Source organism: Bombina bombina, chromosome 7 (assembly GCF_027579735.1).
Source record: "Bombina bombina isolate aBomBom1 chromosome 7, aBomBom1.pri, whole genome shotgun sequence".
Classification (NCBI taxonomy): Eukaryota; Metazoa; Chordata; class Amphibia; order Anura; family Bombinatoridae; genus Bombina; species Bombina bombina.
In genome coordinates, this window is record NC_069505.1 from 17,243,653 (window position 1) to 17,387,831 (window position 144,179).

General features: G+C 38.8%; 2 protein-coding genes across 4 annotated transcripts; one reads left to right on the forward strand and one right to left on the reverse strand.

Moving 5' to 3' along the window:
• Positions 1-36,766: 36,766 nt before the first annotated feature.
• On the reverse strand, positions 36,767-53,383 carry LOC128665775 (structural maintenance of chromosomes protein 5-like). 3 transcript variants are annotated; one of them, XR_008403182.1, is made up of 2 exons: positions 53,271-53,383; positions 36,767-37,111 (listed from the first exon to the last, which is right to left on the reverse strand). XR_008403182.1 is itself a non-coding variant. In XM_053719969.1 (2 exons), exons 1-2 carry the CDS (start codon positions 53,331-53,333, stop codon positions 36,842-36,844), a joined length of 291 nt encoding a protein of 96 aa, XP_053575944.1. In that variant the 5' UTR covers positions 53,334-53,371; the 3' UTR covers positions 36,767-36,841. The 3 variants fall into 3 exon arrangements, 2 of the variants coding, with proteins under 2 accessions (XP_053575944.1, XP_053575943.1); XM_053719969.1 differs by having other exon boundaries at positions 53,313-53,371; XM_053719968.1 differs by lacking the exon at positions 53,271-53,383 and adding an exon at positions 48,946-49,643.
• Positions 53,384-53,687: 304 nt separating this feature from the next.
• On the forward strand, positions 53,688-115,313 carry SF3B2 (splicing factor 3b subunit 2). Its single transcript, XM_053719970.1, has 21 exons — positions 53,688-53,747; positions 58,844-58,881; positions 59,049-59,087; positions 59,170-59,286; positions 59,404-59,452; positions 59,526-59,617; positions 59,692-59,800; positions 65,475-65,560; positions 70,995-71,192; positions 73,895-74,020; positions 109,741-109,821; positions 110,051-110,278; positions 110,439-110,588; positions 110,764-110,853; positions 111,274-111,381; positions 111,796-111,903; positions 113,501-113,643; positions 113,823-113,924; positions 114,290-114,389; positions 114,558-114,743; positions 115,156-115,313. The coding sequence occupies exons 1-21, from the start codon at positions 53,729-53,731 to the stop codon at positions 115,225-115,227; spliced, it is 2,241 nt and encodes a 746-aa protein (XP_053575945.1). The 5' UTR covers positions 53,688-53,728; the 3' UTR covers positions 115,228-115,313.
• The last annotated feature ends 28,866 nt before the right edge of the window (positions 115,314-144,179 follow it).

Genomic DNA, 144,179 nt, shown 5'->3' on the forward strand with positions numbered 1-144,179 from the left:
CAATCCCACAAAATGGTTTGCCCTAAACTACCGACCCCTCCTACACTCTACACAACATTCACTAACTTCCTGGAAGAAAAACCCCTGTCGTGGTGGGGCAGGATACAATCAATCAAAATGACAATACTCCCTAAAATTCTATATATATTACAAGCAATGCCAATCGCACTCCCGAAAACATTCATACAACAACTTCAAAAAGCCATAAATGCTTTTGTGTGGGGAGGATTACGCCCAAGGATAGCTCGAGGAACAATGTATAGATCCCTCCAAAATGGAGGACTAGGCTTACCAGAGATAAACTTATATTATCATGCATCAGTATTGCAGAGAATCTTGGATTGGCACTGTAGAAGGGACTCTAAGGCATGGGTGGCGATCGATTCCCAGCTGCTTAAATCCCCCAACCCAGGCCCCCTATGCTGGCTCCCTAAAGCTAGACGCACCCCTGCTTGCCAAGCATCTACACTTTACCGGCACATATTTAACACATGGGATCACTTAATTAACTCTACACCGGCCCTGTCTACCCCGGTCTCCCTGCTCACTCCGATTTTCCCCAATGTAGAACTGATGGGAGGATACGAAAACAGGAAAAAAGACACACCAATTACTGAACTGCTAGATTCCGTCCCTATGGCACTCCTGCTTACACAAGGCAAACTAAAACCCAGGGAGGAACTCTCACCAATTCTATTTGGCTCTTTTGCCTCATGGCTTAAATATGCACAGTTACGACACTTTATACAAAATACCCCAAATAAAGAAGACCTCACTAGATTACCGACCCTATTTGAACAAACGTGCTTAACGGAGCACACTACTAGAGGTACATTATCAATTGCTAAAGGTATGCTCCAAAATGCACAATCCCCTCCACTCCCTCCATATACAGCTCAGTGGCACAGAGAATTAGACATAGCGATGGATAGTAAACAATGGCTACAAATTTATAAGAATACACGCACCTCTTCCACCTCACCTAAAGTTATTGAACTCAATTACAAAGTACTTATGCGCTGGTACTTAACACCAGCCAGACTAAGCAACATATACCCTGCCTCCTCACCCTCGTGTTGGAGAGGCTGTAATGAACGAGGCACCGCACTACATATGTGGTGGTTATGCCCCAAACTTCGCTCATATTGGAAGGAAATAGAGTCTATATTGGGGAAACTAGCGGAGGCAGACTTCTCCTTGAACCCGAAATTGATCCTCCTAAACGAGACCCCCCCACTCCAATGTAAAATAAGAAAGACATTGATACGAATAGGACTCAATAGCGCCAAAGCGCTGATTGCCCTACATTGGAAGTCCCCCTTAATACCTACACGTAATAACTGGTTACAAAACACTGACAAGATGCTCTCATGTGAGGAGTATGGCTACTTTAAAAGAGGTAAATCTGCATTCTACGCAGACGTCCGATTCTACTGGGATTCTATCACAACACAAAAGGCCCCCACATGATAAGTACACTGCTGGAACAGAGAACACAGTACTAAACATATTTTACCCCGATAGCAAACTACAAACTAGGGATGTCTCTGTCGGATACCACTCTCTCCCCTGTCCCCCCTCCTCCGCTATATTTTCTCTTCATACTTTTTTTTATGGTTCAACTAAGAAATGATCTTAGGATCAGAGCTATGTATCTGCAATCCTTAGTAACAGCTCCATATCTATCAGTATCCCTGGACAAAGGCAAGAACAACACCTACCGAGAGCAAATATTGACAATAAAGGATTTTATTAAAGTCCACAACAGTTGGACAGTTCAATTTTCAGAAGCTTACATAACAGGTGTCAGTTACTTTGAACCTTTGGCTAGTGTTATGATAACAGATCAAATGCTGTGAACTTTTTGATTATGTATGTGTGGATTGCACTTCTGTGATTTCTTCTTTTCTGTCACAATGATTATTTGTTGTCAAAATCAATAAAAATCTAATTATTATAAAAAAAAAAAAAAAAAACATGTATTGCAGTGCACTATTACTGATGTATACTGTGCATGTATAAAACATGTATTGCAGTGTACCATTACTGATGTATACTGCGTATGTATAAAACATGTATTGCAGTGTACCATTACTGATGTATACTGCGTATGTATAAAACATGTATTGCAGTGTACCATTACTGATGTATACTGCGTATGTATAAAACATGTATTGCAGTGTACCATTACTGATGTATACTGCGCATGTATAAAACATGTATTACAGTGTACCATTACTGATGTATACTGCGTATGTATAAAACATTTATTGCAGTGCACCATTACTGATGTATACTGCGTATGTATAAAACATGTATTGCAGTGTACCATTACTGATGTATACTGTGCATGTATAAAACATGTATTGCAGTGCACCATTACTGATGTATACTGCGCATGTATAAAACATGTATTGCAGTGCACCATTACTGATGTATACTGCGCATGTATAAAACATGTATTGCAGTGCACCATTACTGATGTATACTGCGCATGTATAAAACATGTATTGCAGTGCACCATTACTGATGTATACTGCGCATGTATAAAACATGTATTGCAGTGCACCATTACTGATGTATACTGCGCATGTATAAAACATGTATTGCAGTGCACTATTACTGATGTATACTGCGCATGTATAAAACATGTATTGCAGTGCACCATTACTGATGTATACTGCGCATGTATAAAACATGTATTGCAGCACACCATTACTGATGTATACTGCATATGTATAAAACATGTATTGAAGTGCACTATTACTGATGTATACTGCGCATGTATAAAACATGTATTGCAGTGCACCATTACTGATGTATACTGCGCATGTATAAAACATGTATTGCAGTGCACTATTACTGATGTATACTGCGCATGTATAAAACTTGTATTGCAGTGCACAATTACTGATGTATACTGCGCATGTATAAAACATGTATTGCAGTGAAGACCTTTTGTATTGCAGTGCACCATTACTGATGTATACTGCGCATGTATAAAACATGTATTGCAGTGCACTATTACTGATGTATACTGCGCATGTATAAAACATGTATTGCAGCACACCATTACTGATGTATACTGCATATGTATAAAACATGTATTGCAGTGCACTATTACTGATGTATACTGCGCATGTATAAAACATGTATTGCAGTGCACCATTACTGATGTATACTGCGCATGTATAAAACATGTATTGCAGTGCACTATTACTGATGTATACTGCGCATGTATAAAACATGTATTGCAGTGCACCATTACTGATGTATACTGCGCATGTATAAAACATGTATTGCAGTGAAGACCTTTTGTATTGCAGTGCACCATTACTGATGTATACTGCGCATGTATAAAACATGTATTGCAGTGCACTATTACTGATGTATACTGCGCATGTATAAAACATGTATTGCATTTCACCATTACTGATGTATACTGCGCATGTATAAAACATGTATTGCAGTGTACCATTACTGATGTATACTGCGCATGTATAAAACATGTATTGCAGTGCACCATTACTGATGTATACTGCGCATGTATAAAACATGTATTGCAGTGCACCATTACTGATGTATACTGCATATGTATAAAACATGTATTGCAGTGTACCATTACTGATGTATACTGCATATGTATAAAACATGTATTGCAGTGTACCATTACTGATGTATACTGCATATGTATAAAACATGTATTGCAGTGTACCATTACTGATGTATACTGCGCATGTATAAAACATGTATTGCAGTGCACCATTACTGATGTATACTGCGCATGTATAAAACATGTATTGCAGTGCACCATTACTGATGTATACTGCATATGTATAAAACATGTATTGCAGTACACCATTACTGATGTATACTGCGCAAGTATAAAACATGTATTGCAGTGCACTATTACTGATGTATACTGCGCATGTATAAAAAATGTATTGCAGTGTACCATTACTGATGTATACTGCGCATGTATAAAACATGTATTGCAGTGCACTATTACTGATGTATACTGCGCATGTATAAAACATGTATTGCAGTGCACCATTACTGATGTATACTGCGCATGTATAAAACATGTATTGCAGTGCACTATTACTGATGTATACTGCGCATGTATAAAACATGTATTGCAGTGCACTATTACTGATGTATACTGCGCATGTATAAAACATGTATTGCAGTGCACCATTACTGATGTATACTGTGCATGTATAAAACATGTATTGCAGTGCACTATTACTGATGTATACTGCGCATGTATAAAACATGTATTGCAGTGCACCATTACTGATGTATACTGCGCATGTATAAAACATATATTGCAGTGCACCATTACTGATGTATACTGCGCATGTATAAAACATGTATTGCAGTGCACCATTACTGATGTATACTGCGCATGTATAAAACATGTATTGCAGTGCACCATTACTGATGTATACTGCGCATGTATAAAACATGTATTGCAGTGCACCATTACTGATGTATACTGCGCATGTATAAAACATGTATTGCAGTGCACCATTACTGATGTATACTGCGCATGTATAAAACATGTATTGCAGTGCACCATTACTGATGTATACTGCGCATGTATAAAACATGTATTGCAGTGCACCATTACTGATGTATACTGCGCATGTATAAAACATGTATTGCAGTGCACTATTACTGATGTATACTGCGCATGTATAAAACATGTATTGCAGTGCACCATTACTGATGTATACTGCGCATATATAAAACATGTATTGCAGCACACCATTACTGATGTATACTGCATATGTATAAAACATGTATTGCAGTGCACTATTACTGATGTATACTGCGCATGTATAAAACATGTATTGCAGTGCACCATTACTGATGTATACTGCGCATGTATAAAACATGTATTGCAGTGCACTATTACTGATGTATACTGCGCATGTATAAAACATGTATTGCAGTGCACCATTACTGATGTATACTGCGCATGTATAAAACATGTATTGCAGTGCACCATTACTGATGTATACTGCGCATGTATAAAACATGTATTGCAGTGCACCATTACTGATGTATACTGTGCATGTATAAAACATGTATTGCAGTGCACCATTACTGATGTATACTGCGCATGTATAAAACATGTATTGCAGTGCACTATTACTGATGTATACTGCGCATGTATAAAACATGTATTGCAGTGCACCATTACTGATGTATACTGCGCATGTATAAAACATGTATTGCAGCACACCATTACTGATGTATACTGCATATGTATAAAACATGTATTGCAGTACACCATTACTGATGTATACTGCGCAAGTATAAAACATGTATTGCAGTGCACTATTACTGATGTATACTGCGCATGTATAAAAAATGTATTGCAGTGTACCATTACTGATGTATACTGCGCATGTATAAAACATGTATTGCAGTGCACTATTACTGATGTATACTGCGCATGTATAAAACATGTATTGCAGTGCACCATTACTGATGTATACTGCGCATGTATAAAACATGTATTGCAGTGCACTATTACTGATGTATACTGCGCATGTATAAAACATGTATTGCAGTGCACTATTACTGATGTATACTGCGCATGTATAAAACATGTATTGCAGTGCACCATTACTGATGTATACTGTGCATGTATAAAACATGTATTGCAGTGCACTATTACTGATGTATACTGCGCATGTATAAAACATGTATTGCAGTGCACCATTACTGATGTATACTGCGCATGTATAAAACATATATTGCAGTGCACCATTACTGATGTATACTGCGCATGTATAAAACATGTATTGCAGTGCACCATTACTGATGTATACTGCGCATGTATAAAACATGTATTGCAGTGCACCATTACTGATGTATACTGCGCATGTATAAAACATGTATTGCAGTGCACCATTACTGATGTATACTGCGCATGTATAAAACATGTATTGCAGTGCACCATTACTGATGTATACTGCGCATGTATAAAACATGTATTGCAGTGCACCATTACTGATGTATACTGCGCATGTATAAAACATGTATTGCAGTGCACCATTACTGATGTATACTGTGCATGTATAAAACATGTATTGCAGTGCACCATTACTGATGTATACTGCGCATGTATAAAACATGTATTGCAGTGCACTATTACTGATGTATACTGCGCATGTATAAAACATGTATTGCAGTGCACCATTACTGATGTATACTGCGCATGTATAAAACATGTATTGCAGCACACCATTACTGATGTATACTGCATATGTATAAAACATGTATTGCAGTGCACTATTACTGATGTATACTGCGCATGTATAAAACATGTATTGCAGTGCACCATTACTGATGTATACTGCGCATGTATAAAACATGTATTGCAGTGCACTATTACTGATGTATACTGCGCATGTATAAAACATGTATTGCAGTGCACCATTACTGATGTATACTGCGCATGTATAAAACATGTATTGCAGTGAAGACCTTTTGTATTGCAGTGCACCATTACTGATGTATACTGCGCATGTATAAAACATGTATTGCAGTGCACTATTACTGATGTATACTGCGCATGTATAAAACATGTATTGCATTTCACCATTACTGATGTATACTGCGCATGTATAAAACATGTATTGCAGTGTACCATTACTGATGTATACTGCGCATGTATAAAACATGTATTGCAGTGCACCATTACTGATGTATACTGCGCATGTATAAAACATGTATTGCAGTGCACCATTACTGATGTATACTGCATATGTATAAAACATGTATTGCAGTGTACCATTACTGATGTATACTGCATATGTATAAAACATGTATTGCAGTGTACCATTACTGATGTATACTGCATATGTATAAAACATGTATTGCAGTGTACCATTACTGATGTATACTGCGCATGTATAAAACATGTATTGCAGTGCACCATTACTGATGTATATTGCGCATGTATAAAACATGTATTGCAGTGCACCATTACTGATGTATACTGCATATGTATAAAACATGTATTGCAGTACACCATTACTGATGTATACTGCGCAAGTATAAAACATGTATTGCAGTGCACTATTACTGATGTATACTGCGCATGTATAAAAAATGTATTGCAGTGTACCATTACTGATGTATACTGCGCATGTATAAAACATGTATTGCAGTGCACTATTACTGATGTATACTGCGTATGTATAAAACATGTATTGCAGTGCACCATTACTGATGTATACTGCGCATGTATAAAACATGTATTGCAGTGCACTATTACTGATGTATACTGCGCATGTATAAAACATGTATTGCAGTGCACTATTACTGATGTATACTGCGCATGTATAAAACATGTATTGCAGTGCACCATTACTGATGTATACTGTGCATGTATAAAACATGTATTGCAGTGCACTATTACTGATGTATACTGCGCATGTATAAAACATGTATTGCAGTGCACCATTACTGATGTATACTGCGCATGTATAAAACATATATTGCAGTGCACCATTACTGATGTATACTGCGCATGTATAAAACATGTATTGCAGTGCACCATTACTGATGTATACTGCGCATGTATAAAACATGTATTACAGTGCACCATTACTGATGTATACTGTGCATGTATAAAACATGTATTGCAGTGCACTATTACTGATGTATACTGCGCATGTATAAAACATGTATTGCAGTGCACCATTACTGATGTATACTGCGCATGTATAAAACATGTATTGCAGTGTACCATTACTGATGTATACTGCGCATGTATAAAACATTTATTGCAGTTTACCATTACTGATGTATACTGCGCATGTATAAAACATGTATTGCAGTGTACCATTACTGATGTATACTGCGCATGTATAAAACATTTATTGCAGTGCACCATTACTGATGTATACTGCGTATGTATAAAACATTTATTGCAGTGCACCATTACTGATGTATACTGTGCATGTATAAAACATGTATTGCAGTGCACCATTACTGATGTATACTGCGCATGTATAAAACATGTATTGCAGTGCACCATTACTGATGTATACTGCGCATGTATAAAACATGTATTGCAGTGCACCATTACTGATGTATACTGTGCATGTATAAAACATGTATTGCAGTGCACCATTACTGATGTATACTGCGCATGTATAAAACATGTATTGCAGTGCACCATTACTGATGTATACTGCGCATGTATAAAACATGTATTGCAGCGCACCATTACTGATGTATACTGCGCATGTATAAAACATGTATTGCAGTGCACCATTACTGATGTATACTGCGCATGTATAAAACATGTATTGCAGTGCACCATTACTGATGTATACTGCGCATGTATAAAACATGTATTGCAGTGCACTATTACTGATGTATACTGCGCATGTATAAAACATGTATTGCAGTGCACCATTACTGATGTATACTGCGCATGTATAAAACATGTATTGCAGTGCACTATTACTGATGTATACTGCATATGTATAAAACATGTATTGCAGTGCACTATTACTGATGTATACTGCGCATGTATAAAACATGTATTGCAGTGCACCATTATTGATGTATACTGCGCATGTATAAAACATGTATTGCAGTGCACTATTACTGATGTATACTGCGCATGTATAAAACATGTATTGCAGTGCACCATTACTGATGTATACTGCGCATGTATAAAACATGTATTGCAGTGAAGACCTTTTGTATTGCAGTGCACCATTACTGATGTATACTGCGCATGTATAAAACATGTATTGCAGTGCACTATTACTGATGTATACTGCGCATGTATAAAACATGTATTGCATTTCACCATTACTGATGTATACTGCGCATGTATAAAACATGTATTGCAGTGTACCATTACTGATGTATACTGCGCATGTATAAAACATGTATTGCAGTGCACCATTACTGATGTATACTGCGCATGTATAAAACATGTATTGCAGCACACCATTACTGATGTATACTGCATATGTATAAAACATGTATTGCAGTACACCATTACTGATGTATACTGCGCAAGTATAAAACATGTATTGCAGTGCACTATTACTGATGTATACTGCGCATGTATAAAAAATGTATTGCAGTGTACCATTACTGATGTATACTGCGCATGTATAAAAGATGTATTGCAGTGCACTATTACTGATGTATACTGCGCATGTATAAAACATGTATTGCAGTGCACCATTACTGATGTATACTGCGCATGTATAAAACATGTATTGCAGTGCACTATTACTGATGTATACTGCGCATGTATAAAACATGTATTGCAGTGCACTATTACTGATGTATACTGCGCATGTATAAAACATGTATTGCAGTGCACCATTACTGATGTATACTGTGCATGTATAAAACATGTATTGCAGTGCACTATTACTGATGTATACTGCGCATGTATAAAACATGTATTGCACTGCACCATTACTGATGTATACTGCGCATGTATAAAACATGTATTGCAGTGCACCATTACTGATGTATACTGCGCATGTATAAAACATGTATTGCAGTGCACCATTACTGATGTATACTGCGCATGTATAAAACATGTATTGCAGTGCACCATTACTGATGTATACTGCGCATGTATAAAACATGTATTGCAGTGCACCATTACTGATGTATACTGTGCATGTATAAAACATGTATTGCAGTGCACCATTACTGATGTATACTGCGCATGTATAAAACATGTATTGCAGTGCACTATTACTGATGTATACTGCGCATGTATAAAACATGTATTGCAGTGCACCATTACTGATGTATACTGCGCATGTATAAAACATGTATTGCAGCACACCATTACTGATGTATACTGCATATGTATAAAACATGTATTGCAGTGCACTATTACTGATGTATACTGCGCATGTATAAAACATGTATTGCAGTGCACCATTACTGATGTATACTGCGCATGTATAAAACATGTATTGCAGTGCACTATTACTGATGTATACTGCGCATGTATAAAACATGTATTGCAGTGCACCATTACTGATGTATACTGCGCATGTATAAAACATGTATTGCAGTGAAGACCTTTTGTATTGCAGTGCACCATTACTGATGTATACTGCGCATGTATAAAACATGTATTGCAGTGCACTATTACTGATGTATACTGCGCATGTATAAAACATGTATTGCATTTCACCATTACTGATGTATACTGCGCATGTATAAAACATGTATTGCAGTGTACCATTACTGATGTATACTGCGCATGTATAAAACATGTATTGCAGTGCACCATTACTGATGTATACTGCGCATGTATAAAACATGTATTGCAGTGCACCATTACTGATGTATACTGCATATGTATAAAACATGTATTGCAGTGTACCATTACTGATGTATACTGCATATGTATAAAACATGTATTGCAGTGTACCATTACTGATGTATACTGCATATGTATAAAACATGTATTGCAGTGTACCATTACTGATGTATACTGCGCATGTATAAAACATGTATTGCAGTGCACCATTACTGATGTATACTGCGCATGTATAAAACATGTATTGCAGTGCACCATTACTGATGTATACTGCATATGTATAAAACATGTATTGCAGTACACCATTACTGATGTATACTGCGCAAGTATAAAACATGTATTGCAGTGCACTATTACTGATGTATACTGCGCATGTATAAAAAATGTATTGCAGTGTACCATTACTGATGTATACTGCGCATGTATAAAACATGTATTGCAGTGCACTATTACTGATGTATACTGCGCATGTATAAAACATGTATTGCAGTGCACCATTACTGATGTATACTGCGCATGTATAAAACATGTATTGCAGTGCACTATTACTGATGTATACTGCGCATGTATAAAACATGTATTGCAGTGCACTATTACTGATGTATACTGCGCATGTATAAAACATGTATTGCAGTGCACCATTACTGATGTATACTGTGCATGTATAAAACATGTATTGCAGTGCACTATTACTGATGTATACTGCGCATGTATAAAACATGTATTGCAGTGCACCATTACTGATGTATACTGTGCATGTATAAAACATATATTGCAGTGCACCATTACTGATGTATACTGCGCATGTATAAAACATGTATTGCAGTGCACCATTACTGATGTATACTGCGCATGTATAAAACATGTATTACAGTGCACCATTACTGATGTATACTGTGCATGTATAAAACATGTATTGCAGTGCACTATTACTGATGTATACTGCGCATGTATAAAACATGTATTGCAGTGCACCATTACTGATGTATACTGCGCATGTATAAAACATGTATTGCAGTGTACCATTACTGATGTATACTGCGCATGTATAAAACATTTATTGCAGTTTACCATTACTGATGTATACTGCGCATGTATAAAACATGTATTGCAGTGTACCATTACTGATGTATACTGCGCATGTATAAAACATTTATTGCAGTGCACCATTACTGATGTATACTGCGTATGTATAAAACATTTATTGCAGTGCACCATTACTGATGTATACTGTGCATGTATAAAACATGTATTGCAGTGCACCATTACTGATGTATACTGCGCATGTATAAAACATGTATTGCAGTGCACCATTACTGATGTATACTGCGCATGTATAAAACATGTATTGCAGTGCACCATTACTGATGTATACTGCGCATGTATAAAACATGTATTGCAGTGCACCATTACTGATGTATACTGCGCATGTATAAAACATGTATTGCAGTGCACCATTACTGATGTATACTGCGCATGTATAAAACATGTATTGCAGCGCACCATTACTGATGTATACTGCGCATGTATAAAACATGTATTGCAGTGCACCATTACTGATGTATACTGCGCATGTATAAAACATGTATTGCAGTGCACCATTACTGATGTATACTGCGCATGTATAAAACATGTATTGCAGTGCACTATTACTGATGTATACTGCGCATGTATAAAACATGTATTGCAGTGCACCATTACTGATGTATACTGCGCATGTATAAAACATGTATTGCAGCACACCATTACTGATGTATACTGCATATGTATAAAACATGTATTGCAGTGCACTATTACTGATGTATACTGCGCATGTATAAAACATGTATTGCAGTGCACCATTACTGATGTATACTGCGCATGTATAAAACATGTATTGCAGTGCACTATTACTGATGTATACTGCGCATGTATAAAACATGTATTGCAGTGCACCATTACTGATGTATACTGCGCATGTATAAAACATGTATTGCAGTGAAGACCTTTTGTATTGCAGTGCACCATTACTGATGTATACTGCGCATGTATAAAACATGTATTGCAGTGCACTATTACTGATGTATACTGCGCATGTATAAAACATGTATTGCATTTCACCATTACTGATGTATACTGCGCATGTATAAAACATGTATTGCAGTGTACCATTACTGATGTATACTGCGCATGTATAAAACATGTATTGCAGTGCACCATTACTGATGTATACTGCGCATGTATAAAACATGTATTGCAGTGCACCATTACTGATGTATACTGCATATGTATAAAACATGTATTGCAGTGTACCATTACTGATGTATACTGCATATGTATAAAACATGTATTGCAGTGTACCATTACTGATGTATACTGCATATGTATAAAACATGTATTGCAGTGTACCATTACTGATGTATACTGCGCATGTATAAAACATGTATTGCAGTGCACCATTACTGATGTATACTGCGCATGTATAAAACATGTATTGCAGTGCACCATTACTGATGTATACTGCATATGTATAAAACATGTATTGCAGTACACCATTACTGATGTATACTGCGCAAGTATAAAACATGTATTGCAGTGCACTATTACTGATGTATACTGCGCATGTATAAAAAATTTATTGCAGTGTACCATTACTGATGTATACTGCGCATGTATAAAACATGTATTGCAGTGCACTATTACTGATGTATACTGCGCATGTATAAAACATGTATTGCAGTGCACCATTACTGATGTATACTGCGCATGTATAAAACATGTATTGCAGTGCACTATTACTGATGTATACTGCGCATGTATAAAACATGTATTGCAGTGCACTATTACTGATGTATACTGCGCATGTATAAAACATGTATTGCAGTGCACCATTACTGATGTATACTGTGCATGTATAAAACATGTATTGCAGTGCACTATTACTGATGTATACTGCGCATGTATAAAACATGTATTGCAGTGCACCATTACTGATGTATACTGCGCATGTATAAAACATATATTGCAGTGCACCATTACTGATGTATACTGCGCATGTATAAAACATGTATTGCAGTGCACCATTACTGATGTATACTGCGCATGTTTAAAACATGTATTGCAGTGCACCATTACTGATGTATACTGCGCATGTATAAAACATGTATTGCAGTGCACCATTACTGATGTATACTGCGCATGTATAAAACATGTATTGCAGTGCACCATTACTGATGTATACTGCGCATGTATAAAACATGTATTGCAGTGCACCATTACTGATGTATACTGCGCATGTATAAAACATGTATTGCAGTGCACCATTACTGATGTATACTGCGCATGTATAAAACATGTATTGCAGTGCACCATTACTGATGTATACTGCGCATGTATAAAACATGTATTGCAGTGCACCATTACTGATGTATACTGCGCATGTATAAAACATGTATTGCAGTGCACCATTACTGATGTATACTGCGCATGTATAAAACATGTATTGCAGCACACCATTACTGATGTATACTGCATATGTATAAAACATGTATTGCAGTGCACTATTACTGATGTATACTGCGCATGTATAAACCATGTATTGCAGTGCAACATTACTGATGTATACTGCGCATGTATAAAACATGTATTGCAGTGCACTATTACTGATGTATACTGCGCATGTATAAAACATGTATTGCAGTGCACCATTACTGATGTATACTGCGCATGTATAAAACATGTATTGCAGTGAAGACCTTTTGTATTGCAGTGCACCATTACTGATGTATACTGCGCATGTATAAAACATGTATTGCAGTGCACTATTACTGATGTATACTGCGCATGTATAAAACATGTATTGCATTTCACCATTACTGATGTATACTGCGCATGTATAAAACATGTATTGCAGTGTACCATTACTGATGTATACTGCGCATGTATAAAACATGTATTGCAGTGCACCATTACTGATGTATACTGCGCATGTATAAAACATGTATTGCAGTGCACCATTACTGATGTATACTGCATATGTATAAAACATGTATTGCAGTGTACCATTACTGATGTATACTGCATATGTATAAAACATGTATTGCAGTGTACCATTACTGATGTATACTGCATATGTATAAAACATGTATTGCAGTGTACCATTACTGATGTATACTGCGCATGTATAAAACATCTATTGCAGTGCACCATTACTGATGTATACTGCGCATGTATAAAACATGTATTGCAGTGCACCATTACTGATGTATACTGCATATGTATAAAACATGTATTGCAGTACACCATTACTGATGTATACTGCGCAAGTATAAAACATGTATTGCAGTGCACTATTACTGATGTATACTGCGCATGTATAAAAAATGTATTGCAGTGCACCATTACTGATGTATACTGCGCATGTATAAAACGTGTATTACAGTGCACCATTACTGATGTTTACTGCGCATGTATAAAACATGTATTGCAGTGCACCATTACTGATGTATACTGCGCATGTATAAAACATGTATTGCAGTGCACCATTACTGATGTATACTGCGCATGTATAAAACATGTATTGCAGTGCACCATTACTGATGTATACTGCATATGTATAAAACATGTATTGCAGTGCACCATTACTGATGTATACTGCGCATGTATAAAACATGTATTACAGTGCACCATTACTGATGTATACTGCATATGTATAAAACATGTATTGCAGTGCACCATTACTGATGTATACTGCGCATGTATAAAACATGTATTGCAGTGCACCATTACTGATGTATACTGCGCATGTATAAAACATGTATTGCAGTGCACCATTACTGATGTATACTGCGCATGTATAAAACATGTATTGCAGTGCACCATTACTGATGTATACTGCTCATGTATAAAACATGTATTGCAGTGCACCATTACTGATGTATACTGCGCATGTATAAAACATGTATTGCAGTGCACCATTACTGATGTATACTGCGCATGTATAAAACATGTATTGCAGTGCACCATTACTGATGTATACTGCGCATGTATAAAACATGTATTGCAGTGCACCATTACTGATGTATACTGCATATGTATAAAACATGTATTGCAGTGCACTATTACTGATGTATACTGCGCATGTATAAAACATGTATTGCAGTGCACTATTACTGATGTATACTGTGCATGTATAAAACATGTATTGCAGTGAAGACCTTTTGTATTGCAGTGCACTATTACTGATGTATACTGCATATGTATAAAATATGTATTGCAATGCAGACCTTTTGTATTGCAGTGCACCATTACTGATGTATACTGCGTATGTATAAAACATGTATTGCAGTGCAGACCTTTTGTATTGCAGTGCACCATTACTGATGTATACTGCGTATTTATAAAACATTTATTGCACCTGCTTTACTTAATTACTACATTCCATTAACCATGTAATATATAGAGGGTGATGTGACCAATAATTTAAAATTAAAAAGGGATGATAATCAGTTGTGTAAAAGCAACTTTGTGGGTGACAACCATAATACCCCCCCCCCCCCCCGTGTAAGTGGTCACTCACTTCATGCCAACCAACCGACAGCCCCTCAGCCACATACCCACATCAGATCTCTGGTCAAATCCCTGGCCCTGCAGCCCCTATGTCAGTTAGATCAGACCCCTGGCCCTGCACCCCTCTGCCAGTCACATACCCACATCAGATCTCAGATCAGTCACATACCCACATCAGATCTCAGATCAGTCACATACCCACATCAGATCTCAGATCAGTCACATACCCACATCAGATCTCAGATCAGTCACATATCCACATCAGATCTCAGATCAGTCACATACCCACATCAGATCTCAGATCAGTCACATACCCACATCAGATCTCAGATCAGTCACATATCCACATCAGATCTCTGGTCAAATCCCTGGCCCTGCAGCCCCTATGTCAGTTAGATCAGACCCCTGGCCCTGCACCCCTCTGCCAGTCACATACCCACATCAGATCTCAGATCAGTCACATATCCACATCAGATCTCTGGTCAAACCCCTGGCCCTGCAACCCCTCTGGCAATCACATACCCACATCTGATCTCAGATCAGTCACATACCCACATCAGATCTCAGATCAGTCACATACCCACATCTGATCTCAGATCAGTCACATACCCACATCAGATCTCAGATCAGTCACATATCCACATCAGATCTCTGGTCAAATCCCTGGCCCTGCAACCCCTCTGGCAATCACATACCCACATCAGGGTACACGTTGTGGGAATGCCAGAGAGATTCCCACTAAAGAATGCGATTATAGCACTCACAGTCCTGACTACTAGATATAATTGTAAACAGCTATATTTAAAACATAACTTTAAACTAGATTATGTAAAACAAGGGGCAAAAAAAATTATTAAAACCAATGAGAGGAGTAGTACTCATAGATTGACCTTAATGCATATACAGTATCTCACAAAAATGAGTACACCCCTCACATTTTTGTAAATTTTTATTATATCTTTTCATGTGACAGCACTGAAGAAATGACACTTTACTACAATGTAAAGTAGTGAGTGTACAGCCTGTATAACAGTGTAAATATTTATTATATCTTTTCATGTGACAACACTGAAGAAATGACACTTTGCTACAATGTAAAGTAGTGAGTGTACAGCCTGTATAACAGTGTAAATATTTTATTATATCTTTTCATGTGACAACACTGAAGAAATGACACTTTGCTACAATGTAAAGTAGTGAGTGTACAGCCTGTATAACAGTGTAAATATTTTATTATATCTTTTCATGTGACAACACTGAAGAAATGACACTTTGCTACAATGTAAAGTAGTGAGTGTACAGCCTGTATAACAGTGTAAATCTGCTGTCCCCTCAAAATAACTCCACACACAGCCATTAAGGTCTAAAACATTAGTAACAAAAGTGAGTACACCCCTAAGTGGAAATGTCCAAATTGGGCCTAATTAGCCATTTTCCCTCCCCGGTGTCATGTGACTTGTTAGTGTTACAAGGTCTCAGGTGTGAATGGGGAGCAGGTGTGTTAAATTTGGTGTTATCGCTCTCACACTCTCTCATACTGGTCACTGTAAGTTTAACATGGAACCTCAGGGCAAAGAACTCTCTGAGGATCTGAAAAAAAGAATTGTTGCTCTACATAAAGATGGCCTAGGCTATAAGAAGATTGCCAAGACCCTGAAACTGAGCTGGAGCATGGTGGGCAAGACCATACAGCGGTTTCACAGGACAGGTTCCACTCACAACAGGCCTCGCCATGGTCGACCAAAGAAGTTGAGTGCACATGCTCAGCGTCATATCCAGAGGTTGTCTTTGGGAAATAGACATATGAGTGCTGCCAGCATTGCTCCAGAGATTGAAGGGGTGGGGGGTCAGCCTGTCAGTACTCAGACCATATGCCGCACACTGCATCAAATTGGTCTGCATGGCTGTCGTCCCAGAAGGAAGACTCTTCTATTTGGTTCAGATGGTGTCAAGCGTGTGTGGCGGCAACCAGGTGAGGGGTACAAAGACAAGTGTTTCTTGCCTACAGTCAAGCATGGTGGTGGGGGTGTCATTGTCTGGGCCTGCAGGAGTGCTGCCGGCACTGGGGAGCTATAGTTAATTGAGGGAACAATGAATGCCAACATGTACTGTGACATACTGAAGTAGAACATAATCCCCTCCCTTCGGAGACTGGGCCACAGGGCAGTATTACAACATGATAACGACCCCAAGCACACCTCCAAGCGGACCACTGCCATACTAAAGAAGCTGAGGGTAAAGGTGGACTGGCTAAGCATGTCTCCAGACCTAAACCCTATTGAGCATCTGTGGGGCATCCTCAAATGGAAGGTGGGGTAGCGCAAGGTCTCTACCATCCACCAGTTCTGTGATGTTGTCATGGAGGAGTAAAAGAAGACTCCAGTGGCAACCTGCGAAGCTCTGGTGAACTCCATGTCCAAGAGGGTTAAGACAGTGCTAGAAAATACTGGTGGCCACACAAAATATTGACAATTTGGACAAAATTTGGACATTTCCACTTAGGGGTGTACTCACTTTTGTTACCAATGTTTTAGACCCTAATGGCTATGTGTTGAGTTATTTTGAGGGGACAGCAAAATTACACTGTTATACAGGCTGTAGACTCACTACTTAACATTGTAGCAAAGTGTCATTTCTTCAGTGTTGTCACATGAAAAGATATAATAAAATATTTACAAAAATGTGAGGAGTGTACTCACTTTTGTGAGAAACTGTATATATACTGATAATAGGCCTATGAGGTATGATAGCCTAGTCAATATTAAGGTATAAAAGCTTCAGTATGTAATTATATCATGTACTGTATAATCATAAGAGTAACATCCAAATGCTTTAATAATGGGGCCAGGTTGGTGGGGTGCTTGAAACTCCAATGGGTATGCTATTATACCCTAGGTAGGAGTATCAGAAGTTACCAATACTTATGGAAGTCAGGGACTTCCCTGTAGGACCTTAAGGATATAAGGTAATATTATGACACGTATATATCTAAGTATCATTTAAATAGAGTGGGGCTACAAGTTAAATCTAATTCAAGAACCCGTATTGAATTGACGCCCACAACATTGGATAATATTTAGAAGTGTTTCTCTAGTTTGCTGCTGCTGTAACAGAGCAAATGGTGCTTTTATATAAAAAATATATCCAATGTTGGAAAAGTTGTAATAGTATTTAAACGTGTGGAGCCAAAATTATTACTCAGTCCTACTTGATATAATAGTACCACCCCTCTTATATATTTTTATGGTGGGACTTGAGACTGGGCTCCTCATATGGAGCCCTAAGGGTTAACGTGTTATATTCATACACCTGAGTTTAAATAGTAATAGCTGAGCTTTTTCAAGTCATGCGAAACGCGTTAGGGAGCTATCTAAGAGCACTGGGAGCTCTTTTTTTAAAACGAGAGGAGTAGTTAATATTACAGCATCTAGTTTAATTTACTTTTGATCGTACATATGATCCAAGTGGTTAAATAGCCCCACTCTATTTAAATGATACTTATATATATGTGCCATGATATTACATTATACCCTTAAGGTCCTACAGGGAAGTCCCTGACTTCCATAAGTATTGGTAACTTCTGATACTCCTACCTAGGGTATAATAGCATATCCATTGGAGTTTCAAGCACCCCATCAACCTGGCCCCATTATTAAAGCATTTGGATGTTACCCGTATGATTATACATGATCTAATGACATACTGAAGCTTATTATACCTTAATATTGACTAGGCTATCATACCTCAGAGGCCTATTATCAGTATATATATATATATATATATATATATATATATATATATATATATGCATTAAGGTCAATCTATGAGTACTCTCATTGGTTTTAATAATATTTTTTTCATCCTGTTTTACATAATCTAATTAAAAGTTATGTTTTAAATATAGCTGTTTACAATTATATGTAGTAGTCAGGACTGCGAGTGCTATAATTGCATTCTTTAGTGGGAATCTCTCTGGCATTCCCACAACGTGTACCCAAATAATTCTATTGTACGAGGCACCCCTCCCTATTATACTATACAAGGAATCAATAGGTAATAAACCTGATCACTGTAACTTTATTAGGTGGTTTGTCCGCTAGTGGTGCCATTACTCTACCGATCTAAACATACCCACATCAGACCTCAGCACAGACCCCTAGCCCTGCAGCCCCTCTGTCAGTCACATACCCACATCAGATCTCTGGTCAGACCCCTGGCCCTGCAGACCCTCTGTCCGTTACATACCCACATCATATCTCTGGTCAGACCCCTGGCCCTGTAGCACCTCTGTCAGTCAAATACCCACATCAGACCTAGCACTGTAACCCCTCTGTCAGTCACATACCCACATCAGACCAAAGATCAGACCCCTGGCCCTGCAGCTCCTCTGTCAGTCAAATACCCACATCAGACCTAGCACTGTAACCCCTCTGTCAGTCACATACCCACATCAGACCTCAGATCAGACCCCTGGCCCTGCAGCCCCTCTATCAGTCACATACCCACATCAGACCTCAGATCAGACCCCAGGCCCTGTAGCCCCTCTGTCAGTCACACACCCACATCAGACCTCAGATCAGACCCCTGGCCCTGCAGCCCCTCTGTCAGTCACATACCCACATCAGACCTCAGATCAGACCCCTGGCCCTGCAACCCCATCTGTCAGTCACATACCCATATCAGACCTCAGATCAGACTCCTGGCCCTGCAGCCCCTCTATCAGTCAGATACCCACATCAGACCTCAGATCAGACCCCTGGCCCTGCAGCCCCTCTGTCAGTCACATACCCACATCACACCTCAGATCAGACCCCTGGCCCTGCAGCCCCTCTGTCAGTCACATACCCACAACAGACCTCAGATCAGACCCCTGGCCCTGCAACCCCTCTGTCAGTCACATACCCACATCACACCTCAGATCAGACCCCTGGCCCTGAAGACCCTCTGTCAGTCACATACCCACATCAGACCTCAGATCAGACCCCTGGCCCTGCAACCCCTCTGTCAGGCACATACCCACATCAGATCAGACCCCTGGCCCTGCAACCCCTCTGTCAGTCACATACCCACATCAGACCTCAGATCAGAACCCTGGCCCTGCAGACCCTCTCTCAGTCACATACCCACATCAGACCTCAGATCAGACCCCAGGCCCTGCAGCCCCTCTGTCAGTCACACACCCATATCAGACCTCAGCTCAGACCCCTGGCCCTGCAGCCCCTCTGTCAGTCACATACCCACATCAAACCTCAGATCAGACCCCTGGCCCAGCAACCCCATCTGTCAGTCACATACCCATATCAGACCTCAGATCAGACCCCTGGCCCTGCAGCCCCTCTGTCAGTCAGATACCCACATCAGACCTCAGATCAGACCCCTGGCCCTGCAACCCCTCTATCAGTAACATACCCACATAACACCTCAGATCAGAGCCCTAGCCCTGCAGCCCCTCTGTCAGTCACATACCCACATCAGACCTCAGATCAGACCCCTGGCCCTGCAGACCCTCTGTCAGTCACATACCCACATACCTCAGATCAGACCCCTGGCCCTGCAGACCCTCTGTCAGTCATATACCCACATCAGACCTCAGATCAGACCCCTGGCCCTGCAACCCCTCTCTCAGTAACATACCCACATAACACCTCAGATCAGACCCCTGGCCCTGCAGCCCCTCTGTCAGTCACATACCCACATCACACCTCAGATCAGACCCCTGGGCCTGCAGACCCTCTGTCAGTCACATACCCACATACCACAGATCAGACCCCTGGCCCTGCAGACCCTCTGTCAGTCACATACCCACATCAGACCTCAGATCAGACCCCTGGCCCTGCAACCCCTCTGTCAGTCACATACCCAAATCAGACCTCAGATCAGACCCCTGGCCCTACAGACCCTCTGTCAGTCACATACCCACATCAGACCTCAGATAAGACCCCTGGCCCTGCAGACCCTCAGTCACATACCCACATACCTCAGATCAGACCCCTGGCCCTGTAGCCCCTCTGTCAGTCACACACCCACATCATACCTCAGATCAGACCCCTGGCCCTGCAGCCCCTCTCTCAGTCACATACCCACATCAGACCTCAGATCAGACAACCCCTGCAGCCCCTCTATCAGTCACATACCAACATCAGACCTAAGATAAGACCACTGGCCCTGCAACCCCTCTGTAAGTCACATACCCACATCAGACCTCAGATCAGATCCCTGTCCCTGCAGCCCCTCTATCAGTCACATACCCACATCAGATCTCTGGTCAGACCCCTGGCCCTGCAGCCCCTCTGTCCGTTACATACCCACATCATATCTCTGGTCAGACCCCTGGCCCTGTAGCACCTCTGTCAGTCACATATCCACATCAGACCTCAGATCAGACCCCTGGCCCTGCAGCCCCTCTGTCAGTCACATACCCACATCAGACCTCAGATCGGACCCCTGGCCCTGCAACCCCTCTGTCAGCCACATACCCACATCACACCTCAGATCAGACCCCTGGCCCTGCAGACCCTCTGTCAGTCACATACCCACATACCTCAGATCAGACCCCTGGCCCTGCAGACCCTCTGTCAGTCACATACCCACATCAGACCTCAGATCAGACCCCTGGCCCTGCAGACTGTCTGTCAGTCACATACCCACATCAGACCTCAGATCAGACCCCAGGCCCTGCAGCCCCTCTGTCAGTCACACACCCACATCAGACCTCAGCTCAGACCCCTGGCCCTGCAGCCCCTCTGTCAGTCACATACCCACATCAGACCTCAGATCAGACCCCTGGCCCTGCAACCCCATCTGTCAGTCACATACCCATATCAGAACTCAGATCAGACCCCTGGCCCTGCAGCCCCTCTTTCAGTCAGATACCCACATCAGACCTCAGATCAGACCTCTGGCCTTGCAACCCCTCTGTCAGTAACATACCCACATAACACCTCAGATCAGACCCCTGGCCCTGCAGCCCCTCTGTCAGTCACATACCCACATCAGACCTCAGATCTGACCCCTGGACCTGCAACCCCTCTGTCAGTCACATACCCACATCACACCTCAGATCAGACCCCTGGCCCTGCAGACCCTCTGTCAGTCACATACCCACATACCTCAGATCAGACCCCTGGCCCTGCAAACCCTCTGTCAGTCACATACCCATATCAGACCTCAGATCAGACCCCTGGCCCTGCAACCCCTCTGTCAGTCACATACCCACATCAGATCAGACCCCTGGCCCTGCAACCCCTCTGTCAGTCACATACCCACATCAGACCTCAGATCAGACCCGTGGCCCTGTAGCCCCTCTGTCAGTCACATACCCAAATCAGACCTCAGATCAGACCCCTGGCCCTGCAGACCCTCTGTCAGTCACATACCCACATCAGACCTCAGATAAGACCCCTGGCCCTGCAACCCCTCTGTCAGTCACATACCCACATCAGACCTCAGATCAGACCCCTGGCCCTGCAGACCCTCTGTCAGTCACATACCCACATACCTCAGATCAGACCCCTGGCCCTGTAGCCCCTCTGTCAGTCACATACCCACATCATACCTCAGATCAGACCCCTGGCCCTGCAGCCCCTCTCTCAGTCACATACCCACATCAGACCTCAGATCAGACACCCCTCCAGCCCCTCTGTCAGTCACATACCCACATCAGACCTCAGATCAGACCCCTGGCCCTGCAACCCCTCTGTCAGTCACATACCCACATCAGATCAGATCCATGGCCCTGCAACCCCTCTGTCAGTCACATACCCACATCAGACCTCAGATCAGACCCCTGGCCCTGCAACCCCTCTGTCAGTCACATACCCACATCAGATCACACCCGTGGCCCTGCAACCCCTCTGTCAGTCACATACCCAAATCAGACCCCTGGCCCTGCAGACCCTCTGTCAGTCACATACCCACATCAGACCTCAGATAAGACCCCTGGCCCTGCAGACCCCTCTGTCAGTCACATACCCACATCAGACCTCAGATCAGACCCCTGGCCCTGCAGACCCTCTGTCAGTCACATACCCACATACCTCAGATCAGACCCCTGGCCCTGTAGCCCCTCTGTCAGTCACATACCCACATCATACCTCAGATCAGACCCCTGGCCCTGCAGCCACTCTCAGTCACATACCCACATCAGACCTCAGATCCGACACCCCTCCAGCCCCTCTGTCAGTCACATACCCACATCAGACCTAAGATAAGACCCCTAGCCCTGCAACCCCTCTGTCAGTCACATACCCACATCAGACCTCAGATCAGACCCCTGGCCCTGCAACCCCTCTGTCAGTCACATACACACATCAGACCTCAGAACAGATCCCTGTCACTGCAGCCCCTCTGTCAGTCACATACCCACATCAGACCTCAGATCAGACACCCCTGCAGCCCCCCTGTTAGCCACATCAGACCTCAGATCAGACCCCTGGCCCTGCAGCCCCTCTGTCAGTTACATACCCACATCAGACCTCAGATCAGACCCCTGGCCCTGCAACCCCTCTGTCAGTGACACACCCACATCAGACCTCATATCAGACCCCTGGCCCTGTAGCCCCTCTGTCAGCAGACATCCCAAGTCTCCCTGAAGTTCAGGGAGTCTCCCTGATTGTAATAGCGGCTCCCTGATGCCAGCAAATGGAGTACAATCTCCCTGAAACTACAAGTACCATGATCCATTTGGATGTTGCCCTTATGATTATACATGAGCTAATGACATACGGAAGCTTATTATACCTTAATATTGACTAGGCTATCATACCTCAGAGGCCTATTATCAGTATATATATATATATATATATATATATATATATATATATATATATATATATATATATATATATGCATTAAGGTCAATCTATGAGTACTCTCATTGGTTTTAATAATATTTTTTTCACCCTGTTTTACATAATCTAATTAAAAGTTATGTTTTAAATATAGCTGTTTACAATTATATCTAGTAGTCAGGACTGTGAGTGCTATAATTGCATTCTTTAGTGGGAATCTCTCTGGCATTCCCACAACGTGTACCCAAATAATTCTATTGTACGAAGCACCCCTCCCTATTATACTATACAAGGAATCAATAGGTAATAAACCTGATCACTGTAACTTTATGAGGGGGTTTGTCCGCTAGTGGTGCCATTACTCTACCGATCTAAACATACCCAGATCAGATCCCTAGCCCTGCAGCCCCTCTGTCCGTTACATGCCCACATCATATCTCTGGTCAGACCCCTGGCCCTGTAGCACCTCTGTCAGTCACATATCCACATCAGACCTCAGATCAGACCCCTGGCCCTGCAGCCCCTCTGTCAGTCACATACCCACATCAGACCTCAGATCAGACCCCTGACCCTGCAGCCCCTCTGTCAGTCACATACCCACATCAGACCTAGCACTGTAACCCCTCTGTCAGTCACATACCCACATCAGACCTCAGCTCAGACCCCTGGCCCTGCAGCCCCTCTGTCATTCAGATACCCACATCAGACCTCAGATCAGACCCCTGGACCTGCAGCCCCTCTGTCAGTCACATACCCACATCAGACCTAGCACTGTAACCCCTCTGTCAGTCACATACCCACATCAGACCTCAGATCAGACCCCTGGCCCTGCAGACCCTCTGTCAGTCACATACCCACATACCTCAGATCAGACCCCTGGCCCTGTAGCCCCTCTGTCAGTCACATACCCACATCATACCTCAGATCAGACCCCTGGCCCTGCAGCCACTCTCAGTCACATACCCACATCAGACCTCAGATCCGACACCCCTCCAGCCCCTCTGTCAGTCACATACCCACATCAGACCTAAGATAAGACCCCTAGCCCTGCAACCCCTCTGTCAGTCACATACCCACATCAGACCTCAGATCAGACCCCTGGCCCTGCAACCCCTCTGTCAGTCACATACACACATCAGACCTCAGAACAGATCCCTGTCACTGCAGCCCCTCTGTCAGTCACATACCCACATCAGACCTCAGATCAGACACCCCTGCAGCCCCCCTGTTAGCCACATCAGACCTCAGATCAGACCCCTGGCCCTGCAGCCCCTCTGTCAGTTACATACCCACATCAGACCTCAGATCAGACCCCTGGCCCTGCAACCCCTCTGTCAGTGACACACCCACATCAGACCTCATATCAGACCCCTGGCCCTGTAGCCCCTCTGTCAGCAGACATCCCAAGTCTCCCTGAAGTTCAGGGAGTCTCCCTGATTGTAATAGCGGCTCCCTGATGCCAGCAAATGGAGTACAATCTCCCTGAAACTACAAGTACCATGATCCATTTGGATGTTGCCCTTATGATTATACATGAGCTAATGACATACGGAAGCTTATTATACCTTAATATTGACTAGGCTATCATACCTCAGAGGCCTATTATCAGTATATATATATATATATATATATATATATATATATATATATATATATATATATATATATATGCATTAAGGTCTATCTATGAGTTCTCTCATTGGTTTTAATAATATTTTTTTCACCCTGTTTTACATAATCTAATTAAAAGTTATGTTTTAAATATAGCTGTTTACAATTATATCTAGTAGTCAGGACTGTGAGTGCTATAATTGCATTCTTTAGTGGGAATCTCTCTGGCATTCCCACAACGTGTACCCAAATAATTCTATTGTACGAAGCACCCCTCCCTATTATACTATACAAGGAATCAATAGGTAATAAACCTGATCACTGTAACTTTATGAGGGGGTTTGTCCGCTAGTGGTGCCATTACTCTACCGATCTAAACATACCCAGATCAGATCCCTAGCCCTGCAGCCCCTCTGTCCGTTACATGCCCACATCATATCTCTGGTCAGACCCCTGGCCCTGTAGCACCTCTGTCAGTCACATATCCACATCAGACCTCAGATCAGACCCCTGGCCCTGCAGCCCCTCTGTCAGTCACATACCCACATCAGACCTCAGATCAGACCCCTGACCCTGCAGCCCCTCTGTCAGTCACATACCCACATCAGACCTAGCACTGTAACCCCTCTGTCAGTCACATACCCACATCAGACCTCAGCTCAGACCCCTGGCCCTGCAGCCCCTCTGTCATTCAGATACCCACATCAGACCTCAGATCAGACCCCTGGACCTGCAGCCCCTCTGTCAGTCACATACCCACATCAGACCTAGCACTGTAACCCCTCTGTCAGTCACATACCCACATCAGACCTCAGATCAGACCCCTGGCCCTGCAGACCCTCTGTCAGTCACATACCCACATACCTCAGATCAGACCCCTGGCCCTGTAGCCCCTCTGTCAGTCACATACCCACATCAGACCTCAGATCAGACCCCTGGCCCTGCACCCCCTCTGTCAGTCACATACCCACATCAGACCTCAGATCAGACCCCTGGCCCTGCAGTCCCTCTGTCAGTCACATACCCACATCAGACCTCAGATCAGACCCCTGGCCCTGCAGCCCCTCTGTCATTCAGATACCCACATCAGACCTCAGATCAGACCCCTGGACCTGCAGCCCCTCTGTCAGTCACATACCCACATCAGACCTAGCAGTGTAACCCCTCTGTCAGTCACATACCCACATCAGACCTCAGATCAGACCCCTGGCCCTGCAGACCCTCTGTCAGTCACATACCCACATACCTCAGATCAGACCCCTGGCCCTGTAGCCCCTCTGTCAGTCACATACCCACATCAGACCTCAGATCAGACCCCTGGCCCTGCAGCCCCTCTGTCAGTCACATACCCACATCAGACCTCAGATCAGACCCCTGGCCCTGCAGCCCCTCTGTCAGTCACATACCCACATCAGACCTCATATCAGACCCCTGGCCCTGCAGCCCCTCTGTCATTCAGATACCCACATCAGACCTCAGCTCAGACCCCTGGCCCTGCAGCCCCTCTGTCAGTCACATACCCACATCAGACCTCAGATCAGACCCCTGGCCCTGCAGCCCCTCTGTCATTCAGATACCCACATCAGACCTCAGATCAGACCCCTGGACCTGCAGCCCCTCTGTCAGTCACATACCCACATCAGACCTAGCACTGTAACCCCTCTGTCAGTCACATACCCACATCAGACCTCAGATCAGACCCCTGGCCCTGCAGACCCTCTGTCAGTCACATACCCACATACCTCAGATCAGACCCCTGGCCCTGTAGCCCCTCTGTCAGTCATATACCCACATCAGACCTCAGATCAGACCCCTGGCCCTGCAGACCCTCTGTCAGTCACATACCCACATACCTCAGATCAGACCCCTGGCCCTGTAGCCCCTCTGTCAGTCACATACCCACATCAGACCTCAGATCAGACCCCTGGCCCTGCAGCCCCTCTGTCATTCAGATACCCACATCAGACCTCAGATCAGACCCCTGGCCCTGCAACCCCTCTGTCAGTCACATAACCACATCAGACTTAAGATCAGACCCCTGGCCATGCAAACCCTCTGTCAGTCACATACCCACATCAGACCTCAGATAAGACCCCTGGCCCTGCAACCCCTCTGTCAGTCACATACCCACATCAGACATCAGATCAGACCCCTGGCCCTGCAGACCCTCTGTCAGTCACATACCCACATACCTCAGATCAGACCCCTGGCCCTGTAGCCCCTCTGTCAGTCATATACCCACATCAGACCTCAGATCAGACCCCTGGCCCTGCAGACCCTCTGTCAGTCACATACCCACATACCTCAGATCAGACCCCTGGCCCTGTAGCCCCTCTGTCAGTCACATACCCACATCAGACCTCAGATAAGACCCCTGACCCTGCAACCCCTTTGTCAGTCACATACCCACTTCAGACCTCAGATCAGACCCCTGGCCCTGCAACCCCTCTGTCAGTCACATACCCACATCAGACCTCAGATCAGACCCCTGGCCCTGCAACCCCTCTGTCAGTCACATACACACATCAGACCTCAGAACAGATCCCTGTCCCTGCAGCCCCTCTGTCAGTCACATACCCACATCAGACCTCAGATTAGACACCCCTGCAGCCCCTCTGTCAGTCACATACACACATCAGACCTCAGAACAGATCCCTGTCCCTGCAGCCCCTCTGTCAGTCACATACTCACATCAGACCTCAGATTAGACACCCCTGCAGCCCCTCTGTCAGTCACATACACACATCAGACCTCAGATCAGACCCCTGGCCCTGCAGCCCCTCTGTCAGTTACATACCCACATCAGACCTCAGATCAGACCCCTGGCCCTGCAACCCCCTGTCAGTCACATACTCACATCAGACCTCAGATCAGACCTCTGGCCCTGCAGCCCCTCTGTCAGTCACATACACACATCAGACCTCAGATCAGACCCCTGGCCCTGTAGCTCCTCTGTCAGTCACATACACACATCAGACCTCAGATCAGACCCCTGGCCCTGCAGCCCCTCTGTCAGTTACATACCCACATCGGACCTCAGATCAGACCCCTGGCCCTGCAACCCCTCTGTCAGTGACGTACCTACATGAGACCTCAGATCAGACCCCTGGCCCTGCAACCCCTCTGTCAGTGACACACCCACATCATACCTCAGATCAGACCCCTGGCCCTGCAGCCCCTCTGTCAGTCACATACCCAAATCAGACCTCAGATCAGACCCCTGGCCCTGCAGCCCCTCTGTCAGTCACATACACACATCAGACCTCAGATCAGACCCCTGGCCCTGTAGCCCCCCTGTCAGTCACATACACACATCAGACCTCAGATCAGACCCCTGGCCCTGCAGCCCCTCTGTCAGTCACATAACCACATCAGACCTCAGATCAGACCCCTGGCCCTGTAGCCCCTCTGTCAGTCACCTACTCACATCAGACCTCAGATCAGACCCCTGGACCTTTAGTCCCCCTGTACTATTTAATACTCCAGGTTTGGGGTTATAAATAAAAACACGATCTGCTTTAATGTTATTGTTAATAAAGTTGTTAATATTCAAAGCGTTGAAGCATAATTTTCCATGTCATTGTCAGTCCTTCCACTTTGAGAAGGGTCCAACTGCAGAGTGGAGCTCCACTCTAGACAGGAAACATGTGACCTCCACTCAAAGCTTTTTTTTTTTTTTTAATCAACTTTAATGTAACAAACAAGCTATAGACTGTGACAATGATTATGAAAACAAAACATTTTGTAGCTTTCTTGCTCTTAAAGGGACAGTCTACACCAGAATTTTTATTGTTTTAAAAGATAGATAATCCCTTTATTACCCATTTCCCAGTTTTGCATAACTAACACAGTTATAATAATATACTTTTAACCTCTGTGATTATCTTGTATCTAAGCCTCAGCAAGCTGCCCCTTTTTTCATTTGTTTTGACAGACTTGCAGTCTAGCCAATCAGTGCCAGCTCCCAGATAACTTCTTGTGCACGAGCACAGTGTTATCTATATGAAATACGTGAACTAACACCCTCTAGTGGTGAAAAACTGTTAAAATGCAATCTGAAAGAGGTGGCCTTCAAGGTCTAAGAAATTAGCATACGAACCTCCTAGGTTAAGCTTTCAACTCAGAATACCAAGAGTACAAAGCAAAATTGGTGATAAAAGTAAATTGGAAAATTGTTTAAAATGACATGCTCTATCTGAATCATGAAAGTTTATTTTGGCCTAGACTGTCCCTTTAATGTTCATTCACAGTGTTTTATGCAGATTGTGATTTATAAGGTAACCACTGTGAGTGAACATTAACCCCTTAGTGACCACCAGACCATTGTTACAATTTCTTTCCCTTAAGGACCAGGGCTATTTTTACATTCCTGCAGTGTTTGTGTTTAGCTGTAATTTTCCTCTTAGTCATTTACTGTACCCACACATATTATATACCGTTTTTCTCGCCACTAAATGGACTTTCTAAAGATACCATTATTTTCATCATATCTTATAATTTCCTATAAAAAAATATAAAATATGAGGAAAAAATTGAAAAAAACACACTTTTTCTAACTTTGACCCCCAAAATCTGTTACACATCTACAATCACCAAAAACACCCACGCTAAATAGTTTCTAAATTTTGTCCCGAGTTTAGAAATACCCAATGTTTACATGTTCTTTGCTTTTTTTGCAAGTTATAGGGCAATAAATATAAGTAGCACTTTGCTATTTCCAAACCACTTTTTTTCAAAATTAGCGTTAGTTACATTGGGACACTGATATCTTTCAGGAATCTCTGAATATCCATTGACATGTATATATTTTATTTTATAAGACATCCCAAAGTATTGATCTAGGCCCATTTTGGTATATTTCATGCCACCATTTCACCGCCAAATGCGATCAAATACAAAAAAAATGTTTATTTTTTAACAAAATTTATTTTTCTCACTGAAATTATTTACAAACAGCTTGTGTAATCATGGCACAAATGGTTGTAAATGCTTCTCTGGGATCCCCTTTGTTCAGAAATAGCAGACTTATATGGCTTTGGGGTTGCTTTTTTGTAATTAGAAATCCGGTAAATGCTGCTGTGCACCACACTTATGCCCAGTATTGACGGAATTAATTCAGTAGCTTATAGTGAGTTTGTAGGGTTAATTTTACCTTTAGTGTAGTAGACAACCCAAAGTATTGATCTAGGCCCATCTTGGTATATTTCATTTCACCGCCAAATGCAATAAAATACAAAAAAATTGTTCACTTTTTCACAAACTTGAGGTTTCTCACAGAAATTATTTACAAACAGCTTATGCAATTGTAGCACAAATGGTTGTAAATGCTTCTCTGGGATCCCCTTTGTTCAGAAATAGCAGACATTTATGGCTTTGGGATTGCTTTTTGGTAATTAGAAGGCAGCTAAATGCTGCTGCGCACCACACTTGTTTATGCCCAGCAGTGAAGGTGTTAATTCATTAGCTTGTAGGGGGCTTGTATGTTTAATTTTCGCTTTAGTGTAGTAGACAACCCAAAGTATTGATCTAGGTCCATTTTGCTATATTTCATGCTACCATTTCACCGCCAAATGCGATCAAATAAAAACTTTTTTTTTACTTTTTCACAAACTTTGGGTTTATCACTGAAATTATTTACAAACAGCTTGTGCAATTATAGCACAAATGGTTGTAAATGCTTCTCTGGGATCTCCTTTGTTCAGACCCCCCCCCCCCCTTCTACCTTTTAGCGTACATGTTATGTACTTTCAGCTGTCTGCCAGTAGCCATTTTACTATATTTATTTGCTTTTATTTTTTTATATACAGTAGATATATAAAATAAAATCTGTAGTGTATTTGCCCACCCTCATTCCCTTACCACTCTACCCTCTCCCAGTTTATTTTACTAATCTATTATCCCCCTCTCCCTCCTTCCAGCTTCCAACTTTTTCCGTAGTATAAGCGTTCCCACCCGCTCCTGCCCCTCTCACACACCCTACTGCCTTCTTCCTCCTCCCTCCAGTGATGGGCCACCCACCTGCCTCCCTCCTATCCTTGGCACGCCACCAACGATCGGCACCATCACTGGCCCTCTCTGCAATGGTTGCTTAGAAAATGGTAATGCACTATGCCTCAATATTGAGGCATTTCTGCAATCTGTGTCCCTTTCTGTATTGTGCAGCGGTGGTGCCAATCGGTGGCGTGGGAGGGTAAGGAGGGAGGCAGGTGGGAGCCCCATCGCTGGAGGGGCTGGGACCACTGCGCTGCATAAAAAAAATATGTTAAGATAGGGATAGAAGGATAGTGATAGATGGATAGAGATAAATGGATATAGGTATAGGGAGATAGGGATAGAGATAGAGGAATAGAGATAGAGGTATAGATGGATAGGGATAGATGGACATAGCAATAGAGGGATAGAGGGATATATGGATAGTGATAGAGGGATTGGTGATAGATATAGACGGGAGCGGGTGGTACCTCTGCGCTGCAGAAAATTAGATGTTGAAAGTGGCAGGGAGGGTGAAGGAGGGAGGGGGGATAAGAGAGAGGAGATCTGAGTGGATGGGGGGGTCAGATGGTAGGCAAAGGTTCTCGGAGGGAGAGGTGGGTAAATAAGGGAGTGGTTAGTAAGTTGGACACATTTTTGACCGTCTACACGGACTTTAACGCTAGTATTGCAATAAACAGATAGCAAATGTGGAACAAATTTGGTTATGTTTTCAAAAAGTAACTGTTATTTTAAAAAGAGTTAAAATCCTTTTGGGTCACTCATTTCTGTGATGATAAATACTCGGCATGAACTTCATCATAGAATAGACAAATATTTTCAGCATGGCCCAATGCAAACAATCTGGTGCCAACTTTGCAACTTCATATATTTTATCTTATCTTATTAAGTAAAGGTATTTAAAAAGGGTTAAAATCATTTGGCCCACTAATCATTTGGCCCACTAATTTATGTGTGGATATATAGAGGGCATGAACCCCATTATAGAATAGACATGTTATCAACCTGGCCCAACGCTTTTTATAGCAAAACAATTGCAGGCAACCTTGCCATTTCATATATTTTACCTTTTCTAAATAAGTAATTGGTATTTAAAAACTTATAAAATCCTTTGGAACGCTCATTAATGTGTGCTTATATACATGGCATAAGCCTCTCTATAGGATATACATGTTTTCAGCCTGTCACAATGCTTTTTATATCAAACAATCTGGTGCCAACCTTGCCACTTCATATATTTTACCTTTTCTAAATAAGTAACTGGTATTTTAAGTGTTAAAATCCTTTTGGTCACTTATTTCTGTGATGATATATACTCGGCATGAACATCTTCATAGAATATACATATTTTCAGCCGTGCCCAATGCTTTTTATAGCAATTTTCTGGTGCCAACCTGGCCACTTCATATATTTTACCTTTTCTGAATAAGTAACTGGTATTTTAAGTGTTAAAACCCTTTTGGTCACTTATTTCTGTGATGATATATACTCGGCATGAACATCTTCATAGAATATACATATTTTCAATGCTTATTATAGCATTTTTTTTGTGCCAACCTGGCCACTTCATATATTTTACCTTTTCTGAATAAGTAACTGGTATTTAAAAAGGGTTGAAATCCGATGAGTCACTCATTTCTGTGTGCATATATACAGGGCATGAACCACTTCTTATTTTTAAGTTCTAAGCCTGACCCAATGCTTTATATGGCAAACAAACTTGTGCCAACCTTGCCACTGAATATATTTTACCTTTTTTTAAAGTAACTTGTATTTAAAAAGGTTTAAAATTATTTGCGACACTCATTTCTGTGTGGATATATGTTCTAAGCCTGAACCAACGCTTTATATGGCAAACAAACTTGTGCCACACTGGAGCTCCACTCAAGATAGGAAACATTTGACCTCCACTCAATATTTATTTATTTTTTTAAATGGACTTTAACGTAACAATCAATAGACACAATAATTCAGAAAACTAAATATTTTGCTTTCCTGTTCTTAATGTTCATTCACAGTGGTTTATGCTGATTGTTATTAATAAGGTTAAATAAGCACATTCTTTACATTAACTTATGTTCTGTTAGGGCAAAAGTATAAGCAAAAGTAATGATTATTGTAAGTTATAAATACATCATCTCCATAAATCACACCTGGGTGCCATCAGGGGGTTACAGGGGTGACTCCTGTCAGGGGCCAAATGGGCCAGGGTTCCCCATGAGGCAAGAACAACTATTATTTTCTTTAAATAATTTTGGCAGCCACCAGAGGGTACTACAGCAGAGTGCTACTGAGTGTGGTCAATTTTATTAAAATGAGTAAAGCATTAGCATTTGAGAGGATTTTTGAGTGTGCACTAAACCACTATGCGTAGTGAGACAGACTTGGCACTTAAAAGGATACTAAACACAATTTTTTTTCATTCTAGATTCAGATACAGCAGCAATTTTAAGCAGCTTTTTAAATTACTTCTATTATAAAATTTTCTTCGTTCTCTTCCTATATTTATCTGAAAAAGCAGAAATAAAAGCGTTTGAGCCGGCCCATGTTAGTTTGAGAACCTGGGTTACGCTTGCTTATTGGATGGCTAAATGCAGGCACCAATTAGCAAGCTCTATCCAGGGTACTGAACAAAAAATAGTCATGCTCCAAAGCTTTCATTCCTAACTTTTCAAATAAAGATAGCAAGAGAACAAATAAAAAATTATAATAGGAATAAATTATAAAGCTGCTTAAAATTGCATGCTCTATCTGAATCATAAAAGAAAAAATGTGGGTCCAGTAGCCCTTTAAGTTTGTACAGTGTGTGTCTGAGTCAGATGGCAGAGCACTTTCATTTGCAGAGGAGGTAGGACTTACATAGTAATTTGTTTTTATTTCTTTGTGCAATTTTGTATTGTAACTTCAGTGTGGTAGTAGTATGGTGGGGCCAGGGGTCCATAAAAACATTTATTTTTTTAGCAATCTGCAGCAGTGTATTTATGATTATTTGACAATGCTGTAGAAATTCTATATTTAAAGCCATGCATAAAGGTTTCCTCCTTAATACACAAATGGTAGTTGCCCTTTTGAAAGATATTTTTTTTGTAATATATACATTTTAACTACATTTCAGTTTACTGCCCCTTTATGCAAGGACTTTACAGATGCAAGGAGGCATTTTATCTATGATTTTTTACATATGCATAAAAAGTTATACTTTCAAACTAAGATTTCTCAGTGTTTCAAATGATACAGGTTAACTTAACACTGTTCAGTTTGCACTACAGCTGACTTAATTTTGAAATACATACAAACGAGCCTAAATCATGCATTTAACCATATCTAATGGTATGAGACCTAGTGCCACGGCTTATGGTTCCACCAAGACCATATAGAGTACAGCATTTTCAAAATCCATAAGTACAGCTGACAGATGGGAACATGTTTACACCATAATTGAAGTGTTGCTCTTGTTTGGGGGAAAAAACACAAACATATGTCAACCTTTTAAAAGTACTTTTCTTCATCTAACCATCTACCGATAACATTAATCTACAATTTTGAATTTATAGAGTTTAATTTTTGTTTGCACATTTGCAAATCTGATTGTTTAAAAAGTGATCTCTTAATTTCTGCAAATTTTTTTTATCATGCATGTCACACACTGTTTTGTTGTTGGTCTCTCTGTGAGAGTGGGTGTATATGTCTTTGTGCATTATCTGTGTATGTCTGTGAGGGTGTGTGAGTATGTCTTTGTGCTTTTTCTATTTGTGTCCCTGTGAGGGTGTGTGTATGTATGTCTTTGTGTATTTCCTCTTGATGCATCTGTGAGGGTGGATGTGTATGACTTTTTTTTTTAATGTGGATGTCTCTTTGAGGGTGGGTGAGTATGTCTGTGTGTTTTCTTTGGTTGTCTCTGTGAGGGTGTGTGTATGTATGTGCAGTTTCTTTGGGTGTCTCTCTCAGAGTGTATGTCTCTCTGTTTTCTCTGGATGTCTCAGTGAGGGTGTGTGTGTGTCTCTATGTCTTTGTGTGTTTTATGTGTCTGTGTGTTGATGGGTATATTATGTTAGTGGGTGACTTGTAACCGACACATGAGGGCATTTTGAAACTCATATGATTGTCTGTAATACAGCAAACAACACCCACAACTTCCTTTAACATGTTTCTTAGATAGACATATATGGACATTTTATGTTACTCCTCTAACTGCATTTCCTGTAGCCTCATGATGCGAGACTGCTATATAACTGCTGTGTATACTTACAGTAAACGGAACTAGTGAGAAACACTCTCTGTGCTTGTGTGCTTTCTTGCTGTTCCCCGGAGCTCTGGAGAATCGTGTTCAATCAAGGTCAGAAACCATTTGAACTTATAACCCTAACCTTATACTATGAAAGCAGAAGCAACAATAGGCTACTGCTATATATATATATATACTGTTACCTATAATTATCTTGTACCTTCATACTTGTGGTAGTTTGTTATTAAAGCACTGACTCAGAAATGGTGTTAATTATCTTATTTTTTTATTATTATCAATAATTTAAACAGAAACACACCACCACCCCTTGTCCATCAGTCATTTGTTGAACATGGCATTAACTTGGAGGCCCTGTTGGTCAAGACATGCCTGCAAAAACAACTCCATATCTTCTCTGTGCTGAAATACAAAGAGGAATGGCTCCCTTGCTTCTGGTTCTTCTCTTTGCATCACGTTATCTATGGGCTTCTGGCGGTCATCTTCATCCATTGACACATAACTTGGCATGGTTATGCGCCCACAGAACAGTGCCTCATTCTTGACAACCCATTGTATAGCAATGTGTAGATCTTTAATGATTGCTGGCTCCTGTGTCAAGCACATGGGAGGAAACTTAGTCATAGTCAGAATCAAAACTGTTATTTTCATAAAAAAATCATTTAAGGGACACTCAAGTCAAAAACAGACTTTTATAAATCAGAAAGAACATGTAGTTTCCAATTTACTTCTATTATAAAATCTGCTTCGTTCTCTTGTTATCCTTTGCTGAAGGAACAACATTGCACTACTGGCAGCAAGATGAACACATATAGGCCGCGTTCGGGCAGCGCTCAGGAGCTAGTGGAGGCGCTTCACTTCCAGCGATGACGTGGCGCTAGGTGACGTCACAAGCAAGGGAGCTTAGAGAAAACTATTGCATGCGCAAAGGGATCTGCTGCACAATAATGAACGTTTTTAAATAAGCTCCCTTGTAGCTGACTGTAAAAATGTTTAAATTGTGTCTCTCTTTATTAGTGGAGGATTATTTTTATTTAAGCTGTTTACACAACACCGTTGTTCGAGAATGGTTTCCCCTGCCTCTCGGCAAACATCGGAACTCTGACCCAACTTCATTCAGCTGTTCTCAGCTCAGCCCCTGTAGCTTATCCTGCCACATTAAGCTAATAATACTACAGGTGCTGAGCTGAGAGCAGCTGAATGGAGGTGGGTCAGAGTTCCGATGTTTGCCGAGAGGCAGGGGAAACCAGAGACACTGGGGAAACAATTCTCAGCATAACACTGGATAAGCATGACAGCAGCATTTAGTACAGGGCAAACATTGGAACTCTGACCCACCTTCATTCAGCTGTTCTCAGCTCAGCCCCTGTAGCTTATCCTGCCCCATTCAGCTAATAATAGTACGGGTGCTGAGCTGAGAGCAGCTGAATGGAGGTGGGTCAGAGTTCTGATGTTTGCCGAGAGGCAGGGGAAACCAGAGACACTGGGGAAACAATTCTCAGCATAACACCGGATAAGCATGACAGCAGCATTTAGCACAGGGCAAACATTGTAACTCTGACCCACCTTCATTCAGCTGTTCTCAGCTCAGCCCCTGTAGCTTATCCTGCCACATTAAGCTAATAATAGTACAGGTGCTGAGCTGAGAGCAGCTGAATGGAGGTGGGTCAGAGTTCTGATGTTTGCCGAGAGGCAGGGGAAACCAGAGACACTGGGGAAACAATTCTCAGCATAACACAGGATAAGCCTGACAGCAGCATTTAGTACAGGGCTTACTTAACCTATCTCCAATTTGCCCCGTACTAAATGCTGCTGTCAGACTTATCCGCCTCACCTGTCCCTCCTCTGCTGCTTATAAAAACATGGCAGCCTCCACAGCAAAACGTGTGTGGAGGCTGCCATGTTGCCAAGCGTCTGAGCTTGCTCTGAAAAGTGACAGCTTTTCCAGCACGATGGAAGCGCTGGGACTTACGTCATCAGAGCACTCAAAAAACGCCAGGCATCTCACTTGCAAATGTGAGGAAAACGCTACAAGCGAGTCCCAGTTTGCTTGGAGCGCTGCCCGAACGGAGCCATAGTCATCCAATCGCAAAAGACAAATGTGTGCAGGCAAAAATCAGCAGCTAGCTCCCACTAGTGTTGAATATGTGCGTATTCTCTTTCAGCAAGGGATAACAAGAGAACAAAGCACATTTAAAAATAGATGTGAATTTATAAGTGTCTTAAAATGACAGGTTCTATCTGAATCATGCAAGTTAAATTTTGAATTTACTATCCCTTTATCTCCTTAAGGACGGCAGTTGTAACAGATGAAAAAAAATTAAATAGTAAAAATAATAAAAATAAATAGTTATGTAGGGTTAGGGTTAGATCTAGGCTTAGTGGTAGATCTAGGGGGAGGGTTAGATCTAGGGTTAGGGTTAGATCTAGGCTTAGTGGTAGATCTAGGGGTAGGGTTAGATCTAGGGGAAGGGTTAGATCTAGGCTTAGTGGTAGATCTAGGCTTAGTGGTAGATCTAGGGGGAGGGTTAGATCTAGGGGTAGGGTTAGATCTAGGGGGAGGGTTAGATCTAGGGGGAGGGTTAGATCTAGGGGGAGGGTTAGATCTAGGGGGAGGGTTAGATCTAGGGGGGAGGGTTAGATCTAGGGGGGAGGGTTAGATCTAGGTGGAGGGTTAGATCTAGGGGGGAGGGTTAGATCTAGGGGGAGGGTTAGATCTAGGGGGAGGGTTAGATCTAGGCTTAGTGTTAGATCTAGGGGGAGGGTTAGATCTAGGGGGAGGGTTAGATCTAGGGGGAGGGTTAGATCTAGGGGGAGGGTTAGATCTAGGGGGAGGGTTAGATCTAGGGGTAGGGTTAGATCTAGGGGTAGGGTTAGATCTAGGGGGAGGGTTAGATCTAGGGGGAGGGTTAGATCTAGGGGGAGGGTTAGATCTAGGGGGAGGGTTAGATCTAGGGGGGAGGGTTAGATCTAGGGGGAGGGTTAGATCTAGGGGGAGGGTTAGATCTAGGGGTAGGGTTAGATCTAGGGGGAGGGTTAGATCTAGGGGGAGGGTTAGATCTAGGGGTAGGGTTAGATCTAGGGGGAGGGTTAGATCTAGGGGGGAGGGTTAGATCTAGGGGGGAGGGTTAGATCTAGGGGGAGGGTTAGATCTAGGGGGGAGGGTTAGATCTAGGGGGAGGGTTAGATCTAGGGGGAGGGTTAGATCTAGGCTTAGTGTTAGATCTAGGGGGAGGGTTAGATATAGGGGGAGGGTTAGATCTAGGGGGAGGGTTAGATCTAGGGGGAGGGTTAGATCTAGGGGGAGGGTTAGATCTAGGGGGAGGGTTAGATCTAGGGGGGAGGGTTAGATCTAGGGGGGAGGGTTAGATCTAGGGGGGAGGGTTAGATCTAGGGGGAGGGTTAGATCTAGGGGGAGGGTTAGATCTAGGGGGAGGGTTAGATCTAGGGGGGAGGGTTAGATCTAGGGGGGAGGGTTAGATCTAGGGGGGAGGGTTAGATCTAGGGGGAGGGTTAGATCTAGGGGGAGGGTTAGATCTAGGGGTAGGGTTAGATCTAGGGGAAGGGAAAGACTTACGGTAGGAGGGGCTAAGCAAGCAGACGCGTGTGAAGTACGCTGCCTGCTTCCAGAGGCCTAAGAAAGGAGCCGCGGCATCGAGTGCCTATAGGCGGGCCGAAACCACCCAGCCCAGGACCCGTAGTTGCCGGAAAGGAGGCTGACAGCCCTGCAGAGCCTGCTGACATCGGCCTATAAGGCCCATCTACAGTGACTGTCCTAAGAGCCCCCAGAGACACACGCTGCCCGCCAGGACCCAAGGAGCAGTTGGTGAGCGGATATAGCAGTGGGAAAGGTGTCACAGACATCAACTTCTTGCCCCAGGAGGAAAGGAGACAAGTGTTTCTTGTCTGTTAGCTCAGGACACAGGCTAAAGGGATCCTGAGCACAACATCACCTCGACCTGCCAGTAAGTCTACATACTTGGAGGAGTAGCAGGAGAGAAAGTCCTGCTGTGCGGTGGAACCACAGATTCCAGAAACATCTCTACAGAACAAGATAAGTTTGGATTTGTTTTTATTCAATAACTTTGCTGAAACAGTGACTGCATACAAATGGTAGAGGGGGGGTGTCAGGTGTAGAGCCATATTGTGAATATATTAGAGCTCCTGCAAGAGTAGAGCCTGACATAGGTTACTCATCCCCCCCCTCACCCCTCTTAGTGCAGCGCAACCCCCAGAAGAGTAAAAGTTCTGAATGAAGATTACCAGTTCATGAACAATTAAAGGGACATAATACTCATATGCTAAATCACTTGAAACTGATGCAGTATAACTGTAAAAAGCTGACAGGAAAATATCACCTGAGCATCTCTATGTAAAAAAGGAAGATATTTTACCTCACAATCTCCTCAGCTCAGCAGAGTAAGTTCTGTGTAAAAAGTTATACTCAGCTGCTCCCAGCTGCAGGTAAACAAATTTAAAAAAATGAAGAAATGAACAGCAGCCAATCAGCATCAGCAGTGCTGAGGTCATGAACTCTTACTGTGATCTCATGAGATTTGACTTAACTCTCATGAGATTTCATAGTAAGCTTCCTTTACCTGATTGGTGAAATAATATGAGAGTGCACGATGCTAGTCCCTTCAGATGTCCCAGGACAAACACACTAAAATGCTGCTTAGAAATCCTTTACAATGGGAGGTGGCTACTGGGGAACTTTTGAGGTAAAATATCTTTCTTTTTTACATAGAGATGTTCAAGTGATATTTTCTAGTCAGCATTTCACAGCTATGCTGCATCACTTTCAAGTGTTTAAACATTTGGGTATTATGGCCCTTTAATGTCTCCCCTGTAAGAAAGCAGGGTAAAGAGAGCACTTACAAAGGAAAGCAAAGCAAGCAATTGGTCTAAAAGGGGAAAGAGAGAGGAAAAAGAAAAGGAGACTTTTTAAAAACATAGACTAATAGCTGGGCTTGCTGTTGGAAATAAAGGAAAGAAAGAGAACAGGAGTGAGAGAGGGGGAGGAGAAAGAAGGAAAAAGAAAAAAAGAGAAGAAGGAAAAAGAAAGCCCAGAGAACTGCTTTCTTTCTTTTTCCATTGTTTACTTACTACAAAAAGATGTGGGATTTATAAACATTTTCAAGTAACATCTGCTATAATAATACCAGTAGTGGAACAATTAGTTTTCTTGCATAAAGATACCGGTTAAAGGAACTCTCACCGAATATGCCCCGGGGGTAACCCAGGGTTAAAAGAGTTGTATCACTCATGATCTTTGTTGTTCTTTCTTTTTGACTGATAATTTTGGTATAGGGCTAAAAACCATGATAAAAATGTATATGATTGCAATATTAAGTGACACCATACATGTCTTATGTTTAGATATCTAGGATATTTTGGTGTGCTGTACTTTGCAAAACAATATAGGGTTTAAAGCAAAGGTGATAATAGACAATTGAGCTAGCTTTACTCCCCAAGATAAAAAAAATCATTTCAGGTTTCAAACTAGCAAGTGCTAGCTTTGCTTTATACTTTATAAGCAATAGAAATCTATTAGTGTCTTTTTTTTTTTTTTTTTAGGGCTAAGGTTCTACATTTTTCTAAGTATTCATATTTTTCGACTGTACACAAAGCCCTGTAAATAAGGCTTGGTAGAAGAGGAGAGTTAAAGTAGGGTCATTAAAACTCTATAAGTTATAAACAGTCCGTAATAGTAGAAAAACCTCACTTCCAAGTCTCAACTTGACAAAACTAGTTTAACACTGAACTATTCTTTATGAACTTGCTCTTAGAGACTGTGGTAAAAGTAAACAAAAGTAATTCGGACTAAGCCTGAATGTAAGAAATTATGTAAAATAGGTTTGGTACAGATAGTACTAAAACTTTGGAAGGTATAATTTAAACGCATTCATATATAACCTCCCCATCTAAGTAGGCGTTAAGATTCTAAATTAGCCTGGTGAAGGCCCGCACACTTGTTAGCTACAAGTAAAATCTGAACATCATATACCCAGCTTAGATAGCTCAAGGTAGAAGGGAAAATAGCAAACACGAATAAGTACGTCTATGCTTACTTAAAGGGGCAGTCTATAATTTAATTTAATTTGGAAAAATAATCTGCACCCTCTTACTAATAGAGGTGGGCCTAAAAATTCCTCAATATCAATCACACAGTCAGGTATTATTTACTAATATATAGTCCCACTTTTTAAACACAAGAGGATATCACTTAACTGAGGGGTAAAGGAGGAGAACACATATATTTATGGAAAAATACTTAAACAAAAGTAAAATCACTTCACCAGGTATGTCTTCCCGAAGTAAAAATCAAGAAAAAAAAGGGAATAGAATTTCACAAGAAGCACAGGGGGGAATGGGGGAAATAAATCTTGCACAAAGCTCTAACAATGAAGAATTAATTAAGCAGCTTGACGCACTTTTTACACCCAAGTTTGACTTAATTCAAAATAATATCACCTCACTAACACTTGAAGTAAAACAATTTGCAACCAGACTCACATATGCAGAACAAAGAATATCAGATATTGAGGATGGGGCCCTACAGAGGGAACAGACACTACGCACTATGTCCACCCAGATTGAAAATATGAAAAATAAACTTGAGGACCTAGAAAACAGGGCCAGAAGAAATAACCTGCGTCTTATTGGCCTGACAGAGGATATCCAGGAGAAAGATCTTAAGAGATTTGTGGAGGTAGATTTAATGGGTCTATTAAACATTGGAGTAGAAACTCAAAATATAACAATTGAGAGAATACACAGAATAGGCTCAGAAAGACAAGAGGAGGGAAGGAATAAAACAGGTAGACCGGTTATTATGAAACTGCTGAATTTTCAGGAAAAAAACAAAATTATGAATGCTTATCGGAAGGCGAATGGAGAAATTAATTATAGGGGTAGAAAACTCTTGTTATTTAATGACTTTTCTTACGAGACATCTAATAAACGGCGAACTCTTGCGCCAATATGTACCAAACTAATACAAGAAGGGTGGAGAGTCAGACTTTTATACCCAGCTAGACTTAGCATATATACTACTACAGGGAATAGGATATTTACAGATGTAGAGGAAGTAAATGAGTTTCTCAAAGATCATAAAGATAGCTTAGAAAGACAACAAGGCCCTGTAACATGAACCTTGTCCCTGTTTTCTTTAAATCTTTTGGTACTGGTTTTACTTTGTATGTTTAATACATAAAAGAGTGTAATGTATACAAACTTTGATTTTAGAAAAATGTTTAGAATAAAATTAAGTTATGGGGAAAAAAACCCCTTCAAGGGGAAACTGGAAGGAAAGAGGAAGACCTCCAGTGAAATAAAGGGAATTAATGAAGTTTTGGTAATTCACAGTGATATTTTTTTTTTCTCTTCTTCTCTCTCATGTTTGCTATTATGGATGTCCTATCTTGTAAACACTTTATAGTTATGGACGAATCATTAGAAATAGCAAACCCACAGATTACTGAAAATGAGTCTTAAAGTAGTTTCGTGGAATATAGGGGGAATTACATCACCCATGAAACGTAAATCTATTCTGAGATACGCAAAAAAATTAGGTGCTCAGATACTGCTCTTGCAGGAAACACACCTAAAAGGGGAAGAGGCTATCAAATTAAAAGGGGGATGGGTCAAAGAGGTTATATACACCACAGGGCACCAAAGGAAAAAAGGAGTGGCTATTCTGTTTAGTAAAACAATAGAATATAAAATTGACAAACTAGAGAGAGACGAGGAAGGAAGATATATCATATTAGAAGTTGAAATCGCGGATAGGAAGATTGTTATTTGCAATGTATATGGCCCAAATGAGGAGGATATAGACTTCTGGCAAAGACTGCGAGATAAGCTGCTAATACACTCCACAAACACTATAATTATTGGAGGAGATTTTAATATCGCTCCCAATACTACAGTAGACAGAAGTAGAGGGAATGTTGAGCAAGCAACAAGGCAAAAATTACTAGATAAATCTACAATAGCGAGAAGAAAAAGAGAGTCCCTTCTTATAAAGAGGTTTCAGCAAGATCTAAAATTAATTGATATATATAGAATTAGACATCCTGATGAAAGAGAGTATACATGTCTCTCGAAATAAAAAAAAACTTTATCTAGAATAGATTATTTCCTTACAGATTGTATCCAGGAAACACTTATTGATATAATAACTATATCAGACCATGCCCCTATCTCAATTACATTAGATCCCAAACAAAAGACTCGGAAATCCAATCAGTTCTTATTTCCAAAATATTTAGCAAAAAATAGTAAGTTTATAAATTTTCTAAAATCCAAATGGGCTGAATATAAACAGTTTAACAATAGCTCTTTTGACAAAACTCATATATATTGGAACGCTGCAAAAGCCGTACTAAGAGGCGAAATTCTGGCATACCAAATAAAACAAACTAAAAAAACACATGCATACAGAAAGCAGATAACTAATTGTTTGATTAACAAATATTCTAGATATATGCAGGCAAAAACTGCAGATAATTGGCAACAATATATTCAGGCTAAAAAAGATAGAGACAATTACCTTATGCAAAATGAAATTAGAGAAAATACAAAATCTTGCGCACAGTTTTATAGGTACGGCAACAAGGTAGGCAGCTTTCTAGCACGAATTGACAAAAATCACAAAACTAAAAGTTTTATAAAAAAAATTAAAAATAAAGATCATATTTGGACCCAGACAGAGGACATACAAAAGGCCTTCCTTGAATATTTTACGGAGCTCTATTCAGCACAGCATATTAATTTTACTATAAAGGAGACATTTTGGAAATCTTTGACAGTCCCAAAGCTAGAAAGTAATTGTCTAACAAAAATTAATGAACCCATTACAGAAAATGAAATAAGACAAATAATCAAAACAATGGCAAATAACAAAGCGGCAGGTCCGGATGGCCTTCCATCCGAATTTTACAAAATTCTTATAGAGGAAATAACCCCTACATTAAATGCTCTGCTGAATGGGCTCTGGAATGGACAATTGGAACCATCAGCTGACTTTAACGAATCCACAATAATAGTCATACCTAAACCGGGAAAAGACCCACAACTAATAGACTCTTATAGACCCATCTCACTACTCAACATTGATTATAAAATAATGACTAGTATTTTAGCTAAAAGGATACAGGCCTCATTGGACACAATAATACACTCGGATCAAACAGGTTTCATGAAAGGAAGGTCTTCAAATGTTAACTTAAGGAAAGTCTTTTTAACAATCTCAGACCAGTGGTATAATGACAAATATAATAAAAAAGCTAACAAAGAGGATAGTTCAATAGTATCACTGGATGCAAGTAAAGCTTTTGATTCTGTTACATGGGACCACCTTGTTACTTCTCTTATAAAATTTGGATATACAGGTAATAGTCTTAACTTAATCAAGAAACTTTACAGTGAGTCTAGGGCTGCGATAATTATCAATGGTAACAAAACACCCTACTTCCCCCTCTTAAGAGGAACAAGGCAGGGATGCCCTCTGTCGCCCTTAATTTTTAATATTGCTTTGGAAACTTTACTGATTGCTTTGAGAAACAATATACAGGGGATTGAGATGGGTGGTAAGAGAATACAGTTGGCGGTCTATGCAGACGATTTATTGGTATTTTCTAGAAATTCAAATAAAAACTTTAACAAAATGTGCCAGATTATAGAAAACTACGGCTCTTTTTCAGGGTATCATATTAATCAGTCTAAATCTGAAGTATTATGGCTTCAAAAAAATCAAAAATCAGAAACAAAAATATTTAAAGAAGTAACTAAATATATGACATATCTGGGGGTTAAAATATCTAGCGATCCCTCAGAATGGTATGCTCTGAACATTGGCAATGGTATTAGACAATTCTGTGAAACCCTCAAAAGATGGACCTCTCTTCCACTTTCTCTCTCTGGTAAAATAAATTTACTTAAGATGATAGCACTCCCAAGGTTATTGTATTTTTTTCAGAATATTCCTTTTCTAATTAGGAAACACGAGATTAAGATATCTAACCAGGCAATTAAGGAATATATATGGACGAATAGTAGGCCTAGACTTAGCCATCAAAAATTAATACTTAAAAAAGAATATCTGGGCCTGGGTCTCCCTAACTTAATAATATATAATCTGGTGGCAGTGACAAAGATTGCTCTAGATTGGCTCTTGGAGAGTAATCATTTTACTTTACCAGAGATAGAAAATGGATTGATAAAACCTTTATATTTAAAAAATATTCTCCATCTTGAGGTTAAAAATCTCCCACCATATGTCAAAAGAATAGATTTGCTTAGGGACACAGTTGTAGCGTGGCACAGAACATGTAAATATTTAGGTATATATCCCTATGCAACACGTTATTTATCTATTAAAGGAAACTCAGAATTCAAACAGGGTCTCTCCTCTAAAATATTTTCAGTCTGGCAAGAAAAGGGATTATCTAATATTATTCAACTAACAAAAAATAACCAGGGTATAATTCAGGTTGAAGATTTCGAAACAATTAAAAATAAATATCTCCTCTCAGAGAAACATTTTTTTTCATTTTTACAAATCAGGCATTATTGCCTCAAACTAATACAAATAAAAGGGAATAACTGGGATCTGGCACCATTAGTTCCGGTAATTAATCTTATTAAAAGTGGCAAATATTCAATATCTCTGTTATACAATCTAATAAATAATATAAACTACAAACAACATATTGAAACTGGAACTGCAAAATGGAGGGAATTGTATTTTCCGAATCTAACCATGCAACTAATATTAAAAAGCGTGGAGAGAGTGGAGGAAGCATCATTAGCTATCCCTATGCGTGAACAGCATGTAAAATTAATGTGGATGGTGTATATCACACCTGAGAAGATTGCCAAATGGGGTGGTATAGGGGAAGGAACGCTGTGTACTAAATGTAGACAATCAAAGACAAACTTGATTCATAGCTTCTGGCTCTGCCCCAAGATACAAAGATTTTGGGGAAAGATAAATTACTGGCTGAGCAAAGTTTATCAAACTCAAATGCTCCTACAACCAGAACAGATCTTTTTTTTCCACTATAAAAAAGAACAGCTACAAAATCGGAAATTTATAACGATGATAATTTTGTTAGCAAGGAATCTTATATTAAAAGGATGGAAACAGGTTAAATCACCCTCCTTTGGGAATCTTGGGGAAATTATTCATCACCAATTTCTTATAGAACTACAAGATACTCTATACCACATTGATATCAATACAACACGTTTCTTTAGTAAATGGGAGAACTGGATTAAAACTAGGGAGATTGAAGAGCAGAAGAAAATAATTGGAAATTTCAAAAATACAATCTATATGGAAAATTGTAGATTGAGAGGGGAATGGCTTTTTGAAGAGCCTGACTAAGTTTAGAACACAGAGGGGGGGGGGGAAGAGAGGAGAGAGAAAGTTTTTTTTTTTTTTTTTTTTTTTTTGGGAGAAACTTAGTTATTTTTATGCGGTTTAAGATGTTATAAATTCAAACTGATTATCTCTTATATAGAACCCAGGGGGGAAAGGTATCAATATAGATAGATAGATTCTTTGTGTTGTTTCTGTGGTTGAAAAGGGGAAAGGACAGGAGGTTTGTTAGTTCTTTCTTTTTCTTTCTTTCTTCTTGATAATAGAAAGGGGAAAAAGGAATACCTTTTTATATTATTATGATTGTTATGTTTCATTGACAGGTATCCTCCCTATAAGATTTAATTTTTCTGCGGTCAAGGTATAGCAAATATATATTTTATTAAATATTAGTTGAAACAGAAAGTAAAGATTATGAAAATGTTATATTATGACCTTGTTAAATCTGGAAAGATTGATTGTTTAGAATTGTATTTGATGTACAAAATTAATAAACCTTTTGAAAAAGAAAAAAAAAGATCTAGGGGAAGGGTTAGATCTAGGGGAAGGGTTAGATCTAGGGGAAGGGTTAGATCTAGGCTTAGTGGTAGATCTAGCGGGAGGGTTGGGGTTAAAAGGTCACTGAAGGAGAAAAAGGTTAATCGTAAAAATTGAAAAATGGGTATTTCAAAACTCAGGACAAAATGAAGAAACTGTTTAGCCATGTTGTTTTCTCGGGGGTTGTAGATGCGTAACAGATTTTGGGGGTAAAAGTAAAAAAAAAAGTGTGGTTTTTAATATTTTTAATCATAATTTATAAAAATATTTATTAAAAATTATATGATATGATGAAAATAATGGTATTTGTAGAAAGTCAATCTTATGGCGAGAAAAACGGTATATAATATGTGTGGGTACAGTAAAGGCGTAAGAGGAAAATTACAGATAAACACAAACACCGCAGCAATGTAAAAACAGCCTTGGTCGCTAACGCTAAAAAAGTGGTACAACAGTCAGGTCACTAAGGGGTTAAATACAGTAAAAAAAGAAAGCAGCAAACCTTCTTCTTGTTTAAAGAGAACTTCCCCATGGAGGTTGTGGATGTCACATTTTTGTTGTGTAGAGTGGAGCTTTAAATAGTTCAATATTGTTAATTTAAAACAGTAGATAATACAGGTATACCTCACTTTACAGCGCTTCACTTTACAGCGCTTCGCTAATACAGCGCTTTGTGGAGCTGAAGTTCAACCTCCAAGGATTTTGAAACAGTGCTGTAATCTTTGTGAGATTGTGAGAAAAGTGACTGGCACTATTTTGTTATACGCAGTTCACTCTGTTTACAGCATTACAGTGTCACAGTGCTATAGTCTGGAAAATTTTACTACAGTAATTGTCACTATTTTACAGGTACAGTACAGTTTATTGAATACTATTTGAATACTATGCTGTGTTAGTGTTAAACTAAACTTAGTACTATTGCACCCCTAATATATGTTAGTTCAAACATGTTTTCAAGGTTTTAAACACACTGGCAAGTGAAAAGAAAGCTTAAACTGCCTTGTTTCACTTTAAGGCGGTTTCCACTTTACAGCGGGGCTCCGGTCCCTAACCCGCTGTATGAGCGGGGTATACCTGTACATGAAAACTAAAGAATTACTCCTGTGATTTCCTGATCTATTTATAACTTAATCATTACATTTGCTTATACTTTACCTAACAGAATAATCATTACATTTGCTTATACTTTACCTAATAGAATAATCATTACATTTGCTTATACTTTACCTAACAGAATAATCATTACATTTGCTTATACTTTACCTAACAGAATAATCATTACATTTGCTTATACTTTACCTAACAGAATAATCATTACATTTGCTTATACTTTACCTTACAGAATAATCATTACATTTGCTTATACTTTACCTAACAGAATAATCATTACATTTGCTTATACTTTGCCTAACAGAATAATCATTACATTTGCTTATACTTTGCCTAACAGAATAATCATTACATTTGCTTATACTTTGCCTAACAGAATAATCATTACATTTGCTTATACTTTGCCTAACAGAATAATCATTACATTTGCTTATACTTTACCTAACAGAATAATCATTACATTTGCTTATACTTTACCTAACAGAATAATCATTACATTTGCTTATACTTTACCTAACAGAATAATCATTACATTTGCTTATACTTTACCTAACAGAATAATCATTACATTTGCTTATACTTTACCTAACAGAATAATCATTACATTTGCTTATACTTTACCTAACAGAATAATCATTACATTTGCTTATACTTTACCTAACAGAATAATCATTACATTTGCTTATACTTTACCTAACAGAATAATCATTACATTTGCTTATACTTTGCCTAACAGAATAATCATTACATTTGCTTATACTTTGCCTAACAGAATAATCATTACATTTGCTTATACTTTGCCTAACAGAATAATCATTACATTTGCTTATACTTTGCCTAACAGAATAATCATTACATTTGCTTATACTTTGCCTAACAGAATAATCATTACATTTGCTTATACTTTGCCTTACAGAATAATCATTACATTTGCTTATACTTTGCCTAACAGAATAATCATTACATTTGCTTATACTTTACCTAACAGAATAATCATTACATTTGCTTATACTTTACCTAACAGAATAATCATTACATTTGCTTATACTTTACCTAACAGAATAATCATTACATTTGCTTATACTTTACCTAACAGAATAATCATTACATTTGCTTATACTTTGCCTAACAGAATAATCATTACATTTGCTTATACTTTACCTAACAGAATAATCATTACATTTGCTTATACTTTACCTAACAGAATAATCATTACATTTGCTTATACTTTACCTAACAGAATAATCATTACATTTGCTTATACTTTACCTAACAGAATAATCATTACATTTGCTTATACTTTGCCTAACAGAATAATCATTACATTTGCTTATACTTTACCTAACAGAATAATCATTACATTTGCTTATACTTTGCCTAACAGAATAATCATTACATTTGCTTATACTTTGAGTAACAGAATAATCATTACATTTGCTTATACTTTGCCTTACAGAATAATCATTACATTTGCTTATACTTTGCCTAACAGAATAATCATTACATTTGCTTATACTTTACCTAACAGAATAATCATTACATTTGCTTATACTTTACCTAACAGAATAATCATTACATTTGCTTATACTTTACCTAACAGAATAATCATTACATTTGCTTATACTTTACCTAACAGAATAATCATTACATTTGCTTATACTTTGCCTAACAGAATAATCATTACATTTGCTTATACTTTACCTAACAGAATAATCATTACATTTGCTTATACTTTACCTAACAGAATAATCATTACATTTGCTTATACTTTACCTAACAGAATAATCATTACATTTGCTTATACTTTACCTTACAGAATAATCATTACATTTGCTTATACTTTACCTAACAGAATAATCATTACATTTGCTTATACTTTACCTAACAGAATAATCATTACATTTGCTTATACTTTACCTAACAGAATAATCATTACATTTGCTTATACTTTACCTAACAGAATAATCATTACATTTGCTTATACTTTACCTAACAGAATAATCATTACATTTGCTTATACTTTACCTAACAGAATAATCATTACATTTGCTTATACTTTACCTAACAGAATAATCATTACATTTGCTTATACTTTACCTAACAGAATAATCATTACATTTGCTTATACTTTGCCTAACAGAATAATCATTACATTTGCTTATACTTTACCTAGCAGAATAATCATTACATTTGCTTATACTTTACCTAACAGAATAATCATTACATTTGCTTATACTTTGCCTAACAGAATAATCATTACATTTGCTTACACTTTGCCTAACAGAATAATCATTACATTTGCTTACACTTTGCCTAACAGAATAATCATTACATTTGCTTACACTTTACCTAACAGAATAATCATTACATTTGCTTATACTTTACCTAACAGAATAATCATTACATTTGCTTATACTTTACCTAACAGAATAATCATTACATTTGCTTATACTTTACCTAACAGAATAATCATTACATTTGCTTATACTTTACCTAACAGAATAATCATTACATTTGCTTATACTTTACCTAACAGAATAATCATTACATTTGCTTATTCTTTACCTAACAGAATAATCATTACATTTGCTTATACTTTACCTAACAGAATAATCATTACATTTGCTTATACTTTACCTAACAGAATAATCATTACATTTGCTTATACTTTGCCTAACAGAATAATCATTACATTTGCTTATACTTTGCCTAACAGAATAATCATTACATTTGCTTATACTTTACCTAACAGAATAATCATTACATTTGCTTATACTTTGCCTAACAGAATAATCATTACATTTGCTTATACTTTACCTAACAGAATAATCATTACATTTGCTTATACTTTACCTAACAGAATAATCATTACATTTGCTTATACTTTACCTAACAGAATAATCATTACATTTGCTTATACTTTACCTAACAGAATAATCATTACATTTGCTTATACTTTACCTAACAGAATAATCATTACATTTGCTTATACTTTGCCTAACAGAATAATCATTACATTTGCTTATACTTTACCTAACAGAATAATCATTACATTTGCTTATACTTTACCTAACAGAATAATCATTACATTTGCTTATACTTTACCTAACAGAATAATCATTACATTTGCTTATACTTTACCTAACAGAATAATCATTACATTTGCTTATACTTTACCTAACAGAATAATCATTACATTTGCTTATACTTTACCTAACAGAATAATCATTACATTTGCTTATACTTTACCTAACAGAATAATCATTACATTTGCTTATACTTTACCTAACAGAATAATCATTACATTTGCTTATACTTTACCTAACAGAATAATCATTACATTTGCTTATACTTTACCTAACAGAATAATCATTACATTTGCTTATACTTTACCTAACAGAATAATCATTACATTTGCTTATACTTTACCTAACAGAATAATCATTACATTTGCTTATACTTTACCTAACAGAATAATCATTACATTTGCTTATACTTTACCTAACAGAATAATCATTACATTTGCTTATACTTTACCTAACAGAATAATCATTACATTTGCTTATACTTTACCTAACAGAATAATCATTACATTTGCTTATACTTTACCTTACAGAATAATCATTACATTTGCTTATACTTTACCTTACAGAATAATCATTACATTTGCTTATACTTTACCTAACAGAATAATCATTACATTTGCTTATACTTTACCTTACAGAATAATCATTACATTTGCTTATACTTTGCCTTAACCTTATAAATGTCACTCGCCATAAACCAAAATAATGCAATTTTGTTTTCAGAATTGTGCCTATTGGTTGTTTGATACATTAAAGTTTATTTAAAAAAAAAAAAAAAAACGTTTTCTGAATGATTGTGCATATTGGTTGTTTGATACATTAAAGTTTTATTGAAATAGAAAAAAAAATGCAGTGGAGGTCACATGTTTCCTGTCTAGAGTGGAGCTCCACTCTGCAGATAGACTACTTTGCTTATATTCGGCCGCCCCTTCACGACGTCATTAAGCCAATAGCAGGTCAGGAGTTTAGCCCGGGGTGTACGTGCCCTTTGTAAACCTTCTTACGTTCAGCGTGCTCACGCTACACTCAGGAAAGTTGTGACGTAAATTTTCTGCGACTGTGAGGCGCAGCAATACACGAAGCGTCAACATGGCCGACACAGCGGACGGTACGTTGTGTTTAGTTTTACGGTATACGGTTTGAGCTGGTTCTATAGTGCTGGTAGGGTGGTGCCGGTATGTGTACGTTACATTTGTATGCGCTGAGCACCTTTTGGTCTGTATGTTCCCGGGGAGGAGGAAACATAAATAGGGGGAGGTGAGAGATTGGGTAAAGAGAGGGAGAGTTAGAGGGGATTTAGAGACTCGAGTGATACATCATGATGCCAGATACAACAGGGGCGAGAGAATGGAGAGGTGTGTACAGGACAAGTGGGATCTATGTGAGAGGAAACAGAGAGAGAGATTTAGAACTAGGCTCTAGATAAATTGGGGTAGGTTAGAAACCTGGGTATGGGGGAGGTAGATAAAGTGGGGGACATTAGAAACTAGGGGTGTTGGTGCAGTGGAAGAGCTTAGAAACCACTGGGGTAGATACACTAGGGGAGCTTAGAAACCACTGGGGTAGATACACTAGTGATGCTTAGAAACCACTGGGGTAGATACACTAGGGGAGCTTAGAAACCACTGGGGTAGATACACTAGTGATGCTTAGAAACCACTGGGGTAGATACACTAGTGATGCTTAGAAACCACTGGGGTAGATACACTAGGGGAGCTTAGAAACCACTGGGGTAGATACACTAGGGGAGCTTAGAAACCACTGGGGTAGATACACTAGTGATGCTTAGAAACCACTGGGGTAGATACACTAGGGGAGCTTAGAAACCACTGGGGTAGATACACTAGTGATGCTTAGAAACCACTGGGGTAGATACACTAGGGGAGCTTAGAAACCACTGGGGTAGATACACTAGGGCAGTGCTTGACAAATCTGTTTAAAATTTAGGAGCCAGGCATATTTTTAGGAACCAGACAGTGGGATTGTATATAGATATATGGAGAATAACCCAAAAAGCTAGGAGCCAGTGGCTCTCAGGCTCCTGGGTTTGTCAAGCCCTGCACTAGGGGAGCTTAGGAACCACTAGGGTAGATACACCAGGGGAGCTTAGGAACCACGGGGGTAGATACACCAGGGGAGCTTAGGAACCACGGGGGTAGATACACCAGGGGAGCTTAGGAACCACGGGGGTAGATACACCAGGGGAGCTTAGGAACCACGGGGGTAGATACACCAGGGGAGCTTAGGAACCACGGGGGTAGATACACCAGGGGAGCTTAGGAACCACGGGGGTAGATACACCAGGGGAGCTTAGGAACCACGGGGGTAGATACACCAGGGGAGCTTAGGAACCACGGGGGTAGATACACCAGGGGAGCTTAGGAACCACGGGGGTAGATACACCAGGGGAGCTTAGGAACCACGGGGGTAGATACACCAGGGGAGCTTAGGAACCACGGGGGTAGATACACCAGGGGAGCTTAGGAACCACGGGGGTAGATACACCAGGGGAGCTTAGGAACCACGGGGGTAGATACACCAGGGGAGCTTAGGAACCACGGGGGTAGATACACCAGGGGAGCTTAGGAACCACGGGGGTAGATACACCAGGGGAGCTTAGGAACCACGGGGGTAGATACACCAGGGGAGCTTAGGAACCACGGGGGTAGATACACCAGGGGAGCTTAGGAACCACGGGGGTAGATACACCAGGGGAGCTTAGGAACCACGGGGGTAGATACACCAGGGGAGCTTAGGAACCACGGGGGTAGATACACCAGGGGAGCTTAGGAACCACGGGGGTAGATACACCAGGGGAGCTTAGGAACCACGGGGGTAGATACACCAGGGGAGCTTAGGAACCACGGGGGTAGATACACCAGGGGAGCTTAGGAACCACGGGGGTAGATACACCAGGGGAGCTTAGGAACCACGGGGGTAGATACACCAGGGGAGCTTAGGAACCACGGGGGTAGATACACCAGGGGAGCTTAGGAACCACGGGGGTAGATACACCAGGGGAGCTTAGGAACCACGGGGGTAGATACACCAGGGGAGCTTAGGAACCACGGGGGTAGATACACCAGGGGAGCTTAGGAACCACGGGGGTAGATACACCAGGGGAGCTTAGGAACCACGGGGGTAGATACACCAGGGGAGCTTAGGAACCACGGGGGTAGATACACCAGGGGAGCTTAGGAACCACGGGGGTAGATACACCAGGGGAGCTTAGGAACCACGGGGGTAGATACACCAGGGGAGCTTAGGAACCACGGGGGTAGATACACCAGGGGAGCTTAGGAACCACGGGGGTAGATACACCAGGGGAGCTTAGGAACCACGGGGGTAGATACACCAGGGGAGCTTAGGAACCACGGGGGTAGATACACCAGGGGAGCTTAGGAACCACGGGGGTAGATACACCAGGGGAGCTTAGGAACCACGGGGGTAGATACACCAGGGGAGCTTAGGAACCACGGGGGTAGATACACCAGGGGAGCTTAGGAACCACGGGGGTAGATACACCAGGGGAGCTTAGGAACCACGGGGGTAGATACACCAGGGGAGCTTAGGAACCACGGGGGTAGATACACCAGGGGAGCTTAGGAACCACGGGGGTAGATACACCAGGGGAGCTTAGGAACCACGGGGGTAGATACACCAGGGGAGCTTAGGAACCACGGGGGTAGATACACCAGGGGAGCTTAGGAACCACGGGGGTAGATACACCAGGGGAGCTTAGGAACCACGGGGGTAGATACACCAGGGGAGCTTAGGAACCACGGGGGTAGATACACCAGGGGAGCTTAGGAACCACGGGGGTAGATACACCAGGGGAGCTTAGGAACCACGGGGGTAGATACACCAGGGGAGCTTAGGAACCACGGGGGTAGATACACCAGGGGAGCTTAGGAACCACGGGGGTAGATACACCAGGGGAGCTTAGGAACCACGGGGGTAGATACACCAGGGGAGCTTAGGAACCACGGGGGTAGATACACCAGGGGAGCTTAGGAACCACGGGGGTAGATACACCAGGGGAGCTTAGGAACCACGGGGGTAGATACACCAGGGGAGCTTAGGAACCACGGGGGTAGATACACCAGGGGAGCTTAGGAACCACGGGGGTAGATACACCAGGGGAGCTTAGGAACCACGGGGGTAGATACACCAGGGGAGCTTAGGAACCACGGGGGTAGATACACCAGGGGAGCTTAGGAACCACGGGGGTAGATACACCAGGGGAGCTTAGGAACCACGGGGGTAGATACACCAGGGGAGCTTAGGAACCACGGGGGTAGATACACCAGGGGAGCTTAGGAACCACGGGGGTAGATACACCAGGGGAGCTTAGGAACCACGGGGGTAGATACACCAGGGGAGCTTAGGAACCACGGGGGTAGATACACCAGGGGAGCTTAGGAACCACGGGGGTAGATACACCAGGGGAGCTTAGGAACCACGGGGGTAGATACACCAGGGGAGCTTAGGAACCACGGGGGTAGATACACCAGGGGAGCTTAGGAACCACGGGGGTAGATACACCAGGGGAGCTTAGGAACCACGGGGGTAGATACACCAGGGGAGCTTAGGAACCACGGGGGTAGATACACCAGGGGAGCTTAGGAACCACGGGGGTAGATACACCAGGGGAGCTTAGGAACCACGGGGGTAGATACACCAGGGGAGCTTAGGAACCACGGGGGTAGATACACCAGGGGAGCTTAGGAACCACGGGGGTAGATACACCAGGGGAGCTTAGGAACCACGGGGGTAGATACACCAGGGGAGCTTAGGAACCACGGGGGTAGATACACCAGGGGAGCGTAGGAACCACGGGGGTAGATACACCAGGGGAGCGTAGGAACCACCGGGGATGCAGAACAAGGGGAAACAGAATGGGTAGACTTGATGGGCCTTTTGGTTCTCATCTTCTGTTCATATTACAAGGACATTAAATACTAGATAGGATGATAGCCTGTGAATTATGTGTGTGTATTGTTTCTTAAAGGTTTATTTGTTTAACTATTGAGAAGATGAAGGTAAAGTTCTGGTGGGTGCTGCAATGTTGTAACCTAGGTTTCCTTTTCTGCTGAGACATATCAGGGAGAGTTATATAAATGGGTCACTAGATTGTGCAACCAATGACTGTGGACTGTACATAAGTTTGGAGTCTGCACTTCAGTTGGAAAGTCCACACTCTTGAGAATTAAATTACAGGAAAAGGTGGCAAAATAAATCATGAAAATCTATTGCAAAGTTGTTTTACATAAAATTAAACATTTTTAAATCTGTGTTTACTGTCCCTTTAATGGGGTAAACAAGAGAGATAATGGGGAGGTAAGTGAGACATTTTAGAGGAAACAGGCTTGGGGTGAGAGAGAATTACAAATAAGAACCTCATTGTGTGCGTCTGTAGGTTTTTCAAGAGGCTGTCAGTCTAAACTTGTTTTACTATCCTTAAAAAATGCAGAACCAGAGTGTAGTTGGGGTTACACAAACAAAATATAAGAGATGCACTCAACAGTCAGAACAGAACCAGGAAAAGCTGCTGCACTTGTCAGAGAGGCCAGTGCCACTACATGGTGCAGTCTCTCTTGGCTCACTACGCCTTTTACTGAGGAAAAATGTCCTGTAGTTGTATATCATTCTGACCCTACCAAAAAATGTTCATCCCCAAAATACAGGGCAATTCTCGGCTGAACAAGGGAAAGCCAGAAACCCCAGAGGTAGATCTAGGGCCTCGCCAGTCAGGTGATGGAGTCCACGTTTGTTTTCCCCTTCATTCTCTTAGGGAGACCCCAGAGTCATTTGCATGCATGAAAAAGAAAATAGTGAGAGGCACTCAGTTGAGATAGACAAGCATGGACGCTTTTGTTGTGAGAGGCACAACTAGACTAAAAGACTGCTACAAGCCGGTGACTTGCCAAAGAACAAGCTACTTGAGCCGTGGTTCGTTCATGGTTGAGTGCGTTTCTGTTATTTTGTGTAATGGGAGTTACACTTGAGTGGGCTCAGTATCCCCTGGCTTATTGGCTCCTCTCGTTAGTCATTAGTGGCTTTTGTTGTGAATCTGCATTTCTACTCATATTGACACTTTACTACAACCCTCAAAGATGCTCAAAGTAAAATCTTAGAAACTTCAGAAATGTTCAGGCCCTTTATCTGTTTCCTGGTGTCTAATTTGTATATTTTCTTAAGCAGGAAGCAGAGAGGATATTGGCGATGCTTCTGCAGCACAGGTAAGTATTGTGTACTAACAGGGTTCCTACCTTTCCAATACTGTGATATGGCCCTCACGTCACTTCTCATTTTGTTATTCCCAGCTCTTCATGTGTTGTAGTTATGGGATCCATCACTGGATCCATTGTGCTCCTCTTCACCATTATTTCTTACACTTGTTACACAGGCTCGAGATGATGCTGATGCAGCTGCCAGACTGGGTCAGGTAAATATTCAGGTGTATATTCCCCCCACCACCACCAGCTCTGTTCTCTTTGTGTGTTGTTAAGTGTCTGTCCTCTCTACAGGCTCCTCCACCCTTGCAGAATAGAGGATTCCCACTAGGCTTGCCCCCTGGTATAGGTATTGGTCTAGAAAGCAATAAAGCGCAACAGACAGCCACTCAGAATGATGGGCGCCCCAAGGTAAGGTATCTTAGCAGAACCTCAGCGGTGCTCTCATGTAACTGTCATCTCCTGTTGCCCACAAATCCCCCTGTCCTTGCTTTTCCTATATACATATTATTTTTTCTTTTCTTTAAGGCGACTCTCTTGGGTCAAGATCCTTCCAGAGCTGGACTCATCCCCCGAGGTAACATTCCTACAAATGTGCTAGTAGATGTACCCCTCTGTTGTGCCCTTGCTAATATTCTCTCTGTGTTTAGGTAACCTTCCCATTGTGTCCTCAATTTCCTCCTTGCTGCCTTCCACAATTCGCACCCGCCCTACCACCCAGTCTGGGGATGAAACCAGAGAGGTATTTTGTAGTACATGTGCTAAGTTTCTCTGTCCCTTTTTTGTGTCCTCCCCCCGATAACTTTTCTCTTTTAGTCTGAAGACACTTCCGCAGGTCCTAAAATACCCCAGATCCTTGAAAGGATTCTCCAGTTGAAAGAACAGCGGCAAGAGGAGACAGTAGTGTCCGTATCGGTGCCCACAGGTGACTTACCTTGCTGCCCTTTCCCATGAGTGGCGTGTGCCACATCATTATGCAGCCCCTCTTTCTTTCATGTAATTGGCAAGAGTCCATGAGCTAGTGACTTATGGGATATACAATCCTACCAGGAGGGGCAAAGTTTCCCAAACCTCAAAATGCCTATAAATACACCCCTCACCACACCCACAATTCAGTTTTACAAACTTTGCCTCCTATGGAGGTGGTTAAGTAATGGAGGTGGTTAAGTAAGTTTTTGTGCTAAGATTTCTACACTGATTGTGCTTCTCAGCATTTTGAAACCCGGTTCCTCTCAGAGTACAGTGAATGTCAGAGGGATGTGAAGGGAGTATCACTTATTGAATGCAATGGTTTTCCTCACAGGAGATCTATTTCATAGGTTCTCTGTTATCGGTCGTAGAGATTCATCTCCTACCTCCCTTTTCAGATCGACGATATACTCTCATATACCATTACCTCTACTGATAACAGTTTCAGTACTGGTTTGGCTATCTGCTCTATGTGGATGGGTGTCTTTTGGTAAGTATGTTTTTATTACTTAAGACACCTCAGCTATGGTTTTGGCACTTTATGCATTAATATAAAGCTCTAAATATATGTATTGTACTTATATTTGCCACAAGTCAGGTTCATGTATTTCCTTTTGCAGACTGTCAGTTTCATATTTGGGGAAAATTTATTTAGGAAATATTTTTCTTACTGGGGTTTAGTCTTTTCTTCAAATTGACTTTTTTCTTTAAAAATTTGCAGGCAAAATTGGGTCCGCGGGTGCGCGAAATGCCAAAATTTATTGCGTCATTCTTGGCGCGGGAATTTTTTTTGGCGAGAATATACGTCCGATGGCGCGAATTCGTCATTTCCGCCGTCTGAGTTGACGCCGAGTTCCTTGCACAAGGTTGCGTCGTTAGTGACGCGAGTGTGTCATTTCCGGATGTTAGCGACAAAAAAAAAAATCAGTTACGTTGTGCGTCATACTTGGCGCCAAATAATTTCATTATTTAAATCCCCATTCCTATATGCCTCTTGCCTTTTTCTATGTCAAAGGGCTATGCTGTTTGCATTTTTTTCCCATTCCTGAAACTGCCATATAAGGAAATTGATCATTTTGCTTTATATGTTGTTTTTTTCTCTTACATTTTGCAAGATGTCTCAATCTGATCCTGTCTCAGAAGTATCTGTTGGAACCCTGCTGCCTGACATTGGTTCTACCAAAGCTAAGTGCATTTGTTGTAAACTTGTGGAGATTATATCTCCGGCTGTGGTTTGTAATAGTTGTCATGATAAAACTTTACATGCAGATAATGTGTTCATCAGTAATAATACATTGCCTGTTGCTGTTCCTTCAACATCTAATGTACAATATATACCTGTGAATTTAAAAGAATTTATTGCTGATTCTATTCAGAAGGTTTTGTCTGCCATCCCGCCTTCTAATAAACGTAAAAGGTCTTTTAAAACTTCTCATAAGGTTGATGACATTTCAAATGACCGACAACATACTGAATTATCCTCCTCTGATGAGGATCTCTCTGATTCAGAATATCCTTCCTCAGATATTGACACTGACAAATATACTTATTTATTAAAAAAAAGGAGTATATTCATTCTTTGTTAAAAGAAGTGTTGATTACATTGGATATTGAGGAAACTAGTAAACGTTTAAAGGGACATGAAACCCACATTTTTTCTTTCATGATTTAGAAAGAGAATGCAGTTTTAAACATCTTTCTAATTTTACTTATATTATCTAATTTGTTTTATTCTCTTGATATTCTTTGCTGAAAAGCATATCTAGATATGCTCAGTAGCTGCTGATTGGTTGCTGCACATAGAAGAATCGTGTGATTGGCTCACCATGTGCATTGCTTTTTCTTCAACTAAGGATATCTAAAAAATGAAGCTAAATAAACAATAGAAGTAAATTGTAATGTTTAAATTTCTATTCTCTATCTGAATCATTAAAGAAAGATTTTTGGTTTAGTGGTCCTTTAAATTCTGTTTTTAAACCTCCTGTGGTTACTCCAGAGGTTTTTCCAGTTCCTGATATGATTTCTAAGGAATGGAATAGGCCTGGTGGTACTTTTATTCCTTCTTCAAGGTTTAAAAAATTGTATCCATTACCAGCAATTACAATATAGTTTTTTTGGAAAAGATCCCCAAAGTTGATGGGGCTCTCTCAACTCTTGCTAAACATACCACTATTCCTATGGAAGATAGTACTTCTTTTAAAGATCCTTTAGATAGGAAACTTGAATCTTATCTAAGGAAAGCCTATTTATATTCAGGTCATCTTCTCAGGCCTGCAATTTCTTTGGCTGATGTTGCAGCTGCATCAACTTTTTGGTTGGAAAATTTAGAGCAACAAGAATTGGATTCTGATTTGTCTAGCATTGTTCTCTTACTGCAACATGCTAATCATTTTATTTGTGATGCCATTTTTGATATCATCAAAATTGATGTTAGATCTATGTCTTTAGCTATTTTAGCTAGAAGAGCTTTGTGGCTTAAATCTTGGAATGCTGACATGACTTCTAAGTCCAGATTGCTATCTCTTTCCAAGGTAATAAGTTATTTTGTTCTCAGTTGGATTTGATTATTTCAACTGTCACTGGGGGGGGGGGGGGGAGTTTTTTTGCCTCAGGAAAAAAGACCTAAAGGTAAATCTAAAGCTTCTATCCGTTTTCATTCCTTTCGACAAAATAAGGAACAAAAACCTAATCCTTCCCCCAAGGAATCTGTTTCCAATTGGAAACCTTCCTCAAATTGGACTAAATCCAAGCCATTTAAGAAACCAAAGCCAGCCCCTAAGTCCGCATGAAGGTGTGGCCCTCATTCCTCATACCACAGCTCAGCTGGTAGGGGGCAGATTAAGATTTTTCAAGGATATTTGGATAAATTCTGTCCAAAATCAATGGATTCAGAATATTGTCTCTCAGGGGTACCGAATAGGATATATGTCCACAATAGACTTGCAGGATGCATACATTCATAATCCGATTCATCCAGATCATTATCAGTTTCTGAGATTCTCTTTTCTAGACAAGCATTACCAATTTGTTGCTCTTCCATTTGGCCTAGCGACAGTTCCAAGAATCTTTTCAAAGGTTCTCTGTGCCCTACTCTCTGTAACCAGAGAGCGGGGTATTGCGTTGTTTCCTTATTTGGACTATATCTTGGTACTAGCTCAGTCTTTATGTTCTGCATAATCTCACACAAATCAACTAGTGTTGTTTCTTCGAAAACATGGTTGGAGGATCAATTTGCCAAAGAGTTTCTTGATTCCTCAGACAAAGTTCACCTTTTTAGGCTTCCAGATAGATTCAGTGTCCATGACTCTGTCTCTAACAGACAAGAGACGTTTATAATTGGTTGCAGCCTGTTGGAACCTTCAGTCTCAGTCATTCCCTTCAGTAGCTATGTGCATGGAAGTTTTAGGTCTCATGACTGCAGCATCGGACGCGATCCCCTTTGCTCGTTTTCACATGAGACCTCTCCAGCTTTGTATGCTGAACCAATGGGGCAGGGATTATACAAAAATATCGCAATTAATATCCTTAAATCCCAGTGTTCGACTCTCTCTGACTTGGTGGTTAGATCACCATCGTTTAGTTCAAGGGGCTTCTTTTGTTTGGCCAACCTGGACTGTGATCACTACAGATGCAAGTTTTGCAGGTTGGGGATCTCTGACAGCACAAGGGGTTTGGAAATCTCAAGAGGCGAGATTACCAATAAATATTTTGGAACTCTGTGCAATTTTCAGGGCTCTTTAGATTTGGCCTCTGTTGAAGAGAGAACAGTTCATTTGTTTTCAGACAGACAATATCACAACTGTGGTATATGTCAATCATCAGGGTGGGACTCGCAGTCCCCAAGCTTTGAAAGAAGTATCTTGGATACTTGCTTGAGCAGAATCCAGCTCCTGTCTAATTTCTGTGGTTCATATCCCAGGTATAGACAATTGGGAGGCAGATTATCTCAGCCGTCAGACTTTACATCCGGGGGAGTGGTCCCTCCATCCAGATGTGTTTTTTCAAATTGTTCAGATGTGGGGTCTTCCAGAAATAGATCTGATGGCCTCTCATCTAAACAAAAAAACTTCCCAGGTACCTGTCCAGGTTTCGGGATCCTCAGGCGGAAGCAGTGGATGCGTTGACACTTCCTTGGTGTTATCAACCTGCTTATATTTTTCCGCCTCTAGTTCTTCTTCCAAGAGTGATCTCTAAAATCATCATGGAACAATCGTTGGTGTTGCTGGTGGCTCCAGCATGGCCTCACAGGTTTTGGTATGCAGATCTTGTTTGGTTGTCCAGTTGCCAACCTTGGCCACTTCCTTTTAAGGCCAGACCTTCTATCTCAAGGCCTGTTTTTCCATCAGGATCTCAAATCATTAAATTTGAAGGTATAGAAATTGAACACCTAGTGCTTAATCATAGAGGTTTCTCTGACTCAGTGATTAATACTATGTTACAAGCTTGTAAATCTGTTTCTAGAAAGATTTATTATCGAGTTTGGAAAATTTATATTTCATGGTGTTCTTCTCATAAATTCTCTTGGCATTCTTTTAGAATTCCTAGAATTTTACAGTTCCTTCAGAATGGTTTAGATAAGGGTTTGACTGAAAGTTCCTTGAAGGGACAAATCTCTGCTCTTTCAGTTTTATTTCACATAAAGATTGCTAAACTTCCTGATATTCACTGTTTTGTACAGGCTTTGGTTCGTATCAAGCCTGTCATTAAATCAATCTCTTCCTTTTGAGCCTATGAATTCTTTGGACATTAAATTACTTTCTTGGAAAGTGTTGTTCCTTTTGACAATCTCTTCAGCTAGAAGAGTTTCTGAATTATCTGCTTTCTTGTGAATCTCTTTTTCTGATTTTTCATCAGGATAAGGCGGTTTTGCGGACTTCATTTAAATTCCTACCTAAGGTTGTGAATTCTAACTACATTAATAGAGAAATTGTTGTCACTTCCTTGTGTCCTAATCCTAAGAATTCTTTGGAAAGATCCTTACATTCTTTGGATGTGGTGAGAGCTTTGAAATATTATATTGAAGCTACTAAAGTTTTCAGGAAGACTTCTAGTCTTTGTTATATTTTCTGGTTCTAGGAAAGGTCAGAAGGCTTCTGCTGTTTCCTTGGCTTCGTGGTTAAAGCTTTTGATTCTTCAAGCTTATTTGGAGTCGGGTCAAGCCCCGCCTCAGAGAATTACAGCTCATTCTACTAGATCAGTCTCCACTTCATGGGCTTTTAAGAATGAAGCTTCAGTTGATCAGATTTGCAAAGCAGCAACATGGTCTTCTTTGCATACGTTTACTAAATTCTACCGTTTTGATGTATTTGCTTCTTCAGAAGCAGTTTTTGGTAGAAAAGTTCTTCAGGCAGCTATTTCAGTTTGATTCTTCGGCTGATGTTTTAAGTTTTTCTTTTCATTATGAGAATAAACTTATATTTTGGGTTGTGGATTAATTTTTCAGCGGAAAATGGCTGTTTTTATCTTTATCCCTCCCTCTCTAGTGACTCTTGCGTGGAGTTCCACATCTTGGGTATTGATATCCCATACGTCACTAGCTCATGGACTCTTGCCAATATGAAAGAAATGAATTTATCTGGTAAGTTCTTACATAAATTATGTTTTCTCTGATGTTTTGTGATGTGTTTCAGAAGAGGAAGAAATTGATGCAGAACCTCGTCAGTACCACAGCAGCTCTGAGAATGAGGAGGAAAATGTCCTGCCCAGTAAGAAAGAGGTAAGAGGTTACTTTTGTGTCTACTCGCACCTGAGAGCGGGAAAGTCCGATTTGTTTATATTGAGTAAGGGTTGTCTGACCCTGGCCCTGCAGTATTTCTCTGATCACTGCTTTTGCAAACCAAACAATGACTCACCAAGGGGAGGGTTGTGTGGTACTTTGATGCCAGGGCAAGTAGTTGTGATCAGGTTAGTACAGAAAAGGAACTGGGGCTGATCCTGAGTCAGTTTGGTTCTGTAACAGAGTTTTTCAAATAATAATAAAATAAAGCATGTGACCATTGTGTTACCGGTTAAAGCATAGGCAATGGTTTACCAAGCACTATCTGAAGTCAGTATTTACACCAGTACGCTACTTTGTTTTTATTCTTTTTCACCAATCAAGCTTTTCATGAGCAAGTGATCAATCTGTGCACTGTTTACTCAATTTAAACAGCAACTTTTTTTTTTTTTGCACAAAAAAATACATAACTTTTCCTTGTTAGATATTTTTTTTTTTCTTTTGGGTCGTCCTTTAAACTCCTATGAATAACTGACAGCCATTGTATTATCTACCCAATATGCCACCCTGTACTGCTGGTTATTAACTAGTAGATATGCACATTCGGATCTTCCGTGAGGAAGTAGTTGGCTGCTCGTGCCATTTGGCTCTTTTCGGCGCCGGATTTATTGTTGTGAAAGATCACCGGACTGAGATTTGGATTTGCACAGACTTTATTTACAAGAACAAATCCGTCTCTGAAAACGACCAAACAGCACGAGCAGCCGTCTACTTAAACATTCAGATCCTAACTAGCTTCCTACCAACCTACAAGTAATAGGTAGCATTGTTCTTAAATGTTTTCTATCCCATCTAAAAGAGAATGTTCCAGACTTTATAAAGCTGCTCTGTACCTGTGCTAAATTAACCTTTTTATTTCCCCTGTACATAAGCATTCAGATTTATACATATACACTGGGAAGTCTTGCCCATGCTCAGTAGGAGGTGGTGTCTCAGTCTGCATATAACTATCATGTGACAGCCATCAGCCTCATATACGTATACACTGATCTCTTGCACATGCTCAGTAGGAGCTGGTGCCTCAGTAAGTGTGCATATAACTGTATCATGTGACAGCCATCAGCTAATCACAGACTCGTATACGTATACACTGTGATCTCTTGCACATGCTCAGTAGTAACTGGTGCCTCATACAGTGTGCATATAACTATATCATGTGACAGCCATCAGCTAATCAGACTTGTATACATATACACTGTGATCTCTTGCACATGCTTCAGTGGGTGCCTCAAAGTATGCACAGAAGGTAGAAATATTCTTTTTAAGTGGACATTGTACAGGTGACCCTCGGTTTACGCCGGTTCAATTTGCGCCATTTCAGAATAACAACCTTTTTTTCAGTCATGTGACTGCTATTGAAATGCATTGAAAAGCAGTGCACTAATTAAAATAGCCAGTAGGTGGAGCTGTCCGCTTGTGTTGCAGCAAAGTTAAGCAAGCTTAGCAGGTCTGAAATGAATCTGTGTACACAGAGCAGACCAGAGCTATCGAGCAAGATGTAGCAGCCACTTCCCTATTATCTTCCGGTCTAGCTGCTTGAGGTGAGGGTGCCCAAATGCTTATTAATCACTGCAGATTGAAATGCATAGAATAGGTGCAGACCCAATATTATCTAACATGCTAACAACGCAGAGAACTGATTGCAGAAAAATGCAAGTAAAAAAACGTTTTTGTTTATTAAACTTAGTTTGATGATGATACAATCTGTTGTGTGATTATTTAAATAGGTGCTGTTAGCAAATGTGTTTGTTCGTTTAACTTAGTTTAATTATATATTCTGTGTTGTGTGATTATTTAATTAGGTTTATAATGCTGTTTAACATTTAAAGTCTTCATTTCAAAGCTTTAAAAATAATGTATTAGGTTCCAGGCCCCTCTCAAAATTGACATAACACCTAACTCCCTCACTTCCCATTGACTTAATAAATAAACTGGGTTTCAATTTACAACGGTTTCGATTTACAACCATTCCTTCTGGAACCTAACCCCGGCGTAAACTGAGGGTTACCTGTATTGGATTTTTTTCTCTTTAACCCCTTAATGACCACAGCACTTTTCCATTTTCTGTCTGTTTGGGACCAGGGCTATTTTTACATTTCTGCAGTGTTTGTGTTTAGCTGTAATTTTCCTCTTACTCATTTACTGTACCCACAAATATAATATACCGTTTTTCTCGCCATTAAATGGACTTTCTAAAGATACCATTATTTTCATCATATCTTATAATTTACTATAAAAAAAATGATAAAATATGAGGAAAAATGGAAAAAAACACACTTTTTCTAACTTTGACCCCAAAAATCTGTTACATATCTACAACCACCTAAAAACACCCATGCTAAATAGTTTCTAATTTTTGTCCTTAGTTTAGAAATACCCAATATTTACATGTTCTTTGCTTTTTTTGTAAGTTATAGGGCCATAAATACAAGTAGCACTTTGCTATTTCCAAACCATTTTTTTTTTTCAAAATTAGCGCTAGTTACATTGGAACACTGATATCTGTCAGGAATCTCTGAATATCCATCGACATGTATATATTTTTTTTTTAGAAGACATCCCAAAGTATTGATCTAGGCCCATTTTGGTATATTTCATTCCACCATTCCCCCGCCAAATGCGATCAAATACAAAAAATTGTTCACTTTTTCACAAATTTTTTCACAAACTTTCGGTGTCTCACTGAAATTATTTACAAACAGCTTGTGCAATTATGGCATAAATGGTTGTAAATGCTTCTCTGGGATCCCCTTTGTTCAGAAATAGCAGACATATATAGCTTTGGCGTTGCTTTTTGGTAATTAGAAGGTCGCTAAATGCCACTGCGCACCACACGTGTATTATGCCCAGCAGTTAAGGGGTTAATTAGGGAGCTTTTAGGGAGCTTGTAGGGTTAATTTTAGCTTTAGTATAGTGTAGTACACAACCCAAAGTACGTTTTTTTCTCTGAAATTAGAGAAGAGAGGAGCGCAGACTCAAATGCAGAGTAATAACAGTTTTAATATAACACACAAGACAAATGGCCACTCACAAGATAAAAGTTAAAATTCAGCATATGTGCAACAATAACACAAAAGACTTATCGTCCCATGTCAGGTTCCTTCTGTGTTCCAAAAATGTCAAAGTTGGCGTGTCCCTCCAATGATTTCCAAATATAGCCCGGTTGTCAGATTATGTCCGTTGCAAAGTGTCTCCAAAGTATTGATCTAGGCCCATTTTGGTATATTTCATGCCACCATTTTACCGCCAAATGCGATCAAATTAAAAAAAAAAAGTTAAATTTTTCACAATTTTAGGTTTCTCACTGAAAACATTTACAAACAGTTTGTGCAATTATGGTACAAATGGTTGTAAATGCTTCTCTGGGATCCCCTTTGTTCAGAAATAGCAGACATATATGGCTTTGGGGTTGCTTTTTGGTATTTTGAAGGCCGCTAAATCCTGCTGCGCCTCACACGTGTATTATGGCTAGCAGTGAAGGGGTTAATTAGGGAGTTTGTAGGGAGCTTGCAGGGTTAATTTTAGCTTTAGTATAGAGATCAGCCTCCCACCTGACACATCCCACCCCCTGATCCCTCCCAAACAGCTCCCTTCCCTCCCCCACCCCACAATTGTCCCCGCCATCTTAAGTACTGGCAGAAAGTCTGCCAGTACTAAAATAAAAGTACTAAAATAAAAAAAATTTTTTAGCATATTTACATATGCTACTGTGTAGGATCCCCCCCCTTAGCCCCCAACCTCCCTGATCCCCCCCAAAACCGCTCTATAACCCTCCCCTCTGCCTTATTGGGGGCCATCTTGGGTACTGGCAGCTGTCTGCCAGTACCCAGTTTGCAAAAAAATGTTTTATTTTATTTTTTACCCGGTTTTTCTGTAGTGTAGCTTCCCCCTCCCCACAGCCCAACACCCACCACCTAACTGATGTTTTTTTTTTTTTTTTATTTACTTCTTTTTTTCTCATTTTCCTACAAACTTTTTCTGTAGTGTAGCGGTTCCCACCCGCTCCCTCCCCGTGCACGCGGCCGCCCTCCCGTGCACGTGCGCGCGTCAGTGCGCGCCCCCTGGCCTCCCCGCCCACGATCCCGCCCCCCTCCACATCACGAAGGGCCATCGATGGCCGCCACCCGCCTCCCGGTCCGGCTCCCACCCACCACCGCAATAAGCCACCGATCTCCGGTGCAGAGAGGGCCACAGAGTGGCTCTCTCTGCACCGGATGGCTTAAAACGGTTATTGCAGGATGCCTCCATATCGAGGCATCACTGCAATAACCGGAAAGCAGCTGGAAGTGAGCAGGATCACTTCCAGCTGCTTTCCACACAGAGGACGTGCAGGGTACGTCCTCAGGCGTTAACTGCCTTTTTTTTGAGGACGTACCCTGCACGTCCTCGGTCGTTAAGGGGTTAATGTGCTCCCAATTATGCATTTTTACCTGCTGGAGTGTGTTGTGCGCAAACAACATATTTACCTTTTACTCTGGGTAGTGCTTGCTGATTGGTGACTACATTTAGCCACCAATCAGCGCTACCCAGGTGCTGAACCAAAATAGGGGCGGCTCCTAAGAGTTACATTCCTGCTTTTTCAAAGAGAACAAAGAAAAATTGATAATAGGAGGAAATTAGAAAGTTGCTTAAAATTGCTGCTCTGTCTGAATCAAGTTTAATTTTGACTAAATTGTTCCTTTAACCGACACCATGAGCTGCTCTTTAAGGACCAGCCCATTATAAATAGCCATATGCTTGACAACAATAGTTTATGGTTTTAGTGAGCAAAAACAGCTATACCAAATACAAAAATAAACACAAAGGGACATTTTCCAATACGTTTTATAATCTGCAGTAGATATAACTAGTCATTTGGAACACATTAAGGGAAAACACAATTTACAGTACAGTAATCCTTTAACCACAGGACTGCTGCTGAGTAGTGGCCCATTAGGTTACCCAGATATTTGTAAAGAGATTTCTATTGTCTTGTTATAGAATAACATCAGCCGGGTGTAAATATATTAACACCTTGTTTGCTGTTCTCACTTGTTAAACCCCACCCACTGTTTTATTTGTAGGAGCTGATCTGGGCTTGTTGCTGGTGTAGCCACAGCGATCCATGGTCATTTTGTTAGCAACACTTGCATACTATTTTGCAGTCTCTTATCACCTTTGTTAAACCAATTAGGGACGGATATGTAGCAAAGTCAGGCTTGTGAAGTCAGGTGTTGTACTTCCCACGCTTTAAACTGGAAAACTTATTTTCAGCATTGTTACAGAAAGAGGCAGCAAACTAAAGTATAATGTGAAGGTTATCTTACTAATTAATGTTAAATGTGTCTGTAATTGCATTATAATCCGTTTATCATCTGTCTGATTCTTCCCCTAGAAAAAAAGTCGCAAAAGAAGAAATCGAAAGAAGCGATCGAAGAAGCGGGGCTCTGATCTGCCGCTGGGCGATGAGCTTAACGAGGCAGCCGAGCCTGAACAGCTGGGTGGTAAAGTGGAGATAGAGTATGTGACTGAGGAGCCAGACATATACGATCCCAGCTTCATTTTCTTCAAGAGAATCTTCCAGGCATTTAAGGTACTGGTGCTGGCATGAAGGGCGTAACCTCCTGGTTTGGGGTAATCTGGGCACCTGTGAGCAGTGAGAGCTTTAGTTGTTCTTGATGGGGCAGAGTGCCCCTTAATTTGCATCTTTAAAGAGGGTGAGGATGGATGAGCTGGAAATTTCCGTTAATCAGGAAGACCCATACTAGTACAAAATGAGTCGTTAGTCCCCGTACTAGTACAGATGGAGTCGTTAGTCCCCGTACTAGTACAGATGGAGTCGTTAGTCCCCGTACTAGTACAGATGGAGTCGTTAGTCCCCGTACTAGTACAGATGGAGTCGTTAGTCCCCGTACTAGTACAGATGGAGTCGTTAGTCCCCGTACTAGTACAGATGGAGTCCCCAAATGCTCTACCTGAATCATGAAAGTTTATTTTGACCTAGTCTGTCCCTTTAAATGTGCTGGAAATTCATGTTCAGTGTTTTACCATATGTGACTCACCTGAATATTACACTCGTACGTATTCAAAAAGTTGAAATGTGCACCAGTGCATTTCAGTTTTAAATAGAAGCATTTTTTGTAATCTAGTTCCATTAGCGAAAGAGAATTTCTTTGGCATACGCACATATCCTGTGAGGGCACGTGCACCAGTATTTAAACCCTGCTACACCTTCGAGTGACACTGTCTACCCTGATGTAATCCAATCACCCGCCAGCTATCTGAGTAGGCATGGTGTTGAATGCTAGTGCGTGGGCTCTCCAAGCATATGTGCGTATGCTGCAGAAAACCAGTAATAACTTTTATTAGCATCATTTTTGCTAATGGAAGTAAAATACAAAAATTCTATTTAACATTTAGATGCACCCATGCACGTTTTCAACTTTGACCTTTTCTATCCCTTTTACATTTTCTAGCACCAATGTATCCACACTTGAGTTTTTTACATCTTTACCCACTTCGCAGTAAATTAATCTCCATTTGACCACCCTCTTCATATATCGCTAAACATTTTGTAGTGAGTATTCAGACAATATCATTTATATTGAGATTGCCCCATTACATACAGTCAAATTGCATAATAAAGCCTATGCAGTCCTGACAAATTCCAAAATGTACTTCAATTAGCCAGCTCCCTGTATCATGTGACACCCATCAGCCAATCGCACTCATATATGTATACGCTATGCACATGCTCAGTAGGAGCTGATGCCTCAAAGTATGCATATAACTATCATGTGACAGCCATCAGCTAATCACAGACTCATACGTATACACTGTGATCTCTTGCACATGCTCAGTAGTAACTGGTGCCTCAGACAGTGTGCATATAACTGTATCATGTGACAGCCATCAACCAATCAGACTCTTATGTATACACTGATCTCTTGCACATGCTCAGTAGGAGGTGGTGCCTCAGACAGTGTGCATATAACTGTATCATGTGACAGCCATCAACCAATCAGACTCGTATGTATACACTGATCTCTTGCACATGCTCAGTAGGAGGTGGTGCCTCAGACAGTGTGCATATAAACAGACTGCACAAATTGTTAATGGAAGTAAATTGGAAAGTGTCTTAACATTACTGCTTTGAATCATTAATTACGGTATTATTTTTTTATTTAAACTTAAAGGGACGATAAATACTGTGAAATTAGACATTTCTGTTGTGTTGCTATACAATAACATATCAGCCAAGTCTTAATGTTTTCATAACAAATTAACAATATTTTAACTGCAGTTGTTAATCAATATCCAAACTCCGCCCACGTTTTGCCTTATTTGTAGGAGCCAATCAGGGCTTTAGTTAGTATAGAGTGCACTGTTATCTCATGAAGCCAATTAGTGACAGATATGTAGCAGTTAGTCTTGAGAGGTCAGCAGGGTGCAGTTAGGAATTAGAAATTGCTAAATTACACGAAAAGGGGCATAATAAACCAAGTATTTTGCAAAGTTTTTGTTATACATAACTAAACATGTTCTATAGAAATCTCAAGATGTGTACTGTCCCTTTAAGTGCCTCTTTTAAAGGGACAGTCTACACCAGAATTGTTATTGTTTTAAAAGATAGATAATCCCTTTATTACCCATTTCCCAGTTTTGCATAACTAACAGTTATAATCTACTTTTAACCTCTGTGATTATCTTGTATCTAAGCCTCTGCAAACTGCCCCTTTATTTCAGTTCTTTTGACAGACTTGCAGTCTAGCCAATCAGTGCCTGCTCCCAGATAACTTCTTGTGCACGAGCACAGTGTTATCTATATGAAATACGTGAACTAACACCCTCTAGTGGGGAAAAAATGTTAAAATGCAATCTGAAAGAGGTGGGCTTCAAGGTCTAAGAAATTAGCATATGAACCTCCTAGGTTAAGCTTTCAACTAAGAATACCAAGAGAACAAAGCAAAATTAGTGATAAAAGTAAATTGGAAAATTGTTTAAAATGACATGCTCTATCTGAATCATAAAAGTTTATTTTGGCCTAGACTGTCCCTTTAAGATAATTTGCATAAGGGATGGATAAGCTGTGCTTATTAGTGGCATTTGGATTAACATTTTACCTATGACCTTGTTATCCTGACCTCTTTATTTACCAGCAGATATTACCAAGCCGTTGGTGCTCTGTTCTATCTGATTGCACTTGACCAGATAGTAAACAGAATGAGAGCTGTTTGTGTTGTGCTGTGATTGCCCGGATGGTGTCTGTAAGTGACGTCTCCTGTCTTTTTGCAGCTGACTGATGATGTAAAGCGAGAAAAGGAGAAGGAGCCGGAGAAGGTGGAGCGCATAGAACCGGCGGCCCCCAGGAAACGTTTTGAGGAGGAGCTGATGGACAGTGACAGCGACAGTGATGATGATGTAAGAACTCTCTATACATTAATCCCGTGTCCTCTCTATTTACCACACTACAAGCTTACTTCTGTGACCGCTAATGTCCTTAGGTGCTAAACGCTAACTTGTAGATAATGCCTACATCCTGCGCTCACTACCACATCCTAAACTGGTTTTATAGGTCATCACGCAGAATGAACTGCAAGATATTTTGGTTTTGCTTATTAAATATCAAGAGGACAAACAATATGACACATACTGCATTAAAGGGACATAATCACTTGAAACTGATGCAGTATAACTGTAAAAAGCTCAGGGGAAAATATCGCCTGAGCATCTCTATGTAAAAAAGGAAGATACTTTACGTATCAACTTCCTCAGTTCAGCAGAGTAAGTGCTTTGTAAAAAGTTATCTTTCAGTTACTGCCCAGCGGCAGGTAAAAAAATAAAGAAATGAACAGTGGCCAATCAGCATTAACAGTGCTGAGGTCATGAACTGTTTTACTGTGATCTTATGAGATTTCATAGTAAACCACCTTAAACTGAATAGGGAAATGAGTGTGCATGAGGCTCGCTCCCTTGTAGGTCCCGGGACAGGCATACTGATTTGCCGCTTTAAGGAACAGTATACTATAAAATTGTTTTTCCCTTAATGTGTTTGCAATTACTTTTTTTACCAGCTGCAGACTATAAAATGTATGTGATTTGTTTTTTAAGGCTTATTTGTGTATATGAATTAGCTGATTTTGTGTTTTAGCCACAATCTAATAAAATGGTTTGAGCTTGTAGGTATAATCAGATCTCATTACTGTATCACATTGTGTACATATACATCTGTCTTTATCTTATATCTGTAGGTATAATCAGATCTCATTACTGTATCACACTGTGTACATATACATGTGTGTATCTTATATCTGTAGGTATAATCAGATCTCATTACATTATCACATTGTGTACATATACATGTGTCTTTATCTTATATCTGTAGGTATAATCAGATCTCATTACTGTATCACATTGTGTACATATACATGTATCTTTATCTTATATCTGTAGGTATAATCAGATCTCATTACTGTATCACACTGTGTACATATACATGTGTGTATCTTATATCTGTAGGTATAATCAGATCTCATTACATTATCACATTGTGTACATATACATGTGTCTTTATCTTATATCTATAGGTATAATTAGATCTCATTACTGTATCACATTGTGTACATATACATGTGTCTGTATCTTATATCTGTAGGTATAATCAGATCTCATTACTGTATCACACTGTGTACATATACATGTGTCTGTATCTTATATCTGTAGTTATAATCAGATCTCATTACTGTATCACACTGTGTACATATACATGTGTCTATCTTATATCTGTAGGTATAATCAGATCTCATTACATTATCACATTGTGTACATATACATGTGTCTGTATCTTATATCTGTAGTTATAATCAGATCTCATTACTGTATCACACTCTGTACATATACATGTGTCTGTATCTTATATCTGTAGGTATAATCAGATCTCATTACTTTATCACATTGTGTACATATACATGTGTCTTTATCTTATATCTGTAGGTATAATCAGATCTCATTACTGTATCACACTGTGTACATATACATGTGTCTTTATCTTATATCTGTAGGTATAATCAGATCTCATTACTGTATCACACTGTGTACATATACATGTGTCTGTATCTTATATCTGTAGGTATAATCAGATCTCATTACTGTATCACATTGTGTACATATACATGTGTCTTTATCTTATATCTGTAGGTATAATCAGATCTCATTACTTTATAACACTGTGTACATATACATGTGTCTTTATCTTATATCTGTAGGTATAATCAGATCTCATTACTGTATCACATTGTGTACATATACATGTGTCTGTATCTTATATCTGTAGGTATAATCAGATCTCATTACTGTATCACACTGTGTACATATACATGTGTCTATCTTATATCTGTAGGTATAATCAGATCTCATTACTGTATCACATTGTGTACATATACATGTCTTTATCTTATATCTGTAGGTATAATCAGATCTCATTACTGTATCACACTGTGTACATATACATGTGTCTATCTTATATCTGTAGGTATAATCAGATCTCATTACTGTATCACATTGTGTACATATACATGTGTCTATCTTATATCTGTAGGTATAATCAGATCTCATTACTGTATCACATTGTGTACATATACATGTGTCTGTATCTTATATCTGTAGGTATAATCAGATCTCATTACTGTATCACACTGTGTACATATACATGTGTCTGTATCTTATATCTGTAGGTATAATCAGATCTCATTACTGTATCACATTGTGTACATATACATGTGTCTATCTTATATATGTAGGTATAATCAGATCTCATTACTGTATTACATTGTGTACATATACATGTGTCTGTATATTATATCTGTAGGTATAATCAGATCTCATTACTGTATCACACTGTGTACATATACATGTGTCTTTATCTTATATCTGTAGGTATAATCAGATCTCATTACTGTATCACATTGTATACATATACATGTGTCTTTATCTTATATCTGTAGGTATAATCAGATCTCATTACTGTATCACACTGTGTACATATACATGTGTCTTTATCTTATATCTGTAGGTATAATCAGATATCATTACTTTATCACACTGTGTACATATACATGTGTCTTTATCTTATATCTGTAGGTATAATCAGATCTCATTACTTTATCACACTGTGTACATATACATGTGTCTGTATCTTATATCTGTAGGTATAATCAGATCTCATTACTGTATCACACTGTGTACATATACATGTGTCTGTACCTTATATCTGTAGGTATAATCAGATCTCATTACTGTATCACATTGTGTACATATACATGTGTCTATCTTATATCTGTAGGTATAATCAGATCTCATTACTGTATCACACTGTGTACATATACATGTGTCTTTATCTTATATATGTAGGTATAATCAGATCTCATTACTGTATCACACTGTGTACATATACATGTGTCTTTATCTTATATCTATAGGTATAATCAGATCTCATTACTGTATCACACTGTGTACATATACATGTGTCTGTACCTTATATCTGTAGGTATAATCAGATCTCATTACTGTATCACATTGTGTACATATACATGTGTCTGTATCTTATATCTGTAGGTATAATCAGATCTCATTACTGTATCACATTGTGTACATATACATGTGTCTATCTTATATCTGTAGGTATAATCAGATCTCATTACTGTATCACACTGTGTACATATACATGTGTCTGTATCTTATATCTGTAGGTATAATCAGATCTCATTGCTTTATCACACTGTGTACATATACATGTGTCTTTATCTTATATCTGTAGGTATATTCAGATCTTATTACTTTATCACATTGTGTACATATACATGTCCTTATCTTATATCTGTAGGTATAATCAGATCTCATTACTGTATCACACTGTGTACATATACATGTGTCTGTACCTTATATCTGTAGGTATAATCAGATCTCATTACTTTATCACACTGTGTACATATACATGTGTCTGTATCTTATATCTGTAGGTATAATCAGATCTCATTACTGTATCACACTGTGTACATATACATGTGTCTTTATCTTATATCTGTAGGTATAATCAGATCTCATTACTTTATCACACTGTGTACATATACATGTGTTTATCTTATATCTGTAGGTATAATCAGATCTCATTACTGGATCACATTGTGTACATATACATGTGTCTTTATCTTATATCTGTAGGTATAATCAGATCTCATTACTGTATCACACTGTGTACATATACATGTGTCTGTATCTTATATCTGTAGGTATAATCAGATCTCATTACATTATTAAACTGTGTACATATACGTGTCTATCTTATATCTGTAGGTATAATCAGATCTCATTACTTTATCACATTGTGTACATATACATGTGTCTATCTTATATCTGTAGGTATAATCAGATCTCATTACTGTATCACATTGTGTACATATACATGTGTCTTTATCTTATATCTGTAGGTATAATCAGATATCATTACTGTATCACACTGTGTACATATACATGTGTCTTTATCTTATATCTGTAGGTATAATCAGATCTCATTACTGTATCACACTGTGTACATATACATGTGTCTTTATCTTATATCTGTAGGTATAATCAGATCTCATTACTGTATCACATTGTGTACATATACATGTGTCTGTATCTTATATCTGTAGGTATAATCAGATCTCATTACTGTATCACATTATGTACATATACATGTGTCTGTATCTTATATCTGTAGGTATAATCAGATCATTACTGTATCACATTGTGTACATATACATGTGTCTATCTTATATCTATAGGTATAATCAGATCTCATACATATACATGTGTCTGTATCTTATATCTGTAGGTATAATAAGATCTCATTACTTTATCACACTGTGTACATATACACGTGTCTTTATCTTATATCTGTAGGTATAATCAGATCTCATTACTGTATCACACTGTGTACATATACATGTGTCTTTATCTTATATCTGTAGGTATAATCAGATCTCATTACTGTATCACATTGTGTACATATACATGTGTCTGTATCTTATATCTGTAGGTATAATCAGATCTCATTACTGTATCACACTGTGTACATATACATGTCTTTATCTTATATCTGTAGGTATGATCAGATCTCATTACTTTATCACATTGTGTACATATACATGTGTCTTTATCTTATATCTGTAGGTATAATCAGATATCATTACTGTATCACACTGTGTACATATACATGTGTCTGTATCTTATATCTATAGGTATAATCAGATCTCATTACTGTATCACAGTGTGTACATATACATGTGTCTGTATCTTATATCTGTAGGTATAATCAGATCTCATTACTGTATCACATTGTGTACATATACATGTGTCTTTATCTTATATCTGTAGGTATAATCAGATCTCATTACTGTATCACATTGTGTACATATACATGTGTCTTTATCTTATATTTGTAGGTATAATCAGATCTCATTACTGTATCACACTGTGTACATATACATGTGTCTGTATCTTATATCTGTAGGTATAATCAGATCTCATTACTTTATCACACTGTGTACATATACATGTGTCTGTATTTTATATCTGTAGGTATAATCAGATCTCATTACTGAATCACACTGTGTACATATACATGTCTTTATCTTATATCTGTAGGTATAATCAGATCTCATTACTGTATCACACTGTGTACATATACATGTGTCTGTATATTATATCTGTAGGTATAATCAGATCTCATTACTGTATCACACTGTGTACATATACATGTGTCTTTATCTTATATCTGTAGGTATACTCAGATCTCATTACTTTATCACATTGTGTACATATACATGTGTCTGTATCTTATATCTGTAGGTATAATCAGATCTCATTACTGTATCACACTGTGTACATATACATGTGTCTGTATCTTATATCTGTAGGTATAATCAGATCTCATTACTGTATCACACTGTGTGCATATACATGTGTCTGTATCTTATATCTGTAGGTATAATCAGATCTCATTACTTTATCACACTGTGTACATATACATGTGTCTATCTTATATCTGTAGGTATAATCAGATCTCATTACTGTATCTCACTGTGTACATATACATGTGTCTTTATCTTATATCTGTAGGTATAATCAGCTCTCATTACTTTATCACACTGTGTACATATACATGTGTCTATTGTATATCTGTAGGTATAATCAGATCTCATTACTTTATCACATTGTGTACATATACATGTGTCTGTATCTTATATCTGTAGGTATAATCAGATCTCATTACATTATCACACTGTGTACATATACATGTGTCTTTATATTATATCTGTAGGTATAATCAGATCTCATTACTTTATCACATTGTGTACATATACCTGTGTCTGTATCTTATATCTGTAGGTATAATCAGATCTCATTACTGTATCACACTGTGTACATATACATGTGTCTGTATCTTATATCTGTAGGTATAATCAGATCTCATTACTGTATCACATTGTGTACATATACATGTGTCTTTATCTTATATCTGTAGGTATAATCAGATCTCATTACTTTATAACACTGTGTACATATACATGTGTCTTTATCTTATATCTGTAGGTATAATCAGATCTCATTACTGTATCACATTGTGTACATATACATGTGTCTGTATCTGATATCTGTAGGTATAATCAGATCTCATTACTTTATCACACTGTGTACATATACATGTGTCTGTATCTTATATCTGTAGGTATAATCAGATCTCATTACTTTATCACATTGTGTACATATACATGTCTGTATCTTATATCTGTAGGTATAATCAGATCTCATTACTGTATCACACTGTGTACATATACATGTGTCTGTATCTTATATCTGTAGGTATAATCAGATCTCATTACTGTATCACATTGTGTACATATACATGTGTCTGTATCTTATATCTGTAGGTATAATCAGATCTCATTACTGTATCACACTGTGTACATATACATGTGTCTGTATCTTATATCTGTAGGTATAATCAGATCTCATTACTGTATCACATTGTGTACATATACATGTGTCTGTATCTTATATCTGTAGGTATAATCAGATCTCATTACTGTATCACACTGTGTACATATACATGTGTCTGTATCTTATATCTGTAGGTATAATCAGATCTCATTACTTTATCATACTGTGTACATATACATGTGTATTTATCTTATATCTGTAGGTATAATCAGATCTCATTACTGTATCACATTGTGTACATATACATGTGTCTGTATCTTATATCTGTAGGTATAATCAGATCTCATTACTGTATCACATTGTGTACATATACATGTGTCTGTATATTATATCTATAGGTATAATCAAATCTCATTACTTTATCACATTGTGTACATATACATGTGTCTGTATCTTATATCTGTAGGTATAATCAGCTCTCATTACTATATCACATTGTGTACATATACATGTGTCTGTATATTATATCTATAGGTATAATCAGATCTCATTACATTATCACATTGTATACATATACATGTGTCTGTATCTTATATCTGTAGGTATAATCAGATCTCATTACTGTATCACATTGTGTACATATATATGTGTCTTTATCTTATATCTGTAGGTATAATCAGATCTCATTACTGTATCACATTGTATACATATACATGTGTCTGTATCTTATATCTGTAGGTATAATCAGATCTCATTACTGTATCACATTGTGTACATATACATGTCTGTATCTTATATCTGTAGGTATAATCAGATCTCATTACTGTATCACACTGTACATATACATGTGTCTGTATCTTATATCTGTAGGTATAATCAGATCTCATTACTGTATCACATTGTGTACATATACATGTGTCTGTATCTTATATCTGTAGGTATAATCAGATCTCATTACTGTATCACACTGTGTACATATACATGTGTCTGTATCTTATATCTGTAGGTATAATCAGATCTCATTACTGTATCACATTGTGTACATATACATGTGTCTGTATCTTATATCTGTAGGTATAATCAGATCTCATTACTGTATCACACTGTGTACATATACATGTGTCTGTATCTTATATCTGTAGGTATAATCAGATCTCATTACTTTATCACACTGTGTACATATACATGTGTCTGTATCTTATATCTGTAGGTATAATCAGATCTCATTACTGTATCACACTGTGTACATATACATGTGTATTTATCTTATATCTGTAGGTATAATCAAATCTCATTACTTTATCACATTGTGTACATATACATGTGTCTGTATCTTATATCTGTAGGTATAATCAGCTCTCATTACTATATCACATTGTGTACATATACATGTGTCTGTATCTTATATCTGTAGGTATAATCAGATCTCATTACTGTATCACACTGTGTACATATACATGTCTGTATCTTATATCTGTAGGTATAATCAGATCTCATTACTGTATCACATTGTGTACATATACATGTGTCTGTATCTTATATCTGTAGGTATAATCAGATCTCATTACTGTATCACACTGTGTACATATACATGTGTCTTTATCTTATATCTGTAGGTATAATCAGATCTCATTACTGTATCACATTGTGTACATATACATGTGTCTGTATCTTATATATGTAGGTATAATCAGATCTCATTACTGTATCACATTGTGTACATATACATGTGTCTTTATCTTATATCTGTAGGTATAATCAGATCTCATTACTGCATCACATTGTGTACATATACATGTGTCTGTATCTTATAGCTGTAGGTATAATCAGATCTCATTACTTTATCACACTGTGTACATATACATGTCTGTATCTTATATCTGTAGGTATAATCAGATCTCATTACTGTATCACACTGTGTACATATACATGTGTCTGTATCTTATATCTGTAGGTATAATCAGATCTCATTACTGTATCACATTGTATACATATACATGTGTCTGTATCTTATATCTGTAGGTATAATCAGATCTCATTACTGTATCACATTGTGTACATATACATGTGTCTGTATCTTATATCTGTAGGTATAATCAGATCTCATTACTGTATCACACTGTGTACATATACATGTGTCTTTATCTTATATATGTAGGTATAATCAGATCTCATTACTTTATCACACTGTGTACATATACATGTCTGTATCTTATATCTGTAGGTATAATCAGATCTCATTACTGTATCACACTGTGTACATATACATGTGTCTGTATCTTATATCTGTAGGTATAATCAGATCTCATTACTGTATCACATTGTGTACATATACATGTGTCTGTATCTTATATCTGTAGGTATAATCAGATCTCATTACTGTATCACACTGTGTACATATACATGTGTCTGTATCTTATATCTGTAGGTATAATCAGATCTCATTACTTTATCACACTGTATACATATACATGTGTCTGTATCTTATATCTGTAGGTATAATCAGATCTCATTACTGTATCACACTGTGTACATATACATGTGTCTGTATCTTATATCTGTAGGTATAATCAGATCTCATTACTTTATCACATTGTGTACATATACATGTGTCTGTATCTTATATCTGTAGGTATAATCAGATCTCATTACTGTATCACATTGTGTACATATACATGTGTCTGTATCTTATATCTGTAGGTATAATCAGATCTCATTACTTTATCATACTGTGTACATATACATGTGTATTTATCTTATATCTGTAGGTATAATCAAATCTCACTACTGTATCACACTGTGTACATATACATGTGTCTTTATCTTATATCTGTAGGTATAATCAGATCTCATTACTGTATCACACTGTGTACATATACATGTGTGTATCTTATATCTGTAGGTATAATCAGATCTCATTACTGTATCACACTGTGTACATATACACGTGTCTGTATCTTATATCTGTAGGTATAATCAGATCTCATTACTGAATCACATTGTGTACATATACATGTGTCTGTATCTTATATCTGTAGGTATAATCAGATCTCATTACTTTATCACATTGTGTACATATACATGTGTCTTTATCTTATATATGTAGGTATAATCAGATCTCATTACTTTATCACATTGTGTACATATACATGTGTCTGTATCTTATATCTGTAGGTATAATCAGAACTCATTACATTATCACACTGTGTACATATACATGTGTCTGTATCTTATATCTGTAGGTATAATCAGAACTCATTACATTATCACACTGTGTACATATACATGTGTCTGTATCTTATATCTGTAGGTATAATCAGATCTCATTACTGTATCACACTGTGTACATATACATGTGTCTTTATCTTATATCCGTAGGTATAATCAGATCTCATTACTTTATCACACTGTGTACATATACATGTGTCTGTATCTGATATCTGTAGGTATAATCAGATCTCATTACTTTATCACATTGTGTACATATACATGTGTCTGTATCTTATATCTGTAGGTATAATCAGATCTCATTACTGTATCACATTGTGTACATATACATGTGTCTTTATCTTATATCTTTAGGTATAATCAGATCTCATTACTGTATCACACTATGTACATATACATGTGTCTATCTTATATCTTTAGGTATAATCAGATCTCATTACTGTATCACATTGTGTACATATACATGTGTCTGTATCTTATATCTGTAGGTAAAATCAGATCTCATTACTGTATCACACTGTGTACATATACATGTGTCTGTATCTTATATCTGTAGGTATAATCAGATCTCATTACTTTATCACATTGTGTACATATACATGTGTCTATCTTATATCTGTAGGTATAATCAGATCTCATTACTGTATCACATTGTGTACATATACATGTGTCTGTATATTATATCTGTAGGTATAATCAGATCTCATTACTGTATCACATTGTGTACATATACATGTGTCTGTATCTTATATCTGTAGGTATAATCAGATCTCATTACTTTATCACACTGTGTACATATACATGTGTCTGTATCTTATATCTGTAGGTATAATCAGATCTCATTACTTTATCACATTGTGTACATATACATGTCTTTATCTTATATCTGTAGGTATAATCAGATCTCATTACTTTATCACATTGTGTACATATACATGTGTCTTTATCTTATATCTGTAGGTATAATCAGATCTCATTACTTTATCACACTGTGTACATATACATGTGTCTGTATCTTATATCTGTAGGTATAATCAGATCTCATTACTGTATCACACTGTGTACATATACATGTGTCTGTATCTTATATCTGTAGGTATAATCAGATCTCATTACTGTATCACATTGTGTACATATACATGTGTCTTTATCTTATATCTGTAGGTATAATCAGATCTCATTACTGTATTACATTGTGTACATATACATGTGTCTGTATCTTATATCTGTAGGTATAATCAGATCTCATTACTTTATCACACTGTGTACATATACATGTGTCTGTATCTTATATCTGTAGGTATAATCAGATCTCATTACTGTATCACATTGTGTACATATACATGTGTCTTTATCTGATATCTGTAGGTATAATCAGATCTCATTACTGTATCACATTGTGTACATATACATGTGTCTTTATCTTATATCTGTAGGTATAATCAGCTCTCATTACTTTATCACACTGTGTACATATACATGTGTCTGTATCTTATATCTGTAGGCATAATCAGATCTCATTACTGTATCACATTGTGTACATATACATGTGTCTGTATCTTATATCTGTAGGTATAATCAGATCTCATTACTGTATCACATTGTGTACATATACATGTGTCTTTATCTTATATCTGTAGGTATAATCAGATCTCATTACTTTATAACACTGTGTACATATACATGTGTCTTTATCTTATATCTGTAGGTATAATCAGATCTCATTACTGTATCACATTGTGTACATATACATGTGTCTGTATCTGATATCTGTAGGTATAATCAGATCTCATTACTTTATCACACTGTGTACATATACATGTGTCTGTATCTTATATCTGTAGGTATAATCAGATCTCATTACTTTATCACATTGTGTACATATACATGTCTGTATCTTATATCTGTAGGTATAATCAGATCTCATTACTGTATCACACTGTGTACATATACATGTGTCTGTATCTTATATCTGTAGGTATAATCAGATCTCATTACTGTATCACATTGTGTACATATACATGTGTCTGTATCTTATATCTGTAGGTATAATCAGATCTCATTACTGTATCACACTGTGTACATATACATGTGTCTGTATATTATATCTGTAGGTATAATCAGATCTCATTACTGTATCACACTGTGTACATATACATGTGTCTTTATCTTATATATGTAGGTATAATCAGATCTCATTACTGTATCACATTGTGTACATATACATGTTTCTTTATCTTATATCTGTAGGTACAATCAGATCTCATTACTTTATCACATTGTGTACATATACATGTGTCTGTATCTTATATCTGTAGGTATAATCAGATCTCATTACTGTATCACATTGTGTACATATACATGTGTCTTATCTTATATCTGTAGGTATAATCAGATCTCATTACTGTATCAAATTGTGTACATATACATGTGTCTGTATCTTATATCTGTAGGTATAATCAGATCTCATTACTGTATCACATTGTGTACATATACATGTGTCTGTATCTTATATCTGTAGTTATAATCAGATCTCATTACTGTATCACACTGTGTACATATACATGTGTCTGTATCTTATATCTGTAGGTATAATCAGATCTCATTACTTTATCATACTGTGTACATATACATGTGTATTTATCTTATATCTGTAGGTATAATCAAATCTCACTACTGTATCACACTGTGTACATATACATGTGTCTTTATCTTATATCTGTAGGTATAATCAGATCTCATTACTGTATCACACTGTGTACATATACATGTGTCTGTATCTTATATCTGTAGGTATAATCAGATCTCATTACTGTATCACATTGTGTACATATACATGTGTCTGTATCTTATATCTGTAGGTATAATCAGATCTCATTACTGTATCACATTGTGTACATATACATGTGTCTGTATCTTATATCTGTAGGTATAATCAGATCTCATTACTGTATCACATTGTGTACATATACATGTGTCTTTATCTTATGTCTGTAGGTATAATCAGATCTCATTACTTTATCACACTGTGTACATATACATGTGTCTGTATATTATATCTGTAGGTATAATCAGAACTCATTACTTTATCACACTGTGTACATATACATGTGTCTTTATCTTATATCTGTAGGTATAATCAGATCTCATTACTTTATCACACTGTGTACATATACATGTGTCTTTATCTTATATCTTTAGGTATAATCAGATCTCATTACTGTATCACACTATGTACATATACATGTGTCTGTATCTTATATCTGTAGGTATAATCAGATCTCATTACTGTATCACACTGTGTACATATACATGTGTCTTTATCTTATATCTTTAGGTATAATCAGATCTCATTACTGTATCACACTATGTACATATACATGTGTCTGTATCTTATATCTGTAGGTATAATCAGATCTCATTACTGTATCACATTGTGTACATATACATGTATCTTTATCTTATATCTTTAGGTATAATCAGATCTCATTACTGTATCACATTGTGTACATATACATGTGTCTGTATCTTATATCTGTAGGTATAATCAGATCTCATTACTGTATCACATTGTGTACATATACATGTGTCTGTATCTTATATCTGTAGGTATAATCAGATCTCATTACTGTATCACATTGTGTACATATACATGTGTCTTTATCTTATATCTGTAGGTATAATCAGATCTCATTACTGTATCACACTGTGTACATATACATGTGTCTGTATCTTATATCTGTAGGTATAATCAGATCTCATTACTTTATCACATTGTGTACATATACATGTGTCTATCTTATATCTGTAGGTATAATCAGATCTCATTACTGTATCACATTGTGTACATATACATGTGTCTGTATATTATATCTGTAGGTATAATCAGATCTCATTACTGTATCACATTGTGTACATATACATGTGTCTGTATCTTATATCTGTAGGTATAATCAGATCTCATTACTTTATCACATTGTGTACATATACATGTCTTTATCTTATATCTGTAGGTATAATCAGATCTCATTACTTTATCACACTGTGTACATATACATGTGTCTGTATCTTATATCTGTAGGTATAATCAGATCTCATTACTGTATCACACTGTGTACATATACATGTGTCTGTATCTTATATCTGTAGGTATAATCAGATCTCATTACTGTATCACATTGTGTACATATACATGTGTCTGTATCTTATATCTGTAGGTATAATCAGATCTCATTACTGTATCACATTGTGTACATATACATGTGTCTTTATCTTATATCTGTAGGTATAATCAGATCTCATTACTGTATCACACTGTGTACATATACATGTGTCTTTATCTTATATCTGTGGGTATAATCAAATCTCATTACTGTATCACATTGTGTACATATACATGTGTCTGTATCTTATATCTGTAGGTATAATCAGATCTCATTACTGTATCACACTGTGTACATATACATGTGTCTGTATCTTATATCTGTAGGTATAATCAGATCTCATTACTGTATCACACTGTGTACATATACATGCGTCTGTATCTTATATCTGTAGGTATAATCAGATCTCATTACTGTAACACATTGTGTACATATACATGTGTCTGTATATTATATCTATAGGTATAATCAGATCTCATTACTGTATCACACTGTGTACATATACATGTGTCTATCTTATATCTGTAGGTATAATAAGATCTCATTACTTTATCACATTGTGTACATATACATGTGTTTTTATTTTATATCTGTAGGTATAATCAGATCTCATTACTGTATCACATTGTGTACATATACATGTGTCTTTATCTTATGTATGTAGGTATAATCGGATATCATTACTGTATTACACTGTGTACATATACATATGTCTATATCTTATATCTGTAGGTATAATCAGATCTCATTACTTTATCACACTGTGTACATATACATGTGTCTATCTTTATATCTGTAGGTATAATCAGATCTCATTACTGTATCACACTGTGTACATATACATGTGTCTTTATCTTATATCTGTAGGTATAATCAGATCTCATTACTGTATCACATTGTGTACATATACATGTGTCTGTATCTTATATCTGTAGGTATAATCAGATCTCATTACTGTATCACATTGTGTACATATACATGTCTGTATCTTATATCTGTAGGTATAATCAGATCTCATTACTTTATCACACTGTGTACATATACATGTGTCTGTATCTTATATCTGTAGGTATAATCAGATCTCATTACTGTATCACATTGTGTACATATACATGTCTGTATCTTATATCTGTAGGTAAAATCATATCTCATTACTGTATCACACTGTGTACATATACATGTGTCTGTATCTTATATCTGTAGGTATAATCAGATCGCATTACTTTATCACACTGTGTACATATACGTGTGTGTATCTTATATCTGTAGGTATAATCAGATCTCATTACTGTATCACACTGTGTACATATACATGTGTCTATCTTATACAATGAGATCCAATTATACCTACAGATATAAGATACAGACAGATGTATATGTACACAATGTGATACAGTAATGAGATCTGATTATACCTACAGATATAAGATACAGACACATGTATATGTACACAATGTGATACAGTAATGAGATCTGATTATACCTACAGATATAAGATAGACACATGTATATGTACACAATGTGATACAGTAATGAGATCCAATTATACCTACAGATATGATATACAGACACATGTATATGTACACAATGTGATACAGTAATGAGATCTGATTATACCTACAGATATAAGATACAGACACATGTATATGTACACAGTGTGATACAGTAATGAGATCTGATTATACCTACATATATAAGATACAGACACATGTATATGTACACAATGTGATAAAGTAATGAGATCTGATTATACCTACATATATAAGATACAGACACATGTATATGTACACAATGTGATACAGTAATGAGATCTGATTATACCTACAGATATAAGATACAGACACATGTATATGTACACAATGTGATACAGTAATGAGATCTGATTATACCTACAGATATAAGATACAGACACATGTATATGTACACAATGTGATAAAGTAATGAGATCTGATTATACCTACAGATATAAGATACAGACACATGTATATGTACACAATGTGATAAAGAAATGAGATCTGATTATACCTACAGATATAAGATAAAGACACATGTATATGTACACAATGTGATACAGTAATGAGATCTGATTATACCTACAGATATAAGATACAGACACATGTATATGTACACAGTGTGATACAGTAATGAGATCTGATTATACCTACAGATATATGATACAGACACATGCATATGTACACAGTGTGATACAGTAATGAGATCTGATTATATCTACAGATATAAGATACAGACACGTGTATATGTACACAGTGTGATACAGTAATGAGATCTGATTATACCTACAGATATAAGATACAGACACATGTATATGTACACAGTGTGATACAGTAATGAGATCTGATTATACCTACAGATATAAGATAAGGACATGTATATGTACACAATGTGATACAGTAATGAGATCTAATTATACCTACAGATATAATATACAGACACATGTATATGTACACAATGTGATACAGTAATGAGATCTCATTATACCTACAGATATAAGATACACACACGTATATGTACACAATGTGATACAGTAATGAGATCTGATAATACCTACAGATATAAGATAAAGACACATGTATATGTACACAATGTGATACAGTAATGAGATCTCATTATACCTACAGATATAAGATACACACACGTATATGTACACAATGTGATACAGTAATGAGATCTGATAATACCTACAGATATATGTACACAATGTGATACAGTAATGAGATCTGATTATACCTACAGATATAAGATACAGACACATGTATATGTACACAGTGTGATATAGTAATGAGATCTGATTATACCTACAGATATAAGATACAGACACATGTATATGTACACAATGTGATACAGTAATGAGATCTGATTATACCTACAGATATCAGATACAGACACATGTATATGTACACAATGTGATACAGTAATGAGATCTGATTATACCTACATATATAAGATACAGACACATGTATATGTACACAATGTGATACAGTAATGAGATCTGATTATACCTACAGATATAAGATACAGACACATGTATATGTACACAGTGTGATAATGTAATGAGATCTGAATATACCTACAGATATAAGATAAAGACACATGTATATGTACACAATGTGATACAGTAATGAGATCTGATTATATCTACAGATATAAGATAAAGACACATGTATATGTACACAATGTGATACAGTAATGAGATCTGATTATACCTACAGATATAAGATACAGACACATGTATATGTACACAGTGTGATACAGTAATGAGATCTGATTATACCTACAGATATAAGTTACAGACACATGTATATATACACAATGTGATAAAGTAATGAGATCTGATTATACCTACAGATATAAGATAAAGAGTATATATATGTACACAGTGTGATACAGTAATGAGATCTGATTATAACTACAGATATAAGATAGACACATGTATATGTACACAATGTGATACAGTAATGAGATCTGATTATACCTACAGATATAAGATACAGACACATGTATATGTACACAATGTGATAAAGTAATGAGATCTGATTATACCTACAGATATAAGATAGACACATGTATATGTACACAATGTGATACAGTAATGAGATCTGATTATACCTACAGATATAAGATAAAGACACATGTATATGTACACAATGTGATACAGTAATGAGATCTGATTATACCTACAGATATAAGATAAAGACACATGTATATGTACACAGTGTGATACAGTAATGAGATCTGATTATACCTACAGATATAAGATACAGACACATGTATATGTACACAGTGTGATACAGTAATGAGATCTGACTATACCTACAGATATAAGATACAGACACATGTATATGTACACAATGTGATAAAGTAATGAGATCTGATTATACCTACAGATATAAGATACAGACACATGTATATGTACACAGTGTGATACAGTAATGAGATCTGATTATACCTACAGATATAAGATACAGACACATGTATATGTACACAATGTGATAAAGTAATGAGATCTGATTATACCTACAGATATAAGATACAGACACATGTATATGTACACAATGTGATACAGTAATGAGATCTGATTATACCTACTGTTATAAGATACAGACACATGTATATGTACACAGTGTGATACAGTAATGAGATCTGATTATACCTACTGTTATAAGATACAGACACATGTATATGTACACAGTGTGATACAGTAATGAGATCTGATTATACCTACATATATAAGATAAAGACACAAGTATATGTACACAATGTGATCTGATTATACCTACAGATATAAGATAAATACACATGTATATGTACACAGTGTGATACAGTAATGAGAACTGATTATACCTACAGATATAAGATAAAGACACATGTATATGTACACAATGTGATAAAGTAATGAGATCTGATTATACCTACAGATATAAGATAAAGACACATGTATATGTACACAGTATGATACAGTAATGATCTGATTATACCTACAGATATAAGTTAAAGACACATGTATATGTACACAATTTGATAAAGTAATGAGATCTGATTATACCTACAGATATAAGATAAAGACACATGTATATGTACACAATGTGATATAGTAATGAGATCTGATTATACCTACAGATATAAGATACAGACACATGTATATGTACACAATGTCATACAGTAATGAGATCTGATTATACCTACAGATATAAGATACAGACACATGTATATGTACACAGTGTGATACAGTAATGAGATCTGATTATACCTACAGATATAAGATACAGACACATGTATATGTACACAGTGTGATACAGTAATGAGATCTGATTATACCTACAGATATAAGATAAAGACACATGTATATGTACACAATGAGATCTGATTATACCTACAGATATAAGATACAGACACATGTATATGTACACAATGAGATCTGATTATACCTACAGATATAAGATACAGACACATGTATATGTACACAATGTGATAAAGTAATGAGATCTGATTATACCTACAGATATAAGATACAGACACATGTATATGTACACAATGTGATACAGTAATGAGATCTGATTATACCTACAGATATAAGATAGACACATGTATATGTACACAATGTGATACAGTAATGAGATCTGATTATACCTACAGATATAATATACAGACACATGTATATGTACACATTGTGATAAAGTAATGAGATCTGATTATACCTACAGATATAAGATAGACACATGTATATGTACACAATGTGATACAGTAATGAGATCTGATTATACCTACAGATATAAGATAGACACATGTATATGTACACAGTGTGATACAGTAATGAGATCTGATTATACTTACAGATATAAGATGCAGACACATGTATATGTACACAATGTGATACAGTAATGAGATCTGATTATACCTACAGATATAAGATACAGACACATGTATATGTACACAGTGAGATACAGTAATGAGATCTGATTATACCTACAGATATAATATACAGACACATGTATATGTACACAATGTGATACAGTAATGAGATCTGATTATACCTACAGATATAAGATAAAGACACATGTATATGTACACAATGTGATACAGTAATGAGATCTGATTATACCTACAGATATAAGATACAGACACATGTATATGTACACAGTGTGATAATGTAATGAGATCCGATTATACCTACAGATATAAGATAAAGACACATGTATATGTACACAATGTTATACAGTAATGAGATCTGATTATACCTACAGATATAAGATAAAGACATGTATATGTACACAGTGTGATACAGTAATGAGATCTGATTATACCTACAGATATAAGATAGACACGTATATGTACACAGTTTAATAATGTAATGAGATCTGATTATACCTACAGATATAAGATACAGACACATGTATATGTACACAATGTGATACAGTAATGCAATCTGATTATACCTACAGATGTAAGATAAAGACACATGTATATGTACACAGTGTGATAAAGTAATGAGATCTGATTATACCTACAGATATAAGATAAAAACACATGTATATGTACACAATGTGATACAGTAATGAAATCTGATTACACCTACAGATATAAGATAAAGACACATGTATATGTACACAGTGTGATACAGTAATGAGATCTGATTATACCTACAGATATAAGATACAGACACATGTATATGTACACAATGTGATACAGTAATGAGAACTGATTATACCTATAGATATAAGATACAGACACATGTATATGTACACAGTATGATACAGTAATGATCTGATTATACCTACAGATATAAGATACAGACACATGCATATGTACACAGTGTGATACAGTAATGAGATCTGATTATACCTACAGATATAAGATACAGACACATGTATATGTACACAGTGTGATACAGTAATGAGATCTGATTATACCTACAGATATAAGATACAGACACATGTATATGTACACAGTGAGATACAGTAATGAGATCTGATTATACCTACAGATATAAGATAGACACATGTATATGTACACAATGTGATACAGTAATGAGATCTGATTATACCTACAGATATAAGATAATGACACATGTATATGTACACAGTGTGATACAGTAATGAGAACTGATTATACCTACAGATATAAGATAGACACATGTATATGTACACAGTGTGATACAGTAATGAGATCTGATTATACCTACAGATATAAGATACAGACACATATATATGCACACAATGTGATACAGTAATGAGATCTGATTATACCTACAGATATAAGATACAGACACATGTATATGTACACAGTGTGATACAGTAATGAGATCTGATTATACCTACAGATATAAGATACAGACACATGTATATGTACACAGTGAGATACAGTAATGAGATCTGATTATACCTACAGATATAAGATAGACACATGTATATGTACACAATGTGATACAGTAATGAGATCTGATTATACCTACAGATATAAGATAATGACACATGTATATGTACACAGTGTGATACAGTAATGAGAACTGATTATACCTACAGATATAAGATAGACACATGTATATGTACACAGTGTGATACAGTAATGAGATCTGATTATACCTACAGATATAAGATACAGACACATGTATATGTACACAGTGTGATACAGTAATGAGATCTGATTATACCTACAGATATGATACAGACACATGTATATGTACACAATGTGATAAAGTAATGAGATCTGATTATACCTACAGATATAAGATAAAGACACATGTATATGTACACAGTGTGATACAGTAATGAGATCTGATTATACCTATAGATATAAGATAAAGACACATGTATATGTACACAATGTGATAAAGTAATGAGATCGGATTATACCTACAGATATAAGATACAGACACATGTATATGTACACAGTGTGATACAGTAATGAGATCTGATTATACCTACAGATATAAGATACAGACGCATGTATATGTACAGTGTGATACAGTAATGAGATCTGATTATACCTACAGATATAAGATACAGACACATGTATATGTACACAATGTGATACAGTAATGAGATCTGATTATACCTACAGATATAAGATAAAGACACATGTATATGTACACAGTGTGATACAGTAATGAGATCTGATTATACCTACAGATATAAGATACAGACATGTATATGTACACAGTGTGATACAGTAATGAGATCTGATTATACCTATAGATATAAGATACAGACACATGTATATGTACACAGTGTGATACAGTAATGAGATCTGATTATACCTACAGATATAAGATAAAGACACATGCATATGTACACAATGTGATACAGTAATGAGATCTGATTATACCTATAGATATAAGATACAGACACATGTATATGTACACAATGTGATACAGTAATGAGATCTGATTATACCTACAGATATAAGATAAGGACATGTATATGTACACAATGTGATAAAGTAGTGAGATCTGATTATACCTACAGATATAAGATAAAGACACATGTATATGTACACAATGTGATACAGTAATGAGATCTGATTATACCTACAGATATAAGATACAGACACATGTATATGTACACAATGTGATAAAATAATGAGATCTGATTATACCTACAGATATAAGATACAGACACATGTATATGTACACAATGTGATACAGTAATGAGATCTGATTATACCTACAGATATATGATACAGACACATGTATATGTACACAGTGTGATACAGTAATGAGATCTGATTATACCTACAGATATAAGATACAGACACATGTATATGTACACAATGTGATACAGTAATGAGATCTGATTATGCCTACAGATATAAGATACAGACACATGTATATGTACACAATGTGATACAGTAATGAGATCTGATTATACCTACAGATATAAGATAAAGACACATGTATATGTACACAATGTGATACAGTAATGAGATCTGATTATGCCTACAGATATAAGATACAGACACATGTATATGTACACAATGTGATAAAGTAATGAGATCTGATTATACCTACAGATATAAGATAAAGACACATGTATATGTACACAATGTGATAAAGTAATGAGATCTGATTATACCTACAGATATAAGATAGACACATGTATATGTACACAGTATGATACAGTAATGATCTGATTATACCTACAGATATAAGATAGACACATGTATATGTACACAGTGTGATACAGTAATGAGATCTGAGTATACCTACAGATATAAGATAAAGACACATGTATATGTACACAATGTGATAAAGTAATGAGATCTGATTATACCTACAGATATAAGATAGACACATGTATATGTACACAGTATGATACAGTAATGATCTGATTATACCTACAGATATAAGATAGACACATGTATATGTACACAGTATGATACAGTAATGATCTGATTATACCTACAGATATAAGATAGACACATGTATATGTACATAGTGTGATACAGTAATGAGATCTGATTATACCTACAGATATAATATACAGACACATGTATATGTACACATTGTGATACAGTAATGAGATCTGATTATACCAACAGATATAAGATAAAGACACATGTATATGTACACAATGTGATAAAGTAATGAGATCTGATTATACCTACAGATATAAGATAAAGACACATGTATATGTACACAGTGTGATATAGTAATGAGATCTGATTATACCTACAGATATAATATAAAGACAAATGTATATGTACACAATGTGATAAAGTAATGAGATCTGATTATACCTACAGATATAAGATAGACACATGTATATGTACACAATGTGATAAAGTAATGAGATCTGATTATACCTACAGATATAAGATAAAGAAGCAGGTATATGTACACAATGTGATAATGTAATTAGATCTGATTATACCTACAGATAAAAGATACAGACACATGTATATGTACACAGTGTGATACAGTAATGAGATCTGATTATACCTACAGATATAAGATAAAGACACATGTATATGTATACGATGTGATACAGTAATGAGATCTGATTATACTAACAGATATAAGATACAGACACATGTATATGTACACAATGTGATACAGTAATGAGATCTGATTATACCTATAGATATAAGATACAGACACATGTATATGTACACAATGTGATACAGTAATGAGATCTGATTATACCTACAGATATAAGATAAGGACATGTATATGTACACAATGTGATAAAGTAGTGAGATCTGATTATACCTACAGATATAAGATAAAGACACATGTATATGTACACAATGTGATACAGTAATGAGATCTGATTATACCTACAGATATAAGATACAGACACATGTATATGTACACAATGTGATAAAATAATGAGATCTGATTATACCTACAGATATAAGATACAGACACATGTATATGTACACAATGTGATACAGTAATGAGATCTGATTATACCTACAGATATATGATACAGACACATGTATATGTACACAGTGTGATACAGTAATGAGATCTGATTATACCTACAGATATAAGATACAGACACATGTATATGTACACAATGTGATACAGTAATGAGATCTGATTATGCCTACAGATATAAGATACAGACACATGTATATGTACACAATGTGATAAAGTAATGAGATCTGATTATACCTACAGATATAAGATAAAGACACATGTATATGTACACAATGTGATAAAGTAATGAGATCTGATTATACCTACAGATATAAGATAGACACATGTATATGTACACAGTATGATACAGTAATGATCTGATTATACCTACAGATATAAGATAGACACATGTATATGTACACAGTGTGATACAGTAATGAGATCTGAGTATACCTACAGATATAAGATAAAGACACATGTATATGTACACAATGTGATAAAGTAATGAGATCTGATTATACCTACAGATATAAGATAGACACATGTATATGTACACAGTATGATACAGTAATGATCTGATTATACCTACAGATATAAGATAGACACATGTATATGTACACAGTATGATACAGTAATGATCTGATTATACCTACAGATATAAGATAGACACATGTATATGTACATAGTGTGATACAGTAATGAGATCTGATTATACCTACAGATATAATATACAGACACATGTATATGTACACATTGTGATACAGTAATGAGATCTGATTATACCAACAGATATAAGATAAAGACACATGTATATGTACACAGTGTGATATAGTAATGAGATCTGATTATACCTACAGATATAATATAAAGACAAATGTATATGTACACAATGTGATAAAGTAATGAGATCTGATTATACCTACAGATATAAGATAGACACATGTATATGTACACAATGTGATAAAGTAATGAGATCTGATTATACCTACAGATATAAGATAAAGACACATGTATATGTATACGATGTGATACAGTAATGAGATCTGATTATACTAACAGATATAAGATACAGACACATGTATATGTACACAGTGTGATACAGTAATGAGATCTGATTATACCTACAGATATAAGATACAGACACATGTATATGTACACAGTATGATACAGTAATGATCTGATTATACCTACAGATATAAGATACAGACACATGTATATGTACACAGTGTGATACAGTAATGAGATCTGAGTATACCTACAGATATAAGAATCAGACACATGTATATGTACACAGTGTGATACAGTAATGAGATCTGAGTATACCTACAGATATAAGATACAGACACATGTATATGTACACAGTGTGATACAGTAATGAGATCTGAGTATACCTACAGATATAAGATACAGACACATGTATATGTACACAGTGTGAAAGTAATGAGATCTGATTATACCTACAGATATGATACAGACACATGTATATGTACACCATGTGATACAGTAATGAGATCTGATTATACCTACAGATATAAGATAAAGACACATGTATATGTACACAGTGTGATACAGTAATGAGATCTGATTATACCTACAGATATAAGATAAAGACACATGTATATGTACACAGTGTGATACAGTAATGAGATCTGATTATACCTACAGATATAATATACAGACACATGTATATGTACACAGTGTGATACAGTAATGAGATCTGATTATACCTACAGATATAAGATACAGACACATGTATATGTACACAGTGTGATACAGTAATGAGATCTGATTATACCTATAGATATAAGATAAAGACACATGTATATGTACACAGTGTGATACAGTAATGAGATCTGATTATACCTACAGATATAATATACAGACACATGTATATGTACACAGTGTGATACAGTAATGAGATCTGATTATACCTACAGATATGAGATACAGACACATGTATATGTACACAGTGTGATACAGTAATGAGATCTGATTATACCTACAGATATAAGATAAAGAAGCAGGTATATGTACACAATGTGATAATGTAATGAGATCTGATTATACTAACAGATATAAGATAAAGACGCATGTATATGTACACAGTGTGATACAGTAATGAGATCTGATTATACCTACAGATATATGATACAGACACATGTATATGTACACAGTGTGATACAGTAATGAGATCTGATTATACCTACAGATATAAGATAAGGACACATGTATATGTACACAGTGTGATACAGTAATGAGATCTGATTATACCTACAGATATAAGATAAGGACACATGTATATGTACACAGTGTGATACAGTAATGAGATCTGATTATACCTACAGATATAAGATACAGACACATGTATATGTACACAATGTGATACAGTAATGAGATCTGATTATACCTACAGATATAAGATACAGACACATGTATATGTACACAATGTGATACAGTAATGAGATCTGATTATACCTATAGATATAATATACAGACACATGTATATGTACACAATGTGATACAGTAATGAGATCTGATTATACCTACAGATATAAGATACAGACACATATATATGTACACAGTGTGATACAGTAATGAGATCTGATTATACCTACAGATATAAGATAAAGACACATGTATATGTACACAGTGTGATACAGTAATGAGATCTGATTATACCTACAGATATAAGATAAAGACACATGTATATGTACACAGTGTGATACAGTAATGAGATCTGATACCTACAGATATAAGATACAGACACATGTATATGTACACAGTGTGATACAGTAATGAGATCTGATTATACCTACAGATATAAGATAGACACATGTATATGTACACAATGTGATACAGTAATGAGATCTGATTATACCTATAGATATAAGATACAGACACATGTATATGTATACAATGTGATAATGTAATGAGATCTGATTATACCTATAGATATAAGATACGCACACATGTATATGTACACAATGTGATACAGTAATGAGATCTGATTATACCTACAGATATAAGATAAAGACACATGTATATGTACACAGTGTGATACAGTAATGAGATCTGATTATACCTACAGATATAAGATAGACACATGTATATGTACACAATGTGATAAGGTAATGAGATCTAATTATACCTACAGATATAAGATACAGACACATGTATATGTACACAATGTGATACAGTAATGAGATCTGATTATGCCTACAGATATAAGATACAGACACATGTATATGTACACAGTGTGATACAGTAATGAGATCTGATTATACCTATAGATATAAGATAAAGACACATGTATATGTACACAGTGTGATACAGTAATGAGATCTGATTATACCTACAGATATAAGATACAGACACATGTATATGTACACAATGTGATACAGTAATGAGATCTGATTATACCTACAGATATAAGATAAAGACACATGTATATGTACACAATGTGATAAAGAAATGAGATCTGATTATACCTACAGATATAAGATAAAGACACATGTATATGTACACAATGTGATACAGTAATGAGATCTGATTATACCTACAGATATAAGATACAGACACATGTATATGTACACAGTGTGATAAAGTAATGAGATCTGATTATACCTACAGATATAAGATACAGACACATGTATATGTACACAATGTGATACAGTAATGAGATCTAATTATACCTACAGATATAAGATACAGACACATGTATATGTACACAATGTGATACAGTAATGAGATCTGATTATACCTACAGATATAAGATACAGACACATGTATATGTACACAGTGTGATAAAGTAATGAGATCTGATTATACCTACAGATATAATATAAAAACACATGTATATGTACACAATGTGATAAAGTAATGAGATCAGATTATACCTACAGATATAAGATAAAGACACATGTATATGTACACAATGTGATAATATAATGAGATCTGATTATACCTACAGACATAAGATACAGACACATGTATATGTACACAATGTGATACAGTAATGAGATCTGATTATACCTACAGATATAAGATACAGACACATGTATATGTACACAATGTGATACAGTAATGAGATCTGATTATACCTACAGATATAAGATACAGACATGTATATGTACACAGTGTGATACAGTAATGAGATCTGATTATACCTACAGATATAAGATACAGACACATGTATATGTACACAGTGTGATACAGTAATGAGATCTGATTATACCTACAGATATAAGATACAGAGACATGTATATGTACACAGTGTGATACAGTAATGAGATCTGATTATACCTACAGATATAAGATACAGACACATGTATATGTACACAGTGTGATACAGTAATGAGATCTGATTATACCTACAGATATAAGATAGCCACAGTGCCTTACATGCTGAGCTTTCTGTCCGGCTTGATACATGTTTTTATTTTATATCTGTCTTTAAATCAATCACCAATACTTGGGAGAGAAAAATGAAAAATTTACATTTTATAACCTTATCTCTTCTATAACCCACTGGGAGTGTAATTTCTTCTACTGGCTGTGTTAATACAGCTTGGCCTTGAGGCCAAAAACTTTCAGGATGGGTGGGGATAACACAGTCTAAATAAACAATTTCAAATGCCAATATAAGGGTAATGGAAATACTTGTAAACAATTGAATACTCTCCAGCAGGTAAAGTGGATGATTGGGAACAAATAAAGGGGAGATATTTTTTTTGAGTAGACTGCCCCTTTAAAGTCATTTGCAATGGGGTTTGAATACTTAGGACATTGTGAGGTAAAATATCTTTCTTTTTTACATAGATGTTCAGGTGATATTTTCTAGTCCGCTTTTTACAGCTATGCTGCAGCACTTTCTAGTGTTTCATTGTTTGGGTATCATGGCTTTTTAACTCTGGCTATTGTCTGTCTCCTATATAAAGTCTCACTCTCTAGTGCAGTGTCCTTCATTAGATAAGACCATTAAATACGGAAGACTTCGATACGAAATGCATAATACAAAGATAATGTAATAACACTGCATTTCGTGCAAGCAGATTTCAGTTTCCATTGTTTTCACTGCCTCCTGTATCACATGACAGCCATCAGCCAGTCACAGGCTTGTATGCATTGCCTCAGTGTGTGCACAAGCCCGTTGTCTGTTCACAATTGTTTGCACTAGCTCTTCTACAATTAAATGTTTTTGTCAGATTCCAATAAATTCTCTGTGTATGAGGTGTGATAAAACCGTTAATACTGAATGATTTCACCCTATCTTTCTCCAACATAGGTGTGTCCGGTCCACGGCGTCATCCTTACTTGTGGGATATTCTCTTCCCCAACAGGAAATGGCAAAGAGCCCAGCAAAGCTGGTCACATGATCCCTCCTAGGCTCCGCCTACCCCAGTCATTCTCTTTGCCGTTGTACAGGCAACATCTCCACGGAGATGGCTTAGAGTTTTTTAGTGTTTAACTGTAGTTTTTCATTATTCAATCAAGAGTTTGTTATTTTCAAATAGTGCTGGTACGTACTATTTACTCAGAAACAGAAAAGAGATGAAGAATTCTGTTTGTATGAGGAAAATGATTTTAGCAACCGTAACTAAAATCCATGGCTGTTCCACACAGGACTGTTGAGAGCAATTAACTTCAGTTGGGGGAACAGTTTGCAGTCTCTTGCTGCTTGAGGTATGACACATTCTAACAAGACGATGTAATGCTGGAAGCTGTCATTTTCCCTATGGGATCCGGTAAGCCATGTTTATTACGATTGTAAATAAGGGCTTCACAAGGGCTTATTTAAACTGTAGACTTTTTTTGGGCTAAATCGATTGATATTAACACTTATTTAGCCTTGAGGAATCATTTATTCTGGGTATTTTGATTTAACAATATCGGCAGGCACTGTTTTAGACACCTTATTCTTTAGGGGCTTTCCCAAAGCATAGGCAGAGTCTCATTTTCGCGCCGGTGTTGCGCACTTGTTTTTGAGAGGCATGGCATGCAGTCGCATGTGAGAGGAGCTCTGATACTTATAAAAGACTTCTGAAGGCGTCATTTGGTATCGTATTCCCCTTTGGGTTTGGTTGGGTCTCAGCAAAGCAGATACCAGGGACTGTAAAGGGGTTTAAAGCTTAAAACGGCTCCGGTTCCGTTATTTTAAGGGTTAAAGCTTCCAAAATTGGTGTGCAATATTTTCAAGGCTTTAAGACGCTGTGGTGAAAATTTGGTGAATTTTGAACAATTCCTTCATGTTTTTTCGCAATTGCAGTAATAAAGTGTGTTCAGTTTAAAATTTAAAGTGACAGTAACGGTTTTATTTTAAAACGTTTTTTGTACTTTCTGATCAAGTTTATGCCTGTTTAACATGTCTGAACTACCAGATAGACTGTGTTCTGAATGTGGGGAAGCCAGAATTCCTATTCATTTAAATAAATGTGATTTATGTGATAATGACAATGATGCCCAAGATGATTCCTCAAGTGAGGGGAGTAAGCATGGTACTGCATCATTCCCTCCTTCGTCTACACGAGTCTTGCCCACTCAGGAGGCCCCTAGTACATCTAGCGCGCCAATACTCCTTACTATGCAACAATTAACGGCTGTAATGGATAATTCTGTCAAAAACATTTTAGCCAAAATGAACCCTTGTCAGCGTAAGCGTGGCTGCTCTGTTTTAGTTACTGAAGAGCATGACGACGCTGATATTAATATCTCTGAAGGGCCCCTAACCCAATCTGAGGGGGCCAGGGAGGTTTTGTCTGAGGGAGAAATTACTGATTTAGGGAACATTTCTCAGCAGGCTGAATCTGATGTGATTACATTTAAATTTAAATTGGAACATCTCCGCATTTTGCTTAAGGAGGTATTATCCACTCTGGATGATTGTGAAAATTTAGTCATCCCAGAGAAACTATGTAAAATGGACAAGTTCCTAGAGGTGCCGGGGCTCCCAGAAGCTTTTCCTATACCCAAGCGGGTGGCGGACATTGTTAATAAAGAATGGGAAAGGCCCGGTATTCCTTTCGTCCCTCCCCCCATATTTAAAAAATTGTTTCCTATGGTCGACCCCAGAAAGGACTTATGGCAGTCAGTCCCCAAGGTCGAGGGAGCGGTTTCTACTTTAAACAAACGCACCACTATTCCCATAGAGGATAGTTGTGCTTTCAAAGATCCTATGGATAAAAAATTAGAAGGTTTGCTTAAAAAGATGTTTGTTCAGCAGGGTTACCTTCTACAACCCATTTCATGCATTGTCCCTGTCTCTACAGCCGCATATTTCTGGTTTGATGAACTGCTTAAGGTGCTCGATAGTGACTCTCCTCCTTATGAGGAGATTATGGACAGAATCAATGCTCTCAAATTGGCTAATTCTTTCACTCTAGACGCCTCTTTGCAATTGGCTAAGTTAGCGGCTAAGAACTCTGGGTTTGCTATTGTGGCGCGCAGAGCGCTTTGGTTGAAATCTTGGTCGGCTGATGCGTCTTCCAAGAACAAGCTACTAAACATTCCTTTCAAGGGGAAAACGCTGTTTGGTCCTGACTTGAAAGAGATTATCTCTGATATCACTGGGGGTAAGGGCCACGCCCTTCCTCAGGATCGGCCCTTCAAGGCAAAAAATAGACCTAATTTTCGTCCCTTTCGTAAAAACGGACCAGCCCAAGGTGCTACGTCCTCTAAGCAAGAGGGTAATACTTCTCAGGCCAAGCCAGCTTGGAGACCAATGCAAGGCTGGAACAAGGGAAAGCAGGCCAAGAAACCTGCCACTGCTACCAAGACAGCATGAAATATTGGCCCCCGATCCGGGATCGGATCTGGTGGGGGGCAGACTCTCTCTCTTCGCTCAGGCTTGGGCAAGAGATGTTCTGGATCCTTGGGCGCTAGAAATAGTCTCCCAGGGTTATCTTCTGGAATTCAAGGGACTTCCCCCAAGGGGGAGGTTCCACAAGTCGCAGTTGTCTTCAGACCACATAAAGAGACAGGCGTTCTTACATTGTGTAGAAGACCTGTTAAAAATGGGAGTGATTCATCCTGTTCCATTAAGAGAACAAGGGATGGGGTTCTACTCCAATCTGTTCATAGTTCCCAAAAAAGAGGGAACGTTCAGACCAATCCTAGATCTCAAGATCTTAAACAGATTTCTCAAGGTCCCATCGTTCAAGATGGAAACCATTCGAACTATCCTTCCTTCCATCCAGGAAGGTCAATTTATGACCACGGTGGATTTAAAGGATGCGTATCTACATATTCCTATCCACAAGGAACATCATCGGTTCCTAAGGTTTGCATTCCTGGACAAACATTACCAGTTCGTGGCGCTTCCTTTCGGATTAGCCACTGCTCCAAGGATTTTCACAAAGGTACTAGGGTCCCTTCTAGCGGTGCTAAGACCAAGGGGCATTGCAGTAGTACCTTACCTGGACGACATTCTGATTCAAGCGTCGTCCCTTCCTCAAGCAAAGGCTCACACGGACATTGTCCTGGCCTTTCTCAGATCTCACGGCTGGAAAGTGAACGTGGAAAAGAGTTCTCTATCCCCGTCAACAAGGGTTCCCTTCTTGGGAACAATTATAGACTCCTTAGAAATGAGGATCTTTCTAACAGAGGCCAGAAAAACAAAGCTTCTGGACTCTTGTCGGATACTTCATTCCGTTCCTCTTCCTTCCATAGCTCAGTGCATGGAAGTGATCGGGTTGATGGTGGCGGCGATGGACATAGTTCCTTTTGCGCGCATTCATCTAAGACCATTACAACTGTGCATGCTCAGTCAGTGGAATGGGGACTATACAGACTTGTCTCCGAAGATACAAGTAAATCAGAGGACCAGAGACTCACTCCGTTGGTGGCTGTCCCTGGACAATCTGTCTCAAGGGATGATGTTCCACAGACCAGAGTGGGTCATTGTCACGACCGACGCCAGTCTGATAGGCTGGGGCGCGGTCTGGGGATCCCTGAAAGCTCAGGGTCTTTGGTCTCGGGAAGAATCTCTTCTACCGATAAATATTCTGGAACTGAGAGCGATATTCAATGCGCTCCAGGCCTGGCCCCAGCTTGCGAGGACCAGGTTCATACGGTTTCAATCAGACAACATGACGACTGTTGCGTACATCAACCATCAGGGGGGAACAAGGAGTTCCCTAGCGATGGAAGAAGTAACCAAAATTATTCTTTGGGCGGAGTCTCACTCCTGCCACCTGTCTGCTATCCACATCCCAGGAGTGGAAAATTGGGAAGCGGATTTTCTGAGTCGGCAGACATTGCATCCGGGGGAGTGGGAACTCCATCCGGAAATCTTTGCCCAAGTCACTCACCTGTGGGGCATTCCAGACATGGATCTGATGGCCTCTCGTCAGAACTTCAAAGTTCCTTGCTACGGGGCCAGATCCAGGGATCCCAAGGCGGCTCTAGTGGATGCACTAGTAGCACCTTGGACCTTCAAACTAGCTTATGTGTTCCCGCCATTTCCTCTCATCCCCAGGCTGATAGCCAGGATCAAGCAGGAGAGGGCGTCAGTGATCTTGATAGCTCCTGCGTGGCCACGCAGGACTTGGTATGCAGATCTGGTGAATATGTCATCGGCTCCACCTTGGAAGCTACCTTTGAGACGAGACCTTCTTGTTCAGGGTCCGTTCGAACATCCGAATCTGGTTTCACTCCAGCTGACTGCTTGGAGATTGAACGCTTGATTTTATCGAAGCGAGGATTCTCAGATTCTGTGATCGATACTCTTGTTCAGGCCAGAAAGCCTGTGACTAGAAAGATTTACCACAAAATTTGGAAAAAATATATCTCTTGGTGTGAATCTAAAGGATTCCCTTGGGACAAGGTTAAGATTCCTAGGATTCTATCCTTCCTTCAAGAAGGATTGGAAAAAGGATTATCTGCAAGTTCCCTGAAGGGACAGATTTCTGCCTTGTCGGTATTACTTCACAAAAAGCTGGCAGCTGTGCCAGATGTTCAAGCCTTTGTTCAGGCTCTGGTTAGAATCAAGCCTGTTTACAAACCTTTGACTCCTCCTTGGAGTCTCAATTTAGTTCTTTCAGTTCTTCAGGGGGTTCCGTTTGAACCCTTACATTCCGTTGATATTAAGTTATTATCTTGGAAAGTTTTGTTTTTAGTTGCGATTTCTTCTGCTAGAAGAGTCTCAGAATTATCTGCTCTGCAGTGTTCTCCTCCTTATCTGGTGTTCCATGCAGATAAGGTGGTTTTACGTACTAAACCTGGTTTTCTTCCAAAAGTTGTTTCTAACAAAAACATTAACCAGGAGATTATCGTACCTTCTCTGTGTCCAAAACCAGTTTCAAAGAAGGAACGTTTGTTGCACAATTTGGATGTTGTTCGCGCTCTAAAATTCTATTTAGATGCTACAAAGGATTTTAGACAAACATCTTCCTTGTTTGTTGTTTATTCAGGTAAAAGGAGAGGTCAAAAAGCAACTTCTACCTCTCTCTCTTTTTGGATTAAAAGCATCATCAGATTGGCTTACGAGACTGCTGGACGGCAGCCTCCCGAAAGAATCACAGCTCATTCCACTAGGGCTGTGGCTTCCACATGGGCCTTCAAGAACGAGGCTTCTGTTGATCAGATATGTAGGGCAGCGACTTGGTCTTCACTGCACACTTTTACCAAATTTTACAAGTTTGATACTTTTGCTTCTTCTGAGGCTATTTTTGGGAGAAAGGTTTTGCAAGCCGTGGTGCCTTCCATTTAGGTGACCTGATTTGCTCCCTCCCTTCATCCGTGTCCTAAAGCTTTGGTATTGGTTCCCACAAGTAAGGATGACGCCGTGGACCGGACACACCTATGTTGGAGAAAACAGAATTTATTTTTACCTGATAAATTTCTTTCTCCAACGGTGTGTCCGGTCCACGGCCCGCCCTGGTTTTTTTTTTTTAATCAGGTCTGATATTTTATTTTCTTTAACTACAGTCACCACGGTACCATATGGTTTCTCCTATGCAATTATTCCTCCTTAACGTCGGTCGAATGACTGGGGTAGGCGGAGCCTAGGAGGGATCATGTGACCAGCTTTGCTGGGCTCTTTGCCATTTCCTGTTGGGGAAGAGAATATCCCACAAGTAAGGATGACGCCGTGGACCGGACACACCGTTGGAGAAAGAAATTTATCAGGTAAACATAAATTCTGTTTTTTCACAAAACAATATACATGTCTAGAGCACTACATTGTATAAGATTGCAAATACTACTGCCATAGACGTGCATGCTACTCAGCATGTCTAGATATGTTTTTCAACAAAGGATGCCAAAAGAAGAAAGTCAATTTGATAATAGAAGTAAATTCTATGTATTCTCTGTCTTAACTATAAAGGGACACTGAACCCAAATTTTTTATTTCATGATTCAGATAGAGCAGCAATTTTCAAATTCACTCCTATTAATATTTCTTCATTCTCCTGCTATTTTTATTTGAAAAGCAAGAATGTAAGTTTAGAAGCCGGCCCATTTTTAGTTCACAACCTGGGTTGTCCTTGCTAATTGGACAGCAGCAAAAAACAAGTGCTGTCCAATGTCTGAATCAAAAATTGACTGGCTCCTTAGCTTAGATGCCTTCTTTTTCAAATAAAGATTGCAAGAGAACAAAGAAAAATTAATAGGAGTAAATTTAGAAAGTTGCTTAAAATTGCTGCTCTATCTGAATTATGAAAGAAACATTTTGGGTTTAATGTCCCTTTAATTTCGAGTTTGTCCTTTTTTAATACAGCTTAACCCGGTCTAGTCCTCGTATGCTCATGCATTACATTGTATCATATTTTATATACCAAAAGAAAATGATCGCTTTCCTATTCTTCCTCCTGGGTTTCCCTAAACTCATATTCATAGCTGCTTCCCTCACGGCTTGTTTTCCATAATCGCACTCACTGGTAACTTCACATTTCCAGGACAAGAAACTGGACGCTCCCAAGCTGTCAAAGAAAAAGTTACGAAGAATGAACAGGTTCACGGTGGCAGAGCTGAAGCAGGTGAGTGGTGAGGCTGGGGACATTTGGGCAGCACCAGATAAGACTTGAGAGGTTTCCTATCACGTGCATCAAGTGACGAGCTTTGATAGTTTTTGTCCATTTCTTGAAGTATTTCTTATGACCGTCTCTTATCCTCATTACATGTCTCATCCTCCATATTTGTTCCATACAACAAATAACACTTTGTCTTTATTTTCTTTCTACTTTTCCACCCCCCCCCTTCACTCAGCTGGTGTCCCGACCAGATGTGGTGGAGATGCATGACGTCACAGCTCAGGACCCCAAACTCCTCGTCCACTTAAAGGGAACCCGCAATTCTGTCCCTGTCCCACGTCACTGGTGTTTCAAGCGCAAATACCTACAGGGCAAACGAGGGATAGAGAAACCTCCCTTCCAGCTGCCAGAGTTCATCAAGAGGACGGGTATTCAGGAGATGAGGGAGGCCCTGCAAGAGAAGGTGAGGAACCCATGAGCCAACATTAAGAAAGGGCAATACAGAATAAAGGATGGATATAAAAGGCATTCATTAGTCTCTTAGGTTTGTCACTTACTGCCATAAGGCATGTTCATTCATATATAACTCTTCATTCTATCTCCCATTCCATATGGTTGTATAGGAGGAACAGAAAACGATGAAGTCCAAGATGAGGGAGAAAGTTCGACCAAAAATGGGCAAAATCGACATAGACTATCAGAAGCTGCATGATGCCTTCTTCAAATGGCAGAGCAAGCCCAAGCTCACCATCCACGGGGACCTTTATTATGAGGTATGACAGAAGTGTGTAGAAGCTGGGTCTACAAACAGAATTGAAACTTTGTGTCACATATAAACTGGCCGGACCTGGGCTAGCCTGGCTTGATTGTGCAATAGGTGAGATTGGCATCTCCAGGTTCACTAGTATTTTGTTGAACTTCTGTTTATTTTCTCGCCTTGTCTTTTAGGGGAAAGAATTTGAGACTCGCCTAAAGGAGAAGAAGCCAGGAGACCTTTCTGATGAGCTGAGGATTACGCTGGGAATGCCAGTGGGACCGGTAGGCGATTATTTTTATTATGGTGCACACATTATGGTGTCAAAAGTTTGGAAATGCAACAAGAGATGACTTCTGGGCATAAACGTTCAGTGTTAAATCATCTAGTAGTAAAGCTATAAATTTGTGTTGGGGATGTAGATGTCGGCAGGTGCAGTTGTTAACAAACCCAATATTTGAGATATGATGGATTTTTTTTCATACTCTTTAAATACTGATACTAATATGAGCTCATGTCTCATCCTCCGTGTGGGTTTATAGGGGAGACTTTGGTATTTTAGCTGCATGTACACTTGCATATTAAGCAAGTGTAGCTACTGAATTAATAGCAGTGACAAGCCCCAATGGTGCCCTTAGTGTTAGGGTAAAACTGACACATTTTATATAACATTGTTTCTTTCCTCTTTCCCTGATCCTGTTTAGAACTCACATAAGGTGCCCCCTCCCTGGCTCATTGCAATGCAGAGATATGGACCTCCGCCCTCATACCCCAACCTCAAAATCCCTGGTCTTAATTCCCCGATCCCAGAGGTAAGGTCATTTGCGTATTCTCCATTAATTACTTTTACTATTTAATAGTTTACATCTACAAATGTTGATCCTATCAGTCTCCTCCTCCCCCACATGGTTTGTTCCTCAACATGACAACTGTCCTGCTTCCCTATCTCTCTAAATACTAAATTAGCAAAAATAAAATCTGTTCTCTATTTGTGCCCTTGTTCCATCCTTCTATGTTCCCTAAATACCTTCTATTGTTGTGTTTGCCCTTTTGCTTTGTGCCTCACTTGCATTTCAAAAGCCTTTCAACCTCTCTCAGCTCCCAGCTTAGCTCCCTCACCTTTCTTGCTTTTACTCTAACATCCGCCTCTCTTCTCATTCCTCACCCTCATTGCTGTCTTCCATATGTATTGCCTTCTGCTGTTCTCACTGTTTTTTATCTTGTAGGGATGCTCCTTTGGATACCATGCAGGTGGCTGGGGAAAGCCCCCTGTGGATGAGATGGGGAAGCCCCTGTATGGAGACGTGTTTGGGACCAATGCTTCAGAATTCCAGGTAACGAGGGTGGGAAGAATGTATAGCTGGCACGGAAGTGTTTCTCTCGGTCAATGCCTATAAGTTTTCTATAGTTTTACTTGCATTATAGTTGTGGTTTAAAGTGAAAGTAAATCCCAGCGTTTTAAAAACTCTAGGATTTACGATTGAAACAAAGGGCACTTTCATTCATGAAGTATAATATACTTCATGTAGAAAGCTCCTTTATTTGATTCAATCGATCGCCGTTTTTAGCTGCTACAGCAGAGCACGGCTAAAAAAATTTTTGGCTAAAAGCTGACGTTTTCACCTCTTAGCCAATAGCCGTGCGGTAATTCTGGCTTGGCGCCCATGGGAGCCGGTTTTACTGCACTGCTATTGGCTATGAGGTGAAAACGTCACCTCTTAGCCAAAAAAAAAATTAGCCGTGCTCTGCTGTAGCAGCTAAGAGCGGCGATCGATTGTAACAAATAAAGGCGCTTTCTACATAAAGTATCTTATACGTCATGAATGAAAGTGCCCTTTTATTTGTTTCAATAGTAAATCCTAGCGTTTAACTTTAACAAACCTAGTCCCAATAGATGTTTTGGCAATTCATTATATTGAGCCAGTATGTCCATCCTTTTGTGATTTGGGCCAACATACTGCTTGAGGTCCGAATTTATATTATATTAATGTTTGTGGAAATGATCCCACCAGAAATGAGACTCACTCTTGGAGTCCAGTTTGGTGAAACATAAATGCGTATTATGCAGTTTAACAGTTGCTTGATGATACCCCAGGTTTTGTGTGTAAACCAGAATAAAGAAACTAACCAAAAGAAAAACTGCTAATTTTATATAAAGTAACTTAAAGGGACAGTCTACACCAGATTTTTTTTATTGTTTAAAAATATAGATAATTCTTTTTACACATTCCCCAGTTTTTCATAACCAACACTGTTATATTAATTTACATTTTACCTCTGATTACCTTGTATTTAAGCCTCTGCAAACTGCCCCCTTATCTCAGTTCTTTTGATAGACTTGTATTTTAGTCAATCAGTGCTGACCCCTAAGTAACTCCACGTGCATGAGCACAATGTTATCTATATGGCACACATGAACGAACGCCCTCTAGTCGTGAACAATTCTCAAAATGAATTCAGATAAGAGGTGGCCTTCAAGGGCTAAGAAATTAGCATAGGAGCCTACCTAGGTTTTACTTACAACAAAGAATACCAAGAGAACGAAGCAAAATTGATTATAAAAGTAAATTGGAAAGTTGTTTAAAATTGCATGTCCTATCTGAATCATGACAGGTTATTTTTGACTAGACTGTCCCTTTAATATATCTGTTTCCAAGGGGAATGCCAGAAGACTGAGTAAAATTGTTTCATCACTGCCTGTTTCCTTCCCAGTCTTCTGTTGCATGAATTACTTTAAAGGTATAAGATGCACCCAAGGAACATAAAACTGGGTGTGGTAATGGGGTATTTTTTTTACAAGCATCTGGTTCCATTCTTGTTGTGTTCACAATCGACAGCTCACAAAGCAAGTGCTCTTGCGCCAGTCAGCTGCTTTAGGGTGTTATCTATACAAGGCCTGCTCATATGCATCTTTCTTTATTCTACTTTCAGAGTAAAAATGAAGAGGAGGATATAGACAGGACCCCTTGGGGAGAGCTGGAACTTTCTGATGACGAATCCTCCTCAGAAGAGGAAGAAGACGAGAGTGATGAAGATAAACCAGACGAAACTGGATTTATTACCCCCGCTGACAGGTGAGATCGTAATCTGCTTACCACTGTAGTAGGTTCATAAAATCGTTGCCAATTCTTACAGGCTGTGTCATGTTGCCCCAACACTCAATTTAACATCTTCCTAGCATCTTTTGTCACTCTTTGTTTTCAGTTGAGGAAATGTATCTATTTTTATGCATCTTCTCCAATTTTCCCTGCAGTGGATTAATCACGCCCGGAGGCTTTTCTTCAGTCCCAGCTGGTATGGAGACCCCAGAGCTGATTGAGCTAAGGAAGAAGAAGATCGAAGAGGCCATGGATGGGTTAGTTTGCCCTGTTTGGGTGACCGGCACTCCTTGCTGTTGCTACAACTCGTAGTACCACATTTTGTATGAATTGTCGAAAAAAAAATATATATATATATATATATATTTATATTTATATATTTTTTTTATTTCCTTCCTTGGTGGTTGTGATTGTGCTATCTTTCTGTAGTACCAATGCACTTGCCAGTATTTTAATCTTTTTGAGCGAAGCCAGTAGTCATATGGCTAGTGCCCCCCATATAAAGCAAAACGCGTAATCCCTCTTAACTGCAGTGTGTTTAAGCACTTGTATTTCTTCTCCTGATAAGACTGTGTGTAATAATATTTGGCCTCCTGTAAAGTTTCCTCTTTGCCCCCCACAGTACAGAGACTCCACAACTGTTTACGGTTCTCCCAGAAAAGAGGACGGCTACTGTCGGCGGTGCCATGATGGGCTCTACTCACATCTACGACATCTCTACGGTGAGAGGCATCAGTGAATGTTGGATGGGGATGTTGGGAAATGGTTAACACAGGGTTGGTGGCTCCGCAGAAAAGCAGGGGAAGTGGGGGAAGAAGGTTTTAAGCTGTCTCTGGGATATTTAATATTAAATTAGACGGCCATGCCTGACTTGATCTCTGTCTCATCAGGCGATGTCCCGTAGAGGCGGCCCCACTGAAATACAGGGAGTGGAAGTGGCACTCGCACCTGAAGAGTTGGAGCTGGACCCATCGGCCATGACTCAGAAGTACGAGGAGCGGGTGAGAGAAGCTCAAGAACAGGTCCAGAAAGAAGACTTCAGCGACATGGTGGCTGAGCATGCAGCTAAACAGAAGGTAAGAACCTTACTGTGTATAACAGCGGGTTTATGCTAGCTGTGTTGCACATGTTTATATAGCGCATACGTCTGTACAAATGTGAAATTATAAACCAACCCCTTTGCTTCAGGGAAAATGCTGTAAAAAAGCAAAACCTCAATGGCTTTCTTAGTATAACAAAATTAGATTTAAAATCTGCCCGGTGCATTTAGTTTGTCAAATTGCAACTCCTGAGCCGATTAAGAGCAGCATACACATGTAGTCTTCAATCATAAGTTGTGTTCTGCTTAGGAGTTGCAATGTGTTAAACGTGTGTACATGTACAAATAAATAATGGAAATTCCTGATATCTGCATAAAGTATTAAAACATATATACTAGAGAATCTCCCATCTTCCTCTAGTGCTTATGCTTTTTGTTTTTTATTGCAGCAAAAGAAAAGAAAAGGACAGACGCAGGACTCCCGATCGGGGGGCAAGAAATACAAGGAGTTTAAGTTCTGAGCACTTTACCACCCACCTCTCCATCTCCCCCACCCACCCCAATCCATCTCATTCTTTTTATTTGTAATAAAACCTGTTATACAGTTCCCTGTGTTTGTATTTTTACTGTTCACTTGATATTTTGCTGTGTAATTAGGCCGTTTAGACTTTAAATAAATATAAACAAGGGAAATATAATAAAATGTTTTGTTACATAGTATTGTAATGTTACCCTGGAAGATTATAAGAAGATAATATATAAGATAATATATAGGCTTTGTGTTTTTAGATCTATCATTCACATATATTTCTAAGCACTATGTGCATTTTTCGTTATTCTTACAAACATATTAAATATTATGCTAAGAAGGAAGAAATTATAATATTTTTTTTTTCCTTTGTCTGCAAATCATGTGACCGGAGTTGTACCTTGGGCTTGTTGGCAAGAGATTAATAAATTAGAAATATAAGTTGTGTGGAACTGACTTTGGGCTAGATATTAGTGGCTGTCTTGTTGGGGCCATGTATACTTCTTTATTTGTTGGGTCTGTCTCATGATTTACAGATTTGATCCTCATTCTGGTTTCTTAGTGTTTGCCTGGAAATTAATCTTTGATTTATTATTACTTTTAAAGATTATTAGTCTGAGACTTCCACCTTATGTGGTTATTCCCCTATGTAGGCGAGTGGACTAAGACATACTTAGATTGTGCTAATTAGGTATATATTTTTATCTTTAGGTCCGTGGTTAGAATCTGCACTCCTATATTTTCCCATTAATAATATATGGGTTTTGCATTTTTAGATTTATCATTCACATATATTTCTAAGCCCTTTAAACACCATGTGCATTTTTCGTTATTCTTACAAACATATTAAATATTACCCTAAGAAGGTATAAATTATAATTTTTTTATTTTTTCCTTTGTCTGCAAATCATGTGACCGGAGGGATAATCTCGCCTTTCAGCATTTCCCCTTATACATTTAGTTTTTGCATGTCTTCGATTGCACTATCTTCTTATTAAAATAAACATTGTAATAAAATTGTTATATTTGTATATATATATATATAGAAAGTTTTTTTTCTCTTGATACCTTACGTTTGCAACAAATAATTTCATCCTTTCCTGGAGGCGTGTTCTGTATGGCCTATAAAAGGCCGAGTTTCTTACGACGTCAGCCCTGAGGAAGTCCCTGTCAGTCAAGGGGATGAAACGCGCGTAGGCAGTGGCAGCAGCTGATTTCTCTGACGCCACCCTTGTGGGATTCGCCATTACACACTCTAAAACTTCAGAGTCTGTTTGTTTGGAGTAACTTGCACTTTACCTTCGATGTGCATATCGTGATGCAGCAGCTAATCATCCTTTGATTATATCTAAGACTGAGTTTTTGGATCGTTATTCTGAATAGGCAGTGGAATTTAATAATATTTCTTCTGTTAAGTGTGATCAGTCCACGGGTCATCATTACTTCTGGGATATTACTCCTCCCCAACAGGAAGTGCAAGAGGATTCACCCAGCAGAGTTGCATATAGCCCCTCCCCTCTACGTCACCCCCAGTCATTCTCTTGCACCCAACGACTAGATAGGATGTGTGAGAGGACTATGGTGATTTTATTTAGTTTATTTCTTCAATCAAAAGTTTGTTATTTTTTAATAGCACCGGAGTGTGTTATTCCTTCTCTGGTGGAGTTTGAAGAAGAATCTACCAGAGTTTTTACTATGATTTTAGCCGGAGTTGTTAAGATCATATTGCTGTTTCTCGGCCATCTGAGGAGAGGTAAACTTCAGATCAGGGGACAGCGGGCAGTTTATTCTGCAAAGAGGTATGTAGCAGTTTTTATTTTCTAACAATGGAATTGCTGAGAAAATCCTGCCATACCGACATAATATCATGTATGTATAATTTACATTTTTTGTATTCTGGGGAATGGTACTTCACTGGAATTACACTATGTATATAAGACTTTAGCCTACTGGCAATGCAACAGGCTTTTTAATAACTCTTAATTATGTAAAACGTTTTTGCTGGAATGTAAAATCGTTTTCATTTTCTGAGGTACTGGGTGAATAAAATGTTTGGGCACTATTTTTCCACTTGGCAGTTACTGGATCTAATTATGACAGTTTCCTGATCTCTCTCACTGTTGTGTGTGAGGGGGTGGGACCTTTTTTTGGCGCTTTTGCTACGCATTAAAAATTTCAGTCACAAGCTCATCGTTTTTTCCTGCATGTTCCGGTTTATCTCTACAGAACCCAGGGATCTTCAAAGCTAATTTGAGGGAAGTAATCTAACAGAGCTGTAAGATTGTAGTTGACTGTGATATAAAACGTTTATTCTTTAACTTTTTTATGCCTCAGGGTTAGTTATTCCTTGCTACTGGGTACAAGCCTTTGCTAAATTGCGTTTTGTTTTACAAAGCTTATTGTTTTTCATCTGTTATATATATTCAGTGCTTGTTAAGCACAGTTCGTTTTTTTCCAAATTGCAAGTTTATTTGCTAGTTTGTTAAACATGTCTGATTCAGAAGAGGAGACCTGTACTATTTGTACTAACGCCAAGGTGGAGCCCAATAGAAATTTATGTACTAACTGTATTGATGCTACGTTAAATAAAAGTCAATCTGTACAAATTGAACAAATTTCACCAAACAACGAGGGGAGAGTTATGCCGACTAACTCGCCTCACGTGACAGTACCTGCATCTCCCGCTCGGGACGTGCGCGAAATGGTGGCGCCCAGTACAAATAACATTGCAAGATATGGCTACTGTTATGACTGAGGTTTTGGCTAAATTACCAGAACTAAGGGGCAAGCGTGATCACTCTGGGGTGAGAACAGAGTGCGCTGATAATGTTAGGGCCATGTCAGATACTGCGTCGCAACTTGCAGAACATGAGGACGGAGAGCTTCATTCTGCGGCTGACGGTTCTGATCCAAACAGATTGGATTCAGATATTTTAAATTTAGGCTGGAAAACCTCCGTGTTTTACTAGGGGAGGTGTTAGCGGCCCTGAATGATTGTAACACAGTTGCAATACCAGAGAAAATGTGTAGGTTGGATAAATATTTTGCTGTACCAACAAGTACTGACGTTTTTCCTATACCTAAGAGACTAACTGAAATTATTACTAAGGAGTGGGATAGACCCGGTGTGCCGTTCTCACCCCCTCCGATATTTAGAAAGATGTTTCCAATAGACACCACCACACGGGACTTATGGCAAACGGTCCCTAAGGTGGAGGGAGCAGTTTCTACTTTAGCTAAACGTACCACTATCCCGGTAGAGGATAGCTGTGCCTTTTCAGATCCAATGGATAAAAAATTAGAGGGTTACCTTAAGAAAATGTTTGTTCAACAAGGTTTTATATTGCAACCCCTTGCATGCATTGCGCCGATCACGGCTGCAGCGGCATTCTGGATTGAGTCTCTAGAAGAGAATCTTGGTTCAGCTACGCTGGACAACATTTCAGACAGGCTTAGAGTACTTAAGCTATCTAATTCATTCATTTCGGAAGCCGTAGTACATTTAATTAAGCTTACGGTTAAGAATTCCGGATTCGCCATTCAGGCGCGCAGAGCACTGTGGCTAAAATCCTGGTCAGCTGATGTAACTTCTAAGTCCAAATTACTTAATATACCTTTCAAGGGACAGACCCTATTTGGGCCTGGTTTGAAAGAAATTATCGCTGACATTACAGGAGGTAAGGGCCACACCCTACCTCAAGACAAAGCCAAACCTAAGGCTAGACAGTCTAATTTTCGTTCCTTTCGGAATTTCAAAGCAGGAGCAGCATCAACTTCCACTACTCCAAAACAAGAAGGATCTGGTGCTCGCTACAGACAAGGCTGGAGACCTAACCAGTCCTGGAACAAGGGCAAGCAGGCCAGGAAGCCTGCAGCTGCCACTAAGACAGCATGAATTGAGGGCCCCCGATCCGGGATCGGATCTAGTGGGGGGCAGACTTTCTCTCTTCGCCCAGGCTTGGGCAAGAGATGTCCAGGATCCCTGGGCGCTAGAGATAATATCTCAGGGATACCTTCTGGACTTCAAACACTCTCCTCCAAGAGAGAGATTTCATCTGTCAAGGTTGTCGACAAACCAAACAAAGAAAGAAGCGTTTCTACGCTGCATACAAGAACTATTGTTAATGGGAGTAATCCATCCAGTTCCACGGTCGGAACAGGGAAAAGGGTTTTACTCAAATCTGTTTGTGGTTCCCAAAAAAGAGGGAACTTTCAGACCAATCCTGGATTTAAAGATCCTAAACAAATTCCTAAGAGTTCCATCATTCAAAATGGAGACTATCCGGACAATTTTACCCATGATCCAAGAGGGTCAGTACATGACCACAGTGGATTTAAAGGACGCTTACCTTCACATACCGATTCACAAAGATCATTACCGGTATCTAAGATTTGCCTTTCTAGACAGGCATTACCAGTTTGTAGCTCTTCCATTCGGATTGGCTACAGCTCCAAGAATCTTCACAAAGGTTCTAGGCGCTCTTCTGGCGGTACTAAGACCGCTGGGAATCTCGGTAGCTCCCTACCTAGACGACATTCTGATACAAGCTTCAAGCTTTCAAATTGCCAAGTCTCATACAGAGTTAGTACTGGCATTTCTAAGGTCACATGGATGGAAGGTGAACGAAAAGAAAAGTTCACTCGTCCCACTCACAAGAGTTCCCTTCCTGGGGACTCTTATAGATTCTGTAGAAATGAAGATTTACCTGACAGAGGACAGGTTAACAAGACTTCAAAGTGCTTGCCGCACCCTTCATTCCATTCAACACCCATCGGTGGCTCAATGCATGGAGCTAATTGGCTTAATGGTAGCGGCAATGGACATAGTGCCATTTGCTCGCTTACACCTCAGACCACTGCAATTGTGCATGCTAAGTCAGTGGAATGGGGATTACTCAGACTTGTCCCCTTCTCTGAATCTGGATCAAGAGACCAGAAATTCTCTTCTATGGTGGCTTTCTCGGCCACATCTGTCCAGGGGGATGCCATTCAGCAGACCAGACTGGACAATTGTAACAACAGACGCCAGCCTTCTAGGTTGGGGTGCCGTCTGGAATTTTCGGAAGGCTCAGGGACAATGGAGTCAGGAGGAGAGTCTCCTGCCAATAAACATTCTGGAATTGAGAGCAGTTCTCAATGCCCTCCTGGCTTGGCCCCAGTTGACAACTCGGGAGTTCATCAGGTTTCAGTCGGACAACATCACGACTGTAGCTTACATCAACCATCAGGGAGGGACAAGAAGCTCCCTAGCAATGATGGAAGTATCAAAGATAATTCGCTGGGCAGAGTTTCACTCTTGCCACCTGTCAGCAATCCACATCCCGGGAGTGGAGAACTGGGAGGCGGATTTCTTAAGTCGTCAGACTTTTCATCCGGGGGAGTGGGAACTTCATCCGGAGGTCTTTGCCCAAATACTTCGACGTTGGGGCAAACCAGAGATAGATCTCATGGCGTCTCGACAGAACGCCAAGCTTCCTCGTTACGGGTCCAGATCCAGGGATCCAGGAGCAGTCCTAATAGATGCCCTGACAGCACCTTGGAACTTCAGGATGGCTTATGTGTTTCCACCCTTCCCGATGCTTCCTCGATTGATTGCCAGAATCAAACAGGAGAGAGCATCAGTGATTCTGATAGCACCTGCATGGCCACGCAGGACTTGGTATGCAGACCTGGTGGACATGTCATCCTGTCCACCTTGGTCTCTACCTCTGAAACAGGACCTTCTGATACAGGGTCCTTTCAAACATCAAAATCTAATTTCTCTGAAGCTGACTGCTTGGAAATTGAACGTTTGATTTTATCAAAACGTGGGTTTTCTGAGTCAGTTATTGACACCTTAATACAGGCTAGGAAGCCTGTTACCAGAAAGATTTACCACAAAATATGGCGTAAATACCTTTATTGGTGTGAATCCAAAGGTTACTCTTGGAGTAAGGTTAGGATTCCTAGGATATTGTCTTTTCTACAAGAAGGTTTAGAAAAGGGTTTATCTGCTAGTTCACTAAAGGGACAGATCTCAGCTCTGTCTATTCTGTTACACAAACGTCTGTCAGAAGTGCCAGACGTTCAGGCTTTTTGTCAGGCTCTAGCGAGGATTAAGCCTGTGTTTAAGACTGTTGCTCCACCATGGAGTTTAAATCTTGTTCTAAACGTTTTACAGGGCGTTCCGTTTGAACCCCTCCATTCCATTGATATAAAGTTGTTATCTTGGAAAGTTCTATTTTTAATGGCTATTTCCTCGGCTCGAAGAGTCTCTGAGTTATCAGCCTTACATTGTGATTCTCCTTATTTGATTTTTCATTCAGATAAGGTAGTTCTGCGTACTAAACCTGGGTTCTTACCCAAGGTAGTCACTAACAGGAATATCAATCAAGAGATTGTTGTTCCTTCTTTGTGTCCAAATCCTTCTTCAAAGAAGGAACACTTACTACATAATCTGGACGTAGTTCGTGCCCTAAAATTTTACTTACAGGCAACTAAGGAATTTCGACAAACGTCTTCTCTATTTGTCGTGTACTCTGGTCAGAGGAGAGGTCAAAAGGCTTCGGCAACCTCTCTTTCCTTTTGGCTTCGTAGTATAATACGTTTGGCTTATGAGACTGCTGGACAGCAGCCTCCTGAAAGAATTACAGCCCATTCTACTAGAGCTGTGGCTTCCACTTGGGCCTTCAAGAATGAGGCCTCTGTTGAACAGATTTGCAAGGCTGCAACTTGGTCTTCGCTTCATACTTTTTCCAAATTTTACAAATTTGACACATTTGCTTCCTCGGAGGCTATTTTTGGGAGAAAGGTTCTTCAGGCAGTGGTTCCTTCTGTATAAAAGAGCCTGCCTATCCCTCCCGTCATCCGTGTACTTTTGCTTTGGTATTGGTATCCCAGAAGTAATGATGACCCGTGGACTGATCACACTTAACAGAAGAAAACATAATTTATGCTTACCTGAAAAATTCCTTTCTTCTGTAGTGTGATCAGTCCACGGCCTGCCCTTTTTTTTTTTTAAGGCAGGTAATTATTTTTAAGATTATACTCCAGTCACCACTACACCCTTGGTTCCTCCTTTCTCGTTGGTCCTTGGTCGAATGACTGGGGGTGACGTAGAGGGGAGGGGCTATATGCAACTCTGCTGGGTGAATCCTCTTGCACTTCCTGTTGGGGAGGAGTAATATCCCAGAAGTAATGATGACCCGTGGACTGATCACACTACAGAAGAAAAGAATTTATCAGGTAAGCATAAATTATGTTTTCCTACCGCATAAGTGGATGCCTGGACATTGAGTTCAGTCACCTGGATGGACTTATTATCAAGTTCCCTCAAATGAGGGTTTCCTCTTATATTTGGAAAATTCTGATACCTTGTATTGTGCATGTCACAGCTTATGCCGCTTGAGATTTTGTTGTGTATACTTAACTCATGCTATTTACATTTATGTTATACCCATTTCCTAAACACATGGATCCTCTGTGTATATCAAGACAGTATTAACCCTTTTATTTGGGACTGCCCTCTGATTGAGGTGTTTGGTTATTGGTATAGTGTTTTGCTGCACTTGTTATTCGCAAACAACTGAAGTTTTGTGTTTATGCATATCTGTTTTTTAATGGCTGTTTATTCAACATCACTTGTTGCTTCGCGCTTGAGTTAACTACATAGATCCTCATTATTATGTTATCATGACAGCACATCCCTTAAACACACTTTGGGGTTGTCCTCTGATAGAGGTGTTGTAGTTTCTCTATTTTGAAGCCGTTTTCTAAACCGGTTTATATTTACACATATGCTATATTCCCCATGAGACGTCTCTTATGATATTATGTATTTATTTTATTATTATTTTCTTTTGTTCATTAATAAATTGTTAGTGCTTTGAACACATGCTGTTTTTTTCAAGTTTTGTTCCAGGTTTCCACACTTGTTACCTTTTAAATTTTGTATTCCCAATGGCACACTTATTTGCCTAGGTTTCTTATGTGTGGAGAGTGCTGAATTCCCTATCTTTTTATAAGGTTTACTTATCCTTATTATCTCTAGTTTTGGATACAATATTGTACTATAGGGTCTGCACCTTTGTTACATTTATACACGTACAATTTGATATATAATATAAAAAAAAAATTTAGCGGCTCCTTTAAAATTATATTTTTTGTATCAATATAACCAGTGAGGGTTGTAAAAAACTGGGGAATGGGTAATAAAGGGATTATCTCTAAAACAATAACAATTCTTGAGAAGACTGTCCCTTTAACGAGCTACGCAGTTCCCAGGGTAAAAATGCTTTTAAATCCACCCCTGAGGAGTTATACTTACTGAGGCATCTTATAGAATCTCGCCAGACCAGAGAGCTTTAAAGAATCGGGCCTGCAAAGATATTATATATATATATATATATATATATATATATATTGATCTAAAGCTCTTATACAGTACGGTGAGGTTCCTCAATGAATTTTAGCTTGAGAGCCGTTTATCCTGCTATACAGGGTCTCAATATGAAGGAGACATTACATTATATAATGTTCACAAAGGTTTTGCATCATTTTTTTCCAAGCTGGTGAGTTTTTGATCAACTGGCCCCTAGAGAGAACTATAATAAAGCTTCTGTTGTTAGTTTGTGTAATGCCAATAAAGGCACAATACATTTAAACATAAATACACTTTTGCAAAGTTCCCTTTTAAAGGGACAGGCAAGTCAAAAAAAAAAAACTTTGTTTAAAATTACATGCCCTAGTTAAATCAACTTCTCAATTTACTTTTATCACCAATTTTGGTTTGTTCTCTTGGTATTCTTAGTTGAAAGCTAAACCTAGGAGGTTCATACTCTAATTTCTCTTGTAAGATGTATCAAGTCCACGGATTCATCCATTACTTGTGGGATGTTCTCCTTCCCAACAGGAAGTGGCAAAGAGAGCACACACAACAGAGCTGCCTATATAGCTCCCCCCTTAACTCCACCCCCAGTCATTCTCTTTGCCTACTCCAACTGCTAGGAAATGGTAATGAGTGTGGTGACAAAAATGTTAGTTTTTTATTTTCTCAAGCAAAAGTTTATTTTAAATGGTACCGGTGTGTACTATTTACTCTCTGGCAGAAAAGGGATGAAGATTTCTGCAAGGAGGATTATGATCTTAGCACTTTGTAACTAAGATCCACTGCTGTTCTCACAAGAGCTGAAGAGTACAGGAAAACTTCAGTTGGGAGAACGGTTTGCAGGCTAAGCTGCATATGAGGTATGTTCAGTCTATGTTTTTCTAGACAGACTGTGTTAATTCTAGAAAAGGCTGGCAATATCCCCATGAGGGAAGGGTAAGATGTATTTCATTTGATTTACTTTGATTAAAGTCATAGAAGTTTCAGCTTACTTGAAGGGCTTGTTTGTTACTGGTGACACCATTTTTAAAAAATAAAAACATTTTTATTTTTCAAAAGGAAAGCATTTTTAAACGTTTTTTGTAAGGGACTGAGGGGTCATTGTGGCTTGTGTTTGGGTTTTTTAACCCACATAATTATTTAGAAAACACTCAGGTGTTTTCTTTTACTAGGCCTCAAAAAACGAGTGAGGTGGGAGGGGCCTATTTTCGGCCTCAGTTGTGCAGTTTCTTTTTCTCTGAGTCATCCAACTGCTTCTCCAAGGGTTCCTGCTGTGTTTGAGGGTTGTAAAGGAGGTTTTTTTCCCCCACAAATCGTTCTGAAGGGCAGGTAGGAGCCACAGCAGAGCTGTGGCTGGGTGCTGAAAGTTTGTTTTTTTTTACCAGTTTTTATGTTTTTTCAATCCGGTTTTGCCATTAAGGGGTTAATTGGTTATTTGCATAGTTGTGCAAAGTTACTAAGGCTGTAGGATGCTACTGTAAAAATTTCATTAAGTTTACTGCTTTTTTTACACTGTTTTGCAGAACTTGTGCAGCTTTTTTTTCTCTTAAAGGCACAGTACCGTTTTATTTCTAAGTGTTTTTTACTTTGATTAAAGTGTTTTCCAAGCTTGCTTGTTACATTGCTAGCCTTTTTAACATGTCTGACACCAAGGAAAATCCTTGTTCAATATGTTTGGAAGTCATTGTGGAACCCCCTCTTAGAATGTGTCCAAAATGTTCTGATATGTCTATAAATTATAAGGATCATATGTTAGCATTTAAAAATAGAGATTTAAATGATTCTCAGTCAGATGCAAATGAGGGTTTGCCTTCTAGCTCTCCACAAGTGTCACAACCAGTAACGCCCGCACAAGTGACGCCAGGTACCTCTAGTGCGTCAGGTTCATTTACTTTGCATGACATGGCCACAGTTATGAATACAACCCCCACAGAGGTTTTATCCAAACTGTCTGGCTTACAAGGAAAGCAGGATAGTTTTGGGTTAAGGAAAAATACTGAGCTATCTCACGCTTTAGTAGCCGTATCTGATATGACCTCACACTGCTCTGAAGGGGTGAGGGATTTGTTATCTGAGGGAGAGATTTCTGATTCAGGAAAGACGCTTCCTCAGACAGATTCTGATATGACGGCCTTTAAATTTAAACTTGAAAACCTCCGTTTATTGCTTAAGGAGGCATTAGCAACTCTGGATGATTGTGACCCTATAGTAGTTCCAGAGAAATTGTGTAAAATGGTTAAATACTTAGAGGTTCCTGTTTACATTGATGTTTTTCCAGTCCCTAAGAGGATTGTAAATATTATTGCTAAGGAGTGGGATAAACCAGGTATTCCGTTCTCTCCCCCTCCTGTTTTTAAGAAAATGTTTCCTATATCTGACACCTTGCGGGACTCATGGCAGACTGTTCCTAAGGTGGAGGGAGCTATTTCTACTCTGTCTAAGCATTCAACTATACCTATTGAGGACAGTTGTGCTTTCAAAGATCCTATGGATAAAACATTAGAGGGTCTTCTGAAGAAAATATTTGTTCAAGGTTTTTCTCTTCAACCTATTGCTTGCATCGTTACTGTAACTACTGCAGCTGCTTTCTGGTTTGAGGCTCTAGAAGAGGCTCTTCAGATGGAGACTCCTTTAGAAGAGATTTTGGATAGAATTAAGGCTCTTAAGTTGGCTAATTCTTTTATTACAGATGCCGCATTTCAACTGGCTAAATTAGTGGAAAAAAGTTCAGGTCTTGCCATTTTAGCACGCAGGGCGTTATGGCTTAAGTCCTGGTCTGCTGATGTGTCATCTAAATCTAAGCTTTTGAACATCCCTTTCAAAGGAAAGACCCTTTTCGGGCCTGAACTGAAAGAGATTATTTTAGACATCACTGGAGGGAAGGGTCATGCCCTTCCTCAGGATAGATCAATTAAGACAAGGGCTAAGCAAAATAATTTTCGTTCCTTTCGGAACTTTAAAAGTGGTCCCGTTTCAACTGCCTCTACTTCAAAGCAGGAGGGAAATTTTTGCACAATCCAAGTCAGTCTGGAGACCTAACCAGACTTGGAACAAGGGTAAATAGCTCAAGAAGTCCGCTGCTGCCACCAAGACAGCATGAAGGGGTTGCCCCCGATCCAGGACCGGATCTAGTAGGGGGCAGACTCTCTCTCTTTGCTCAGGCTTGGGCAAGAGATGTTCACGATCCCTGGGCTTTAAAAATTGTGTTTCAGGGATATTTTCTGGAATTCAAGGACTACCTTCCAAGGTGGATATTTCACATTTCTCGATTGTCTGCAAACCAGACAAAGAGAGAGGCGTTCTTACGCTGTGTAGAAGACCTATATACCATGGGGGTGATCTGCCCAGTCCCAAGAGAGGAGCAGGGGCTAGGATTTTACTCAAACCTGTTTGTGGGTTCCAAAAAAGAGGGAACTTTCAGACCAATCTTGGATCTCAAGATTCTAAACAAGTTCCTCAAAGTTCCATCTTTCAAGATGGAGACCATTCGGACTATTCTTCCTCTGATCCAGGAAGGTCAATATATGACTACCGTGGATTTAAAGGATGCTTATCTACTTATCCCTATTCACAGAGATCATTATTAATTTCTCAGATTTGCCTTTCTAAACAGACATTACCAGTTTGTGGCCCTTCCCTTCGGGTTGGCCACGGCTCCCAGAATTTTCACCAAGGTGCTAGGGTCCCTTCTGGCGGTTCTTCGTCCACGGGGCATAGCAGTGGCGCCTTTTCTGGATAATTCAGGCGTCAACTTTCCAGCTGGCCAAATCTCATACAGACAGTGTTGGCTTTTCTGAGATCTCACGGATGGAAGGTGAACATAAAGAAGAGTTTTCTCTTCCCTCAAACAAGAGTTTCCTTCTAGGAACTCTGATAGACTCGGTGGAAATAAAAAAAAAAAAAATTCTGACGGTGGTCAGAAAATCGAAAATCTTAACCACTTGCCGAGATTCCTTGGCCATCAGTGGCTCAGTGTATGGAGGTAATCGGTCTCATGGTAGCGGCAATGGACATAGTTCCTTTTGCCCGCCTACATCTCAGACCACTGCAACTAAGCATGCTCAAACAGTGGAATGGGGATTATGCAGATTTATCTACTCAACTGAATCTGGACTAGGAGACCAGAGATTCTCATCTCTGGTGGTTGTCTCAGGACCACCTGTGTCAGGGAATGTGTTTCCACAGGCCAGAGTGGCTCATAGTAACGACAGATGCCAGCCTGTTAGGCTGGGGTGCAGTCTGGAACTCCCTGAAAGCTCAGGGCTTATGGTCTTGGGAGGAATTGATTCTTCCGATAAACATTCTGGAACTGAGAGCGATTTTCAATACGCTTCAGGCGTGGCCTCAGCTTGCTGCGGCCAAAATCATCAGGTTTCAGTCGGACAACATCACGACTGTAGCTTATATCAATCATCAGGGAGGAACAAGGAGTTCTCTAGCGATGATGGAAGTTACCAAAATAATTCAATGGGCAGAGGATCACTCTTGCCATCTATCAGCGATCCACATACCAGGAGTAGAGAACTGGGAGGCGGATTTCCTGAGTCGTCAGACTTTTCATCGGGGGAGTGGGAACTTCATCCGGAGGTGTTTGCCCAGCTAATTCAGTTATGGGGCACGCCAGATTTGGATCTGATGGCGTCCCGTCAGAATGCCAAACTTCCTCGTTACGGGTCCAGGTCTCGGGATCCCAAGGCGGTGCTGATAGATGCTCTAGCAGTGCCTTGGTTTTTCAATCTGGCTTATGTATTCCCACCGTTACCTCTCCTCCCACGTCTGGTTGCCAGAATCAAGCAGGAGAGAGCTTCAGTGATCCTGATAGCTCCTGCGTGGCCATGCAGGACTTGGTATGCAGACCTAGTGGACATGTCCTCGGTTCCACCGTGGGCTCTGCCAATGAGGCGGGACCTTCTAATTCAGGGTCCGTTCTCGCATCCAAATCTAATTTCTCTGCGTCTGACTGCTTGGTAATTGAACGCTTGATTTTAGCAAAGCGTGGTTTATCTGAGTCAGTCATTGATACCCTGATTCAGGCTAGAAAGCCTGTCACCAGGAAGATCTATCATAAGATTTGGAGCAAATATCTTTATTGGTGTGAATCCAAAGGTTACTTTTGGAGTAAGGTTAGGATTCCTAGAGTTTTGTCTTTTCTCCAAGAGGGTTTGGAGAAGGGATTATCAGCTAGTTCTCTAAAGGGACAAATCTCTGCTTTGTCTATTTTACTACACAAACGTCTGGCAGATGTCCCAGACGTTTGAGCATTTAGTCAGGCTTTGGTCAGAATCAAGCCTGTATTTAAACCTGTTGCTCCGCCTTGGAGCTTAAATTTAGTTCTTAAGGTTCTTCAAGGGGTTCCTTTTGAATCCATGCATTCCATAGATATTAAGCTTTTATCTTGGAAAGTTTTGTTTCTATTAAGAATATCATTCAAGAGATTGTTGTTCCTTCTTTGTGTCCTTATCCTTCATCAAAAAAGGAACGTTTATTGCACAATCTTAATGTGGTTCGTGCTTTAAAATTCTACTTACAAGCAACTAAAGATTTCCGTCAGAAATCTTCATTGTTTGTTGTTTATTCTGGTAAACGGAAAGGTCAAAGGGCTACGGCTACCTCTTTCTTTTTGGCTGAGAGGCATCATCCGTTTGGCTTATGAGACTGCTGGACAGCAGCCTCCTGAAAGAATTACTGCTCATTCTACTAGAGCTGTAGCTTCCACATGGGTTTTTAAAAATGATGCGTCTGTTGAACAGATTTGTAAGGCGGCGACTTGGTCTTCGCTTCATACTTTTTCCAAATTTTACAAATTTGATACTTTTGCTTCTTCGGAGGCTATTTTTGGGAGAAAGGTTCTTCAAGCAGTGGTGCCTTCTATTTAAAGGTCCCTGTCTTGTTCCTCCCTTCATCCGTGTAATAAAGCTTTGGTATTGGTATCCCACAAGTAATGGATGAATCCGTGGACTCGATACATCTTACAAGAGAAAACATAATTTATGCTTACCTTATAAATTCATTATGTTTTCTAAGACTTTGAAGGCCATCTCTGCATTTGACATTTTTTCACCACTAGAGTGCGTTAGTTCATGTGTTTCATATAGATAACATTGAGCTCATGCACATGAAGTGACCACTGATTGGCTAAAATGCAAGTCTGTCAAAAGAACTGAAATAAGGGGTCAGTCAGCAGAAGCTTAGATACAAGGTAATTGCAGAGGTAAAATGTATATTATAACTGTTGGTTATGCAAAACTGGGAAATGGGTAATAAAGGGATTCTTTCATTTTAAACAACAATAATTCTGGTGTTGACTGTCCATTTAACAAAGAGAAATCAGGAGGTTACTACTTGTCTTCTCTATCACCGTGTTTACACAATACCAGTATGACATTAACCCTTTGTGCTTTTATCTCACCTATGTCCAGCAGAGGCACATGTTGCGTTCCCTGCTTTTAGCTTAGACAGCAAGAAGCAGAAGGCATCTGCCATTATATGGTATATTTACTGCTCCCTTACCATATAACGCAATTAATCTCCTCCCCAACTCCTCCAAACATCAAAAGCCATAATCACACCCTGCTCGGCTGGATTCTCTCCTCCCGACCGAATCCAGGAGGCCGGTGTTCTCCCTAACAATTTCAGTGACCACTGCTTAGTGTACTGCGTGCGCAAAATAAAGGCAACTAAATCCTCTCCCAAGGTTAAAATCACCAGGTTCTTTAAAAAAAATGTAATCTTGAATCATTTCTAAATGACATCAAGAACCTCCCCTGGCACAGATTATACCTAATCCCAGATCTAGACTCTGCAGTTGAATTCTTTCAGTCTAAACTCCTACAAGTTTGGAATTTGCATGCCCCACTGCGTAAGGTGAGAGTAAAAGGAGCACACTTGAATTGGATCACAGCTGACCTCATTCAAATGTGTACCAGTTTCCGGATTCATTGTGGTCAAAGTTAAAGCATACTGGCTCTATGAACGATCACTGTGTATATAGAAAATGGCGAAATATATGCACTAAACAAACAAAATTGGCCAAGGCCCAATATTGCTGTGAAAATCTGAACAATAACATATCAAACCCTAGAAAGTTTTGGAAACTCATAAATATCTTACAAAATCCACCAATCCACTCCCAACCCTCCACTGTCAATGTGGATAACCAAACCCTGCAACTCCCCTAAGATGTAGCAAATGCTTTAAAGTTATTTTGTCGGATGCTCCACCACCCTGATTGACAAACTAATAAATGACACACATCCTGAAACTACAAATGTGGATCAGGCCCCACTAAATCAGCAAAGACCCAATATAGAGAAGTTCAATTTTAGACCTGTACCCATCAATGTCATTAAGAAACACCTTAATCTAAAAATGAAAAACCAGTCTGGACCTGATCATATCCCAGCAATGCTGTTGAAGCTCAGTGCGCCGGCAATTGCTAAGCCTGTCACAACCCTAATTAACGAATCCTTGGTGTCTGGATACATACCCAAACTTTGGAAAACTGCAAGAGTAGTGCCTATCCATAAAAGTGGGGAGTTAACCTTGGTTTCTATCGCCCTATATCACTGCTCCCAGTATTGTCAAAAATCTTAGAAAAATGCGTCCATACTATGTGAGTATTACCAACAATCTAACTATCTGACCCCTGATCAATCAGGTTTTCGCCCGAATCACTCCACTACAACTGCCCTCCTAAAAGTTTGCAACAACATCCAAACTGGCATGGAACAAGGAAACCTAACTGGAGCTATTTTCCTTGATTTTGCAAAGGCCTTTGACACAGTAGACTACAACATACTACTGATCGATCACAATGTGTCTCCATTTATGACAGCGACTCCCACCCTCTCCCAGTCACGTGTGGTGTTCCCCAAGGTTCCATTCTCTGCCTCTACTATTCACATTATTTATAAATGATTTGCCTAATGTCTGCAAATCCTCAACTGTACACATGTACGCAGACGACACGGTAATCTATGCAAACAATTCCGATCTGCAGCAGCTTGAAGCAGTGCTCCAAGACCAGTTCACAGAGGTAGAAAAGTGGATCTAAAAAAACAAACTCTTCCTAAACACTGACAAAACTGTCACAATGATCTTTGGAATGGGACCTAAATTGCACAAATTACAAAATTCTCATCTACGCATCAAAACAAAATCCAATTGCACGCTGACCGCAGTCGACTCTTTCAAATACTTGGGTATGTTGTTAGAACCCAATCTATCTTTTGGCCTCCACATAGAAAAACTTGCATCTAAACTTTATCCAAAACTAGGTGCCCTGTACAGAAACAAATCCTGCCTTAGCCCTACAGTAAAGGAAAAAATTGTACAGCAAATGCTGATGCCTATCATGGATTATGGGGACGTAGTATATGCACCTGCACCGCAAACTCACCTTAATAAACGTAATACATTATATAACTCATTCTGCCGCTTTGTGCTACAATGTAACTACAGGACCCACCATTGTGACATGCTAAAAGATCTAAATTGGCTGTCGCTGGAATCCAGACGCACCCTCCATCTTTCCTGCCTTGTGTTTAAGAGCCTTTCTGGGAAGCTCCCACCCTACCTGAGCAGAATGCTCTCCCAGGCTATTCCCACCTCCTATAACCTCCGATCCAATACCAGCACATTATATAGCTTGCCTCAATACAAAAAGAAAGCAGCTCGATCCTCCTTTTCCTACAGAGCACCACAATTATGGAATGACCTCCCGCACACTTTCAAACCTTCCCTAAGCCTAATATCCTTTAAGAGATCCCTCTCTACATATATCAAAACAGAATGCACCTGTCATGGTTGATTATATATTTCCTACCTGTTCTATGTTAAATGTTTGCATATATTGTGTATTATTATTGTTTCTTTCATGTAATTGGCAAGAGTCCATGAGCTAGTGACGTATGGGATATACAATCCTACCAGGAGGGGCAAAGTTTCCCAAACCTCAAAATGCCTATAAATACACCCCTGACCACACCCACAATTCTGAATTACAAGCTTTGCCTCCTATGGAGGTGGTGAAGTAAGTTTGTGCTAGATTTCTATGTTGATATGCGCTTCTCAGCATTTTGAAGCCTGATTCCTCTCAGAGTACAGTGAATGTCAGAGGGATGTGAAGGGAGTATCACCTATTGAATGCAATGGTTTTCCTCATGGGGATCTATTTCATAGGTTCTCTGTTATCGGTTGTAGAGATTCATCTCCTAACTCCCTTTTCAGATCGACAATATACTCTCATATTCCATTACCTCTACTGATAACCGTTTCAGTACTGGTTTGGCTATCTGCTATATGTGGATGGGTGTCTTTTGGTAAGTATGTTTTTCATTACTTAAGACACTCTCAGCTATGGTTTGGCACTTTATGTATAAAGTTCTAAATATATGTATTGTACTTATATTTGCCATGATTCAGGTTTCAGTATATTTCCTTTTGCAGACTGTCAGTTTCATATTTGGGAAATGCATTTTTTAGGAAAACTTATTTCTTACCTGGGGTATAGTCTTTTTTCAAATTGACTGTCAGTTTAAATTTGCGGCCAGAATTAGGCTTGCGAGGGCGCAAAATGCCAAACTATATTGCGTCATTTTTGGCGCAAGATTTTTTTGGTGCGAAGTTACATTCGATGATGCAAATTCGTCATTTCCGGCGTCTTTGTTGACGCTGAGTCCTTTCACAAGGTTGTGTCTTGACGCGAGTGTGTGTCATTTCCGGATGTTGTTAGCGCCAAAACATTTTCTCTGTTCGTTTGTGTGTCATACTTGGCGCCAAATATTTTCATTATTTTAAACCCCATTCCTATGTGCCTCTTGCCTTTTTTCTCTATCAGAGGGCTATGCTGTTTGCATTTTTTTCCCCATTCCTGAACCTGCCATATAAGGAAATTGATAATTTTGCTTTATATGTTGTTTTTTCTCTTACATTTGCAAGATGTCTCAATCTGATCCTGTTTCAGAAGTCACTGTTGGATTCCTGCTGACTGATAACAGTTCTGCCAAAGCTAAGTACATTTGTTGTAATCTTGTGGAGATTATATCTCCAGCTGTGGTTTGTAATAAGTTGTTTTGATAAACTTTTACATGCAGAGAATGTGTCCATCAGTAATAGTACATTGCTTGTTGTTGTTCTTTTAACATCTAATGTACAAAACATACCTGTGAATTTATAACAATTTATTGCTGTTTCTATTCAGAAGGCTTTGTCTGCCATCCCGCCTTCTAATAAATGCAAATTTTTAAACTTCTCATAGAGTTGATGAAATTTCAAATGACCGACAACATACTGAATTATCCTCTTATTCAGAAGATCCTTCCTCAGATATTGACACTGACAAATCTATTTATTTATTTAAAATGGAGTACATTCATTCTTTGTTGAAGAAGTGTTGATTATTGGATATTGAGGAGACTAGTCCTCTTGATATTAAAACTAGTAAACGTTTAAATTCTGTTTATAAACCTCCTGTGGTTGTTCCAGAGGTTTTTCCAGTTCCTGATGCTATTTCTGATATGATTTCTAAGGAATGGAATAGGCCTGGTACTTCTTTTATTCCTTCTTTAAGGTTTTAAAAATTGTATCCTTTGCCAGCAGTTAGATTGGAGTTTAAAAATCCCCAAAGTTGGGGTTCTCTCTACTCTTGCTAAACGTACTACTATTCCTATGGAAAAAAAGTATTTATTTTAAGATCCTTTAGATAGGAAACTTGTATCTTATCTAAGGAAAGTTTATTTATTTTCAGGCCTTTTTCTTAGGCCTACAATGTCTTTGGCTGTTGTTGCAGCTGTTTCAACCTTTTGGTTTGTTTAGCGCAACAAGTATCGGTTTATGATTTGTCTAGCATTGTTAAGTTGATTCAACATGCTAATAAATTAATTTGTGATGCCATTTTTTGATATTATCAAAATTAACGTTAAATCTAGGTATTTAGCTATTTTAGCTAGAAGAGATTTGTGGCTTAAATGCGAGTCTTTTCAGGTTGGGGAGCTGTTTGGGGATCTCTGACAGCACAAGGGGTTTGGAAATCTCAAGAGGCGAGATTACCAATCAATATTTTGGAACTCCGTGTAATTTTCAGAGTTCTTCAGGCTTGGCCTCTGTTGAAGAGAGAACCGTTCTTTTGTTCTCAGACAGACAATATCACAGCTGTGGCATATGTCAATGATCAGGGTGGGACTCACAGTCTCCTAGCTTTGAAAGAAGTATCTTGAATACTTTCTTGGGCGGAATCCAGCTCTTGTCTAATTTCTGTGGTACATATCCCAGGTGTAGACAATTGGGAAGCGGATTATCTCAGCCATCAGACTTTACATCTGGGGGAGTGATCTCTCTATCCAGATGTGTTTTCTCATCTAAACAAGAAACTTCCCAGGTACCTGTCCAGGTCCAGGGTTCTTCAGGCGAAAGCAGTTGATGCGTTGACACTTCCGGGGTGTTGCCAACCTGCTTATATTTTCCCGCCTCTAGTTCTTTTTCCAAGAGTGATATCCAAAAATCATAATGGAACAGTCATTTGTATTGCTGGTAGCTCCAGCATGGCCTCACAGGTTTTGGTATGTGGATCTTGTTTGGATGTCCAGTTGCCAACCTTGGCCTCTTCCATTAAGGTTAGATCTTCTGTCTAAAGGTCTTTTTTTTCCCATCAGGATTTCAAATCATTAAATTTGAAGGTATGGAAATTGAACACCTAGTGCTTAGTCATAGAAGTTTCTCTGACTCAGTGATTAATACTATGTTACAGGCTCATAAATCTATTTCTAGGAAAATTTATTATAGAGTTCGGAAAACTTATATTCATGGTGTTCTTCTCATAAATTCATTTGGACATTCTTATAGAATGTCTAGAATTTTGCAGTTTATTCAGGATGGTTTGGATAAGGTTTTGTCTGCAAGTTCCTTGAAGTGACAAATCTCTGCTCTTTCTGTCTCATTTTACAGAAAGATTGCTAAAGCTTCCTGATATTTACTGTTTTATACAGGCTTTGGTTTGTATCAAGCCTGTCATTAATTCATTTCCTCCTCCTTGGAGTCTTAATTTGGTTTTGAGGGCGTTTCAGGCACCTCCATTTGAGCCTATGCTTTCTTTGGACATTAAACTACTTTCTTGGAAAGTGTTGTTCCTTTTGGCCATCTCTTCTGCTAGAAGAGTTTCTGAATTATCTGCTCTTTCTTGTATATCTCCTTTTCTGATTTTTCATCAGGATTAGGTGGTTTTGCGGACTTCATTTAAATTCTTACCGAAGGTTGTGAATTCTAAAAACATTAATAGAGAAATTGTTGTCCTTTTCTTGTGTCCTAATCCTAAGAATTCTTTGGAGAAATCCTTATATTCTTTGGATATGGTAAGAGTTTGAAATATTATGTTGAAGCTACTAAAGATTTCAGGAAGACTTCTAGTCTATTTCTAATCTTTTCTGGTTCTAGGAAAGGTCAGAAGGCCTCTGCTGTTTCCTTGGCTTCGTGGTTACAGCTTTTGTTTCATTCAGCTTATTTGTTGTCGGGTCAAGCCCCGCCTCAGAGAATTTACTGCTCATTCTACTAGATCAGTCTCCACTTCGTGGGCTTTTAAGAATGAAGCTTTGGTTGATCAGATTTGCAGAGCCGCAACCTGGTCTTCTTTGCATACATTTACTAAATTCTACCATTTTGATGTATTCGCTTCTTCGGAAGCAGTTTTTGGTAGAAAAGTTTTTCAGGCAGCTGTTTCAGTTTGATTCTTCTGCTTATGTTTTAATTTTTTTCTTTTCATTCATGAGAATAAACTTATATTTTGGGTTGTGGATTAATTTTTCAGTGAAAAGTGACTGTTTTTATTTTTATCCCTCCCTCTCTAGTGACTCTTGCGTGGAGTTCCATATCTTGGGTATTGCTATCCCATACGTCACTAGCTCATGGACTCTTGCCAATTACATGAAAGAAAACATAATTTATGTAAGAACTTACCTGATAAATTCATTTCTTTCATATTGGCTAGAGTCCATGAGGCCCACCCTTTTTATGGGGGTTATGATTTTTTTGTATAAAGCACAATTATTTCCAAATTGCTTTGTTGATGCTTGTTACTCCTTTCTTTATCACCCCACTACTTGGCTATTCGTTAAACTGAATTGTGGGTGTGGTGAGGGGTGTATTTATAGGCATTTTGAGGTTTGGGAAACTTTGCCCCTCCTGGTAGGATTGTTTATCCCATACGTCACTAGCTCATGGACTCTTGCCAATATGAAAGAAATGAATTTATCAGGTAAGTTCTTACATAAATTATGTTTTTTGTATTTTATTGTACCCTATTGTATTAATGCAATGTTTTGTGGACCCAGGACATACTTGAAAATGAGAGAAATCTCAATGTATCCTTCCTGGAAAAATATTTTATAAATAAATGAAGCCTGATAATTACAAAAAGTAATACTGTCTGCATCACTCTCTGTAAATGAACTTCCGTTGGTGCAAAGTGGGAGTGGTGGGTTTACGACCCAGCGCAGAAGGGAGGGGGAGGTTCCCTACACTACAGAAAATGCTTTGGAAAAGAGAAAAAGGGATGGGCCCTGACACTACAGAAACAAATATCGGTTGGATGGGAGAGCCTACACCACAGAAAAAAAAGTGATCTTGGAGGGGGCGAGAAAACTGGAAAAAAAGATATGTCTGCCAGTACCTAAGATGGTGGGAGAGAGAGCAGGAGGGATCGGGGAGGGGGTGGGAGGGTAATCCCTACACTGCAGCAAATATTAAAGTGTTGGTAAATTTCAAACTTTAAAAATGTTGCAAGAAAAAATATATTTGTGTACAAGCAAAACCACATAATCAGTGCAGTATTCAACAAATCTTTTCAAAATTTAAGAGCCAGTAAGAGTATTTCGGAGCAAGAGCCAGATAGTGGTATTTGTATATAGATATAAGGAGAGTCACCCAAAAGTTAGGAGCCAGAGTTAAAATTCTTAGGAGCCAGTGGCTCCCTGGGTTTGTCGAGCTATGAATTAGTGTGTATACAGTATATATTTTATAATAGATTTATAACCCTACTTGGTATCTTCTGTACCTATTTTGTCTGGGTTGGAACAGAGAGAGCAGTTCATCCCACTGGACCGGCATAACATTGTAATAGAAGCATTACTATAGGCACGGATTTAACCTTTTTCACATTTGGCGGCAAAATAATGGCATCAAATATAACAAAATGGGTTAGATCAATACCTTGGGTTAGCTGCTATATATATATATATATATATATATATATACACATACACAGTATATATATATATATATATATATATATATATATATATATATATATATAGAGAGAGAGAGAGAGAGAGAGAGAGAGAGAGAGAGAGAGAGAGAGAGAGAGAAGGCGTGAACATTTGTAGTTTTCATGAGGACACAAATGCCAAAGATGGTCGCCGCCAGCAGCATTCAGCTCTTTTTTAAGCTGGATTTTTTCTTGTGAAAGTCCAATCTGGCTCTGAAAAGAGCCAAATGCCACTGGTGGTCGCTATCTTTGGCATTTGTGTCCTCATGTAAACTACGAATGCGCATGTCTAATATGGAGATTTCATGGCTATGTGCTGCATTTTATGTACCTGCGGATGTGTCTGAAACACCCAAACTCAATAATTAGTAGTGGACTGTCCACATTTTTGACTATATAATTTGTGAAAAGATATACAAACATACATATACACAGTCACACACATAAATAGACACTCATACACACACACACATATATATATATACACATAACATATGTACATATATACAGTATATATATACATACACACACACACATATACACACACACATATATATATATATACACAAGGGAGAAAACAAGAAAACTCCTCGGCACTCCAAAGGTAGGATAGGTAAAAACAGTCCTTTATTTGGTTAGCATGGTAAAAACATAGACCAAATACAGCAGCTTGATAAAATCATGTATAGAACAGGAAAACAGGGGGAACATCACCCTCCTGTGACATCATACGCGTTTCATGCCTCTGGGGCACTTGTTCACTGATAGGGAACAGGTGGTGAAAGTGTTCATTATAAACAGAGTTACATCCAATGAGTAAACATCAATTAAAACACTACATATTAACCCCTGAGATTCTGTGCTAAATGTATTTAATATCAAAATTAGTTTAGCAACTCATATCCAAAAGTACAAAATAACCAGGTACTTTTTTGTAATTATTTTGTACCAAGTTGTAAATAAGTAACAACTGAATTATAGATACTAACAACATTAAAATATAACAGAGAAATTATTGTAAAGCAGAATATAACTGAGATTATAGAAGGTATTGTCTCCTATCTGCATTTAAATATAAATTTGCTAAGATATCCAAACTTAACTATATCTCTTAGACATATGAAATGTTGTGTACAATGTGTTTTTTCACAGTATGCAAATTCAATTGCTACAAAATTTTGTATATTTGTCAGTGTTGAATAAACATGTTGACATCCATCCTAAAATTTAAACCTGTAGGTACCCTGGTTTTAAGGTGAAGAATCCAGAAAACCTCTCTTTCTCCAACATTGGTGTGTCCGGTCCACGGCGTCATCCTTACTTGTGGGAATATCTCTTCACCAACAGGAAATGGCAAAGAGCCCAGCAAAAGCTGTCCATATAGTCCCTCCTAGGCTCCGCCCACCCCAGTCATTCTCTTTGCCGTTGCACAGGCAACATCTCCACGGAGATGGTTAAGAGTATGTGGTGTTTAGTTGTAGTTTTTTATTCTACTATCAAGAGTTTGTTATTTTAAAATAGTGCTGGTATGTACTATTTACTCTGAAACAGAAAAAGATGAAGAGTTCTGTTTGTGAGAGGAAGATGATTTTAGCAGCAGTAACTAAAATCGTTTGCTGTTTCCACATAGGACTGTTGAGATGAAGTAACTTCAGTTGGGGGAAACAGCAGACTTTTCTGCTTAAGGTATGACTAGCCATATTTCTAACAAGACTGTGTAATGCTGGAAGGCTGTCATTTCCCCTCATGGGGACCGGTAAGCCATTTTCTTAGTCTCAAACAGAATAAAGGGCTTAATATGGGCTATAAAACTGGTAGACACTTTTATGGGCAAAATCGATTGCTTTATTTGGGCATTTTATACATCTTTATGTTGAAATTCACACTTATAAACTTTCGGGAACGTTTTTTAACGTCAGGCACTGAGTTACACCTTTCCAGTCAGGAAGGGCCTTCCCGGTTGTAGGCTGAGCCTTGTTTTCGCGCCATTACTGCGCAGTTACTTTTGAGAGCAAGACATGCAGATGCATGTGTGTGGATCTGAAAGTAGTTGGAAAGGTTCCTAGAAGGCTTCATTTGGTATCGTATTCCCCCCTGGGTTTGGTAAAGTCGCAAGCTGTAGCTGGGACTGTAGAGGGGTTAAAACTGTAACCGGCTCCGGTTTCTTCATTTTAAGGGTTAAAGCTCTGAAATTTGGAGTGCAATACTTTGAATGCTTTAAGACACTGTGGTGAAAATTTGGTAAATTTTGAACAAATCCTTCATATTTTTTCACATATTCAGTAATAAAGTGTGCCCTGTTTAAAATTTAAAGAGACAGTAACGTTTTTGTTTTAAAACGGTTTTTGTACTTTATTGACAAGTTTAAGCCTGTTTAACATGTCTGTGCCTTCAGATAAGCTATGTTCTATATGTATGAAAGTCAATGTGTCTCCCCCTTCAAAATTGTGTGATAATTGTGCCATAGCGTCCAAACAAAGTAAGGACAGTACTGCCACAGATAGTAAAGTTGCCCAAGATGATTCATCAGATGAAGGGAGTAGACATAGTTCTACATCATCTCCTTCTGTGTCTATGCCAGTTTTGCCCACGCAGGAGGCCCCTAGTACTTCTAGCGCGCCAATGCTTATTACTATGCAACAATTGACAGCAGTAATGGATAACTCCATAGCAAATATTTTATCCAAAATGCCTGCATATCAGAGAAAGCGCGATTGCTCTTTTTTAAACACTGTAGAGCAGGAGGGCGCTGATGATAATTGCTCTGTCATACCCTCACACCAATCTGAAGGGGCCATGAGGGAGGTTTTGTCAGATGGGGAAATTTCAGATTCAGGTAGAATTTCTCAACAGGCAGAACCTGATGTTGTGACATTTAAATTTAAATTAGAGCATCTCCGCGCACTGCTTAAGGAGGTGTTATCTACTCTGGATGATTGTGACAACCTGGTCATTCCAGAAAAATTATGCAAGATGGACAAGTTCCTAGAGGTTTCCGGTGCACCCCGACGCTTTTCCTATACCCAAGCGGGTGGCGGACATAGTGAATAAGGAGTGGGAGAAGCCCGGCATACCTTTTGTTCCCCCTCCTATATTTAAGAAATTATTTCCTATGGTCGACCCCAGAAAGGACTTATGGCAGACAGTCCCTAAGGTCGAGGGGGCAGTTTCTACTCTAAACAAGCGCACTACTATTCCTATCGAGGATAATTGTGCTTTCAAAGATCCTATGGATAAAAAATTGGAGGGTTTGCTTAAAAAGATTTTTGTACAGCAAGGTTACCTCCTGCAACCCATTTCGTGCATTGTTCCTGTCACTACAGCAGCGTGGTTCTGGTTCGAGGAACTGGAAAAGTCGCTCAGTAGAGAGACTCCGTATGAGGAGGTTATGGACAGAGTACACGCACTCAAGTTGGCTAATTCTTTTATTTTAGATGCCGCTTTGCAATTAGCTAGATTAGCGGCGAAAAATTCAGGGTTTGCAATTGTGGCGCGCAGAGTGCTTTGGCTAAAGTCTTGGTCAGCTGATGTATCTTCCAAGACAAAATTGCTTAATATCCCCTTCAAGGGTAAAACTCTCTTTGGGCCAGAATTGAAAGAGATTATCTCAGACATCACTGAGGGAAAGGGCCACGCCCTTCCACAAGATAGGCCTTTCAAAGCCAAGAATAAGTCTAATTTTTGTTCCTTTCGCAATTTCAGGAACGGACCGGCCTCCAACTCTGCATCCTCTAAACAAGAGGGTAATGCTTCACAAACCAAACCAGCTTGGAAACCGATGCAAGGCTGGAACAAGGGTAAGCAGGCCAAGAAGCCTGCTGCTGCTAACAAAACAACATGAAGGAGTAGCCCCCGATCCGGGACCGGATCTAGTAGGGGGCAGACTCTCTCTCTTTGCTCAGGCTTGGGCAAGAGATGTTCAGGATCCCTGGGCACTAGAAATAGTTTCTCAGGGTTATCTTCTGGAATTCAAGGAACTACCCCCAAGGGGAAGGTTCCACATGTCTCACTTATCTTCAAACCAAATAAAGAGACAGGCATTCTTACATTGTGTAGAAGACCTGTTAAAAATGGGAGTGATACACCCAGTTCCAACGGCGGAACAAGGAATGGGATTTTACTCAAACCTGTTTGTAGTTCCCAAAAAAGAGGGAACTTTCAGACCAATTCTGGATTTAAAGATCCTAAACAAATTTCTCAGAGTACCATCGTTCAAAATGGAAACCATTCGAACGATTCTACCTACAATCCAGGAGGGTCAATTTATGACTACCGTGGATCTAAAGGATGCGTATCTACATATTCCTATCCACAAAGATCATCATCAGTTCCTAAGGTTCGCCTTTCTGGACAAACATTACCAGTTTGTGGCTCTCTCATTCGGGTTAGCCACTGCTCCAAGGATTTTCACAAAGGTACTCGGGTCCCTTCTAGCGGTTCTAAGACCAAGGGGCATTGCAGTAGCACCTTACTTGGACGACATTCTAATACAAGCGTCGTCTCTTTCAAAGGCAAAGGCTCACACAGACATCGTTCTGGCCTTTCTCAGATCTCACGGATGGAAAGTGAACATAGAAAAAAGTTCCCTGTCTCCGTCGACAAGAGTTCCTTTCTTGGAAACAATAATAGATTCTTTAGAAATGAGGATTTTCCTGACAGAAGTCAGAAAATCAAAACTTCTAAACGCTTGTCAAGTTCTTCATTCTGTTCCACGTCCTTCCGTAGCTCAGTGCATGGAAGTAGTAGGGTTGATGGTTGCAGCAATGGACATAGTTCCTTTTGCGCGAATTCATCTAAGACCATTACAACTGTGCATGCTGAAACAGTGGAATGGGGACTATACAGACTTGTCTCCAGTGATTCAAGTAGATCAGAAGACCAGAGACTCACTCCGTTGGTGGCTAACCCTGGACCACCTGTCCCAGGGAATGAGCTTCCGCAGACCAGAGTGGGTCATCGTCACGACCGACGCCAGTCTAGTGGGCTGGGGCGCGGTCTGGGAATCCCTGAAAGCTCAGGGACTATGGTCTCGGGAAGAGTCTTTTCTCCCGATAAACATCCTGGAACTGAGAGCGATATTCAATGCTCTCAGGGCTTGGCCTCAACTAGCAAAGGCCAGATTCATAAGATTCCAATCAGACAACATGACGACTGTTGCTTATATCAATCATCAGGGGGGAACAAGGAGTTCCCTGGCGATGAGAGAAGTGACCAAAATAATAAAATGGGCGGAGGATCACTCCTGCCACCTATCTGCGATCCACATCCCAGGAGTGGAAAACTGGGAGGTGGATTATCTGAGTCGTCAGACATTCCATCCGGGGGAGTGGGAACTCCACCCGGAGATCTTTGCCCAGTTAACTCAATTATGGGGCATTCCAGACATGGATCTGATGGCGTCTCGTCAGAACTTCAAGGTTCCTTGCTACGGGTCCAGATCCAGGGATCCCAAGGCGACTCTAGTGGATGCATTAGTAGCGCCTTGGACCTTCAACCTAGCTTACGTGTTTCCACCGTTTCCTCTCATTCCCAGGCTGGTAGCCAGGATCAAGCAGGAGAGGGCCTCGGTGATCTTGATAGCTCCTGCGTGGCCACGCAGGACTTGGTATGCAGACCTGGTGAATATGTCATCGGTTCCACCATGGAAGCTACCTTTGAGACAGGATCTTCTTGTACAGGGTCCATTCGAACATCCAAATCTAGTCTCTCTCCAGCTGACGGCTTGGAAATTGAACGCTTGATTCTATCAAAGCGTGGGTTTTCAGATTCTGTGATAGATACTCTGGTTCAAGCCAGAAAACCGGTAACTAGAAAAACCTACCATAAGATATGGAAAATATATATCTGCTGGTGTGAATCCAAGGGATTCTTATGGAATAAGATTAAAATTCCTAAGATCCTTTCCTTTCTACAAGAAGGTTTGGATAAGGGATTATCAGCGAGTTCTCTAAAGGGACAGATTTCTGCTTTATCTGTCTTGTTACACAAACGACTGGCAGCTGTGCCAGATGTTCAAGCATTTGTTCAGGCTTTGGTTAGGATCAAGCCTGTTTACAGACCTTTGACTCCTCCCTGGAGTCTAAATCTAGTTCTTTCAGTTCTTCAAGGGGTTTCGTTTGAACCTTTACATTCCATAGATATTAAGTGGTTATGTTGGAAAGTTTTGTTTTTAGTTGCTATTTCTTCTGCTAGAAGAGTTTCTGAGTTATCTGCTCTGCAGTGTACTCCGCCCTATCTGGTGTTCCATTCAGATAAGGTTGTTTTGCGTACTAAGCCTGGTTTTCTTCCAAAGGTTGTTTCCAACAAGAATATTAACCAGGAGATA

Excerpts from the sequence above, each read along its gene's own strand:
- LOC128665775 (XM_053719968.1), bottom strand. The coding sequence starts at position 48,975 with ATGGGGAAGTTCTCTTTAAACAAGAAGAAG. Across the intron at positions 37,112-48,945 it reads TCTCTTTAAACAAGAAGAAG|GAGCCAGCAATCATTAAAGA; the intron begins GTTTGCTGCTTT and ends TGCTTGACACAG.
- SF3B2 (XM_053719970.1), top strand. Across the intron at positions 58,882-59,048 it reads GCGATGCTTCTGCAGCACAG|GCTCGAGATGATGCTGATGC; the intron begins GTAAGTATTGTG and ends CTTGTTACACAG. Across the intron at positions 111,904-113,500 it reads CCAATGCTTCAGAATTCCAG|AGTAAAAATGAAGAGGAGGA; the intron begins GTAACGAGGGTG and ends TTCTACTTTCAG.